Source organism: Protomyctophum bolini, assembly GCF_963924005.1.
Source record: "Protomyctophum bolini genome assembly, chromosome: 4".
NCBI lineage: Eukaryota > Metazoa > Chordata > Actinopteri > Myctophiformes > Myctophidae > Protomyctophum > Protomyctophum bolini.
In genome coordinates, this window is record NC_137865.1 from 38920863 (window position 1) to 39042758 (window position 121896).

Here is a 121896-nt window from a genome sequence, read left to right on the forward strand (position 1 = left end):
AAAAAAAAGTTAGCCTCGTTTCTCATCATTTTGGACCATGGGCTATAGCCTATATCGTACGGCATACTATAGCGCGCCGTTTTTCATCATTTTTGATGATTTGACAAAAATGAAAAAAATGAAAAAAACGATGGGTTATAGCCCATGTTTTTTGAAATTTTGAAAAAAAAAGTTAGCCTCGTTTCTTATCATTTTGGACCATGGGCTATAGCCTATATCGTACGGCATACTATAGCGCGCCGTTTTTCATCATTTTTGATGATTTGACAAAAATGAAAAAATGAAAAAAACGATGGGTTATAGCCCATGTTTTTTGAAATTTTGGAAAAAAAAGTTAGCCTCGTTTCTCATAATTTTGGACCATGGGCTATAGCCTATATCGTACGGCATACTATAGCGCGCCGTTTTTCATCATTTTTGATGATTTGACAAAAATGAAAAAAACGATGGGTTATAGCCCATGTTTTTTGAAATTTTGGAAAAAAAAGTTAGCCTCGTTTCTCATAATTTTGGACCATGGGCTATAGCCTATATCGTACGACATACTATAGCGTGCCGTTTTTCATCATTTTTGATGATTTGACAAAAATGAAAAAATGAAAAAAACGATGGGTTATAGCCAATGTTTTTTGAAATTTTGGAAAAAAAAGTTAGCCTCGTTTCTCATAATTTTGGACCATGGGCTATAGCCTATATCGTACGGCATACTATAGCGCGCCGTTTTTCATCATTTTTGATGATTTGACAAAAATGAAAAAAACGATGGGTTATAGCCCATGTTTTTTGAAATTTTGAAAAAAAAAGTTAGCCTCGTTTCTCATCATTTTGGACTGTGGGCTATAGCCCATATCGTACGGCATACTATAGCGCGCTATTTTTCCTCATTTTTGAGGATTTGAAAAATATGACGAAATGACAACGATGGGTTATAGCCCATGTTTTTTGAAAAAAAAAGTTAGCCTCGTTTCTCATCATTTTGGGCTATAGCCTATATCGTACGGCATACTATAGCGCGCCATTTTTCATCATTTTTGATGATTTGACAAAAATGAAAAAAAAACGATGGGTTATAGCCCATGTTTTTTGAAAAAAAAAGTTATCCTCGTTTCTCATCATTTTGGACCATGGGCTATAGCCTATATCGTACGGCATACTATAGCGCGCCGTTTTTCATCATTTTTGAAAAAAAATGTAATAATGAAAACAAAATTTGAAGTTATGTAGCATGACCAAGTAAGGAAATTAATTTACAAAAGGTTGAACTATGGAGATACAAGGTTTCTGCCCGACATCAAAAGATAATAAACTACGCCCACTTACCTTCAATATCAGCACTAAACAAAACAAACTAACCAACGAAGAAAATCTGCCATAATTTTCTTCCTGTTAGTTTGGACAGATCTACAGCAAAAAAATGTAATAATGAAAACAAAATTTGAAGTTATGCACATTTTATGATAGGCCACTCTCATTGCATCTCCCCCACCCCTTTTAGCCAATTGGTCTGAAAGCACATGACCTTCATGCAACATTTCAGTCTTCTACAGCAAATATTGTAGCTGCTAGAGATTTGACAAAACCGCTGGCGGCCATTTTGAAAAATGGCTGCCACACCCACCAGAATAAGAATTTGGGATGGCCCAATATCCAGTTTCGTTACCAATATATCTGTCAATTTCTGCCAAATTTGGCGCTTACGTCATAAAATGAACGATAGGTTAGCTATGCCGCCTCACTATGGAACGAAAATCATTCCGAGACCATGGGCTATAGTCCATGATCTTGGAATGATTAGTCTATTTTTTCAAATCCTCCAAAATGAAAAACAGCATACTGAAACACGAGGATTTGAAAAAAAGTTCCATGGACTTCTAATATGGACCCCCAACCCCCAACTGACTGCCGAGTGTGACCGTGGACTGCCATTTTTGGTGGAAGGAGAAGAGAAAACCAAGAGTACCTTCGGGCTTGTCCCTAAATAGACTTGTAACCCAAATGTAGAGAGTACAAACGCAGTAAAGAACCTGGGGGTTATCATCTCTGAAAAGGCAACAATGAGCAGAAAATGAACCATGTAAATACAACAAATTGAGGGCACCGCAGGGAGTTGAACCCCATTCTGGTAAACCAGTAGTACCACACCAGTGCCTTAGTTTGTTTTGTTGTAATTCACAGGTCCAAAAGCAATCACATTCATAATAATTTGAATCATAATGGACTATAAATGATAGCCATGATTATGTCTTACAATTGAAATCGAGAAGAAGACTAAGGAAAACTCCTCAGACATAAACTAAGAAAATATTTTATTTTTCCGTGCTCATAAAGAGCTGCAAAGTGCTAAAAGTGAAAAGTGCAGCAGAAAACCTTTGGGTCATAGGCCCATCGTCAATGCCTCGCCTACTGACCGGCATGAATTAAATGATGAATGCAAATGGCAGCATAAATAAATCACATCAATACACACCACATAATGTGATGTGAACTGACACGATGAAGCTTCACTCGCACATTATAAAAGACATACATCACATCAATCCACATCACATACCTAACCCTAGCCCTAACCCTAAATTCATCATGTGATGTGGGGATGACGTGATGAAGCCTTACTCACCAATGTGAAATGATACGAGACATAAACACACATCACATACCGGGCCTGTGTTCATATGTGATGTGGGCTTAGATGAAGCTTTATACTCACAAATTGGATCTGATAATATAGCACAAACAATGCTCTTATGACCTAGAGGTTTGCTGCTGGACTTCTCACTTAAAGCACTTGGAGCGCTTTATGAACATGAACAAAACAAAAAGATTCTTGGTCTCCGCCCAAGCAGTTGGCCTTAGGTTTGTGGCCAGTCTTTCTAGCCAGTTGTCCCACATTTCTATTTTAAAATCTACATGTTTTCAAAAGAATTGCCCACATTTAATTATACATTACAATTTATGCCATTTGTGGACGATTGACAAATTATACGAGGTGCAAATTATGCAATGGCAGAAGCATTCTTTGGACCCCAGTATTTGTCAGCAATACAGCAACACTATGAACATGATAACACAACATACATACAACACTGAGGATGACATTAGAACACAAGAGCAATGAACAGAGTGCATGGCGTGCAACGAGCTATCCGCAATTTGTGAAATAATCACATAAAAATATCACATAAATGCACATCACATACCGGCCTGTGTTCATATCTGATGTGAACTGACGTGATGGAGCTTTACCAGCAAATGACACAACGCAAATGACGTGAAACGATACAGCTCCAATCAAATGATTAGAAACTGTATGAGAGACACGACCCGACACACGCACCACATACACTAGTGAAGAACTAGTGATAGATAGGAAAGAGAGAAATGACTTATGAAAAATAAAGCAAAATGCGATTAAAAACTCTGACCAGAAAAAACAATAACTTTATTAAAGCAAAGAATAGAAGAGAAGATGAAAGGTCGGGGTAGAAACCGTGCATGTTCGATACTAATAGGTTATATTCAATAATGGATGATCTTTGCATCGTGAGCTTGTAGATCAGCTATTTGCTACTTTAGTGTGTGACACTGTAGCATGACCAAGTAAGGAAATTAATTTACAAAAGGTTGAACTATGGAGATACAAGGTTTCTGCCCGACATCAAAAGATAATAAACTACGCCCACTTACCTTCAATATCAGCACTAAACAAAACAAACTAACCAACGAAGAAAATCTGCCATAATTTTCTTCCTGTTAGTTTGGACAGATCTACAGCATAGAAGGCTGTAAACAGTGTTAAGCAGGCTACATGCTACCATAATGATACCGGAAATAAGTCGCATGACGCCAAATCACATTTTGTACACACAGTCCACTAGTGAAGAACTAGGGCAATGGGCAAGGAGAAATAAAAAAAATACTTTTTTTTATTAAAAGAGAAAGGAAATAGAAATTCTAATAACTCGACACAGAAAACAGCACAGAAAGACTACAACAGAACATACATAATGTGATGTGACGTGACGCGACAGCTTTACCCGTAAATTATGTTAAACAATACATAAATCACATTGCGGCATGTGATGTAGAGTGGCATTATACACAGATTACGTGAAACGATACACGGTGCGAATGACAACCTATGGTATGGTAGCATGTAGCATGTAGCCCACTTACACAAGCATCAGGAATCAAAAGGTTCATTACTAACCTTCACTGCCAACAGCACCCAGGAGTGGCAACAGCACTGTACCTTCAATACCGACGTCGCCTTGTCAGCTTCACGTTCTGAAATGACAAGAAAAAAATATATCTATTTAGTTGTCGGCCTACAGGATGACATTTTGTAAGTCATAACAGTCACTGAAAGCTGTGTCACCAATATCTTACTTTATTATTGTCACAAATTGTGATTAAAGCTCCTATAAGCAATAATGTCAATTTTAATGATTTTTATTTCATTCAGCAATGAGTAAAACACATGATTTAGTCTCTGCGATACATCTAGGGGCCACAATCTGCAGTCAAAGATATTCCTAGAAGCTTTGTCATTGGTCAGAGAAAAAAAAAGAACCCGGTCAAAATGACTGACCAATCAGGAAGTAGACAGGCAAATCGACCAATGACAAAGCTAGGAACATCTTTGAATGCAGATTGTGGCCCCAAGATGTGTCAGAGACAATATTGTTTTACCCATTGCTGGCAGTCTGAATACCAATTTTTTTTAAAGTAATTACATTTGACATATTGCTTATAGCAGCTTTAATGATTCAACCCATTAAACGGCGACTTCACCCTTTTTGCAACCAGAGCTTATTTTAATGATGTTTGGGAGACAAGAAACACTTTCCTGGGTTTTTTATGAGGGTAATCGTCGTTTTTAGATATGTAGTATTTCAAAAGTGTCCATGGGCTCCATGATGTCATGGACAATGGGCTCACTTCCTCCCTAGACTACATGTTGTCTCAGTAAGACACAGTGTTGCCAACTCTCCAGTAACGGAAGTAGCTAGTGGCTCCTCGAAAAGTAGCTAAAAGTCGCCAGGGGTGGGATATGCGCGCGCGTAGCGCGCGCCGCCCCTAGCGACTTTTTTGCGTCCCTAGCGACTTTTAGGCGCCCCTTAGTGCACTTAGTTTGTATCATCTCTTCATTTGATAACACATCGTTTAAACTCATTGTAATATTTAAAAAAAACATACCTCAATTCAACTAATGTTTAGAACGCCATTTTGTTCCGATCCATACAGGAATTAGAAGGTTAATACTTTATGCATCCGAGTGTGTATTTTATTTTTACTAGCAGACTAAAAGCTGCCAGTGCTTCCTCCTTTCTTGCTCTGTCGAGCTCGAGGGGCGCGTTCGGAAATACCGCACCGGAGCGCACTCGCCTAGGCAGAGCAAGAAAGGAGGAAGCACTGGTAGACAGTCTGTGCAGTGTGCACATAACCGAGCCGAGGAAGCCACTGAGCCTGCTGTGAGCCAGACCAGACGCGCCGACCACTTTTAGTTTTGCCAATTTCGCGGATTTGAGGCTGAGAAAAAAAAAAAAAGATTTTATCTCTGGCGCATATCTGGCGCCTGTCAACACGATTTGTCCCCAATTCACCAGGGGAAAAAAGCTAGATTTCTCGCCAGAAGCTTTTCACTAATTCAGTCGCTAGGGGGGTCTGGAAAGAAGCTAAATATGACGACAAATCCGCTAAGTTGGCAACACTGGTAAGACAGCCCTCCCCTATGCACAAGGAGCAGTGCACCAAAGCATTATGGGAATTGTAGTCTGGGTAGGAAGTGTCCATGAAATCATGGACACATTGAAATACTAAAAACACATAAAAACCTCAGTAAGGTTTTTCACCCAAACATATGTAAAATCATATGTATGACAATGAATGGTCAACTTGACATGTAATGGTGACACTGCCCTTGTTTCTACTACAGCCACATGTAATCCAGGTACATACCATGGGGGGGCTTCCGTCGCTCAGTTGAAGATAGCCGGTATTAATAGAGCCGCGTAGGTTGTATGGCACAATACGTCCCGAGCACCGTACGCCTCGTAATCTCAGGGAGCGTTCGTTGACACCGTTATACGTTTCAGCTCAGCCGAGTAGACACTCTATTATCAATACCAGCCATCTCCTGATGACCCCATCCAAGGTCACACATGACACATGATTAACCTGCAAGACATAAATAAAAACAACATTACTCTTTATCCAGATTTCATACATTGTAAAATTCATATAATATTAAAAGGATATTTCACTTTATCGTCTACTCAGGCTTATGTGAACACTGCAGACAGCTTTTAAGTTGCTTGATTCAGTATTTAAATATTCATTTTAGCATTTTAACTTAAAAACTGTCTGTAGTGTTCACATAAACCCGAGTAGATAATACAATGACAAAAAGTGAATTGTCCCTTTAAGATATTGGTAAAAAAAAATCTAAACTTCAAAATCTACATCAAAGTTAAAAGGTTTTGGCATCAAAATGTACTTAAACATTTCAAATGGGACAATCTGCATACTTGGTCATTTTGAACAGAAAAAAACCTTTTGAAAATAGCAGATCTAAAAGCTCACAATGTGTCACATCACATTCACAATGCATTGTGAGCTTGTAGATCAGCCATTTTCTCAGACAAGACAATGCTTTTGTTGCGATCAAGGCCCAAGGCCTCAGTCACACATAAGCATATGTTCTGGGCTCTGCCTGTGTTTGATTGCCCCCCAAAATCAAACACAAATGTTTGGTCAAAGCATGTGCCTCCCATTGGAAATGCATTGGGGCATTTGTGATCGAGGCCCAAGGCCAAAGAACGAGTCCTATAAAAGGACAAACATTGCTGACATTGTTGTCCATTTAGTGTCACAATAAACAAGTCTTATAAATACTCTGTTTAAACAATAAACAGTCCTATAAATCATCTTAATGTCTAAACAACAACAGTGCTCAAGGATAAAACCATGTTTCTCAAACAAACGCTTCTTACCTTGGAACAGACAGCATGAAGTGGATCCCAAACCAAACAGCATGCTGGGAAAAAACATGGCCGCTCCTATTTAAATCCAAAGCCCCGCCCACTGGATCCGGTCACCTGTTCAACTAGTCCGTCCGTCATTGGTCCGTTAGTCAGAGTGATTTGTGTCTGCCTGCCTGCCCAATTGTCTATGAGTAGCTGTCTGTCTGTCTATGAGTAGCTGTCTGCCTTCCTGCCTGTCCAATTGTCCATGAGTAGCTGTCTGTCTGTCTATGAGTAGCTGTCTGCCTTCCTGCCTGTCCAATTGTCCATGAGTATTCAAATAAAATAGAATTCTGTCCCCCCCCCCCCCCCCCCAAGCTTTTATTTTCGTTCGAGTAATAGTACAACTCTAATAGTATTACTTATAATAATGTAATTAAAGATAACTTCATTCAGATTTATTTATTTTTATTTCATTTTCCAGATTTCTTTTTCTTCATTTTTTTAGATTTTCATTGGTGGGTAGGTCATAATGGTCCCGCGGGCCTGATGTGGCCCGCGGGCCTGAGGTTGAGTATCACTGCCATAGAGCTGCCATAGAGCTGCCATTGAGCCCCATTATAAATGTATCAAATTTGAAAGCACTATATTTCTAAAACTATGAAAGAATTCAAAGATTCCTTTTCAGGCAAAAATGTCCACCGTAAGATGAATCTAAATAGGTTGGAATGGGGTTTCTGTAAGTATCTAGGACTAGTAGGCTAGCATGCCAATTTTCAGGCAAACATGTAATGTCCACCGTAAGATGAACCTAAATAGGTTTGAATGGGGTTTCTAGGTGTAGGTCAGCTGCCTGCCACATCAGCGTATGACATGACGGGTCTTGCAAACACTGTATACACCCCTCGAGGATATGTATGCGCCCTTTGAGCATAGCATAAAGCCGCTCGCTCGAGTATATCTGACTGAACTAACTCAGCAAGCTACGTCTCATAAATCATATACAACATACAAATCATGTATACTTTTTTCACGTTCGTGGTTCGTTTCCGGTCAATCGATTCATATTATTCTTGCACAGAACTTTTGTCAACACCTGTCTAGATGTGATTTATAAATACAAATACAAATGAATAATAATAATTATCTATCAATTTTGTTCTGTTGTGACACTTAAAAAACTTGCCTTCTTCTCACATATGCAGTGTTGCCAACTTAGCGGATTTGTCGTCATATTTAGCTTCTTTCCAGACCCCCCTAGCGACTGAATTAGTGAAAAGCTTCTGGCGAGAAATCTAGCTTTTTTCCCCTGGTGAATTGGGGACAAATCGTGTTGACAGGCGCCAGATATGCGCCAGAGATAAAATCTTTTTTTTTTTTTTTCTCAGCCTCAAATCCGCGAAATTGGCAAAACTAAAAGTGGTCGGCGCGTCTAGTCTGGCTCACAGGTCACAGCAGGCTCAGTGGCTTCCTCGGCTCGGTTATGTGCACACTGCACAGACTGTCTACCAGTGCTTCCTCCTTTCTTGCTCTGCCTACTTGCCTAGGCGAGTGCGCTCCCGCTCCGGTGCGGTATTTCCGAACGCGCCCCTCGAGCTCGACAGAGCAAGAAAGGAGGAAGCACTGGCAGCTCAGTTTAGTCTGCTAGTAAAAATAAAATACACACTCGGATGCATAAAGTATTAACCTTCTAATTCCTGTATGGATCGGAACAAAATAGCGTTCTAAACATTAGTTGAATTGAGGTATGTTTTTTTTAAATATTACAATGAGTTTAAACGATGTGTTATCAAATGAAGAGATGATACAAACTAAGTGCACATAAATGACAAATGTTTTTCTGGGCTGGCTACATATTTTCGTTGCTAGGGGCGCCTAAAAGTCGCTAGGGACGCAAAAAAGTCGCTAGGGGCGGCGCGCGCTACGCGCGCGCATATCCCACCCCTGGCGACTTTTAGCGACTTTTCGAGGAGCCACTAGCTACTTCCGTTACTGGAGAGTTGGCAACACTGCACATATGGCCTTGATAAACATGAGATCATGTGAGTTCACCCTAAAAAACAGTGTTATATAATCATGAGTCATCATACATATTATACATATTATATATGGGTTGTGGACTGCATGTGGTGCCACAAAAACAAAGTTGGAACAAGTTAGGAGGGGTGGGTAGCAGTGTTGTTTTCGTCGACTAAAACTAAGACGAAAAATGTTCGTCGACTACCTTTTTCCACTGACAAAAACGAAATGAAAACTAAGCTATGATGACTAAAACTAAGACTAAATATACTGACAATTTCGTCGACAAATAAAAACTAGACTAAAATGTTAGGAAGGGACTAGTGGACAATAAGGCACAATAAGTCATTTTACTCTTGGTTGCATGCTGAAAATAGCTGATCTACAAGCTAACAACGCGTCGCGTTGCGACACGTTGTGAGCTTGTAGATCGGCTATTTTCAGCAAGTGTAAAAACACTCATTACGACGGCATCAAGGCCCACCAAAACACATTTTAGTCGACTAAATCACCTGTAGATTTAGTCGACTAAAATCTTATGACATTTAGTCGACTAAAACTAGACTAACACTAAGACATTTCCAGGTGACTAAAATGTGACTAAAACTAAATGAAGTTTCAGTCCAAAGACTATGACTAAACTAAAATCGAAATTTGCTGCCAAAAACAACACTGGTGGGTAGGGGCCCTGGGGTGGGGAGCTATACCGGCCTGCCCTACAGTACACTCAAGACCCAAAAGAGAAAATTTGCCCTGGACCCAAACTAGTATATAAGATCTAGAGCTTGCAGATCGACTATTTTCACTACATCTTAAACATATGTTTTCTGATTTATGGAATTTCTTTGATATTATTTATTTTATTTCTCCATTACTGAAATCATGGGGAAAATAAATGCTTTTTTGGGAATGTTTCTTGAAAAACAAACAAACATAGGGAACAACAAAATAAAGGGACCCATACAAATTGGAAACAGTGTTCTACAAGGTACAAATCTGTTAACTTCTTCTGTTTACACTTGCATTAGCTTTGCAATAAATGGTTAATGGTCAATCTGAGCTGAACAGTCTTAATGAACTGACAGGACTTCATTTGGAAAGAAACATGCATTTCAACTCTATATGGGTATGATTTCCCAGACATTATGGACTGTGAGTTACATAAAATGTCAAGGTTAGAATTAGAAACATCAACTCCATAGAATTTGCTGATCATTATTTCCCAAAGTCCACACCCATGAACCGTGTTCATCTGGACCATTTCGACATGCAGCTAGTCACACAGTTACATAAGTTTATGGTGTGGGATTTCAAGATCTTGACCCTGGCCCTAACCACATGGGTCACATGATCATGCAAGCTGAGGAAAGTGCCGTTTGCATTTCATAAAATTATTTTTCATTTGTGTAATTATACAATTGACAACTAAACTCATTATGATGATGACAATGATGCTAATAATAATAATAATAGTAATAATAATAAATAAATGGCAGGATCATTTACTTACATAGGAGCCACACAGTGGACTTGAAACCAGTGTCAAACTAACAACCAATTTGAGGTCTTTTAAACAGCAGACAAAGGCATGGCTATTCGAAAAGGTTCCCCTATAGAGGAATATTAGATATGGGTGCACTTGTTTTACGTTGGTACTGTATACGTTAATGTCATGTTTGTATTGTAAATAATGTATTTTTAAATTATTCATCTGTTGAATGTGAGAGGACCTCAATGGACACTAGAAAAAGTGCCCCTCGGGGCACAGGTCTCCACCAGGCCAGGTCAGGTTGTGGCCTCCTGGTGGCGCTAATAGGCCAATGTGAAAAGGGTGCCATTTGTTCTTACACCATTGATGGCAATTGGATGATGTGAGGCATTTTGTTCCAAAAATGTGTTTTGCAAAAATCCACCTATTCGTGACGCTATATTCCTCAGCCTAGTAGGAAAGTCTGTGAAAGAATTCACGTAAATTGCACGCTGCATTCATAATTTGAGGTTTTTTCTTTCAAAAGGGCCAATCCTGCAAACTTTGAAAGCCAAAGTTGGCCAATTAGGATGGAATATGAAATATCAGACAGCTCCATCTTGAAGACATGACTATAGAGATAGTGTGTAACGATTTGCGGGATTTCTGGACAGAATCTGGAGGAGTAATATAAATGTCAGCCTCCTGGTGGCGCTATAAAAGTCGGCCTCCTGGTGGCGCTATAATAGGTCGGAAATTTTGGGGCAGAGGTTCATCGTTTGCGGGAGTGTGAAAATGTTGGCATCGACCGGGTTAACAGATACACGGACAGACGGACGGAGTGCAAAACATACTCTCTCCCCATGCCTTCGGCCTGGTGGAGACAATAAGTCCCTGGGTGCAGTACTTAGTTTAGACAGTTTTTGGTTTAGACTGGACATTGGTTAGACCAGTCATTAGTCCTACATCTACAACCTATCTCAAACCCTCACCCTAAACCTAACCTCCCACGGGGCAGCACACCTAAACCTAACCTTAACCCATGTCTAACCAATGACTAGTCTAAACTAAGTATGCATCCCCCTGGACTTTCTTTTGTAATCCTCAAAATTCTGTAGGGTGGGTTTTTAATGCTTTTCAAATAATTCAACTCAAAATCTAAATTCTCAGGTGTATACCTTTATTTTCTTACACAAATCTAGAGCTCATGACCTTACACGTTGATTGGCTTAAATAGCTTTTTTACATAAATGTTAAAATAAAAATAAGACATGTTCAACATGACAAGATATCATATATGCATTTAAATGTGTATTGCATTACAAAGTGTATTACATAAGAAAGAGTCTGTTTGTAAAATTGTACATGAAGATGGCTAACAGACCACTCAAAACCGATAACTACAGTAATACAAACATCTAAATACACTGATTTCATTGAGCAGATATAAAGATACAGCATGCGTTCACTGTAGAATGTATTCATTCATTGTCCGGAATACCAAAAAAGAAACTAACAATGACTTGTTATTGCATGCATGGTCTATGATGGTTCTGTTATTATTATTTGGACTGATATAAACTGTCACACATCCAAAAACATAAAAATTAAAATTAAAACATAGGTTATCATAAGTTGGCCGTACAAAATATAAATATAAGCTTTGTATAATATATAATATAAGCTATTCCCACCTAAATTTACAGTGACACGGATGGACCACCATATACATCATGATATGTCTTGTTTCTTCAGTGTTCAATACATTAACATATTTAGTTCTCTTCCTTACAACCCCTCACATATCCGTAAACTCAAGAGAGGTGGCACCAGGCACTGATCTGAAATCATCTAAAACTTTTTCTGATTCTATCCTATTTCATTTTTTGTATTATTTATAACTGATTCCAAATCAATGTCAATATGAGGACCTCTGCCTTCATTGTTCCCTCTCTCTCTCTCTCTCTCTCTCTCTCTCTCTCTCTCTCTCTCTATCCCTCCTAAGTACATCCATAGGTCTTCTTACTTTGGTCCAGTTCTGTCATTGTTCCTGCCGGCCATCATTGGTCCAGCTCATTGCTGTCTAAAGTGCAGGGTCGGTAGTGACGCTGGCAGAACTCTCTGATCCGTACACACGCCTCGACCATCATCTCCTCTGGCACCGTTACCACAATGCGGAAGTAGTTTGGATATTCGAAAGCCTGGCAGAGAGAAAGGGATTGTTAGTAATGACATGCTGCATGGATATTCAGAAAGACACAGTGGGTGGGTGGATGGGTGGATGGATGGATGGATGGATGAATGGATGGATAGGTGTTTGGATGTATTGGCATCCTACCGAAGCAGGCAGACAAAAGACAGACTGCTCCGTCACCAGGCGCTCTGTGAAATCCACATCGTTTTTAAATTCTGGAAAGTGACTCATATCAATCCCAACCTGGAAGAAGTGAACACACACACACACACACACACACACACACACACACACACACACACACACACACTACGTTATGTGCTGTGTGAAGTACTTTGTAAAAGCAATTTATTTTTGAAAAGTGCCATTACGTGAGCATGTTTCTTGGTGTACTGACCATGAGGTACATAGCTCCGGAAGGCATCACAGGAGTAAGGCCGGGTACAGTGGACAGTTCGTTGAAACAGATCTCTGAGTTGGACTGAGGAAGAAGAAGATTATCAAAATGAACAAAGCTTTGCTACACTGTAGGTTCTGTACACAGACTTACTTGCCTTTACTTGTCCTACTGACCTTGAGAAAGCTGATGGTCTTGTTGTAGAAGCTGCTGGGTGTGTTGTTTAAGATGCCCTCTAGCGCCCCCTGGACAATGGTGCAGGCTCCTAGAATCCGCTGGCTCAGTTTCACTAGACCTTGTCGGATCTGGAAAGGAGAAACAGCGACATACAAGCCGAATTACAAGCGATTATTTGGGTGGCAGTGTTTCAAGAAGCAGGGGGGTCCCCTGGGTGGCAGTGTTGTCATGTTTTATTTAGAGATGCCTATGAAGAGTGACAGGAAGATAGAAGAGTCAGTCACAATTGAACAAGGAATGTTTCTGTGTCTATGCATGCGTGCATGGACTGATGCCATGTCGCTGTTTGTCAGAATAAAGCGAAAAGCGGTTCCACGTACAGGTGCAAGTGCAACTCAGGTTGGTTTCACTAAGAATAAGTGGTAAAAAGCCTGAGAAAGACATACCTTAGAGCCAAACACGCCATTCCTGTCATGAATGAGAATCCATCCCATCCTCCAGCCTGGGACGACCCAGCGTTTAGCCAGTCCGCCACAGGAAAGGATGGGCACGTCAGTGCTGAGTGATGCCAAGGAATGAGAACTGCAGCCTGGGAAAACCTGGCAAGAAGGAGACAAGGATCAGGAACAGTGTCAGTCTACTTTATTGTGGATTGTGCGGTTGTTTGCCTCTAGCCGACCTCTCAGACATGGGATGCATTGCTAGCTGAACGTCATGAAGTCAAACCATCCGAAACTACTTTTACGAAACTAAAGTCAAAGACAGCGTCACTCCCGACATACGCGGCCGAAAACAACTAACCCGTGGCAGGTTAAAACTAACCTGTGAGCTTAGGTTTGGGTTTTGGGTAGGGTGTCGGACTCATGACTGTAGGACTATAGGACCAAACACATGCACCCATGAGGACGGAGTGACCTAAAGCTGTGTCTAAACACCTTCATCAAGGTGTTATTCTTCTTTCTTTTTTAACCCGATCCTTACTTTGTATACAATACTAGTATTAATACAATACAATGCCAGCTGCATTTATTTATTTAACTCAATATGTTATTTAAAAAAAAAAGAAATTAAAATGTGCACTTGTGACATGGATCGGTGTGATACATCGATGAAAACAAAAGAAGAGAGCGCACAGTGGAAAAGTGGAGAGCTGCTGCCTAAACTATAGTAAGCTGGCTTCAATTAAGTCCAGAACCGCCCCACCTCCTATTGGCTGATTTGAATGACACTGCAAAAAAAAAAGAAAAATCTACAAACAGAGCAATTTTTGCTTCTGGTCGGTGGTCAACGCTCACATGGTCTGATGTGATCTCCTCCCCTAAACCAGAGGGCCTTCTAGGGGGGGGATAGAATAGGGGTTTGTTCAACTTTTTCTCTTTTTCCCTTGCTGTGTCTCAACTGGGTTCTTAATGCAACCCAGAGCCATTGTGGCCTCTCAATGTGCCGCCTCCCCCCACACGCCCACTTCCCTCCTCTCTGTAGCGGCGGTCACATCTGCGTAAATTGCAAACACATGCAAGTAAAAAAGTGCATAGTCATGCTCGTGACTATGTGTGTTTCATGGGCAAATATATGTTATGCCTTGCTGTAAACCAAATCGCCCCACGGGGACAAACAAATAAATGAACCTGAACCTGAAATATTGTCAAGAATGCAGAGTTGTAGACAAACCAAACCCCTGTGCACTGACACTGACACCAAATCTGGACTTTTCCACTTACTCCCACAATCATAAATGAAAAGTTAAAACTATTCAACAATAATTTGACTATAACTATTAACTATTGCTGACATTCTTTATAATTATTTTCTTTTCTTTTACCCGTCTAGCTATTTTACCTACCTCCTTACTAGTAGGCTACCTACCATTATTTCAAGCAGTGATGTTATAGTCTACCGTTATACGCTATACGTAGCAAGCGTATACCGTCTGCTAATCATTTCATCCATTGACCACGTGCAAGTGTATAGCCTATAAGTGTGCATGTTGCGCAGGGAATCATTATGGTATACAGTCTGAAAAGACCTATGGGCTACACTATAGAGGGTATGCGTGTGACATCATCATCAAACCCGGAAGTTACGCAGGAATGCCTACTGAGTGTCAAAAAACTACTTTCTAGCCTTGACAACCCATGCATCCAAACATAAATCTGATTGCATTAAAGTTAAACAACGTTAAACAATTTTAAACTCACTTTGCATGTTGCTTTGCCACTCGATGTGCCAGTCACTTTAAGCATGCGCATACCCTCTATAGCACTGATTCAACACTAACAACAAATTGGAGCAATTAGGGGTTCAGAGTCTTGCTGAAGGACACTTTGACACTAACTTTGGCGGAGCCCGGGAGGAGAACTGGGAACCTCATAGTTACCATTCAGCAGCTCTACCAGCCACTCTACCCCTGAGCCACATGTCCTGGTTGACCCATATCCCACTCTCATGCACTCACTAGTCACCACACACTGCCCCTAATCCTCCCTGTGCTGACCCTCCTCTCTGGGTCGTATGCCCAAGCTGACACCACCGAACCAAGCCCCAACCTCCCCTGCCAGTTTGGGAAAGAATGTGCCTCGCTGGTATTACGGGAGGTTCAATTGTAGACAGACAGCCAAGCCGACCTGCCAACCTGTAACATAGTGTGATTCCTTCCAACCCCCTACCTTCCATGAACTGAGTACATGAGGAGGACCCCAATAGAAACAAGCCGAAAGGTTTTCTTCGATTCATCCTTTTAGCAAAACATGTATTGTACTGTACTTCCCTGTGCTTATCCATGCAAATTGTTAATAAAGTAAGTATTCCATCAATTAAAAATGCATGTGTGTGTGTGTGTGTGTGTGTGTGTGTGTGTGTGTGTGTGTGTGCGTGCGTGCGTGCGTGCGTGCGTGCGTGCGTGCGTGCGTGCGTGCATACTTACCATATCACCATAGATCTCATCTGCCAGAATTGGAACGCAGTGCCGGGAGGCCACTGGGAAAAAGCAAGCATCACAATAACCACACAGTATTGGAAAGGCTAAATGAGATATGAGACAATGCAGATTAAATACTGACCTCTGAGTATGTTCTGCAGGTGTTCTTTGCTGAAGACAGATCCACAGGGGTTGGAGGGGTTGGTGATGATCACACAGGACGTCCTCTCGTCAATCAAGCTCTCCATTTGCTGAAGGTCAACCTCCCAAATCTTCTCTGGCTGCAAAAAGAGAGTTTAAAGCCTTTAGGATTCGAGAACAAAGTGTCGCCAAACATGTCAACATGTCGGGAAGAAAATAAAATGTTCAACTTCATAAAGTATGAAAGTGTTTGTTGAGCCATCTGTGCACAAGTCAGGCATAAGATCCCACTGTGTCATCCCATACTTCCTCAGAGAAGGTCAAACCATGTTGCCTATACCCAGGGCTGCGTTATTCATCTGCAGAAGTGAAAGCGGTTTTGGAGGTGTGCTCTACAGAAGCCCCTCAACATGCTATTTCAATTTGGGTATGATGCGTAATACTGCCTTTTTGTTTTCTTTTTTAAATAGACCCTGTCCACACAGGGCAAAAACAATATGACATGACTCACACATGTATTTGTGCTTAATTTGGTGGGGGGAAGAAATCATGTTTCCACAGCAAACAGTGACATTTGTAGTATTTGTGGTGGTGCCCTCTGTGGTGGAAGTTAAATAACTTTCATCTTTGCATTGTGTTAGACGCCCCTCAACGTGATTGCAATATGGGTTAGATAAGATGCTGTTCATGAATGTGACACAGTTTGCAAAATGAGCCCCCCTTTGGAAGACAATTATATCATCATATATCTGAATTTAACGTGAAAACATTTTGAAGACTCAAAATAGAGTTGTGTTCTTTACCTATAAAGGAAGTTGCGCCATGACTCAAGGCATCCATGGGAAAAACAACATAAGGTTCAAGGCCTGTTATGGCACCACCATGAGGGCAATTTGAAAGATTTGGTAAGTGGAAGGAAGGTGGATTTGAAGCGGTGTCCAAGATTAGCTGCTCACAGACAGACAAAAACATAATCTCCTGACTCCGGCCAAGTTTCGGACTTGCAGAGATTTAATAGAATACTAATATATGCGGCAGACTGGGGCAGACCAAGGCGCAGTTGGAGGAAACACATCGACTCACTGGCCTTGGAACGTCTCGGGATCCCCAGGAGGAAGTCACTAATGTTGGAACACTCTGGTGGAGCTGTTGCCCCCGCGACCCGACTACGGATAAGCAGTTGGAGATGGATGGATGGATGGACTATATATGATAACTCACCAGCAGGTCGTAGAGTTTGACATTGATGCCCAGGGACACTGCTAGGGTCTTGTATAGGGAGAAGCCTGGGCAGGGAACCAGGATGTTGTCCCCAGGGTTACATAGGACACTGATGGCCAGATCAATGGCCTGACTGCACCCGCTGGTGAGAATCACATCCTATACAGGGACAGTAGACAGGGTGAGAATCACATCCTATACAGGGACAGGGACAGACAGGGAGAGAAGGGATTAAGAGACAGAACTGTGACAAAGAAAAGGCTGGGACACACTTTTAACCAGTGGTGGAAAAAGTACTTACATGTTTTACTTAAGTAAAAGTATCAATACTGCAATGAAATCGTACATTCAGTCAGTCAGTCAGTCATCACTCAAAATCCCCATACATGGGAAAGCCCCCATATATGGTGCCCAGGATGGAGATCCCTGATGTCGTAGTAAATGCGACCTGCTGTCGCAATTAAGCCCATATATGGAGATCCCTAATGTCAACAATATTGGCCAGCAACGCTTCATCTGACCTCAAACCTCAAACCCTATGGATATATGTCAGAAGAACCTGTTCTGACATTCCAAATGTCCAACCTTGGCTGGTAATCCAGTCTGGCAGTGTGCCGCGGGCTCAACTCCCGATCGCGACGGCCTTTACTGCTAATGTCACTCCCCCATCTCTCTCCCCAGTCAGCCTACTGTCTGTCCCTCTATAAAAGAAATAAAGGCGGAAGCCGCAAAAAAAACATTAAAAAAAAAATAAAGTCTGCAGTGTTTTATGTTGTAACGTAATTGTGGGCGATTTTAGCAGGTTTGATGCAAAAATAAGACAGAACTAATGAATTCATCCATTATGGGGGGAATTTACCGTTGCCTCCAGAGGGGCCTCGGGGCAGCTGTAGAAGTTTGCCACCGCCTCTCTGCTTTTCTGATAACCTGACAAATGAAATGAGGCGGTATTAATTCCAAAAGGTTAATAAATCTAATACGGTAATCTTTTACAATTTAGGCAATTCACATATTGGCGCATTTAAAATGTGAGTGTATCAAAGATGAACTGAGAGGTAGAGGGGAAAGGAGGCACGTGAGTGAGAGAGAGAGAGAGAGAGAGAGAGAGAGAGAGAGAGAGAGAGAGAGAGAGAGAGAGAGAAAGAGACAGAGACAGAGGAGGTGGGAGAGTAAACAAGAGAGCAAGAGATAGCCTACTTTAAATGGGTTATACCAGTAAGACGCGCAAACGCGGGAAGCGAACGCAGCTCGTACATATTTAAGTTAAGTTTTTTTTAAGTTAAGTTTTTAACTTAGCCATAACCATATAAGGAGTCCCCAAAGCAGCTATACGTCCAAATATGGAGTGTGTTGCATCAATCACAAACAAATCACTCAGCTCCATATATGGGCACAAAAGCGTGACACACAGACACACGGACACACAGACATGAGCTGCTAGGTCTCATAGTAAGTGCTCACTGCATTCGCAACCACTGCGTTCGCAATAACACTTTAGACTGTGTCTGCCTTTATTTCATTTTTTTGGTTTCCTACATTTAGTTTTTATTTATTATAATTTCAAGACATTTAAAAAAAAACATTCTAAAAAAAATGAATTAAAAGCAAATGTGCACTGTATTGCAAAACAAATGTAGCAGATCTAAATGATGCACAGCTGCGACGTGTTGTAGATCTATTTAGGTGCGTAACGCTGCCACACAACTAAATAAATCACTCTTATACATGTAGATTCATACTTGTGATGCCATGTATTGCTTTACCAGGAGACTATTCTGCATCTGACATTTCAGTTGCATTTGAAATCAATGAGTTATCTACATTATAGCTACTCGCAAATGATGGTGATTTAAGATCAATATGCATTGAACTATATAGGGCAACCAGTAGACTATAAACAACTAACACCCACTGAGAATTAAACATGTTGTGTGTGTTTCTGCATGTGTCTCTATTCTCTCAGTGCAGGTTAAACCTCCAATAAGTAGCACTTGCCTTAGCCTCAACGACCTTTCAGGCTAACACAAAGGCTAAAATATGTAATTTAGATGTTATGTATAGACAGATGCCTGGCATTCTATAGCATTCAATAATGTTTATAGTTTCAATGTACGGATATTCTATACTGTTAGACAGACGATGATTATTTCAATGCATTTGCTGTATAAACCTTGTGTTGTTCTTGCTTATTGTAAATCGCTCTGGATTAAGAGCGTCTGCTAAATGCCTAAATTGTAAATTGTACAACAGCAGTTTTGCTACTATAGGACTCACCGACAGAAGGAGCATATCCATTGAATTTGTGGGTGTCGATGGCATCTTTCATGGCTTGGAGCACCGCGTCATCAGTGGGCAGGTTTCCAAACACAGTGGGGTCCCCTGCATGCACAAGGAAAATAATATACAGTATAGGCCAGGGTCAGTAATAATATATACAGTCTGCTGTCAGAAGTGAAACAAGCTAACAAACGAACTGAGATAAGCTGCCATAAGACTATAATTTTTTTTCAATTAGCCATTGAAGTACATTTCTGAGGCATCTTCACAAAATATGATAATTTATAGGACTAGGAGGCCACAGAAGATATTCTAAAAGTAGTGTAGGCCTACTGCTTAATAATATATTCCAAAAATCAGTGGTGGAAAGTAACTAATTACATGTAGCCTACTTACTTGTACTGTATCAGTTGAATTTTGAGGTACTTTTATCGATACTTTTAAGTAAAACCTTTGAGTATATTATTTCCACCACTGCCAAATTGCCAATAACACCTGTTATATGCACATATATTATTGTTATTCTCACCTATGGAGAGTGCAATCATGGGTTTATCCGGGTGCGGGGTGAGCTTCATCCCATCCACGATTGCTCGGATGGGGTTCAGAGTGTTGTTGGCCATCTCTGACGGTTTGACGTCCCATGTCGCCCTGCGGCTCTTCGGCGCTTTGGCCGGGAACGCGCTGCCGTTCACGTGGACGTGCAGGTGAACGCCGTTCCCATTCAGGCTTTTCCCATTGACCCCAGTCCCATTCAGGCTTCTGGTGTTAACCGCAGCATTATTTCCATGGACTCCTTTACCCTTTATCTGTACCAGGTAAGGCTTGCTGTCCATCTTGGAATTGATGCTGCTGGCTGGTGATGGGGGAATGAAAAGCATGTGTTAATACAATGAATGATGACACTATTTTGCAGGATTTTACACTGATAAGCTTTGACCATAATTTCTCCCCAAAAGTATATATATACTGCACGAGGACGCATTATTGTGGCATCTCCTTAGGTCAATAAAGCATCCAATAACCAATTCGATATTTTAATACATAAACTCCACATAGCCTACTATACACAACACTATCTGCAGTATCTGGTCACATTGTTAAACGCATGCAAGCTAGACCAGTAGACCACCACCTGCATGTGATTTAGGCTGCACACACAAACTAGAGCTATACTATTAGAAATGCACGCGTCCCGCAAAACCGATAAAAGGTCGAATTACTCAGTCAAAACGATTTCTAGAACACAGGCTGCAGGGAAATGTAGAAAACACAAGTAATCAAACAACAGCAGACTATCTATCACTGCAGGAGAATACAGAATCAGAAAGCAATAAAATAACTATACAGTTTCCCCTTTAGGCATCAACTAGCCTACTGCAACCCTATGAGCACAAAGTTAAATCTACGGCATCCAAAAACATTTTTTTGGAATTGTCCTAATTAGCAGTGGCAATATAAAAGTAGCATATATACTGCAACAATCCTTATAATAAAATATAGGGAAAATAATATTGTAAATACCTTTAAAACAAAATCCAAATTACAAATATAGTAGATATGCAAGTAAAACACGATACTGGACAGTAAATGAACAGGAATGACTTAATGAGCGGGATTTATAACAAGCTCCCCAAAAATGGGTGTTGAACCAGGCCAATATTTCTATTGGTGGAAATCGAGGGCTGTGCCATACTCCCATACACCCCTGTTACATCACTCCCCAAAACGCATTAAGCATGGCTTTGGTTTCAACCAGACAGAAATGTCATGCAGTTAAATGTAAACACTAAACAGTGTGTCCCTCGGGGATTTGGGATCCCGGCGTCTTCGTGCGTAATGCGCCAAGATGAAGGACGCGCGTTGCGCATCCGTTCTAAGAAGTTACTTATTCATATGACCGCTGTGACGTACCTATGTGGAAACATATTACCGGTATTCTCTTATTTTCAGTGTCCTAGAATGTTATGGACTATGGTCAAATCGATGTTTTTGACAGACCTAAAATGCTTGGCAAAAAAATCACGACGAGAGGGTAACACCGTATGCTGCCCCTGAAAGCCCGCATAGATCTACCTGTATATTTGCTCTGATCTTCAAGAGGAGAGGAGCATATGCTGTGTTCAAAGACAAATGGCAAATCCAAAGTTACTTCTCCACAAACATTGAGTAGGCTATAGATTCTTGGCCTTTCTCGCCAATGCTTGCAGTAAAGTTGCAGACACAAACAACCACAGGCTGTTTTCCATGTGGCAAGCTGACCAAGACGAAATTAACGGCCTGCAGACATGTATAATAACCATGAAGAACAGAATGAGAGCTTGCATCTCATATCATATTGTACGTACAGACTAGTACAACTCTGATACAGTAGACAATTATCATGTCATGCAGGTTATCAATATGATTATGCATGTGTCAGTCAGGCAGCAGCCTGAGGCCATGTCTTAACAATTTGCATGATGGCAATTTCACTGTAGGCTAAAGCCTATATGGTTCCTTCTGGCCCAAATGATTAGGCTAATATAGCAGGTGTTTGTTGGTTTTTATTTGCGCACAAGTATAGGCCTATATATAATTTTAATTTCATTGGTTCAAGATGTAACTGTCTACCTTTGTCTATGCATTTCTCATTGAAGTATGGTTAGGCCTATTTGTTTATCTGTAGAAGTGATTTTGCATTGACCCCAGCATCCTCATCCAATTTGACCTTTTCATATAGCCTACTCGTACTCGCCCTATACTGCCTACTCATGTCATGTCAATCCTAATTGTTCACATCAGTATTGAAGTAAAATATAACAAATTAGCAGGCATTATAATTCAGTTTTTATATTTTTTCCACTACTGCTGAGAGCTTCAGTGAGAGCACATGATAAATGTTATAATTGGCCACAATGTGTTGACACAGTTCCAAGAGTAGGCCTATATATGAATAATACAACATGGTAAGAACAAGGGCACAGGTTGTGTTGCTCCAATTTGCTGCCCTTGGTATACTGGTATACAGCACAATGAACTGTATGTATGCCTACTGAATCTACCAAACAGTTACAGCGTTCCAGTGATCCTCTAAATAAACAAATATTAATAACAAACAACAGGTTTTGCAATGATCAGCACACGCACACACCCCCCACCATGGAACTTTGTACCAACCATCAAACCAGGACTTTAACCATAGTGTTCCCAAAATGTTTGCAGATAAATTACAATAGTGCTGCTATACGCACACTACATAAAGTATCTATATTAATGAAATAAAACACATATTTTACTTTATTAGTCCATTGGTCTTTACACCACACAGACTGGAGTTTACATGAATGTCCTCATTTTACCTTCAACATGAAAAGGGGACTGTCTTACATTCTTATTCAAAAGTAGCGCGTGTGTGTGTGTGTGTGTGTGTGTGTGTGTGTGTGTGTGTGTGTGTGTGTGTGTAAACAGAGTAGAGAGGGACAGTGGCACCGCTGACCTAAGTGATGATGACCTTGTCTTCCGTTATACATAACTGACAACAGTGGTGGAAAAAGTACTCACAATCTTTACTTATGTAAAAGTATCAAATATCAATACTTCTGTTGTCTTGCGCCCAAGAAAGGACACTCCCATAGTGAATCACCGAGTGTTAGACTTTAATACAACTAGTAACTAAAGTTTTCAAATAAATGTATAGTGTAGTAAAAGTCCAATATTTGGATCTGAGATGTCATGGGGGGGGGGGGGGGGGGAGTACAGTACTTAAGTAAATGTACTTAGTTACTTTCCACCACTGGTGCAGCATCATGCCACATGACGTCCCACACCATACCATACATCTCTCACTGATGTAATCTCTTGACCTTCAGGTCATTCTCCGTCCGTCACTGGCTGACTTCAAGAGAGAGGCATGTGATTGGCTTGGGGGAAAACCGTCTGGATGCAAATGACCAAATACAGAGCAGGCCCATAGGCTCCCATAAAGGTGTGCTCTATGTAGACTAGAGGGAGGTCCCACTTTGTTTTTACTGGACTGTATAGTTAGTTGGCACACTTGTACGTGCAGTGGTTCTCAACCTGTGGGTCGGGACCCCCAGTTGGGGTCCCCACATTATTTTTAAGGACTTTAAAGACATTCTTAAATAGAAAGAAAGAAAGAAAGAAAGAAAATACTTCATCAAAAGTAATCAAGAAACTTCTATAAAAAACTGGTCAAACATTGGCTAAAATGGCAACTGGCCTGTTCAAATAGGGGCCACGGCATGAAAAGGTTGAGAATGCACTGGAGAGAGAGAGAGAGAGAGAGAGAGAGAGAGAGAGAGAGATCATCTTGCTTGCATCAGGGCGAAACTTAACAAAAACAAAAAACAAAATCAAAGGTCAGATACAGTAAGCTTATGTCATGTTCTACCACACTGGAGTTGAACATTTGATGGAATGCGTTAAGCCGGGCGGGTGGACAAAAGTATGATACTATAAGATTAAACACTATCAAATTGTTAAATAATCGGTTCAGGAAAATAATGTTGTTATTGAGGTCCCTAAAAGAGCACAGGTTGGTCTGTTTCTTACGGGGCAGAATGTGATTTCAGCACAAGACTGTCAGTGACAGGCACTGTCAGGCAGGCAATCATCACGTGTGTACAGTAGCAGCAGATGTTGACTAATATCTAAGAACAAAATAGCCTGCAAAGTATAATGTGAATGCATTACCTGTAATTAGGGATTATCACTACTTTGATTCTAGCACCACCTCTTGACAACAGACAGTCATCTGTGCTCTAGTATTTCAGTTAGATACCTAAAGAACAGTCTTCTTATATTTTCCTGAATAGATTATATCTGACATAAGGGCATAACAGTTCAAAGAAAGTGTTTGTCTTTTATTGATCGACCAAATCAATTATTAGCCTTATTTTATACGTGTTGCACAAACATAACAATTTAAATATCAATCATTTAACTGACGTTTTACAGTGTCTTATATTTGTTGATGAAAAATGTCCATTATTTTTGATTAATTGAATACATAGTATCCACAGTGGAAACAAGTCCCCAAGGACTTAATCCTTCTAGCCCAAATGTCATTTTTATCTATCCTAATAAAGCATTCAATCAATGAAAATTATGAATGTAACAGACTAACGGTATAAAAACGTGGATACGCAGAATTAAACATCAACTAGAAAGGTGCATTGAATGCATATTGCATAATCTGCCAGGCTGGGTGGAACTCCATATTTGAGCCAGTTTATGACCTCAGTCATCTACGATGTAGGCCTATAGTGGTGGGAAGTAACTAAATACATTTACTTAAGTATGTACTGTACTTAGGTACAATTTTGAGGTATTTGTAGTTACTCGAATATTTTCAATTTCAAAATATTTTGCATTTCCAATGGGAGTCACATGGTTTGACACAACATTTGTGTTGTATGAGGGGGGCAGTCGAAACACAGCCGAAAGCCATACAACAGCTTGTAGTCCAAAATGTTGTATCAAACCATGTGACTTCCATTGGAAATGCATTGGGGCGGCCATGACACTTACATCTTGCTTACATCTAGCATGCATCAATGTTGTATGCTAGATCGAAAGGTGTGAGTGAGGCCTTAGTTGTAACAAGAGTATTTCAGTATTGATACTTTCACTTACTAAGTAAAACATTTAAGTACTTTTTCCACCACTGACCATGTCAAAAAGTAGGCTATAAAGCCTCTTGTGCAACAATAAATGTACAGTAGCGCTGATCTGTCCAGTAGTTTTTGAGCTTGCCTCCAGACAGACAAATCCAGCTAAACTCCTGCACAGACACATAGTAAACATAGAGGCTACACAGTATGTGGGGTGAGATAAGCTCCCCTTGTGCTTCAGCCTGCTGGAGATAATAAATAATGGAAAATAAATAAAATAATAAGAACAATGAAGACTTTAATGGTCTCAAAGGGACCTGAATGTAAAAATGTAATATATATATATATATATATATTTCTAGTTTAGTTGTCTAGTACGTTATAAATTGTATGAATGTATTTATTATTGATTTAATTATTCTGTGTCTCTGCCCCTCCCCCAAGACATGTGAGCTTTTGAGTCGTTTGTTTTATCCTTTTGACTGTATATATACACTCATTAAAAACATCAATCAGTCAATGTAATATTTTTCTTTCTCTTTGATTCAAGAATAACTCAGTATAAATGACTATTTAAAATTTGTTTCATGCTTGGGATGTAATCAGGGTCTGAATCATGCAAGTCCTCATTGTCATGGTCAAAAGATTCATCACTGGAGTACAGACAATTTATATTAAAAGAGGTGTCGGTCAGATCCTGATTTCCATCTCCCACCTCATTGTTGCTGTCCTCTATCCGAGTCAGGGATCTCCCTACCGTCACTCCTCTGCTGCATTCCTGCTGGCTCAGCCTAGTGAGTCTCACGAGTGGCTGTAGCAGCTTTGACCGTAGCAACATAGACTGGCACTGCGGTGACATCCGCACCAGGGTTCTGTCAGCCTGGCTGGCAATTTGGGAGATACTATGTTGTGAGATGGTAGAAGGGCAGGGTAGAGTCTGTGCTGGATAAATGTTAAGCCCGGCATTGAGGTCCAGCTGCACACAGGGCGAGGAGAGGACAGAATTACAAGTTTGAGGACCAGCAACTGGTTGCAAATGGATAGCTTGCTCAGATGAGGGCTCAGATGATAAAGGCGCCTGATCGGAGAGAGTCCTCGATTGAAGGTTGGGAGCAGAAGCCAGTGTGGAATGCACAGAGATGTTTGACTCCGTGAAAAATAAAGGAGAAGTCATCTGTCTGTGTGTTCCAGAACGCTCAGGGATGGGGTTGAACGGGGGGGTCGAAGCCTGTGAGTGAGAGACAACACTGCAATTCCGTCTGAACCTTCTTGAGAGCCTGGTGAGAGGTCGTCGCGACATGTAGCCAGTTGAGGTAGAATCGTCCCGAGACATTACTGAATCTCTGTTGCTTAAGCTTAAGGTATAGCTGTATGGAAACGCTACTAGCTCCGGGGGATTTGAGAGAGAATGCTGTTGTCTGGATGTATTGAGGTGATTTCGTTGGAACCTTCTTGAAAGTCTGGAGAGAGGTCGTCGTGTTGGCGCCGGCCAGCCGGCAGAAGTAGAAGGAGCATTCTGAGACATCATTGCATCCTTGTTGCTTAGGCTGTGGCTGTACGTAGATGCTACTGGCTCAGGGAGACATGAGAGTGCATGGGGTTGCCTGGATGGTATAGTTGAAGGTTGACTCGAGGTTGAAAGCAGTGGATTGCTGGCAGTGGAGTATTTCAGTGGGTAGTTCAGTGGATGAAACACCGGTGAAAACAAATTGACCACATCATCGTCACTGGAGGACAGCTGGAGTGCAGGTTCCGTCTGGAGGGCCGTGGGTGCCAGTCCAACTATCCATGAGCCGGATTTGTCCGTGGGGTCCGTTTTATTGGAATCCCAGGCTGTCTCGGGCGGAGTGGAAGTCCAGGACGCCGGATGACTCCGGATGAGAGGGCAGGAGAATGTGAGAGAGGGTGTGAGGTCCCCCGACGAGGATGTGGAAGAATCTGGATGACTGTGGAGGACCAGAGGGCAGGAGAAGAGGGGGGAGGGTGTGAGGTCCAGTGACGGAGAGGTGGAAGATGTAAACGTGAAGAGTGTAGTAGGAGATGTAGTGACGTCATGCTGAACCTGTAGCTGTTCCGGCTGCTCATCGGAGCACTCGTGTAGAATGCTTTTCACCCATCGATGGCGTTTACACCAGAATCGAGGGGAAGAGGGGACATTCTCCGGGGAAGAATCATTACTTCTCTCACTGTTCTCGTTTTCTTTATCATCGTCCCCCTCCACATGCATCTCCCTCTCTCTGGACTGCTCGTCTCGTCGTGTCCCAGCTGCACTTCTCTCTTTCCCATCGCCAGCTCTCTCGTCCACGCCCGAAGCGCCAGAAAAAGATTCACTCTTGGCCATCTCCATTGCCTGTCCTTCAGCCACATTGTCCCCCTCCTTGTAGGGCTGTCACGATTACACATTTAGGTTGACGATTAATTGTCAAACTAATAATTGCGATTAACGATTTAATTGTTTTTTTGGAAAATTGGAAATTGGCAACATTATGAACATTATGGCAACATTTCTGTTTGGGTTTTGGTTTTGTAATAATAAAGTGCACGGGGCAGATATGACAAATGACTGAAATATACGAAGAAAATCCTGCCATTTTTATAGATTTTATATTTAAAGTATAGTGGGAATAGCTGCTCTACAAGCTTACAAAACTTGTAGATGTGATATTTCAGCTTGTTTTTATGTATGAACATTTTTCAACATGGACACGATTATGACAAAACAAATTTGCGATGATCTCAAATAATTGCGATTAGACGATTATGTAATAATGACAACCTTACCTCTTTGTCTGTTCTACCCTCCTCAACCGAATCTTCATCTTCCTCATCCTCCAACAGGAGTGGGCTGTCTTCTGGCAAATGCCCAGCAACATCGTCCATTGCCCTCATCTCCTGTGGCTCAACTTCTACGGGCACCGATATCACCTCAGATGGCCTGGCATGCTGAGCAGCTTTTGAGGAGGAAACACACGTTTCGGCTACCTGATGTGCTTTCTGAGACAGCCTTCCTGAAGAGCTGGATGCAAGAACTGAAAAAATAGAGAGGCAGTAAAGAATATAAAGTTATCAGACAAAAAACACATAATTAATTGAAAATAATACACAGAATCACAGATATGTATTTGATTTGCAAATGTACAAATATGAGACCATGACACCACAATAGCCTAAACCAGAATCCAAACATCTCAGAGTACTATTTGATCACAACTTAAAATTGGTACAAATACTAGTTTAGTCCCATCTTATTTTTTTACTAAGGGGCATTGCAAAGGCCCAACTGGCACACTGAGCCTGGGTCATACTTTACATGATTGTATTTTGTGTCTCCGTTACAACTGCAAAGACCTTAGTAAAACGATAGACTTTAGGGAGATTCTCAATAGCCATGATTTTAACCAGAACTGAGAGGATCACACATGCTGATAACCTATAACCTTCATGGCCAAGCTGCTAGCTAGTAGCTACACTCTAGTCTAGAGCTTATAAAACCACATGAGGCTTCGAGTAGCCTGAAATCCTCAGGCAGGATCATCTTGGCTGTCCCGGGATTCCCAGGCAAAGGCCTTTACCGTCAGTGCCTAGATGCTCTGAACTGACCAGCCTTGTAAAGTCAGTGTGTCATCTTTTAAATCACTTCTTAAAACATGTCTTTATTGTAAAGCTTACCCTGGCTTTAGTTCCTTGTCATGTCTTACTCTTACTCTAATTGTTTTCCATTTATTGTAGCTTTTAATGTGAATCACTTTGCATAATAACCTTGCAAATAAATAAGCAAATAAATAAACTTACCACAGTGCAACAGCCTCTTTAATGATGCTGCATCAAAGGTGATCACCTCCAACAACAGACGCTCCTCTTCTGTCCTGGGACGCTCTTCCTTCAACAGCTAGAACACATTATGTATTCTCTCAGTTAAGGCTGCACCATACGTCTTGCCGAAATGAAGTTTAGCAGCTGCGCATACATCTTGCCGAAGTGCTTTTTGGCACTTGTTGCACCTCCACGATTTTCTAACTAGTGTGATTGATTGGTAAGAACTTGGTAAGAAATTCAAGGTGCTTGTAATTTACTTTCATTTATTTGTACAGCAATGTACCGCAGCCTGTTTTAAGAAAGATTGACAGAGGAGGCCTACAAACACGACCAGACTCACTGCATTTCATTCATCAAGAGAGATAGCAAGTAAGAGTGTCGATCCAGGTAGACAAATCACAGTCCCAGCATTGTAGCAGCACTGTATACACAGTGGTCAAATGTTCATGGACAATAAAACTATTTTGAAAAAGATTTGACTTATTTTGAAGCATGTTGCCAGCTTTAGTATTTTGGGTTAGTCAGGTCTCGCATGGAGGTGATCACTGTTCCAACAAAACCATACATGTCCATGTTCGTATAATGAGTCGATATGATATTTTGTGTGACGATTATTGTGGCCAGAATCATTGTGATTAACGACAGTATTGCGATAATCTGCTTAAAACTCACTTTTGTTAACCATTTACACCCCGGCATCCATATTCTGGTGGGGAACATAAAATAAACAGCCAAAAATAGCAAATCTCACAATCTCACAACAAAACACGTTGTGAGCTTGTAAATCTGCTCTTTTGGTGAAGAGATTTGGTGTATGTAGGCAGAACAATTTGTACAGTACAAGTACAGAGCGCACGCGCACACACACACACACACACACACACACACCCCTACCTCATCGATGTAGGTCTGCCTTGGTAGTACAGCTTCCAGTTCCTGAAGGTAGCGTAGCAGCCGATCCTGAAGTTTGTGTGCATAACGTTCCCCATACTGCTCCTCCATCTGCCCCTAAATACAATGGACATCTATCATGTTATCTTCTTGAAGCTAATTCACTGTCCATTTGACATTTTAACTGTTATAAGTATTAAGTATATATATAAGGATATGGCTGCTGTTATAATAGCACCCCCCCCCCCCCCCCCCCCCCATTATACTTTAAAGTTGATTTGCCTTATACTTTGACTTATACTAGAGTTAAATTAAAACTTGTAAATTGCCAATATTGTACATTGTGATTGCACAAGGGCACCTTCATCCAAATCGCAGCTCAGTGCTCAGTTAAACGTCTGCAGCAGATTGTATTTGCCCCCATGAGGTTTATTAGAGTAAAGACAACAACACAAAGCAAGTATTACTCTTCATTACATCACCTCTTTGAAGCAAAGACTGTTTTCATGAACAGATCTTTACTGTGTAGAATACATGATGGTTGGGTTAAAGTCTGGGTCTACAGTGCACTCTGCTGGACAGAAACGTAGCTGCTGCCTAACCTTGAAAGAAAGCCTCCTTGGAGCTCACTACACTACATAAAAGTATAAATAAATATGTCTGACAATTGAATCATTAATAGAGTGTTTGTTCAGTGACAGTAACAGGTATCTCCCCATCTCTCCAGTTCTTTCTAGTAATCAGAAAATACATGTTCAGGTTGGTTTTAGCCACTCAGGAAAGAGAACCCCATAAAGATACTTTATCAGCTTGAATTTATAGTGTTGCGGTTATGCTGTATCCCTAATTGAAAATATAGTTTCAGTTTAATAAAGAGCTGGAGAGATGGGGAGACCCCTGTTACAGAAAAAACACTCTTGTATAGAGGCCAACAAAATAAATGTACAAGTAGCTATACCGAGATATAATTTTGCAGCTTGTTCTTGTCCATTACGAGGGTTTGGGCCATGGTCTTGAAGTCCTGATGGTTCTTTCTCATCAAGTACATGTCATGGCAGCTCTGCAAAATTAATAAATGAGGAAAAACAAAGGTTCTGTTATGAAGGCTTTCATGTTATCGAGCTTATCTGACACCTGTCACCTGTCCATGGTGGTATAACGACTGTACATCGATTCTACATTACTTAGACCACCATCTGACATCACCAGGTTGATCACACATGACTGACGTAAATTCTCCATTCATTGCCAATGGCATTTAATGTTTGTGTTCAGACAACACAAACATTAAACTCTATAGCTGTTTATAGGAGGGGATAGCACCCCTCAATAATGTTATAATAATAATAATAATAATAATAATACGTTTGTAAAAAATTACAAAACCATTTAAGCATATTAATGTGCATTATGAATAGATTGAAATAGTTTAGAATACTCACACACTGATCTTGGTATTTGGGCAGTTTACTGGGAAAGTACTGGAGGATTTTAACCACAGTATCAACAATGCCTTTGTTGTTCTTGAGCATCCACATAACTATCTGAAGTGAGTGGAGAGAGAGAGAGAGAGAGAGAGAGAGAGAGAGAGAGAGGGGAAAATAATTAAAGAAATGCAGTATTTAACCAAATGAAAAAGTAAATGCACACCAGATCTAATGGTGACGTGCTGATGTGGTGAGTACAAGTAGTACAAGTAGGTTCAAGGTGTCGCATATTCCAGCTCCATATAAAGTACTTTTCCTAATTTAATAACATTTCAGCCTTCCAGCCGTCTTCATGGTCAGAAGCAGAACACTTTCCTTACCATGGTCTTAAGGCCAAACATGATCTTCATGTGTTTGATGGGGGACACTAGTCTGGGCACAAGTCTGTGTGTGACGTCCAGAAGTGCCAGCGCCTTCTCAAATTGGCCAATGTCCCTTTTCCTCACGATGGAATAGGCCTGAGCAGATGCAACCCGCAGTCTCCACGACTCTTCAAGTGTCAGGGTCTCTAAGTCCACCTCTGGCCAAAGGGAAAGTTCCTCATCTGAAAGACAAAACATAATTTTAATGATATTCAAAAAGTGTGATATATTTTAACCACTATAGTCAATAGTTTAAAGGTTGCTTTTGTGAAAATAAGTGAAAATAAATGTGCCATGTATTATATAAAAGCACACCTTCCAGATTGGAATAGCCTCCATACATAACTAGCTTTCATACATCTGTATTATGGATACTCGATATCATGTTTTCTTTCTTTAGAGCCTCCTGAGAGGAATAGTTTTCTTTCAAGAATCTGTATTCAATCTGATTAATTACTTTCTAATTGTATATTGTACATGCCTATATATTTTGGTCTCAGACGCCATTTAGATTAGAAGAAACAGAAACCTGTTTTGTATATTAGGTGATAGCCCCTTTCGAGACACTTGTTTACGTATTCCAAATTAAATACAGAAAAGGTAAACATTAAACATTTAGGTTAGGTGACAACTGGATTCCTAACATTTGATATGAAACTAAATGTATTCTAACATGAACATGGTGAATACATTTCTCATGCATGCACTTAAAGATATCATACATTTCTGAAAATGTCTTGAATGTAAAATAAATAACTATTTCCCATCCTCCCCAAAGTCACTATGAACTCACCAGCTGCCACTGCTTCCAGTAGATCTATCATCTTGTGAGCCCATGCATATTCTACCATAATCCATAAGGGTAGCTTCTGGATGCAGTGCAACAGCTTGAAGTGTTCAATGTTATTGTCCATCTGTAACATGCGCCCTGCAGCTCTGGCTCCAGTGTTGTTGCTATGGTGCCCATGATGCAGAGCGTCTGTTTTATAGGGAGGAAGCCTGAGGTCGGTGGCATGTCCAGGCATAGTTCGGTTGTGAACAAGTTGTGATGTTGAACATGTTCGTTGCCGTTGTCGAAAACGTTGCAATTACTTTCGGTTCAGACTGACTGGTATTTGTCAAAATAAAGGTTCTCGTTGAATACTTGATTTGCAAATAACGCGAAGATACTTTTATTGTGACGTCTACGGTTCAACCCGGAACCTATAGGCCTACAACTTGACAGGACGATCATACCTTCATAGACAGATTTGTGCAAATAGATTTTCACCTCTATTTCATTCAGCAAGTATTCTTGATTAAAAAAACTCTATGGGCATCACGGTGTTTATTCTATTTGAAGGTAACGGAGATATGTGTAACTTTCAGTGACAGCAATCACGTCAGTTTTACCCTTAACGGCACAGCTTAAACTAAAACACATTATATATCTAGCCCAAGAATGGCTGTGATTACTACATTGCATGATGTATTGGAATCTTATCAATTGAATATGAAGGACTCCAATGGAAACAATTGCCATAGGCTTTCTTGGGATTTTACCAATAGCAGACCTTGTATTGAACTGTATTTTTCTGTGCAAACTATTAAAGTATTCAATCAATAGGCCTACATGAAATGTATGTAATATCAGCCAGTCTAGGGCTGATCTATTATTATATTAGTGCTGTTTTGCTGTTGGCCTACAAAGAATATTATGCTGTTCTAAAATGATGCACTTCTTTTTTTATTGTACCCCCTACAGCTCATTGAGTCACCTTGGGTAGAGATACTTCTCCCCGCTCAACTGCTTCAACTATGAATAGGACATTAAGTGCCTCTGTAATGTTACTGTCCAGGGGGGCCCTGAGACTGTGCAAACCAAAAGCCCCTAACTGCATTGCCTCCACTCCAACGGCTTTAGCAGCAGTGACCAATAAACCTCTACCTTATTCATCTTCAGACTCCATCATCACCTCTAGATGCCACTACTCCTCCAGTATCAAGGTGCGCTCGTATTTTGAATACATGAAACGCAAGATCAAACCCCCTCCTAGTCCACCCTACTGTCATGTTTGTCAGGTAGGAGACCCTGTGCTGCGTGGCAAAGCAGAGGCTGTTGACCCCGTGACAATAACCGGCCCGGAGGTACAGCTGGTCATAAAGAACATGGTGCATGTGATGCGGAAACAAAGGTGTGTGGGACTGAGTGCGCCTCAGGTCGGGGTCCCACTTCGCATCTTGACACTGGAGTATCCCGAGAAGATGTTGGAGGAGAGTTCGCCGGCATTGAGGGAGGCCAGCGGCCTTTCCGTCCAACCCCTGCGAATCTTTGTCAACCCACAGCTGAGAGTGCTGGATGGACGGAAAGTGATCTTCCAGGAGGCTTGCGAGAGCCTCTCGGGATTCTCTGCTGCGGTTCCACGCTACCTATCTGTGGAAGTCTCAGGTACTTAAAATCCATCTTTAGAACACCACCAGTTGCCAACACAGGAAAAACACTTTGTTAGGGAAACGCACAACAAAAGATGAAATTCCTAGTAGCGGACTTTGACATAATGACGTCGACAAATTACTGAGAGGTTGCTTGCTGGTTTGATCCCCAGTACTGACATGAGGGTGAATTCTGTAAAATGGTGACTGGAGGGTGGCTGGTTAGTTGCACATCATGACCGCCAAATGCCAAAGTGCCCTTGGGCAAATACTGCAGGGGTGCTACACTGTGTGCTCCCAATATTTAGGGGAATGTGTGTATCTAGGAGGAATAACTCTGTTTTTAGTTGACAAAGTGACTCTTATTAAACTTTTTGAACCCTAGTGTTCCTGTTCAGGGGATGTCATAACTAATATAACCTGACCCCACAAGATGGAAGGGGTCAATCACATTTGTTCTGTATTGTGAACTTGTGAATTAATACCACCCACATCTGGCAGTCAGGTTATGTCATCATAACGGGGGAAGATTCAACAAAAATAGCAGATCTACAAGCTCAAGATTGTAGATTGGAACTAACGCTAAGACTAATTACATTACTGTCCAAAAATTGTCATTGCAGGTTTGAATGAAAAGGGTGAACCTGTCAAATGGCAGGCGAATGGCTGGCCTGCTCGTATTCTCCAGCATGAGATGGACCATCTGGACGGGGTCCTCTATATTGACCACATGGACAGCAAAACCTTCATCAACGTCAACTGGGACCTACACAATGACAATCAGTAGCTGATACACAATCGTTAACACACAATGCTGGAGTGACTACAGATAATTACGTTATATATTATATTACAGTGGCATCACTGGAGTATAATGTTCTATTCAAGTCATTAATCGGTAGGTTTAATCATAAATGGTAATGTGTGTATAATGACTGTTGTCCGGAATAATAAATAATGGAATATTTGCGCCCCGTTCACCGCTTTGAAAAGTGATATTGTATGAATTGGAGACAATGTTCTTACAAAAACACATTAGGCTTTAGTTGTATTAATGTGGTTGTATAAAACTGGTGTACCCCTTTTCCAAAGAAGACATTCTTTGTACAAGATCAGGAAGGATTCTGCAGACCTCAGTGGTAGATGGGCCTATTTTACATGTCAAGAGATACTTTCTTTTCTTCAATGTTGATTGATTTAATTGGCATCACCCAGACAAGGTTGTGAAGGACATGCCTGGGACATGCTTTGCTTGAACATGAAACAACATGACCACAAAAAATTAGATGGGAATATTGGGATTTATTTTTTTAAATAGCCACTCCCATTGATAACTAAAAGTCTTAAAGTTCACACACATGACTTTGTAAACAATTTCTCACTCCTCGTTATTGGTCATTATATCTAGTAGGTTCAATGTCATTTTAAACATTATTTTTAATGTTCCAGGCCCTGTATTTACCACCTTTTTTTCAACCTCAACATTTACATTTCTTTGAATATTGTAACAAGATAGGCTGATAGAAATTTCCAAGACATAAACACTTGGGTGTGGGTGCAAGATTGAAAGGTAAGGTTGAGATCTGAATAATGTAAAACAGACTCATTCAGATTCTTCTTCTGGGATTTTTCTGGGTTAAACATTTGCATCGCTGTCTTTGAAATGACAAGAAATGACAAGTGGAAAACTGTCCCCTTAAGCTTCCATTTATTACAGCCTATTTCCAGGTGACAAACAGTTCAAAACAAGTTTCTTTGTGCTTGACATCCAGTTACATTTAAATTATCTTAAAACAATATTTCACAGTGTGACCACAATGCCAGATCTGAAAATGAAATAATGGTTAGAAAATGATCACGGTAATTATGGCAACTTAAGAATATCTGAAGGCCTCAAAACCGGGGGCTGAAATAGAAAAATAAGACTGCACTTGATATTTAAATGTATTTTCAAATGCAAGGCAACATTTACACTTGTGGTTTCTGTTACATTTTGCCCACACAGTAGGATGGGATTTTGATTTCTCTGTGTGGATTTAAGTAAGGCACCAAATATTATAAATGTGCCTATTATTAAGTGCAATTTGTTCAAGTGTAATTCACACGGATGTTGATGACTGGTCAAATGTTTGGCCACAGGTGCATTCAACAGGATTCCTATACCAACAAAGATTACAATACTCCGTTCCACAATATCTACACAAGATGAGGGGCTTTCTGGAGCACGGCTTTCCACATGGGCAGACCCTCAGTGGGCGGATGTCATGGTACTGCTTCTGGCAGTATTCTACCCCTCTACAGGTCCCAGAGTGGAAGACCCAGCAGCTGACACAGGTAAACTGGGGGTCTGGGTAGGAAAGGTCACAACAGTCATGGAAGGGGATTGGAGCAGGTGTTTGGCTGATTGAAACGGGTGCATTATGCAAAACTAAAGAGGAGGACACCGCTGTGCTGTTCTTCGCATGGATTGGTGACGTGCTCATTATTCCTCCTTCTTTAAGACTCTGTGGCGACACTGCCCTGGTCTCTCTCACATCTTCTGCGGATTCGTCAGGCAATACTAACCTGTGTCCCTGATTCCGGCATTTTCGCAGGAAAGCACAGGTCACGTTGTGCAGGGTGTTGCAACTTGTGCATAGTTGATGCAAACTCTGTGAATGGACACAATCACAAAGTTGGGTGGCTGCTATTGGTGAAGCAGTCTCCCTCTCGCAAAACCCATATGTGGTGAGACTATGCAACTGTGAGTCGGCATCATCAAATCTTTGCTTGGTGGACTCCTTGCTGGCGTATCCACTTCGCGTGGCGGTCGCCGAGGCATTCCTGGTGGCACTCGATCCCAGCAGGGATGTCTTGGGAAGCTGGCAGTTGAATGTAGAGATGCAGACAGGGTCTCTTTGTGATATATTTGAGGAGGAAGGAGGATTAATTCCATTGCTGTGTCCAGCAACAGCAGGCAACAATGAACATGATTGTGGACTCTCGTCATCATCAACCACCATCTCCCTCAGGCCGCAGTTCACCTCCTCAGCTGTGTACAGGTCTAGTTCCCCATCCATCCCAGAGAGCTCCAGGAGGCCTTCCTTTGGCAGCTCCAGCATCTTCTTAGTATTGTTGAGAGCCTCCTGTAGGGAAGCTCAGCCATTTAATATAAAAGTAAACTCACACACACCTGATTTTCCCCTTGACAGTTAAACAATGAATTGCAATGAGTTGATTATATGATTCATAGCATAGAAACTAGGGATGTGAACGACTTAGTATAGAGGGTATGCGTGTGACATCATCATCAAAGTTATGCAGGAACTCCTACTGAGTGGCAAAAAACTACTTTCTGGCCTTGACAGCCCATACATCAAAACAGAAACATCCTATCTGATTGCATGAAACAACATGAAACAATGTTAAACTCACTTTACCTGTCTCTTTGCCACTCGATGTGCCATTCACTTTAAGCATGCGCATACCCTCTATTATGCGAGTCGATGTGTCGAGGCCATTTATCGACGTCGATAGATTTGTATTTTTTGCAGCAGCAGTAGTAGATAGCAACTGTATTTAAGCACCACAACTTTTGCAGCTGCACCCATGTTTAGAATTTACATCAAAGCCATAATGATAATACAAATGACTTTATTATGTTATTTTAACATACATTACTAAACATAGAACTGTTGTTTAGGCTGTTCCGGTAGGCTACAATAGCCTAAATAACAAAGCCAACGTTTGACAAATTAGAATAATGTCAGACTCCCGATACCAATTAACAGTAAACAACTAAACACAACACCTTCAACAATATGTAGCTTTATGGCCTGTATATATATAAAATAATTTAAATAAAACCAAAATTAACACATGCAGCTGTGTGCGGAGTGAGGCGGCTATCTCATGGTAGGCTCCAATCGCTTTGTTATCGTTTGGCGAAAAGGCACAGAATACTCTGGTTCGAGAAATGCCATCAGCTCACGTAAGCCTTTCCCCTCGACAACGCAAATTGGCATACCGGTACTACTGTGGGGCCTAGAGTCATTTGGGGCCCACGGCAGCCGACCCGTGTCGTTGGTCAAATAAAACCATAAATACATGATACAGAGATGCAATGACAGTTGAAACTGGGCTAATAACGTGGAGAAAGTCTGAAGAGAGTGCAGTGGGGCTCCCCGACCTTGCAGAGCTGCGGCTGCTACAGTTCTGTTCACAATCGTGGCAGGTACATTCACAACTACTGTACAGTACGTCGCAGTTTATATATAAAATAATCGATTCATTTATTTTTTGTCAAAATGAGCATGAATCAAAAATCTTTTGCTTTAACCGATTAAATAATTTGTTAACTCACCTGAACGCTATGTCCTCTCTGCCTCTCCTGCACCAGACTTAGCTCCCAGTCCAATGCGCCAGCATACTTCCCCAAAGCTGAAAGCAGGAGGCAACACTCGCAGCGAGCCAGGAAGAAGGCACACGACAGGCAAAGGAGATTTTCCAGAGAGGTAAAACTGGACGACTGGCGATGAAGCTGCTCGAGACGTGCAGAGGGCTTGTACCCTAGTAACCCAAACAATTCCAGAATATGTGGCACTGGCAGAACTGGCTTGATGTAGTGTGTGAACATACCAGAGTACATCTGAGAGAGAGAGCGGCATGAAAAAGAGGAAATTGATAGTACGCTATTAATTTGATTGAATACTTTAACAGTGTGCAGAAAAAAGTACAGGAAAGTGCAGTTCAATACAGGGTCTGCTAAGAGGATTTAAAACCTAAGCAAGACTATGGCTTGTTTCCATTGGGGTCCTTCATAAAAAGACAAAGCTCAAATAGTTGTCAACGAATAAAACTGACCTTAACCACTTTGTACTCCTCCCTCCAAGGACCAAGGTACAGGTTCAGGGCTGCTTGTTCCAAGACCTCGAAGGCTTTTTCTAAGCCCTGCAGCCCCCCACCGGGCCTGGCTCGTCCCACCATGGCGAGTGGTGGTGCTGCTGCTTTTGTGGCCTTGAGTGACTCTTCCATCACCTTCAGTGGCACCAGGCCAAGGCAGTGTGTGTCTTGAGCATCAGCGCCGCTCAGCACTGCTTCTGTCTGCCTCCACAGGTCCTCATCTTTACACACCAGACTGGACCCTCTTCGTGCAATTCGCTGCTCCAAGTTGAGATCGTAGCTGTTCACCAGCTCTCTGGCTCTCTGACCAAGGACACTCATTTCAACTGAGGGAGAGAGAGTGAGAGCGAGAGAGGTTACTGTGGTTGTCTGATGTAACTTGTGGCAGATTTTGGTCGATTGAATACTTTAATTACAGTTTGCAAAAAAAAAGCACAAGAAAGTACAGTTCAATACAAGGTCTGCTAAGAGGATTTACAACCCAAGAAAGCACTGTGGCTTGTTTCCATTTGGGTCCTTCATATTCAATTAATCTGATAGAATAGATTACTTGATTGATTGATTGATTGATTGATTGATTGATTGATTGAAATATTTATTAACAGTTTGCAGAATTACAGTACATTAATGTATTGAGCACAAACTCAATACAAAGACTGTTAACTGTGAGTGGACGACCCAATTAAGCATTACACTTGTTTACAACAGGGTCCACCATGTTCAATTTGTTGAGCGACTATGGGAGATGGATGTATAAATAAGTCGCTGAGAGGCGATGGGATGGGCCAGGTTGTCAGACGCGCTCCGCAAACAAAAGGATCTCGCTGGCTCCAAACAATGCGTTAAAGGTGCTTTATTAAAGGCAGGTGCATAACTGAAACGGTGCTCAAACATAAAGTAAAGTAGTCCAACGTAAATAAAGTAAATTAATAAAGCAAAATAAGCGGTATATAAAGCGGTCAACAAAAGTGCGGCTTCCCACACACCCCCTCTCTCTCACTGTGTGTGAAAACAGGTGAACTATGGGTAAAGTATTCAATGAAACAGGTCTGCCCCTCTGCCTGTCAATCATCCACATCAATCACCAGTGACAGCCCACTCATTTCATAGACCAAACATAATTTCCAATTCATGGCTCTTACACAATTCATCAAAACATTTAGAGAAGTACAAATAGACACTTCTATATAGTTAAAGAACAGAACAGGAATTCATCATAAAGGAAGCAAAAAGGGAAAAGAAACATTTACAGTGAGGGGAAAGGGGGGGGTGATTCAGATTTTACGGGCCAGTTTCGAATTGCAGCCGTCCGTAGGTGCCGTTTGAGTGCAGTTTTGAAGGAGTCAAGGGATTCACATGTTTTAATGACTGTTGGTAGGGCGTTCCACATTTTGGTGGCATAGGAGCGAAAATAATTTAGTCCCTTGTTTGTGCCGAATCTGGGTTGTACATGGTTTGTTGCACTCCCTCTGGTGTTGTCGGTGTGGACATCGTTTACAATTTACATTAAGGAAGTATTTAGACAGGTACATGCTACATGGGTATCTTGGTGGTGTATCGAATCTTGTGGACCAGACCCATTGCAAGATGCTGTACTCTGTCGCCGACCCTAAACCATCCCAGCCTATTATTATTACTGTATATTACTTTTTGGGGAATTTAACTACATTTTAATGCGACACAGTGAATCCACTTTTGTCTTGTAGACATTGGTAAACGACACTGACAGTGAAACTAAATTCGGTCTGGCCTAACCTAAAGGAAGAAATTAAAATGAAAGGCACTATAGCAGTAAGCTAGCTAAGGTTTATGTTTACCACAATTATCAGTACCGATAAACGTCATTGGAATAACATGTAACAGTGTCTCGTTCGTGTAATGAACATCAACAATGTAACAGTAGATAGAAACGCAACGTGTATAACATTTAGCGTTAGCTTGTGTTAACACTGCAGACACTCGCTGCCTGCTGGCTAGCGTTAGCTAGTAGACCGTAGGCGAGTAGAAATGTCTCATTTTGATCCAACTTCAAGGCTTGCTGGTGAATAAACAAATCATAATAACCTCACCTGGCACTTATACAAGCATTTGGCGATTAATTCCTTAAATCATTACGGGTGATATCAGTTTCAGGGATCAATCCATTTGCGGCCGATGCGCGAAAGGCGAAACTAGACAAAAAAGTTATGAAAAAAGTAAACATTGATCACGTGATGAAAAATTCGGGAATGTCCGCAGGTGCGTTTGATTTGTTTATCAGGCGGGCCGGTGTTGCGGGGGAGTAGCCTGACAACTTTTCAGCAGCTGCTGTGAAACAAATTAATTAGCTATATGTTATACCACGAGATGATATTGTAATGACTAGTAGGGTTCGCTTCCATGACAAGCTTCGTAGTAATGTGTTTGCCTAAACAGTGTAGCAACAATAGGTACAGTGTCAGACTGTCAGTGAGTGAGTGAATTAACTGATCCAACTCCCAAGATATCGGTGTTTAAATGTTTCTTGATTCATCCAGTAGATGGCGGCGCTGTATCTACGAACATCTTTTAAGTTTATACGCAGTCAAAGAAAGCTCTCTATAGCCAGGGCGACCAGGGCTATCTAACAAAGTAATAATAACCACTTATCAACGTGCGATCCACACGTACAGTACGTAGTAGTGAATAGGGCATCCGCCACATGGGTCCTGGTCCTCCTGGACTCCTTTGAGAAAGGTTTCCATGGCTATAAACTTATTGATTCGGTTCCATTTCGTACATGTATTCTCTGACTGGAGAGGATTTTTCATAATAGAGGGTATGCGCATGCATAAAGTGAATGGCAGATCGAGTGGCAAATCCAGTGGCAAAGTGAGTGACAAAGTGAATTTAATGTTGATTAAAGTGAAATAAACGTGACTTTTCTGTTTGGATGTATGGGCTGCTTACAGTGCTTATAGTGCTGTCTATAGGTGGGCACTTATAGATGACGTCCCACCTGACCTGACCTATCTGTAAGGTAACAATCGTATCAAATGGGGGTCCGTACGTACGTGGTCTAATACATTTGTAGGTCAATTGTGGGTTCTTAAATTTAAAAGATCAATCTCTGGATTTCATGACATGCATTGATTGATTGATTGATTGATTGATTGATTGATTGATCGATCGTTTGATCAGACATGTAAACAGCATTCGGTACAGTCAGACTCTCAGACTAAGGCTAAAATGTATTCAATTCATCAACATATAGGTCAACACGATAGAATAATAATAGGTCACATAGCCTCTCATCAGATAGCCTATAAAACAAATGGAGAAAAATGGAAAAATGTCAGTGAATGTCTCCAGCTGTGAGCTGTTACTGTAAGCCTCTTCATTTTCATATCCCCAAAAGAGGGTGTTTTGTGGGAAGTGCATGGACACACTCCCAAAGATGATGGGTCATTGGGTCCAGAATGATAAATGGGACCGATGGGGTGGTGAACTGAATCGTGATACTTGCGGGTTGGGTTGTTCTATCCCTGCATAAAACATGACTGTCAGTGTCAGCGTTCGCAGCTCTATTACGGGCGGGGTTTGTTGTATGACAGTTTGTAAAAGGGCGGCCGCGTCACCGTGTGTGGCCCCAGCAATGAGTTTAAAGCTCCCGGCGGGGCCGAACAAGATGCTCTCTAGTCTAAACATTTTGCAGCAGCAGCAGCAGCAACATCAATTAAGGACACTCCTCTCAAAACAGCTCTGTGGATTACTTAGCCATTATGTCCAACTCGGATAGAGTTGTATTGGCTCTGGGCGGAGCAGGCACAGTGGGCTCTGGGGTAGTTAAAGGATTGCTTGATAAAGGTAAGATAATAAGATATATACGGGCTATTAACACTTCTACTACTCATCGTGGCAGCTGCTTAGCACAGAGCATATACCGGTAGGCCAATATGTTTACGGGCCAAAAGAGAGTAGAGACCATTTAGGCTGGTCATTATTTTTGGCAAGTTTTATTTATTTATTTTTAGGAGACTGCATGACTGCATTGCCAGACAAATACTCAGATTTTGTTTTAAATAATATGCTAAATGTTATTGATTATATAGGCTATTAACATTTTAAAAGCTCACTTAAAACATTACATGCATTCGCTCCAAAATTAGCTGCAGATGAATATCTGGACTGACTCACTGTACTGTACTCACTGTAAAATGTAATTGCAAGAATAGGCTATAGAATCTTAGACCTATTTTTATTTTCTGATTTAAAAAAAAATAATTAGCTACTAGGCTATATTACATTTTAGAATACAACTTCACATTTTTAATAGGCCTTTGTGCTAATCTTTCTCAAATTATTTCTGTAAATTATTGCATTAACCTGGGCTCAGACTTCCCTCATAAAATCTTATAGGTGTTGTGATTTGGGGTATTGTTTTTTGTCATTCAGTGTGCCCAAATGTGAACTGCATGTGGCAAAATAACTGCTTAACTGCTTTTCAATCAGTTTATGCTTGTGTGAAGTTGGATTAATTTACCATTTTACCTTTGGCTTGAATGAATAAGACAAGTTGAACTGGACATATGCTGCTGCTATGCAACAGTTCATATTAGCCTAATTAAGATTTAGACTATTGTAGATGAGTGTCTAAATATTAGGCTAAATTCATACATAACTTGCATAATATTTAAACTTAAAGGACCACTTCACCACTTTTCAACCTATCTTCATATAATAGGTCCTCACTAATACTCATGATAAAATGGCACGATTCTTTTCCTACTCAGTCTGTGTCTCATAGAAGGGCTGTGGGCAGTTTAGAAACCGTCCTCCAGTGACATCATCATTAGGCAGATTTCTTTTAAACAAGATTTGTTTTACAAAAATGTTTAGATTTTAATTATCGTGAGAACGATTGCTTCCATTTTCGCATTGCAACTTTTCAGGACTAGAAAGCCTGCAGTTTCTATTAGCCCTTGTATTCCCCATCGATGATGTCACTGGAGGACGGTTTCTGAACTGCCCAGTGCCCACAGCCCTCCTATGAGACACAGACCGAGTAGATATTTTTTCTTCATGATTATTAGTGAGGACCTATTATATGAAGATCGGTTGAAAAGTGGTGAAGTGGTCCTTTAATAGTACAAAGTCACGACCATCTGCTGTTCGGCATGTTTATCCAACCAACAATGACCTATTGACCTTGATTAAAACAATGTAGGCCTAAGCCTATTACCGGTAATGCATGTGCATGTCATTGGGATTATACTCCTTTCTGTGTTAATGGATGTGATTTTATCTGTCTACACGACATGGATTAATACATAATCTGCATTGGTATGCATCCACACAGGATGGTGCCCCTCTATAGCCTATTCTGTAGCTATACAGTATAATGTGTGTGTGTGTGTGTGTGTGTGTGTGTGTGTGTGTGTGTGTGTGTGTGTGTGTGTGTGTGTGTGAAGGTTTCAAAGTGGCGGTGATCTCCAGAGATAATAGCCGATTGGAGAGACTCCGGTCATTCGTCTCTCCCAGTACAACAGCAAACCTGACCACTATCGTTGGGAATGTTGGTAAGGGAGAACCACCGTATACCTCTGAACATCGGCTTGACTGTCCATCTATAGACAAATTAGTGGAGCAGTGCCCTATAGGCCAGGTAATGCCCAGGGCACCAACCCTCCGTGGATTCATCTTATATAGACTTCATCATCTTATTCCAAGGCATAGAGGGGCGGATTCAAACTAGCGCTAGAAACCGGCCAGATCATGGGTTCGATTCCCGCTTGGGACACTGTGGGCGCTGGGGGCGTGTTCCTTTCTCCAGTCATGTTTCAGTGCCCATACCCAAGGCGGGGTTGGCGAAAGGGCCCTTCTGTGTGGAGTTTGCATGTTCTCCCCTAGGGTACACTCACAAAAAACATGCAGTAATCCTGCATGGTCTCTAAACTACCTCCCCCTGGCCAGCCGGGGTGCCTGATGGAGGGGAAAGGAATTAACTGTTCGGAATAACGTGTTCCTTCCACGTGCTACGTCCGGCCGGGGAAACTCTCCCCTGTCAGGTGAAAAGACTCCTCATGCATAGAAGGAAGCATGAGGTCAGTCCGCTGCCCCCCCAGGTTGGCAGAGGAAGTGTAGCGCCCAGGATTACATTAGATAATTGACACTGGGTGAAAAAATGGGTTGCACAATCGTGGGATAAAAAAAAAAAGAAACGACGATGGCTCCCTATTGGTTTACCAACCTATGTGCCCACGAGTGGCATTTGGCATCTTTTTTTTTTTCATATATATTTTTTATCCCACGATTTTGTAACCCATTTCTCACCCCTGTGTCAATCATCTAATGTGATCCTGGGCTCTACACACCCTCCACCAACCTAGTCCCCATATATGGGGGACAAGGGGAGAGCAACGGACTTGAACTCATGCTTCCTTCATGCCTGAGTGTCCAAGTTGCTCCTTTACACCTGACAGGGGGGAGTTTCCCTGGTTGGACGTAGCGCGTGGAAGGAAGCATTTGGCATCTTTGTGACGCAACTGTGTAGAAGCGCCCATCCTCTGTCAACCTGGGGAGAGCCCTGAACTGAGCTCATGCTTCCTTCAATGCATGAGGAGCGAGCAGGCCAAGTTTCCCAATAGGACATAGCGTGTGGAAGGAACACATTATTCCAACCAGTTCCTTTCCCCTCCATCAGGCTGGCCAGGGGGAGGCAGTGTAGAGACCAGGATTACTGCATGTGTTTTGCTTTTGTTTTTCTCCTTCTTTTGAAACCAAAACACCTCATGGGTCTGCGAGATGCGAGGCTAGTCCATCTATCATTCCATCTATAGCCCAACACACACAGCGTCTGTTAAGTGGGTGCGCAGCTACGTGGCACAGTATTGCCGGGCGTCATAGCCGCACAGCAACACCCACAGGACACAGCGCGCTACCGAGCGGTAGCCACGCCCACGGATTCCGCCGGTGTGGGATAGGTTAATTGAAAATAACGGAGGCGGCTGTTTTGACGCGCAGCATTCACAGACGATGTGTGTTGGGCTACAGCGGCGTATTGGAGCGTCAGGCGAGGCGTGAATGTGCGCCAGTGTGCGTCTGACGCCGCCGGTGTGGGATAGGTTCATTGAAAATAACGGAGGCGGCTGTTTTGACGTGCGGCGTTCACAGAAGGTGTGTGTTGGGCTTGACATGGATAAATATCTATCCAACCACATACAGTACTGTACAGTAAAATAAATAAATAAAACCAAATGGACTTGTGTAGCTGCCCTCGAATTGTGAAATAATCAGATGTGGATGGTCTCAACGGGTGTAATTTATTCGTCTTCAGGTACAGAAGAAGATCACTGGTACACCGTGAAAACTATAAAATTGAATAAATAAATACTTTTAGAATCATACATTTCATAGTTTCACTCACCACAATAATCATAGTTTCGCTCACAATAAAGCAGTGCATTAGATTCATCACTTCAGTATACGATAAACAATAAAAATGTTCATTTAAAGGTAAATTATAAATAATGCAGTGATACAATAACTAAGCACCATAACCAAGATACCAGAGACCAAACGAAATACCACTACAAAATACAATAGATCATAAATTAAATCATGAACTCAAATGAAACAAACAAACACTGCTGTACCTCGCTCCGCTTATCGAGGGTGCCAAGAGCTGGAAGGCCACCTTGAGCTTCAGGAAGCACAGCAAACAGGCACTGTGTCACCAAACAATCAGTACTGTGAGGCACTGTGTCACCAAACAATCAGTACTGTGATCTGTGGGTACACGGTCCACATATTGTATACTGAAGCTACAAACATTTCAATAATGTCGAGTCAACTGGGCAAACATGAAGTTGCAAACATATCCTACCATGTGGCTCTGCTGCTAGAAACACTGCATCTTTCCCTGTCACTCTGGCTGAGTGTGGTGAGTGGTTCTGATGTGAGTGAAGCTAACAGGCTTCAGCTAGATATGTGTTGGTAACAGGAAGTGTCAAAATAAAGGTAAACCAGAATGAGCAAGATAAATAACAAATTAACTTCAAACTAAAGAAAACATTGGAGTTAAACCCAAGTGTCACGGGCACTTACAACTTGTATTTCAGACTTTTTTTTTTTTTTTTTTTAAGATATTCTTTGCGGCTTATGCCTTTTATTGTATTTTTGAAGGGACAGACAGTAGGCTGACAGGAAACGGGAGAGAGATAGGGGAAGACATGCAGTAAAGGCCGTGTCGGGCTCGGGAGTCGAACCTGCGGCACACTGCGACTGGATTACCAGTCGGGTGCCCAGACGGTTACGCCACCGCCTGGGCCAATAAAGACTATTATTATCATTATTATTGAAGGTGGTAACAGTCCATTTGCTCAGTACAATATTTCGGGGACATATTTAGAATGTGTGCAGGGTTGAGTATGTTGAATCTAGTTTGCATTAATACGATCTCTAATGGAGGATTTAGTTGACACAATGAAATAAAATAGTGATTATTCAGTGTGGGGCAGACGGCCTGTCACAGCCAGATTTGGGAGTCCAGTAGCTTTGTTGTTGCAAGGAAAGCGGTAAAATGAGACTTTCGTTTTAGTCTCAGATTTAGTCCGACGGAGGGACACAGTCACACAGTATAACTCTATGGGGAGTCGGGGACACAGAAGCGACACACAAGTAGGACCCAGAAGTATCTCTGGAGGGGGCGCTTGCCGCTAACGTCACGGCTAAAATACTGAATAGCACATAGTCATAGAACAGGGAATATCTTTGTCTCAGGACATGTCACTTGGCTGATGACCGCTCCACTCCACCTGCACATAGGTGCACATATGAGAATATTAACAGGGCTAGAGAGAGTGATTGGAGTACTGTTGGAGGTTGCACAAGTCAAGGTGAACGAGCCAAAGTGATATAACTAGGGGCTATGTGTTTGCTTTGACGTAGACTCGTAGAGCTTACATGTGCTTAAGGAACTGGAGGAGACGTTTTGATGAACGGGTTAAGAGGCGTCGTGAGGACAAGCCATGAAAGGTGCATGTTTTAAATTAGCTTTGAGAGGCAGATCAGGTTTTCATTCTAAATCATTAAAGACCGGAGATTAAACATTGTGTCATAATCCAGGAAAACAACCCTTTCTCTCTCTCTCTCGTGCTTTCCATGTGTTTAGGTTCAGAGGAGGAAGCAGAGAAGGCCAAGCAGGCTCTGCTGAAGTCTGTTGGGAAGGTGACGGATATCGTGTCATCTCTGGGCTTCAGCTGGTGGCAAGGAGGACCGCCACACACCCAGACCCTCAAAGACTTACACTGGGTGAGAGCACATCCATGCATGCACACACTACTTAGGCCTCTCTTGAGTCTCTTCCTGCCTCTTTGCTTCGATGACAAATGGAAATGAGTTCTCAACCTTTTTATTAATTTGTTCTGTATGTCTCTACTGCTGTTGCAGTGGTATTCAGCTGTGTATGTGCATGCTTTTACACTGACTGTTACAGGTCAATTTATATACTTAAGTTAATACTCACGGTTGTATAGCATGCTATTACACAATGGCCTTCTGTGTAGTGTGTACACTTCTTATTTTCTATGAGTCTTTTTCAACCTGCTTCCATTTCTCCAGGTCATTGAGACTCTGCTCTTCAGTACATTTGTGTCATGGAAAGCCTTCTTCCCCTTGGTGAGGGATGACTCCAACTGTACCTACACTTTCATTACAGGTGAGTGAGTGAGTGTGTGTGTGTGTGTGTGTGTGTGTGTGTGTGTGTGTGTGTGTGTGTGTGTGTGTGTGTGTGTGTGTGTGTGTGTGTGTGTGTGTGTGTGTGTGTGCGCGCGTGTGTGTGTGTGTGCGTGCGTGCAGTACAGTACATGTGTGTCACATTACAATCAGAGGTATTGGTACTGTTTACGATGTGGCTCCTATGGGACAAGCGGTCTAGAAGAGGGACTGTCTGTCTGTCTGTCTGTCTGTCTGTCTATCTGTCTACCTGTGTGGGTGTCCAGGGCTAATCTTGCAAACCACCAGGACGGATCACTGATCAGTCCTGGTGGTTTGCAAGATTATCCCTGTATAACCCCAGTGGCAAATCTCTTACACACGCTGCCAGTATAGGCCATTAAGCAAGTAAACCGCTGAATATCTGACAAATATTTTTTATATATTTTTTACTTACATTATCTACTTGAAGCTATGGTCTCCAGCAAAGTAATTTAGTCCATTGGTACACTCTCAGAGTTAAGTGAACACTAAGGACTTTACAGTGTGGAGTGGGGGACAAAATAATCAAATGAGGGTCTGTGTGCCCTAATTTATATCAAACTACTTCAGGGTCCTTGAAATCAAAAAGGTTGAGAATGACTGTGCTGTGTGATCATACAAACAGTAAGACTGCGTGATGATGATGATGTATGGTTCCAATCTCTGTGAAAAAGGTGGTGCAGGTGAGAAGTTGCTGATGCCAGGCACAGGCTTCCTGACTGTTGGAGCAGCCAGCACTCTGGCTTTCTGCCAGGTACTACGAGAGGAATACCCAGATCTGCCCTGCAAACTCAACCAGGTGAGGCTGCGAGTGCGTCTCAACTTCACACTTCTACATGTTGCCTTGTTTTAATGAGATTTAAAACCCATTTAGACCTGACGCCTTCTAAATTAGCCCTTCACTAAATCCCACCCCAAAAAGCGATTGTCCAATGCCAATCCAAATAGTTTAGCAATGCTTGCTATGCAGGTCAAGCTTTCTTCTGCTGCTAACGTGCCTATTGGACAAGGATGGGTTGGGGAGGGACTTAGTGAAGGGCTAATTCTGACCAAAAATGTCTGGAAAATCCCAGATTATCATTTACCAATAATAGTAATAATAAAATAAAATCTATAGCAACAGCTAATGTTACAAAATGGGGTTTAGTGACATCTAAAGCAGTTATACACAAATATCACACTGTCTGTAACTAATCCCTTACATGTCCCCTCCTCCCTGCGTTCCACCTCCCACCCTCCCTTCTCAACATCTATAAATCCTGTATATGTCCCAAAGGAATGGGAAGAACAATCGCAAACGCAGCTGAGACCCTGCAGATCATGTCTGTCTGTCTGTCTGTCTGTCTGTCCCGCTGTTACTGTATATGTGGACCTGGCCCCTTTTGTGCCCATATATGGAGCTGAGTGATTGCTGATGCAACACACTCCATATTTGGACGTATAGCGGGACAGACAGACACACACACACACACACACACACACACACACACACACACACACACACACACACACACACACACACACACACACACACACACACACACACAGACACACAGACAGACATGATCTGCTAGGTCTCATAGTAAGTGCTCACTGCGTTCGCAAACAGAAATGGCTAAATTCTCCTTCTATAGCACTGCCACCCCAGTGTGGAATGCCCCTTTAAAAAAAAGGCAGATCACTGTCTTCCTTTAAAACAGGCCTGAAAATCCACCTTTCAGTGGGCCAAAGAAAGGGAGAGGAAATGATCACTTCTCCCTTAGACAGGTGTTCACCCTCCCCCACTTTACACCGCTCTTTTTTCTTCCACTCATATACATTTGTTTTATATTTTGTGATTTTTCATGTCATGTTTATGAATTGAATTACATAGGACCCGAATGCAAACAAGACCTTTTTGGTGCTATCCCTTTATATCAAGTGTTTGACTGTACTCTGTTGCTGTTTACATTTATGTCTAATAAAGCATTCAAACAATCAATCAATCAATCCTCCGTTTGTTGGTTCTGGCAGGTGAAAATTGACGCAGGTGTGGCCCCGCCAGAGCGCATGTCCCCTGGCTTCCTTAATCACCTGGACCTGGGCGAGGCTGTGGCTGCGCTGGTGGAGAGACGAAACACCTCACACGCGGTCTTCAACATCAAATGCCCCGCAGACTTAAAAACTATCCTTCTAGAGGGGAACCCTTAAACCGGGAACCTTGTACAACCCTACTTTAGTTGCCATGGGGGGTAACTGGGGAGGACACTTGTGTTGCTCCCTTTCTCCTGAGACAAAACCGCAGTGTGTTTAGTTCATTTGCTTGTGAACACAGTAGTAAAATCATGAACCCTGTCCATTGCTTGCATTTCTACTATTAGCCACTTACAATTCTGCTGTTGTTCGATCTGCTGTCTGTTTTACAATTATTACTGTTTGCATGTGTGGTTCCGTTTTACTTACTGCATAAAAAGATTAATCACAGATAATTAACTATTCATCTTCTCATCTTTGCTAACTCCTCTTACAATTACAATGTTGGGTTTAATGATCACAGATATCATATTTGATCGTTGACTGCTGACAGCGTGTAAGTATTCTGTTACATTAGGGTTAAGTTGACTGAGGTACAGTCCTACAGCATACACAGTATACTAGGATCGACTGCAGAACAGAGAGAACCTCATCAATAAGGGTGTGAATGTGTGCATATAAAGTGTGCATGCATGCATATAACCCACAGCGCGTGTGTACGTATGCTGTGTGTGTACTACAGTATACGGTAAGCATGGTGTCTTTATGTATGCATGTATACGTATAATAAACGAAACATTACAAAACATATTCACAAAAAAGAAACACATTTTCTCCTCACTTTTAATCAGGCTTTTAGCAACACCTATTTGCTATCAGCCAGAACTATGACACAATAACAGGTTGAATGCATAGCACTGATTCACCCACTTTGAAGAACTGCTGAGTGTTATACTGTAAAAATGATGTGTTAATTTAAACTAAGCGTTAAATTAATACTGGGAATGGGAGGGGTGTGTGTGTGTGTGTGTGTGTGTGTGTGTGTGTGTGTGTTAAAACTACGACAAAAAAGGAAAGTTTATGCATGCACTATGTGTACTATGGAAACTCTTAATTTCCATTTTCCAGCCATTAATTTGCAAAAACATAAATTATATATATATATATATTGTTTTTTTAATTCTTTTTTTGGGGACCCCCCAAAATAATTTGGCGACTAAAACTAGACTAACATTTTCAAGTGACTAAAATATGACAAAAACGAAATTAAATTTTATTCAAAAGAAAGTCTATGCATGCGTGCGTGTGTGTGTGTGTGTTTTGTTGGGGAGGGGAGGGGGATCCTAGCGTGACTCTCTGTCCTGTTCACAGGGACCAACATAGACCCCCTGTAGGGCCCATTCTTTAATCTGCCACCCAGTTATGTGGGACAACGTATCCTGTACAATACATGCATGTATGGAATTACAGAGGAAATTAAGGGGGGGGGGGGGGGGGGGGCATCAGAGGGGGGACATTGTTGTTTGTTTATGCCTACATGTTTCTGTAACACATTTTTGCCATGCCAATAAAATGCTTGTACTGAGGTTTCAGGCTTTGCTTGGATAACTATAGTACAGTACGTCTGTGTGCTGAGCGGAGTGGGGGTGTTGGAGGCGGCCGATTAGTGTTTTTGTGTTGACGTTGTCGGCTGACAGCTCATTTAGGCCACAATATAACGAACAGCGGGGGAGATACAAGACAACACAGAACCCCACGTCCTTTCTTTTCCTCTCTGTCCCCTCACTCTCTTTTCCTGTTTTCCCCCTCTCTATTTCTTCCTTTGATTTTGACTGCGTATCTCATTCTAATAGGAAAAGAAAACTGCCTTTTGTTTGAACGCAAAAGAGACCGAGGGGTCTGAAAGGCCTCTGGCCAGACTCATCAACGTAGAATAAACAGGCTTGTAAATATTGAATGAATGCAGTCAGGGGAGAGGAATGGGTAGAAAAAGTGTGCTCACATGAGTGGAGAGGCAGAAAAAGGAGTTGTAATGTATGAAATTGTATATATTTGATCCTCTGAAGTAACTAACTGAGAGACTCATCTCTCTCAACCCCCTAAATAAAATGCCAATCTGGTTTTGTGGGGTGCACAAAACACGAATCCATGGGATTGGATTTGTTCAGAATGTAATGTCCACATATACTGTCTTCCATATACACTCATATACCATGGCGGTCCCTGCTGTGACCAGATCTCAAATTAATCAAGAACGTTTAGGAGTGGGCCTTGACATATAGCAATCTCCTGCAATCTTCAATAATCAAAAGATAGAATATCTTGTAGAAGACTTGTGTCACATCTTTCCTATTGTATTCCAGTCACTTGTGCCCTTGTACCCAGTTAAGTTCTTTATGCTGGTGTTTCCTTTATTCCTGTAATTGTAAGATTTGGTAAATACACATTTTAACTAATGAATCTCAGTTATTTGACTTTCAGGATACATATTCACAGAAATAAACATAAAGCATATGAAACATGATATAATCAGCTAATGGTTCAACGCCTCTGTGACATGGAAGCACATTTATCAAAAGACTAAATCCATGGCAGCAAGGACTGGAGAGAAGCACAGTTAAGCGGTGGTGGGTGTCAACTGCGATCTCTGTTTTCGATTAAGAGAGCAGGGTGGCTTATGCCTCAAAAATGGAAATGAGTGAAATGGATTAAAAATATTGAAACAGATGGGAAGAACAAACACAGGCTCTTGGCAACATTGCACTCCACATTTCGTGAGACTGCAGACTGAGAGAGACCTCACTAAAGCTGAATTTTCTTTTTTTTTTAAAGATTTGTTTTAGGCTTTTCTGCATTTATTGATAATTTCAAGTGAAGACTAACAGGAAAGAGGGAGAGAGAGAGAGAGAGAAGGGGAGAGAAATGCAGCAATGCAATGGTTGTCACGAACGGGACTCGAACACGCAACACGCTGTCAGGCCAAAGCCTACAGTATATGTGGCATGCGCCTGGAACACTTGGCAAGCAGGCGCCCCTGGAATTTTCATTTTCTAAAAGCAAGTCTCACGTTGACGGGCCAAGTGACCACCACAAAAGGTAGAATGGATTTAAACTGCTAGTTAGTGGATCCACTTTTTGTATGGGAACTGGGAAGTTGTGTAGTGTAGTGTAGGTGTTGTGTATTAAATCTAATATACACTATACAGAATACAAACATTTATCTTAAAAGATCTTTTAAGATTTTAAGATTGATTATTTATGCCTTTATTGATAGGTGAGTAGACTGACAGGAAATGGGGAGAGAAATGTGGAGTGACACGCAGCAAAGGTCGTCAGGATCGGGACACGAACCCGCGACTCGCTGTCAAGCTGGCATTGCAGCATAGGGTGCCTGGACCACCACATCAGCATCCTGGGCCGAAAATTGCAGAATTTCAACTATAAAACATGACCAATCAGTTACTTTTGGCAAGCATGCAACGAAAAAAGAACAATCAACCTGGTGTCCCTACATACCCCCGGGTATCTACAGTAATGAATTGCATTTTTTTAAGGCGCTTTTCTATGCACTACGTGCCTACTCAAAGCGCTTACAATGGTTCATTCATTCATACATTGGGAGGTGAAGCGGCGAACAGTCGATGCCAGCGTCCTCACTTCCCACCCCCAATCCAACCCTTGATGCTGAGTGTCAAGCAGGGAGGCACTGGGTCCCATTTTTAGAGTCTTTGGTATGACCCGGCCGGGGCTCGAACCCCGACCTTACAGTCTCAGGGCGGACACTCTAACAATGCCACTGAGCTGGCAGTATGCCATGATTCTAGGCAAACATTAACATTATATGGGGTTTAAACATAACTGCAAGTGTTCAACAGTGCGTGGGGCTACATGCATGCTTGTGGCAGTGAGTAGGAATGCCACACTGTCCTCTCTCCTGGGACTAGTAAGTCACTATAACGGTGACAGGGGAGAGAGAGGGATGGAATCAGACCAATATCTATTTAATAACAGCTGGCTGAACGTGTGGTGGTTTGGCTTGGAAACCACCACTATAGACTTGCACACCCCAGAGGCTTGTGTCATGTTATTGATGGCTATGCTTTGAAGTCAGAGGAACGTGCAGTCATGCAATCTCAGGGTCGTCAGGGTGTGCCCCCACAGTTCAGAGCAGGACACACACTCACTCACCCTCACAAAAACACATGCATGCCTGCAGCCCTGAGTGCTCACACACACAGACACAGACACACACAGACACAGACACAGACACACACACACACACACACACACACTAACTCAATCATAATGGGTTCAGAATTTGAGGCCAAATGTTGAGTGACAAATTAATTTCTGCAGTTACTGATCAAAAGGGGAGAGAGGCAGAGAGATGGAAGGGGAAGAAAGCAAAAGGGGGGTGAAAGAGGAGGGGTGGATGATAGTGAGGGCATATCAACTCCTGAGTCAGTGAGGCATGTGCTTTTTCCCTTCTGTAGTCTAGACAGAGCAATGTTTCACAGAGCACAGAGTCATGACCCATTTTGTGTCGCAGACATATGTTTATTGGATTGTGAATATATTTTTGAGGGGCACTAGCCTCTCCTATGCCCAGCTTGGTCCTTTTGTGTGTATCCAAATAGCGATTATTTGATTGGCTGATCACCCCATCGCGATGATTTGATTGGCTGAGCAAAGTACATATTGAGGATAAAAAGTGAAGACAGAAAGGTGAAGAGGCAAATTGCGATTGGCCGGAATGTGATGTATGGATGACAAGAAGAGCCCTCACTTCACATGGGTGTGATTCGTTGCCTAATGGGTCGACGTCACAAATGTTAAGTTCTGGACTTGCGAGGCGCACCATTACTTCAGGGGGCCACATCAGGTCCCCCCAGGGGCCACAGGTGCACCATTGCTCCGATCAGCACTTATAACCACCACCAGGGGCCACGTTGCCCCCCCCCCCCCCCCCCCGGGGGCCACAGACCCACCGCTGCTCCAATCTGCACCGAACTTAAATTAGTTACTACTCTTCAAATGGCCATAACTTGGTGGCAATTGTTCCGATCAGCACAATATAGGACTTGAAGGCTGCATAGCAGCCTACAAATAATAAAACGTCAAATTTTGACATTTCGCCCCCAAAAAAAAAAAAACTTTTGTTTAATTGTGAACATTGTCAGTACAAGGCAAGCGCACAACACATTGTGATTGTTTAGAGCTGGGAGCTTGTACGTTAAGCAATTAGTCGGCATACTCGGGTGCCACTTAAGTCAGGAACGATGCAAGTCATTGCATTGATGCATTTAAATAAGGTGCACATCAAGCAAATTGAAGTTTCTCCCTTTCTCTTTATTGTCTCTCGCACATGCACTCAACAGTTAGTAGATACATTTCCATACATTCACATCCAAATAGTTTAATAAAAAAACATTCATAGGTTTTCAAAAGCAAAGTAAAACGATTCCAATTGTTAGTAGCATCCACAGTAAAATACACCCTAGATTCATGACCTTTTTTATTATAATTAAACACATTTTTAACATATGAAAACCTTAAATATATTTTTGGTGTTAATGTCAAACAATGCAAGTAGTAGCTTATATAAATCAACAACACAATCTCAATCTGAGCATTTTCACATTCGTTTCTGGACCCATTTGAAATAAAAATGCTTAACTGAAAGAATAAAATTACAAAATAAAAAGAAAAAAGCTATACGAGCACGATATGCTTTTAAGTTAAGACGATGAGTGGAAAAAAGAGGAAATTCTGTTGCTGGTATTTTCTCGATTTACCATACAGACAGAGGGAAATATTAATTTAGCCAGTTACAATTTAAATTAGTTAAATTAACACAAATATTTGAGTGTACATAACTTCTTCAAGTGAGCCCTCATAACATTATACGGCATTGTATTTAGAAGTACAATACTCTAATGTATGCACAAATTACATTTACATTATTATTTTTCCCTCAAGTGCTGCATTGTCAACCACTACTTAAATCTCAAATTCATGCTTTAAAGGTCTCAACACACCGGGCGCGAATCGGATGCAAATTCTGATTTTTAGCTGCATTTCTCCATCGGTTTTCCGAAAAACACGGCCGGTGTGCAACCACCTTTAGTCTCACCCTGCCGTTTCAATATTTCACAGAAATGTGGGGATTGAGGAGGGCACTGGATAAATGAAGTCTGTATGCCAACAATTGGCCCATGCAATTCAAGAACATATAATATAAAAATAATGAATTATAAAGTGAAACTAGTGATATCACCCAACCAATGCCCTCTTATTACGAGTTAAGACCTTTGTACGTTTTCCAAAACAATTCAAATGATGACCGATATAAAACACTTGGACATATTTAAGATTTCTGCAAAAAGAAAAATTGCATGTTGAACACACTTAAAATAAAACAATATGACATAATTGCAGTCCCTGTGGCTTAAAGAAAAATCTTACATGCAACACACACACACACACACACACACACACACACACACACACACTCTAGAAAGAGCATAATTCATCTGAAAGGAATTCAAAAGGTAGACAAACCAAAAAGATGCCAGACATAAGATGCATTACTATATTCATTTGTTGACTTCTGCCTTCGTAAGAATATAATAATATAGACTGATGCCTCATCAATAAAATGACGAGAAGAAAGTCTGCACACAGGTTTGCTCCAATGGTGTTTTCTTTTATTTAAAACACCATAAGTATTAAGACACGACGTTTCGGCCGCGAACAGCCTTCACCTGATGAAGGCCGTTCGCGGCCGAAACGCAGTGTCTTAATACTTTTAAATAAAATAAAACACCATTGGAGCAAACCTGTGTGCGGACTTTCTTCTCTTCACTGTATCTACCTTAGTCCAGCACCAGCCAGGAACTGGATGTGCACTAAGCCACCTGCTTTCTAAACTCATCAATAAAATGGACATCAGCTACACTATGAAAGCAAGACCCTTTATGCACACTATGTTACAAGTTCTACACACGTTCTCTACAGTCCCTCATTCAACAGAACCTCTCACACCACCTATGACTCTTGGAATTATGGCAACATCTCCTATGGTCTTTCTATAAATGTAGTGATTGTATAAACTCGGTTAGGGTCTTCCATCATCATGTAATCTAACTGCTAAACTCTTACATTTCGTCACGCACGCGCACACACAAAAATAATGTGATTTTAAAACCGCTCCAACATACAATGCAAGGATAAAATAAGAGAGAGAACTCTTATCCAAACAGGTAAAATGTTCCAAACAAGTAAAATGTTCCCGTCAAAGCATTTCTTTAAATAAAGGAAAATCTAGATTAATATTCTCTATGGTACTCGCATTGTTTTAAATGAATTTAGGCACACTTGGCAATAATATACTTACACTATGAGAACTTATACCAAAAATACTGCACTACATAGCCCGCTACTTTTAGCGTGGCGTATTTTCTTTTCTCATCCAAGAGCCGGAAAGATCGTAAAATACATTGCATCTTACGCTGCCGATTTCAAATGGAGGTAAAGCAACAACAAAAACGCAAATCTATCCAGGTGAGGACTCATAAAGAGTTATATGGATTCTAATCCATTCTGTAAGAAACCCATGAACTAAAATATGTCGGCACTGTGATGAGTATGTTCAGCATGTTCAGCTTCGACTATCCTGTAGTGCAGCAGTCGACCGTGACTCGTCAACTGTAGCATGATGAAATAAATCAAACACACACATTAAATGATCAGTTAAATCATTTAACTATTTTACAGCTGTGTCTGAAAAATATCTACAGTGGTGCCCAAACTTTTTAGCCTGTGACCCAATAGACTAATAGAGACATTTGATGTCTCCCCAGGGCCCGAAATTAGCAATCTACACACTCACAACACGTCACTTCGTGCAGCATTGTGAGCTTGTAATCAGCTATTTTCACTAATACTTAAAACATTTATTTTCTTATTTATGAAATCAGAAGAGTCAATATTGTATGTAAGCGTATTGAGTAGATTCTTTCAATGAGCCTTTCAAATATGTCTTTGGCAGGAAATTATTAAGAACAAAATGTAGGAAACCAAAAAATAATATAGGGGCCCATAAAAATGTGTCTGTGACCCACAAACAGGTTCTGAACTTCCGACCCCGTGTTTGGGAACCACTGATTTATGATGTATGACGACAATATTTTGGGCATGGTCTCAGCCTGATTTGACCAGCTTTAAAGTCCACTAGAACATTAAAAATCCTAACAAATACAATAAAAGTATGGTCGCTTCTTCCTTCCTCGGCCTACTGGCAGTGTACACGACAAATTGTGCGACGACTGGTTCAGCAGTTTGCTAGTTTATCCCCAGATAAACAAATAAACGGACAAACCGACCAGGGCAAAAAAAAACATAATTGCCCCCTTGCCTTTGGTCTGGCGGGACAATGATCTGCAGCCATAAAACGGCCTTTGTTCTGCCATGTGGACGAAACAACATTTTCATGACGGATATTGCATTGAAATATTGCACCCTCAGATGATTATTATGTTTACTATGTCATGAGGTTCTTCCAAGTCTGTGGCTCTGAGAATGTCCGTCCCCTTCTCTACTCAACCCAGCGACCCGGCAGCAAACTGACAGCTCCGTTGTTGCTGTGGAATCATTGTGTCACTGGGAGTTTTGGGGACGGGCGACTGAGGATGTCGGGTTGTAAAACGTACTCGCCGTGCCTGTTCTGTCTCTTTGAGTAGGACTGTGGATGCAGCACTTTTTCGGCTGATTGGCACAGAGGGCACAAAAACAATCTGGGAAACGGTGGACTAGACCAGCTAAAGCTGATGTGGGTCATCACGGACCAACTTTTATGGGTCCCTTTATTTTTTGTTTCTTGTATTTTGTTTTGAATTATTATTGTGCAAGGCTCGCCCCGACTGACCGGAGGAGGAGAGAAAAAAGAGCGGGGGTGATTGACAGCTGCGACAGCCAATCGTCGGGTCCACTCGGGTATTAGTGGAACAGTCATTTCACTGTCGGATCCCCGAGACCTGAGACATGAGGTAGCGGTTCCGACCCAGCCCCGGAGTCAGTTCTTGTGGATGGAAGCGTGACCGAGCCGGGTCTGGGTCGGATCCCGGGTATTTTTGGGTCTCGGCCCGGGTTCACCCGAGGACCTCTATGAAGAGTATAAACAGGAAACTGGTAAATGTCATTTACCAGTTTCCTGGTAAATGACACTGAACAACTTGTATTACTGTCCTGCCACAGATGTTACATACCGTATATGACCTATCAGAATACAATTTATTATTAGGTTCTACATTTTGCCATTTAACAAAAGGAACATCTTGACATTACTTTACCTGTATCAAGCGAGCTTGGCTGCACTAGGCTGTGCTCCTCCTGCATGCAGTGACTCAACATAGGCCAAGGCACTCTGCATGGAGGTCAGACAGTAGCCCTCCTCTCCAATCAAATAGCTGGAAAAGAGATGGAGTCAGTTGATCCAATCGGATCACTGGAAACCGGCTATAGCAGAAAGCTGCTTCAATTGGATGCAGATGACTGGACCGTTATAGCAACGCGATACATGGACAGACAGGCATGCTTTTAAACAGCCGACCACAACATCCCAAGCGTTCCACACATAATCTCACCCATCCCCTTTCTACATTATAAATTGTGGATTTTGGGTTCATTGTTCTACAGTGTTTTCCAAAGAGGAGCTCAGCTGTATCCTTTCATTCACTGACATTGCTACAATCATAAAAATCGACATTTTCGATTGATTGATTGAAAATTGCATAACAGTTTGTAGAACAGTTCAATGCAAGTTCTGCCAAGAAGTTTGAAATACCCCTAAAATCACTATGACTTGTTTACATTGAGGTCCTCCATTTTCAATTAAGAACATGGCCTGCAAACAAAGGAAATAGTGGAGTATTAAAGCGAGCCCCGTCCTCTTAAAAGAGCCCTGCTGTGTGTGCATAGTGCATACTTGGCGAGGGAGGAGGGCAGGAGGGAGACAGGGTAAACTCGTGAGCCGCGAGCATGGGAGGTTTGTTCAGAGACAGAAGACAAGAGACAGAGAAGCGCTGGAGTAGAGTACATGTCAACTCTTGTTGACCCTACGCTAACGAGAGCAAGACACGAGAGCATGCCGAGCCAGGAGCCAGAGTTGGACCGCGGGATATGAAACGAGAAAGAAAGCAAGGAGGAGGGAGAGGGACATGTACTGTAGACAGAGTGGAGGGAGAGGGAGATGTAGAGACAGAGTGGGTGACAAAGCAGAAGAGATAATAGAATGATCATCATAAAACTACTGCTGGGCATTGCATGGCTCTGCATAAATGACCGTTAAAGTAAATGAGCTTTAACCTATATTATGCTGGAATTCAAATTAAACTAAATACAAACTCAGCCATTGAGCTGGTGCGGCAGAGGTCTGCTAAATAATAATAATTATTATTATTATGATTTTTTGTCACTGTACATTGCACATACAGTATGTGAAGTTGATGAATGCATTGATTTTATTGCACCAATCACAGAAAACAAAGAAAACAAAAAAAACAGCCCTCCAGGGGACCTCCTCCTCACGGCACTGAGCTCCTCCTGCCTCTACATCTTAAGGGGGTTGGTTAAGTGTCTAGCTCAGGGACACTTCTGGGGATCGAACCGGGTACAGTCTGGCTTGCAGGCGACCGCTCTAACTCGGCTGAGCCACTGCCACCCTTAAACATCAAGTGGGATTTTATTTGTATTTTTATAGGGAAGGAAAACCAAACCCTGAATATCCCGACATTCCTTGGCCACTACCAATCTAACCAGCCTGTTCTTTATAACCGGCTGTTTTCACGGTTGCGAGCAGACCTCTCGGGTGTGGTCTAAACTCTAAAGTTGACATGCAAGAAAAACAATCTCGAGATAGCCAGGGTAGATTTGTCAACCTGTGAACCCATGTCCCACTGCACAGTGTGTGTGCATGTTAATCTCACATGTATTAAGTTCCAGTGAAGGATGCTGAACACATCCATAGCTTCTTATGAGATGAACTTTCACCTGAGGACACCGTGCCATCTACATGAGACCTCATTAAGTTTCTAAAAATCTAATTTGCAAACTAAAAGCAAGGAGGAGGGGCTCCATTCAACATTCCCCCCTTCATGATGATACTCACCCTTCGTGAATGAACTCCTCTATGGCAGCGCACTCAGACACCAGCTGAGGACACTCGCAGCGCAGCGCCACAAAGGACAGGATGGGCAACAGGTCATCTGCACCGCTGTACAACCATTCAGAGGGGAGAGAGGTTGGAATTACATTCATGAAATACATGGGAACAGAGAGGGAAATAAACACAGCTAGGAAGAATAGACAGAATTGACTTTTACACGGAATGACGACATGTGTGTCCCAAGGGATTGGCTGGAAACTAAATCAAATGCTTCTCCAAATGGGATGAATGTTCAGAGATGGAAGTGATAAAAGTGTTTCCCCCCCTGAGATCTGCTGGGAGGATGAATTAGGGCCTAACAGATGATGAAAGCTTGATAGCATTCTCCCTAGCTGCAGACAGTGACCACTTGTTTATCAACGCTCACACGCAGGGCTAGCCAAGCTGCTGCTAGCTTGCGTGAGAAGGTAGGTAGCTGGCCCAAAACTAACCCGGCCACATGCAACTGGATCCTGGCGCATGCAGGTTTGAGGAGGTGTGGACAAAGGCCCGTGACCACAGGGAGTTGACAGCCCACACACACACACACACACACACACACACACACACAACTGCTGTAAACACACAAAACTCAAATAAAAAAAACTTGTGTTTCGACATTCCAAGCTTGCATTTCCACGACTGAATGTTGATTTACATGCTGGACATGATCAAGCGGATGGGTTAACAGTTACGAGTGAAATGCATCCATGTGGTCCGAGGACAATAGAAACAGGCAGCAAAAATCTACAGAAAGGAATTAATTAGAATTAATCGAGTGAAAGAATGAATTTAATTAGAATTAATCGAGTGAAAGAATGAAAGCGAGAGAAGAAAGGATATTGAACCAGACAAAGGCTCAGGAGGAGATCCAGTAACTAATTGGTCAAGAACAAAAGAAGAGATTAATGTGGAAATGCTATTGTATAGCTTCAATGTTTGAAAGAAAGAAACGGGTGACGATTAAAGGAAAACTGAACTTTACGTGACAGAATGTCAGAAACAAACTGAAATGTTTAAACAAACAGTACAAGGCCTATAAATGTTTTATGAATCCATACAATGTATACGTATTGCTTCTGTACTTCATTCACTCTCAAAAGGTAAAACTAAAAATCACCATTTCAGCACATATTTGTATTGGTCCCTGGGAAGAAATTACTTCCCTTTCTCCCCATTTGACCCAGTGGTGTGTTGCACCCAGTGAGAACATAGGGTCACAACAAATGAATAAATATCCCTTAATTATTTCAAAACATTTAAATAATAAATAATAATGATAAAAACAAATAAACTTTTTTATCAATTTGAAACTAATTCAATGATTTTTCAATATAAAATCTAAATCAAATACAATTAATTAGAAAACTAATTTTTAAGAAATAGTGACTGAAAACCATGACTGAAGTTCATTATAGACTATGACATTTTCTTTTCTTTTTTTCCCGAACATAAATAAATGATAAAAAGACAAATAAAGGAAAGTTATTTAACAAAGAATGAAATGGCGCCAAAAAAATAATAATCTTACATAATCCTTAATTTATATTTATGTTCGAAAAAGGAGTAGGAAGAAGTTTAGTGAAAAACGTATCGGGTCCTACCCCTTTTGTATAAATACCTCAAATAGTATACTCTTCAGATAGATTGTTTGGCTTTCCGCCCCAGTGTTTGTACACTCACAATAAAAATGAATAACCAAACTAATGAATAATAAGGTTATAATAATATATATCATAAACATACAATATCCTTCTACCCTAATAGAAAGGGGCTACACAAGCACATGGCCGTTTATCCGTGCTCCTTCTCCTACCAAGTTTAAAAAGCAGGTGGCTTGCGCACATCCAGTACCTGGCTGGTGCTGGACTAAAGGTAGATACATGAATGAAGAAAAAAGCTTTTAAAATAATCTTAAAAACAAAAAAATTCAAAATCTCAAATGTATAAAAATATTTAAAACATTTAAATTTATTTTAAAAATACTAAAACAGTCTGTAACAAGCTAAAAACCAGCAAGTTTTCTTGAAATTGTTTTTTTGAAACTGTGTTGCCTTATTGTAAACTTGCTTGCTGTGGTGGTTATTCATATTTATTGTCATGTCACTAACTATTATCACCTGATGAAGGCCGTTCACGGCCGAAACGTTGTGCCTTAATGGTGTTTTAAACAAAACAAAACACCACTGGAGCAGAGCCTGTGTGCGGACTTTTTCCTTCTCCTACCAAACCACTCCGTTAGCACATATCATACACATATATTAAATATAATGGACCATTATACATATATAGGCCACACACACACACACACACACACACACACTTAATGATGCTCCAGATCTACACCTGTGCCCAATAAGCTATTCTTCTAGTCTATATCTATTTATTATGTCGCTTTTAAACATCCTCTTGAACCCATTCCATGTCATACTCTGTTTCAGTTAGTCTCTGCATTAGTAACCCCTTTAACAGAAATACTGTAAAAGTATTGCGCATTGGTCCTCGTCACTAAAGGCTGGTCAAACACGCAGACTCCTCTCAAATCATATTGACTCGCTCTCTCTTTTGGAAAAACTTTTGGATGTTTTCCGGTAATGCATTGTTTTCTGCTTTGTACATACATTAGACTGTTTTTAGGTCGACCAGATCTTTGAATTGTAGTGCTTTTAATTTAATAGTTGGTTTGTTGGTTCTCTGTAGGCTGCTTTATTTACAATTCTTATAGCTCTTTTTTGAGGGATAAATACTGAATTAGTAAGATATGTATGGCAGTATAAAGGAATGTATAATTAACTTTTATTTAACTTTTATTTAAACCATATTTGACCGTAGTATCGCTATTGAGAGAACAACAAAAAACGCTATGTCAACTAAATAATATCATGGCTGTGCACGCGTTTCATAAATCCCACATTGGCATTTACTTAGGAGCAAGGCTACACTAAAATGCATGCAGTACCATTTTAAAAAGAGCTTTACGAATGAGGACCAAGCAATGAGAATGAGTGGAATCGCTACTGCTTCCGATAAACCGATACGATGACGGACAATGTTTGGATTTACAGCCATGCCCAGGTAGCTATAAAAAGCCATGGTTCGAAAATGTAAAAATAAAGTTTACAAAAAAAAAAAAAAAGCCATGGTTCTACCAAGTTTTGACATTTCTTTAACTGCTTCCAGAATGGTGTTAGAATTGAACACATTGAAACTGTTTTTACATACCGGTAGTCTAAGAAAAGCAGTTACATCTGGGCCTATAACTAACCATGATAAAGCAACAAACAAAAATTGCAGATTGCACATAGCCAGATGGAAGGCAAGAAAATATACGGTCCTAAATGACTAAATTACCCCCTTGACTAGTATAGGCCTCAATCAAATGAAGAGAAAAAAAGAAAGCACTTGTGTCATTGCATCAGAACTGCCAGCAGCCACTGGCTAGTGGCTATATTAAAGCATTCCTAAAAATAAGATGGAACGGCTGTGACTAAAAGGTTCCACTGCAGAATTAGAACTTTGAAATGACCGAGGCCAATATAAGATGCTTTCTGTCACGTCACAATGTTCGATGGTGACAATTAATAATTTCTCTTATACACATGAATCCCTGCTCTGGGGTCAACGCCTGACAAACATAGCAGCTCTCTGTGAGCTTGTAGAAGTTGTAGACTGGCTATTTTTTATCAATACATCGAAGGTTTAGTTGGTTAATAGGGCAACTACTGTACCGTAACATATCTAGATTTATTTTTTTTATCCCAGAGATTTTCAGTGCTTTCCGACTAGTTGTCACTCAGCTTTAAAAGCTATCTCATTAGCAGAGACATTTCATTCCTAGAAGCTAAAACGGAATAACTGCGATGCTTGAAACAAGTGAGACCGACGTCTTTAGAGTCAGGCTAAACTCTTCTATTCCGCCATCTCTGATCGTCACTCCGATGGAAGGAGACAGATATGGAGCAGCAGACACTGCCCCAGTCAAACAACAGGGTCCAAAAGGGCACACATGGGGACAGGAGAATGTGGGAGATGGGATGTGAAACAAGAGGCATCAAGATAAATGCAGGCTGAATGACTTATTTTATTGGCGCCCAGTCCAAATGTTCTGTACTGGAATGTTATTGGTTTTCTGTCAGCACCATTAAAAATTCAAGCTCAAGTTTGCAGACTTTCTATTTGAGCAAAGAAAGTTACTCTGAACTCTTTAACAAGTTAACAAGACAGTGGTTGATAAATGTGTTCAATGCGTTGTAACAGTGCAGTCATTGTGGTCTATCTCAAAATAGACCACCTAATCGAATAGGTGTTGGGACCTTAGAGTATATATTAATAGAGACGGCACCCGGAGGAAACACTGAGGCGAAATGGACATAGTGGACGAATTTGGTATGAACGAGCTGGTCCGTTGACTATCATTGAGCACGTTCATGACGACACCTGAACGCCGTTTCATACGTGAACGCACGTGAACACGTGCAATGATAATCAATGGCAACGCGTTCATGTGTTTGGGTCCAATCCATCCCAGAATGCACTCTGTTCCTCCCCGGAAGGAGGAGTGAAATCACCTCATGCGCTTTAGAGCAACGTAAATAGCCGATCTACAAGCTTGCAATGCGCTGCGTGCTTATAAGATCTGCTATTTGCGCTAGTTTGAGCGCCGGGCAAACTTCTAATCTCTCGTTTGGGTCTCGACCTGAAATGTTTGAGAACCACTTCTCCCCCGATTGCTCAGTTTGGACGGGTGGCCAGCTCTAGCAAGAGTCATGGTGGTTCTAAACTTCTTCCATTTTGGAGGCTACTGTGCTCTTCAGGACCTTCAATGCTCCAGAACTTGTTTGGTACCCTTCCCCAGCTCTGTGCCGCGATACAATTCTGTCTCGGAGGTCTACGGACAATTCCTTTGACTTCATGGCTTGGTTTTTGCTCTGCCATGCACAGTGAGCTGTGGGGCCTTATATAGACAGGTGTATGCCTTTCCCAATAAAGTCCAATCAACTGAATTTGCCACAGATGCACTCTAGTCAAGTTGTAGGAACATCTCAAGGACAATCGGTGAAAACAAGATGCATTTGAGCTCCGTTTTGAGTGTCATATCAAAGAGTGTGAATGCATGTGAGATTTCAGTTTTTTTTATAATACATTTGAGAAAAATGCTAGAAATAGAATTCCACTTTGTGATTATGGGCTATTGTGTGTAGATTGCTGAGAAGAAAATACGAATTTAATCCCTTTTGAAATGAGGCTGCAACAAAACAAAATAGTGTGTGAATACTTTCTGGATGCACTGTATATTTAACTTTACATCTATGGGGGTGTGTCAGCTAGGTCGGGAGGTAACAGGGTGCACTGCACAGCCCAAAACGTTGACCTAGGACAGCCACCTGCTGTGCTGGGCTTAGCCGAGTATTGATGAGATGTGACAACTTCAAAAGGAAGGAGGCCTTGAATACCTCTACTGGGTTTCAGGGAAGTCCCGTCCATATTCTTAGAAGAGTATTGGACTAGGTTAATTTAGATGGTTCATTTTAGTCGTTGTGTGCTGAGGTGTGACAAGTGAAGTGCATGCCGTGTGCGGTGCTTCATTGCAGTTCATCTTCATCAGTAATGGTGAGGAAATTATGTCACTCACATGGCAGCCGTTTTGGGTGCAGAATCCACTTCGTGGAGACCTCTGTAGTCCTCCGCACAGGCGCAGATCAAACGCAATGTTCTAACTGCAAAACACAATTTACTTGAGCGAGATCCGAGATATACAGTACATAACAACAGTAAGGTACAAGATGCAGAAAACTGGCATGTGCAATTTTTAGCAAAGGTTCAACGGGCTTGGGTATTGAACCAGTCAGGCATCAGAATGTACGTGGTACACACCTTAACCACTCTGCTTTTGGCACCCATTCGGGACTGTTCTTAATTAAATGTTTAATTTTATTATCGTATTAAGTGCCTTCATGTTGAGCCACCTAGGGGCCCATCTCACAAAGAACCATACATTCATGAGTTCCAGTGGCTTCTCAGCATAATGAAGTGTTAGTGATCCTAATATTCATGCTCCAGTTTTCAGTGAAGACGAGGTGACCACCGAAAACTACAACATGACTTCACGTTGCGGTGGTTAAGCGACTCACCGCTTATCTCAACACACATGACATATCTCTGGTTTTTACCAACCACCATTTCGGTGGTCACCTCTTCACCAAAAACTGGATTATGAATAGGAAAGGTGAGGCCATTTCTCCGAGTGTACCACAGAAGCCCAGCACTTCTATGAGGGACTGAGACTGAATGGCCCTTCTGACTGTTGATTACTCTGCAATCCTTAACCTGCCCCGGAGGAGGTCACCGTGGTGAATGATGTACCCTGCTAATAAGTGAGCCACCACTGTGAGACAGAGCATCCAGTGTTAAAGCAGGTTTCCATTTGGCGGTACAGTAAATCCTGCTTTAGAGATGCACGCCAACGGGTGGGACCAACGCCTGATTTATACACAACATTGTGAGATCGGCTATTTTTTGTGTGAGACAATGTGAACGATATGTCAAAAGGTTACACTCACTAAATGCACTACTAAGCCTCATGTTTCCCCATTACATTCTTTGTGCTTGCCTTAAATGGTGTTATTCATGTTTTTTTTGTAAATTTTACTGCCTCTACAGTCAACAGACTGCATGTGCATGTGCGTGTGCGTGTGTGTGTGTGTGTGTGTGTGAGAGAGAGATGTAGAAAGGCATAAAGAGACTGGTAGCAACATTAAAGGTACACCCCAGTAAATATACCAGGATAGGCTGTAAGTATTTACAATAAACTCTGGCCCAACAGGCCAGGAAACCTAGGCTGCTAAGCCTGACAGTATGTTGTGGGTTCTACACCCGATCCAGACGACCTCGGCTGCGTGTCACTCACCATTCTCTCTCTCTCTCACCCCATTTTCTGACAGACTATAGTTTACACTAGCAAAAAATATATTTAGGGTTAAACAGTGGAAATAATATTCAACAGCGTTGCTTATAATTTGTCACATGAAGCCGAATGGTGGTCTCCAAAATATACACACAAATATCCATTATGGTGTAGAGAATAAACAGTATCGATAGTAGATATGATTCAGAATTGAAAGGCATCCTGTGAGGGAAAAGAAAAGAAAAAAAAAAAAAACACAAAACTAAAAGTTTGATTGTAACTCACCAATACAATCCAGCTTCCTCTGTGGACTCCAGTCCAGACATAGAAGCTTCAGCTCCTGCACTGGAGACTCGTAGGGATAGGAACCTTTTAGTGTGCTAGGATCCTGCGGGAACAGTTTCAGAGGAACACCCACGTCTTCAGGCGATGCATCACAATATAGCTTCATACTGTGCTCAAACGCCAGCTCCCTTTTCCTGTTTACCTTCCTGTAGACGCACAAATATAGAAGACAAAACCGAAGGGAAATAGTTTTTTTTATTGTCAATAATATTTGTATTGACATTACACCCCCCCCCCCCCCTAATAGTGCCATGAAAGTCCAAATGCTCTTATGCATAAAGCCAAGGCCAGATTATACTAGTCAAAGAAGAACAATACAATGTACAACAAGGGAATAGCATGGACCTACAAGTTATTTTTAGATTAATAGTGCCACCTTCTGGTGGTACAAAGTTTGACACATCGCCTCACAAAACAATTGCAATTAGTCCAATGAAACATTTTCCACTTTCCAGTGCATAGAGTACCGAAGTCCTAATGTCAAACCCAGGCCTCCTGGAACATGGAGATGTTTTGCCATTCATAATCCCATAGACTTTTTAAGATTCATGTAATATAAGTAAAATATAAAGATGAGTCCAGCGATTCTGTCAGGTAGGTGTCTCTGTATTATGTATGATGTTTAATTTTATCCAAAATTGAAATGGAGAAAATGGAATTAATTCTGCAGTGGTACCCAGAAAGTGATTCCTTAGATTTGTTAATCAGTGTATGTGTGTGTCATGTTTTTGTGTGCCGGTGGCGCGAGGCAGTGACCGCAGCTGTAATGGGGCATTTAAGTAATTTCTAAGCCTGTCTATAAGCATCACTTTAAAATACTGTGACACATGAATGGACAGAGACTGAAACAATCATGGCATGTGTTAAGAGATTACCTGAAGAGAGCCAACAGGGGCTTCCACAGTGGTCTGAAAAAAGCTTCCTCTATGCTGGCTTGACAAAGGTCCTTTGAGCTGACTGTGTTTAGACACTCAAAGGACAGTAAACAGAGTGACAGCAGCTGATCTGAAATACAAAGAAAAAGGTACACCCAAAACATGTAGATCAGCTTCAAAGTCAACGCTCGGCATCAATCTGTAAAAAACACAACCCAAGACAAAATCTTGGTGTAGTCATGGGTTCAGACCTCAATTTTTACTGCCACTTTAACAAACTACAAAGTCAGCCTACCTTAAATGTAGCCTCACCTTAAGATTATATCAAAGAGTTATGTCTCAGCATGACTTAGAAAGACTTGACTCTAGTAATGGAGTGTCTGTCCCCAGAATCAGAAGTCAACATGAGAAGCAGCATTCAGTTTTAATGCACCGCATATCTGGACACTTCGGTTTGCCGCTGCCTTTTGCGATTTTTTGTTTATCATTCTTCTGCACTATAGTTTTACTATACATTTTCTGTCGTTATATTCAAAGGTGCCGTTTAGTGCAGTTTTGAATTGCCTTAAAATGAGCTGTACAAATAGACTTGGCTTACTAAATTAGAAGTTATAAAACCAACATGCTCACCAATAGCAATATGAATGTCTTTGACAATGGCCTTCAGGTGTTCTTTCAGCGCTCTCGATTCCAGCTCCTGGATGTGGCTCTCCTCCGGTTCCAGCTGCGATGATGGTTCATGGGCCAAGTCTACATTGGAGCCAGTGTCGTGAGATGGAGCCCAGTCCAGCTGGGTCAAAAATTGTTCCAGGTCCTCGAATGAGTTGTCCCGGTCCAGCGCCACAGGCATGTGTAACTCCTGTCCACCTGCCTCCTCTGGGATATCTGTTGTTTTAGAGTGATGGAGGATGCCAGTTACAGTTAGACGACATACTAATTGATCTGAGCTGAGCTGTACAGTATTATGGCTTATGGGAGATATTATGGGAGAAATATTGTGATGATTATCATATACTGCATTTGGTGTGGATAAGTATTTTATGATTTGTCTTCATTTTGTCTTATCTATTAAAGCAACATCCACATTTAGAGTTTGAAAACACAACAATGTTTGCAGGCTATCTAGCATCCAAATTGCTCTGGTGTTTTTGCACCCTTAAACAAAAGTGTAATTTCAAAACAGACATTGCATTGTGAAGTTCTGTGAACAGCGGAAACCGAGACCTTTGAAAATGATGACGCAGACACCCATGTTCACTTCCTGGTAGGGTCTTATCAGTCACAACATGGCTTTGATTTGATTGATGATTTGCCATGCCCCTGTCACAAGTCATCCAAGTGGTTAATTCAACTTGGATGACTAATAACATGCATTGTTGACATTGTCATCAATGAAAGGAGCTGTTGATAAGTTCAATTCTGCAGCCTAACCTCACAAAAAACTTGCCTATTTAGAATGTGAAAGAAATCTTCAAAAACCCTATGACATACTGTGAACTAAACCAAAGTCTTCAGTTTTATCTTAATGCTATTTTCTTTTAATATGTCTTCCCATTAATCTTGGATTACGTTATGCATTCAGAGCCGAGTGTATTGTATAATGATGTCTAGGATGTGCACAGCTGCACACAGGCCAGGTGCTAGGGATGAGGGGGAATGAATGTATGCAATGCATGTCGGTAAAGTTTTAGAGCAAGCTTAAAACCCTTAAAAGAACAAACAAACAAAAAGAACCAAAAACAATGGTTCAGTATGTTTATAGACCAGGATTGAACCACATGCACCGCATGCGCACACTGAGTGGCCATTTGACACTGCAGGTGGATTCCTCTCCATGACCCCGTCATTTCTTTGTTAGCCATACCTGGGGGGACCAGACCGTGGGGACTACCGGAGGATTTCAGCGATGGAGCAGGGTAGGAGGTTGGACCTCCACAAACGATTGGATAGAGCCTGTTGTACACTCTGTACTGCTGCCTCCTCAGTAGCTTCATCACAGGGTGATCAGAACAGCTGAGGAGACAACCCAAATGTTTAGAAAAACACACCTATTGCATATTAATGTCCACAATCTCACGCTGGCATATTTTCACTGCTAATTTCCATATTTTTCCTGAAAACAGTTATATTGATCTTGCACCAAGTAAAATATCTTGTATGTGAATATATGTATACACTTGACCAATAAATTGTTTATTCTAAGTATATTAACATGGTCTCAAAAGGATTTAAATAAAGAATACCTGAGCAGGTATGATACCAGTCCTGTAACCAAAGTGGCATCATCAGGATTCTTCATCATATTGGATTTCCACAGTTTAGGCCAATCCTGCAAGTCAAATAGACACCCACACAAAACACTAAATAGAAAACCACTGAAATCTCATATCAATACATAGCACAAATTCTGACAAACTCCAATGTTCTTTGAAGTGTACTCAAAAGGATGCAGATGAGAAACACTCACGTGGTCTTGCTCATACTCCAGAACATTGGCATAAAGAATTCTCTGCTCTTGCTCCTCTGGGGTCACTGTCCCTGATGCTGCAAATCTCCTGCAATTAGAACATTAGAACATGAATATACAACCACAATAAAAGGCCTGTCAACATCTGCTGCCTTTTAAATTGACTTAACAGCTCTGTCAACTGTTCTAGGATACAGAGATCCTGTACTATTTCTTTGCCCTGCTAACCGTTATGGGTGTTGGCAGTGAAAAGAGCACATCTATGCAATTATGCACTTGTAGATCGCCAGACATAAATAAATAATAATAATAGGGACCCAATGGCCTAACATTTGTACCATATATACTGTAGGCTCGAATGCAGCGAGGTAAAGAACTGTAGAATATTTCAATTCAAGGGATGTGTGTGTGTGTGTGTACCGGTTAGCCTCCTCCTGCAACCTCTGCCTTCTTTCCTCCATCTTTCTTTGAAGCTGATTGCATTACCAAATATTAAGGAATCCATCAGCCTTTACCACATGGACCATGAAGCCTAGATGAGGGGGATTTGGCGGGAACATTCGTGTTTTGGGGGATATATTTGCATTTTAGAAAATAGCAGGCTATAAGCTCACAACGGATCAGATCACAATGTGTTGTGAGCTTGTAGATCTGCAATTTCTGAAAATGTTTGCCTATAATGACAATGCCAAAAGGTATGCCAGGTTGCATACATTTCCCAAAGGTGGATGGTATTTCAAATCTCTTACAAAAGAGAGTGCTCTGTGAGAATCTGTGATAAGATGCCACACTTGGCCTGGTGGGAAACTGGAATGGTACAAGTAATATAGTCGCAATTTGCAACGCTAGATTTTTTTATAATGGGATGAATCTAGAGTTGCAATACCCTCCATTGACTCCACACTAATCCAATTTGGTTTGCGATCTGCTTGTCTTAAACGACGTTAAACTCACCAACATTGCAGCTGTAGTCCAAGCTTGAATTACTCTCTTTCAATCTGCCGAGCTTGTTTTTCATAAAAATCCACCGTAGATGTTATGAGCTACTTTCTGTCAAGAAATTATGTGCAGGTGATTCTTTTTCTAAATGCTGGAGTTTGGAAGCACTCGTCGTATGTCACTGAACGGCCCTGTGTACCACCTGTTTCGAATTTGCACATAATGCAGGAGGCAGCAGCGCGACCCGTTAACAAAAACGAGTGCTTCCAAACTGCAACACTGTAACATCTCTACGGTGGATTTTTTATGAAAAACAAGCTCGGAAGATTGAAAGAGGACAATTCAAGCTTGGACTAGCAGATCACAAAGACAAGCAGATCACAACCCAAATTGGATGAGTGGGGAGTCAATAGAGGGTATTGCAACTCTAGATTCATCCCATTATTAAAAAATCTAGAGTTGCAAATTGCGGCTACAAGTAATACACAGACTAGTTAGCCCAAACACATGGTACAAGTAATACACAGACTAGTTAGCCCAAACACATCATGAGGATACAGCATCCTGTCTTGCTTTGGCTATGATGAGGTTCTCCATCATCTGCCTCTGAAGAGACAAGGTCTGCAAAGGGAAAAAGACAGAATGTTCCTTTAAGTCTGTACAATATGTCATACACTATATACTCAACTAAAACTCAACATTCGAAAAGCATTTTAAGATATTCTACACTAAAGAAGAAGGGTAAACAATGGGAAACCTTTGTGCCTTGGATTAAACTAATTAAGCTCTGGTCCATAGCTCTAAATGCCAGGTAAATCAATTTGATATGAGAAAACGAGGATTAACTGAAGACCTAGAGTTATTTTTTCCTAGCATACTGCTGAAGGTTATCATGGAAAGTGTGTGTGTGTGTGTGTGTGTGTGTGTGTGTGTGTGTGTGTGTGTGTGTGTGTGTGTGTGTGTACATTCTGTTACTGAAAAGCCAACATGGGAAATGGTTGTTTGTCATATGATCAGATATAATAAAGATGTGTTCTACGTATCGTTTTGATTCCAACTATGTTATGCCATACAAACTAGAGGAAAGGGAACAATAACCTGTCTTTGAGTGCAGAGTAAAAACATCATGATAGGGTACAGTACAACCTCTTCTAGATCCACGTAGAGCCAGTTACAAAACGCGACATTGACTCAACCACCAAACTTAAAAAACTAAGTATGTACACAACAAGTGCATTGAAAAAAAACTAAATATATGACACGATCCGATCGCGTCTTGTCTTCTTTCTCAAACAGTACCTGCCTGGTGGTACGATGTATACGACTCTTCACTGAAGAGTCTTCAGGCAGCAGAGCCAATTAAACTATATTTTACTTTACCTTTACAAATGTCTTTAAAGTTCTCCAGAGAGTTCCAGGCTCCATGTGACGGTGAGCACGCCGGAACATTCTCCGTATCTGAACGATTACAACATGCACGCTCTCATAATGGAATCTCAGTAAAGAAACGTTTGATGAGATCTATCATGCTAATTGTTCGCATCGCTTACCATTTCTTATTTTTCTGTCACGACTGTTGCTTTTTGATAATTTTGTGGCGACTGGCGAGGAGGAGAGAATGTTGTTATATTTACACACTATCTTTGAACGATGCTGCTAATCTTCGACTCACTCTTCCATTCCCCGCACGCGTACAATGATGAATGAATGATTGGGCGTGTCCATTACCTACTCCAGGGGGGGGGGATTTAACAGTGACGTAGTAATTTACGGAATTTACTATTTTTAAATTACGGTATTTCAAGGAATGCCTAGTCCAGAGCCATCTGCTCTGGCCTAGCCTAGCGAAAAAGAAAACCTATAGACCTGTGCAAAAAAAGTAAAAAATAAGTAGGCTACTCTGTGTGTGTGTGTGTGTGTGTGTGTGTGTGTGTGTGTGTGTGTGTGTGTGTGTGTGTGTGTGCGTGTGTGTGTGTGTGTGCGTGTGTGTGTGTAAATGTTTAAGTAAAGTATACATGATTAGATTAGAACATGCTGAAACAATTTAGGTCTAATATTTCTATAATTGCTTCAAATTGCTACAAAACCACATTTTGGGGCATAAACAAGAAGTTGATTGAAGGATAAAATTAAGTTTGATAATGATGCAGCCTGCCGTGCATGTTCACATAATGTATTACTTTACATTACATTACTTTACATTTTCTTTTTGTAGGCCTATGTAAAAAATAATTGTTATGATAGGCGGCAGGCCTATGTTTTCTTTAAAGGTTTAGTTTTTCTTTTAGGTTTTATGACCTCAATTACACCCACACAACCTTTGAACATTCAGGGTATTTTCAGGGAAATCAGAGCACTTGTTTGAGCCAGAAAACCCCAGACCACAGAAAATCTACTGAATGTTAAAAGTTCAGGGTTCTTTTTGCGTGCAATTGAGATCATAGCTTTTTATGTCACAATCCCTTTAAAACCTTGTAATAAAATAATCATATATATATTATATATATATATATATATATATATATATATACTGAAATAAACAAACTGATCTGACCTCAAAATATTTAATGGGAAGATTAATACGGTTTGAAATCAAACACAAGCTGTGAACGCGTTATGCACATTTTAAAACATTAACGTTGTTGCTTTCATGACTGTTTGGGAATGTTATTGCTTTTGTAGAGTATCATTGTACTCGAAAGGTGCTGCTGAGTTGTCTGTCAGATTTGCCTCAACACATTATCACAAAAATGCAAAATGTAACTGTTCTCCTGGACAACTGAAGGCTGTTGATGACATCCATGATTATATTCTTGTTCATCAAATGGCCAATAAAATCCTTGCCACTACAAAGCAATGCCTTCTTCAATATATCACCATCCCATAATTATTTAGTGTTTGCCAAGAATATGACACACACTGCAGTGGTCAAATTAACTTTACCAACCGAAAACAGACTGCTGCTGAGATTTTAATCCTTCCACTTTCTCAGTTCTACTATTCACTGTCGCTGGAAAAGTGTTGTGATTTCAGATTTTACTAGAATCAGAAAGTGTCTTTAGAAGTTTCCTTTCTTCTCCATTACCGACATGTCTAGTCTTCCGTCTCTTGTCATGCCTTCCTGAACTCATTCTCAGTACTGTTGAGTCGTCTCGTTAATTGTGGTTTAAAAGTACACCTGGACCCAGGGGTGTCACAGGGTATCTGAAGGTGGGGGTGGATGAGCGTGGGGAGGCCCGAAGGGGACATTGCCCGTGCACCGAATTTGGCCGAATTTAGCCTATTCCCGGGCCAAAATTCCCAGGTAGGCATTCTTTGGCTATGGACATACCCTGGTCATTAAACACATTGTGTGGACACAGCTCCAAACCCTTTATAACTGTAGAGCTGTGCTGTCGCTACTGCTGCCGTTGTTGTCTGCATGTGCAGTTTGTGCACTGGGGTTGTGTGTGTGTGTGTGTGTGTGTGTGTGTGTGTGTGTGTGTGTGTGTGTGTGTGTGACTGTGTGTGTGTGACTGTGTGTGTGACTGTGTGTGTGTGTGTACTGTGTAGCTCTGTAGCTAAGTCCACCCATTGGCTGGGACCATAACCGTTGACAACAGAGCCTGTGGCCATGCGTGCTCAGTAACAAACTCAGCGGAATTCACTAAAATAATGCTCAACCCACTGAGGAGAAAGGAGAAAGACGTAGACGTCGTAGACAGACAGAGAGAGAGAGAGAGAGAGAGAGAGACCAAAAAGCCAGTCTAGATTGACTATTCAATCTAAAAGGCATGGTCCACCCCAATCCATATGATCGGAATCAAAGAAGGGACACTGCTGCAATGTGGCCTGCATTGTGATCTGACCAAGCCCGGAAGGAATGTCTTTGTAGAAACAACAAAAATGTGTGGAGGTCCAAAAACAAGTTGATAGTGAAAGAAATCGCAACACTCCAGTGGTGGAAAGTAACTCAGGTTAGGTAGGTACTATAGGTATGAGGATTTTCTAGTTTTTTAACTTTACATTAGTAATTCCAATTGTCTGTACTTTTACTTATACTCCACTACAGGCAAACATTGTAGTCTACTAAACCTCTGCCCTATAGAGCGTTGCAGTCACTCCCCCTTTCAGAACGACGAGTGGCCCAGGAAATGAATCGCAATGCATTTTTCCCATAGGCTTTTCTTAAAGTATTTATTTAAAGACTGTTACGCCGCGGACAAAGCCAACTCGGATCCTGACAAATCATGACACAATGTTTTGGGCCGATGAAATAATTTATAACTAGAAAAACAAAACAAATAGTGTTGTCTGCTGCCTTTATTTTCTTCTTTCGAATGATTTGATCGGCTCAAAATATTGTGTTCATTCTCATTGTCATGATTTGTCACGATCCGAGTTGGCTTTGTCCGCGGCGTAACCGTCTTTAAATAAATACTTTAAGAAAAGCCTATGGGAAAAATGCATTGCGATTCATTTCCTGGGCCACTCGTCGTTCTGAAAGGGGGAGGGACTGCGACGCTCTATACTGTATATATATATACATTTCGGGCATTTGAAAATAGCCGATCTACAAGCTCACAATGAATGGCGATTTCCGGGCTTTTACTTGTATTTCTTTATTGCAGCATTGATACTTTTACTAGGCGAGTACTTTTACACCACTGCAACACTCCCAGAGATACTGAGTGTGTTGTGTCAGAATGCAGGTTATGACCTCTTGATTTCGCAATGCCACAGTGATCATCAATTTGTGTGGATTAGGTTCAGAGGATGCAGGTACCTGCATGTGTACATGTACAATACATACGAGACGCACACACTAACCAAAGATGTCTTTTGGTAGGCTTGACCAGGAGTGAGCCTTGCCAGCCGAGCTTCATAATTGGCTTTCAACTTCTGGTTCAAGCGTGATGCTTCTTCAATGGGCGTCAGTTCCCTAACACACACACGCGCACACACACAAACACATGCACGCACGCACGCACACACACACACACACACACACACACACACACACACACACGCACACACACAATACGTCATTAACGTTACTGAGGTGTATAGCAGTGGTTCTCAAAGTGGAGTCTGGGGTCCTCCAGGGGTCCTTGGGGGCATTCTAGGGGGTCCCCAGCCAAATGAGCTAATATATCATCACAATAATTTTAACCATTTTATTAATATTTTATACTTGACTTGCTATTAGAAAATTGCAGGGGGGGGGGGGATTTTCAGATTGGGGTCCGCTGCGAGAAAAACTCAGCTAGGTCTAAGAAAGAAGGTAAGTGAATAAGCGTTAAGTAAGATCTATCTATATTAAAGCCGGAATTTCCCCCAAGTGATGTAGGCACAACTTCACAAGTGGTAAAATTCCACATTTATATTGATTTCTGATACATGCAATGGTGAGTGAGATTGCGTTTCATCGTAACACATCACTGCCCTTTGGAGCAACAGGTCACGGATACAAGTAAACAACAGAACACATGTCATAGATAGGTGAATGTCATGGGAAGCGAGCCCTCCTTGATACTTATTATCCCTTACTTTCTGCTTGTGTCCTGTGATTCCTCTGTCTGTAGTCTTTGGAAGACTTCAGGTGGGAGAAAGGGGGACAGTTCCCCACTGCTGCCTTCCGACAACGCCCTGCGATGACCGGGCGTTGAAGGGCTGGGTAATTTGACCTCTGCTCTGTCAACAGGAGGATCACATGGAGCAACTATCAGAGATGAAGGAAGAGAACAGGAAAAAAGGGCAAAGATTTATTTAAGACATTTGGTTTCATTTTACGCTCTCAAGAGTTACATTATTGTTAAACATCTGCACTACACAATTAGAGAATGTAGAAGAATTCTTATTTTGATCAACGTTTGCCCGTTATCTCTCCTAATGGTACCAACATCAAATGGAATTGTGGACAAACCTTATCCAACGACAACAAAGTATTCCTTAGCTTTGGGTCTGCGAGGCTAAATCTCATCAAATCTGGCTCAAATGCCAAAACAAAATAATGGGCCTTGATATGAAAAAGGTCTGGTTTCCAGGGCACTGAGGAGAGCAAGAAAAATCATGGCCGACCCCTCCCACCCTTAGCCTGGTTAATAAACCAGACCGAATCAGCCGTTGGCAAAAAAGAAAATTGCCTGCCGGCGGATTACGGTCTGGAGAGGCTCAATTGTACGCCCATTTTCTACACCAGAGAAATGGGGCGGCCAATCGGGACACGGTATGCAATATGGGCGGGCTTTGGTACAGTGACTTTCAATGCTTGAGACCTTTGACTGACAGTAGCTCTGACCAATTGCGTCAAAGAGAAAATGTTTCAACCCGCCGCCCTGAAAATGAAATCCAAGCTGAGCCTCCCCAGACTAATATCCGCGGCCCGTGCGATATTAGTCTGGTTTATTAACCAGGCTATCCCACCCTGGCCACGGCCTCGTCCTCACCCTGCTCCACTCTGGGAGAAGCTCAATGACTCTGGCTTCCCTCCCACCCCCGCCCCCTAGTGACACCGGCAAAATGATGCACTAATGAACTATGTAATAACTATAATACTTTATAATTATTTTATCTTCCTCGCACAGTGTTGTCTTGTGTCTGTTGGTTATTTGTGAAAAATAATTGAATGCACACAAAAATCCAATGGCAGCCCCTCAGTCAAATTTAGTCACAAATGCCGAAACAAATTCCTATGTATTGTGTACACACAATGGCTAATAAAGGTATCTGAATCTGAGGGTTTATAACACTGATTATATTAGATAGTTGAAAGGCTGTAGGAAATATGTATTCACCATTGTTGTGAATGGCGTTTTTTGGATGTACAGTGGAAGGACAAATGCGTGAGGAGGAAGGGGAGGTGCAGAGGTCAGGCGACGGTTCCTCTGTCCTCCCTATGAATGACTTGGCTCGCTCAAGACACTGCTCAGCCAGCCGTAGCATCTTCTCCACCTCCACCCCGACCACCTCGCTTTCCTCTACGGGCAGAAATTAGGATAGAATACAAATGAGACATAATCACGACGCGGTGGTTTTTACAATGTGACTTCTGCATTGTTATTCCAATAGATAGGTATATGACTGTATATCAATGCTTCTCATGTAATTTGGACATATCAGTGTATTACATTAACATAACACATTTGTATTGGGATCCGATACATTATTGCCTGTCAGAGTGGACAGTAATTCAGGTGACTGTTTCCCATATTACCTACATTTGCATCATGAAAAATATATAAAAGGTGCATTGGGAGAAGAGCCAATATTTAATAGGCCGAGAATATGGACAATCAAGTTCAGAACAAAATAATTTCTATTAGTCAATAACAATATCATAAGCGTTCTGTTATTCCAGAAATAAGGTTAATGAATTATACTGCTCCAATGCGACGTTGTCGTTTTGATGATGTCATGTCATGATGATGTTTCCACCCTGATACTTAACACAGATCTTACTTTTTGGGGCGGCATCCTCCAAAAGTACATGTGATATATAGTTGATGCTCCTTAAGTATTCACAATAGGCTTCCTATAGAGAAATAGCAAATACTGAATGTTACACACAAGTCTGTCATTATTCTAATCGCGCACACACACACACACACACACACACACACACACACACACACACACACACACACAATTAATAAAAAACAATAGGGTAGGCAATTATAAGCTTTTAGCTTCAGCCTACACCTTTTCGGGCCACTATGTATTGTTATACATGTGAAAGGTTAGAAATAAACTAAACTAAACTAAACTAAACACACACACACACACACACACACACACACACACACACACACATCATGCTGCCATTCATTAACATGAATTACTGTGTAACTACGCATACGTGAATCCACGGTTTCATACTTTCACTTTACATGACACACGGCAGACAGGTGTACACAGCCCTTGCTTTACCCTTATTGTTTAAATTATTCATTTCGTAAATATAGCAAGGAAACACTGCATAGTGAAAGGGTCATATGAATTTGACTGACAGCATAGCATCCCTCCCTGTTATGTTTACATCAGCGACTATGGTGACTGATCATTTACTTAGCGTTAATACAAACCGGTTTCGTGTACATCAGTGAAGCTGAATGCAAACCCTAGCAACGTCATACCTTATGTCTATTCCCTGCGTCCAGCTGGATTGCTATTTTTGCCATTTTCATGGCATTTTGAAGGGGCTTCACGCCGATCTCTGGGACAGACGCAGCCATAACTTGCCCGGATGTGACATGTGTGTCGTAAGACGCAGTGCACGCCCATAGTGCACGCCCCCAGCTCGAATGACCAATCAACGCGGAAAGCTTGGTTTCAGTGTTGACAGATTTTGCGACAGAAATAAGCGACCAGTTCTATCAAAACAAGCCCCAAAGAAGCCAAGCGGGATAATTTCAGTCACATTTTTTAAACATTTCCCCCATTTTTGTTTTTGACAGGTGGCGGTAGCCGGTAGATGGCGCTGCGTTCCTTTCCTGCGTTTGTTTTCCACTGCCAAACAACTTCCGGGTTACTTTCAATCAAGGAAGTGGTTTCAATGTTTACAACTGAGAGATCAGTTCAAAACAGTTTATGGATGATTCCCTCCTGTTCCTAAACAACACTTTGTGTCCAATTATACATACTACTATACATAGTATTCGCCGCAGTGCATATTCGTGTTAGGCACGCGGGTTCCATGCAATTGCATTATTATTATTAAGTTATAACGTTAATTGTCCACTACTTTAAGAGGCAAGTTACGTCTCTCTCTGCTTTTAGCTAAACTGCTAACGTTAGCTAATGAGACATTTTTTTGTATAGCAGTACTCCGTAGTTAGTCTGCAAAAGTTTGAAATTATGAAGAAAAGGGGCAGACGAGTGCGACTCCCAGATACTTCGCGACCGAAAACCAAGTCACAGACAATCACCGTTGACGAGGCGAAGAAACCATCTGGAAACCGAGGGAGACCCAGAAAGACCATCACCCCGCCGACAGGCAGCCTCCACCACGGTAATGGACCAGAAGACAAGAAGAAGACTGCTGCAGACGAACCACAAACGCGGCCAGAGAACAGAACAAAACCATCTGGTATGTTTTTAAGTTCTCTTGTGTGCATGACTATATAGAAGTGTCTATTTTGTACGTCTCTAAATGTTTTGATGAATTGAACAAGGTGGACCCAATTGTAAACAAGTGTAATGCTTAATTGGTGCGTTCACACTGGCTGATGCAAAATATTCTAAGCTAAAGCTACACAGCATATTTGTATCTTTGTAGCTGAAGTTGAAACCAGATCAACTTTAATGTAGCTGTTGTAGCGTTTGCAACGTGTGAATGCAGCATAAGCCTTGTTGAGAGAAGCCCACTAGAAAAGGGCCCACCCCACCACGATCCATTTCTGACTCAAAACCCAAATTCAGGAAGCACTACTCTGTTTTCTCTCTGTACAGGTAGACTACCCACTGCCCTGTGTAGGCTCTGCCACGGGAAGTTCTCACCACGGAGCTTGCGTCACGCCTTCAGGAAGTTGCCTCAGGATTCGGCCGAAGACGAGTCGGACACGATGGCTCAGCCGCCGCTGTTTTTCCACACAGATTTCCAGCGGCTGGTTGGGGTGCCGCTGGACCGTGACCCACGCTTATCAGAGTTTGTCTGCAAAAAGTGCCACACCAACTTCTACAAGTGCCACAGCATCTTGATCAGGTTCCTGCAGAGAGTCAACCTCCCACCAGCTGGTGATGACAACACCAGAGCAGGCTGGTGAGTTACAGTAGTCAATAATATTCATGCAGGTGCACGTTTGTACATGTTTGTGTGGGATGCTGTTGTGTGAAATCAAAGAAGTGACTAATACAAATTGAGAGGAGATCTAATTAAGGGAAGAGGGTCACATGATTTGACAATTTGATTTCTCATTACCAGTGCCTTTAACAAATATTTTCTTTTTCAGGAAGAATATAAAGTTTCCACAGTTAATGGTGAACTCAACTCAAGTTAGTGGTGACTCAAGTAAGCAAATGCATTTCTCTACTATCTATCTACTCACCTTTGGAGTGATCGCATCCAATGAACATGATTCAGCATGAATTCACTCGTGTATACACTAAATATCTAGGCTGTACACATCCTTTCATGAATGCAATGTCAGGGCTAAACTAAAATATTTCATGTTATTCTCAAATTCAACTACCAACCTGAGCAATTTTGTTTCATCTCCTAGCACCATCGTCCTTTACATCAGACCCCAAGTGCCTCCACAGTCTGGTATCCTGGGCCCACCACCACGGGGAGGCCTGCCGTTCCTGTCCCAATCTGAAAGAGGTGCTGGAGGGCCATTGCTGGGGCTCCATACGTGCTGTCTGGGGGTGCGTAGACGGTCACAGCTACGCGATGGACACTCAGAGCGCCACACAAGTTCAGCCAGGCAGTAACCATGGACACACTGGTAGTTTCAGTAGCGGCAGTCTGTTAGGGAGTGCTGACGAATTCAAGTCTTTGTATGTGGAGGAGGAGGAAGTTGAAGATGCGGAACGCCCACCACGACAAAACTTCAGAGAAAACCTGGCCCTGCAGCCCAGCCCAGCTGCAGTGACACCCCAGACTCTGACCTCTGCACTGACCGACGGAACTGCCACCTGCACAGATGGTGAGGTGCAAGTCCAAGAGCTTGTTGTCAAATTTCAGCCGGACAATTGTGTGCTACTTTCATCCATTGTCTTAGTCCCTTTTCATAGTGACGGTTTTGACAGGTAAATGCAGCTGTCCACGCTGGCACATAATAGTAATACCTAAATGAAACGAGCCCAAACAAGATCACCTTCATTGTCATTTACCCATCAAAATGGGTGATGTGTATCATAAACTTGTACTATTAAATGTACAGCAATTTGTCTCATTGACTTTACCGCAGTGCAAAGTGTGAAACGCGTGGTGTATATGGACTAGACTAGAGGATTTAAGTGTCATTGATTGTTGTCATGATGCACCACATCATGCATAGCTTTAAGTTTCTTTCTTCTCCCCATCATTAGAGTTCCTGTGGAGTGAGCAGGCGCCCTCCCCTGCTCCTGCACAGCTGGAGGACAGGGCTGTTGATAGTGACCTCTCTGACAGGTCAGTCACATACTATACACAAGCTATTTTTAACCACCACTGTCCTCAACTCATCTTCTCTCTTCACTCAGTTCTATTCTGTTCTTTTTCCAGGGTCTGAAAAGGTCTGTAAATGTTCTTTATACTGTATTTTAGGCTTAAATGTAGGCTTACATTAAATGTGGTAGCTTAGCGTGTTAGTCTATTCACTATGTAGTAGCAACTTAATGTACGTAAACAACGTGGATGAGTGATAACATTTTAACACCTCTACTAGTACCATGGTGTATAGTTGTGTATCCAGTCCGCCTTGTCTTTTTCTGTGACCACAGGGACATGTCGATAGTGGAAGCGTTTGAAGACGGTAGAAAGAGGGGATCCTCGGACGATGAACTCTTTCAGCCTTACCCCAAAAGGTGGTTATTGTGCCTCAGCTATATTCTAAAATAAAGATACTAGGGATTCACATTATCATCTTAAGAGTTATTTATACTTTGTTGCAACGCGTCTCTCACTCACAACAGTAAATAAGTAGGCTTAGGTAGGTTCCCAGTTAACCGATCCAGTGTATTTATTTAACCTCATTTTGTTTTTATGTACACAGACGGAACTGTTACATGTCATTACGAGACCTGCTGGCAAGCTAAAAATAGACTACAACGTGCCGACAACATTGTGTTTACTCTAATAAATGCATCTTGTATTGCAAATTTGCAATATAATGTGATTAACAATGGTTGTTTACAAATCGAGCGTCAATCTCTCAATTGAGAATACATAATTATTGTCAAGTGACACTTGGGTTGTGCAAAAAAGTATTGGCCTCTTGAACCTACAGACACTGATGTCACTGTCCTATACTTGCTTGGTACATTTGTTCTTGGGTGAATTATTATGCTTCAGCTATATACAGTTAAGTTGTTCTCTGTTAAATTATTACAATTATTATTTCTCATTGTCACTTCTCTCCAAGGCCTCGCAGGACGACAGCCCCCAACAAGAGAAGACAAAGTCCAAAGGGCCCTCAGGAGCCTAAAATCAAAAAGAAACCAGGACCCAAGCCTGGTTGGAAGAACAAGTTCAAACCTAAAGGGTACAAAGACAAATTTGTTTATCTCTAATCTAAGACTCGCAATGTATTTTTGCACTGAATAATCGATTATTTGTTTACTGATTGTTTATGTGGATCATGGCTAAAAAATATTGTTGGTGCTGTACATCTGTCTCTCTCTCAACCCAACTGGTCAAGGCAAATGGCCATCCACCTATAGCCAGCTTCTGCTCAAGCTTTGTTCCCATTAAAAAAAGGGGAGTTTATTCCCTCTTTCTGCTGTCGCCAAGTGTTTACTCATGGCAAATTGTTGGGGATTTAGGGATACAGAGTTAAGTGTCACAAGACAACTTGGGATTTGGCGTTAGCTGTATAACTATAACTCAATATAACAGCATTACACTGACACAGTAAACATATTTGTATTCTCAGAGAAGAGCTGCCCAATATCTATAAGTGTCCATATCAAGGTTGTACTGCTGTCTACCGAGCTCCTGATGGTTTAAAGGTCAGAATGAAATACACTTGACATCAATTTACTGTTCAAGATTTTACAGTATATGCACTCAATATTTAATAACAGGACTCTACATGTACTGTATCTTAGTCAATCTCTTATTACTACACATTGTATAACTAATATGCAACATTAAATGCCATTTCTTTCACGTTTTTCAGAAGCATATAAAAGAGCATCATGAAGAGGTGAGGGAGAGACCCTGTCCACATCCAGGCTGCAACAAAGTTTTTATGATCGACCGTTACTTGCAGCGACACGTGAAGCTTATCCACACAGGTATGGTCCAAGACATTGATTCCAAACAAATGATCAATAATGGTAGTTAGTAATAATTCTGGGACAGTACCATGGCATTCGTTTCGTTGCATGGGGTATTTTGGATTATATCTCTGTTTGAGTTGTGTGTCTTATGTGTTTCCAGACCAGAGGAACTACATTTGCGACCAGTGCGGGCAGACCTTCAAGCAGAGGAAGCACCTTTCAGTGCACCAGATGCGACACTCAGGGGCCAAGCCACTACAGTAAGCACCGATAACCCCCACAGCTACTGACCCACTGCAGGTGACCATGATAATTAGCAATAATCATTGATTATTTTAATCATTCTTACAGGTGTGAGGTGTGCGGGTTTCAGTGTCGTCAACGTGCATCCCTGAAATACCACATGACCAAGCACAAGGCGGAGGCTGAACTGGAGTTTGCCTGTCTGCTTTGTAAAAAGCGCTTTGAGAAGGCCCATAATCTCAACGTTCACATGTCCATGGTTCATCCACTCACACAGGGAGATAGCCAGAGGGGTGGCAGCCAGACACAGCGCCAGCAATATGGCGATATTCAAACCATTACAGTAACCGGAGAAGTGATACAACAAGACAGATGACAGTCTGTTGCAATGCTTAAAGTCGGGACCCCAAATTAATTGCTTGTCTGTATCTTGAACGTCATCATCATACTAGTAGTATGTTTTATTTCTCAAGTTTCCAAGGCCAGAATAAATGTATTGCTTTCCAGTGCTAGGAGTAGGACTACAAATCAGTGCCTCTGTTGCTGGGTCTGATGTATAATGGGAAACACAGTGCTGTGAGACAAAGTAAATGCATCCCATCATGCAAACCTCTCTTGCAAGAAGCTACTTGGAGGTAGCAGTAAACCAATATGGAGCAAACAATACTGTTACATATTTTGCAAATGGTAAAGTACTTGATTTGGTATATTGTGTACGTTAGCACTTCTGATTTCTGTGGTGCACGCAAGGTTCAATAGTTGGTGTTGCACTATTTGTCAGTCTGTGCTGTCAGGGAAATATTATTTTTTTGTTTAAGTCATGGCAAAGTATGATTTTCCTTTTAGGTCCTATATTTCACATCAATGTTTTTGCATTGTTTTAAATGAAACGCAAAGCCTCCATCGGCTTAACAGGAGCTGCAGTTAATATTTGGACTGTGAATTTCGATTTTTAACCTTATACAACAGACCCTGGTAAAGACATGTACCCATTCCATGGTTTTACATAGACCGTAATGCAGCTCAGTGGCCTTGTGGTTAGAGTGTACGCCCTGAAACTGAGGTCGGGGTTCGATCCCCGGCCGGGTCATACCAAAGACTGTAAAAATGGGACCCAATGCCTCCCTGCTTGACACTCGGCATCAAAGGGTTGGATTGGGGGGTCAAATCTACTAATTAAATGATTCCCGAGCGCGGCACGGCTGTGGCTCACTGCTCCAAGAGATGGGTCAAATGCGGAGAACAAATTTCACCGTGGTAACGTGTGTGACTAATCGTACGACTTTGACTTTGATGCATGCCTTGTTTTTTTTATCCCGATCTAGTCATGCCAATCCCTCCTCCCCAATGTGTCTGATTGGCTCCCAGGCAGGCATAGTTTTACTGAGGTTAAGGTTAGGTTTGGGCAAAGTTAGAAAAACGAGGACTGTCAATCACAGCGGTGCTTCACTGACAGGGAGTCAGACATGGGGAGGAACACGCTATACCCCAAACCAGAGTTGCTAAAGCAGCAATGGAGAATGGCCAGTTGTGTTAGTTGGAGCGCCTGGCCAAGCCTGAGGCACCAAGCAAGCCCCAGTCTCTACAGTGGAGCGCCTGGCCAGTGGCCAAGCCCCAGTCTCCACAGTGGAGCGCCTGGCCAGTGGCCAAGCCCCAGTCTCCACAGTGGAGCGCCTGGCCAGTGGCCAAGCCCCAGTCTCCACAGTGGAGCGCCTGGCCAGTGGCCAAGCCCCAGTCTCCACAGTGGAGCACCTGGCCAGAGGCCAAGCCCCAGTCTCTACATTGTTGGGCAGGAACCTGGAGTGGACACCCCAATATTTTAGGGTTAAAGGGTTGGCGCTAAAATTCGGATTCGACTATGGACCATAATTCCAGCAAGCATTATGTATTATGGTCTATAAAACCACCAAATGAGTAATTGTGTGTTCCCTATATTGTAAATTCTTGTGCACACGGTTGTGCAGGATTATTAAAAGTAACATTTTGTTGAATGTTAGATACATGTTTTTATTAAGTTATTGCAATGCAAAATAGTCTTTATTGTAAACATTGAGAAGGGCTTGAGATTGTATACTTATGTCTGTTGTGAATTATACTCACGTTAACTGTAAATAAACGCAGTGTGGAAATGTTTTTTTACAGAGTTGTAGCCTATATAACGGGCTTAAGACATTCAAATAAATAATGCAGGGTTGGGAAAGTAATGGACAGGCATGGCTTGTGGTCATACAACATGTTATAAGAACAAGGAAAAAGCAAGTGATTTGGACCAGGTCCCGAGAAGCCCACCCAAACATCTACGTAGGCTAGTTTGATACCCTGGTGTTCAGAGAAAGTCCATATCGTGGCTGAGACTGTCAGAGCTAAAGTGTGACTGTAGAGCTGCTGCCAGTTCTGGGTCCAGCGCCGCACACTGGGACTCCAGCTACAAGAAAGCATAGAAGGACAGGAAGATGAAACGAGCTGGGTTTCTATTGTGTGTCCGAACTAGTGCAGTAACCATTGTCAAGAGTACTTGGCAATGACATCAATACCTATTGTAATTTGTAAGTCTATAATGGCCTCCCAGTGTGGATGTGTGTGTGTATTAAATGTTTGTGTGCATGTTGGTCACCTGACGGAGTTGACTAGAGGAGAGAGCGGTAGAGGAGGTCTGTGAGATTGTCCTCAAAAGTAACTGCTGTGCTCTCCTCAAGATCTGGGTGAGATCCATCTGACAACAATATGACAGTTTTTAGAGAACTGTAATGACATATCGTGCTCCATTTTTGTAGCTGTGCATATGTTGCCGCTTTGATTTATCTGACATCAACCCGAGCGCATTCAGTCACCTGATTAGCAGTGGTCTCTGTGGTTGCACTAGATGGCTTTCCATCCAGGAAGAGAGTGAGCAGACTGCTGTAACAGAACACAGCAGTATGGAGAAAGCCTGGACACCTGGCAGCCCTCTCTAGCAGCTCAGCACTCTGCTCCAGCAACAGACTGGAGGGGAAACACTTATGTTAGCTTATACATACAGCATAGTAAATGTGATCACACAAAAATTAGGACTGGGCTACAACAGATTGACTAGAAACCCTTAGGCAGACTCACCTGTAAAAGGCCAAAGGCATCAGCCTTGTGTACTCATCTGGTGTCACCATGGTAACTGACTGGTGAAGTGCTTGTTCTAGTTAGAGAACAGTATTCAATAAAACAGTTTATCAACGTGACCAAAATACCACCCAGGCAAACCAGCCTACACTGATTCCTCCCAACTGCAGCTCCAAGTCTGTATTAAACTGATAAAGCGTAACCATGTTATTAACAAAGGCTTGGTCTACCAGTTCAACGGATTCATGTTATCACTGCATTAAATACATGTTATCAACCATAATCAAGACGTTGGAATATGGCCATATTGGTCATACAGACAGTTTTCAGCGATGGCACTTGGCTGTGTTCACTTGGACTGGACGCATGCAGGGCGGTGCAGACATAGCCTGGTAAACCACTCCCACTGCAGACATGTCGGGGGCATGGACAGTAGGGGGGACTAATATTTACTATTCTGTGCCTATCAGTATGCAACTTGAACGCCGCTGAGTCGGCTCTGGTGGCCGTCGCAACGCCTCCGTCATGGTCACAAAAACTAAGCACTCCCTAACGTGTCACTAGTATGTCTGATAGTCACATATAGAGTGTCGCAGTCCCGACCCCGATGAGGGCACCAGGAAATAATTCCCCATTCATCTTTCCCATAGACATTTCCAAAAGTATTTATTTAAAGGCAGTTGGCTTTGTCCGAGGCTTAAATACTTTTGGAAATGTCTATGGGAAAAATTAATGGGGAATTATTTCCTGTTTCCCTTGTCATTCTGAAAGGGGGCAGGACTGCAACGCTCTATTGGCTCTATAACAAGCTTCTGATCACGGACATATTCTTGATTATAGGCTGATAACATTCGAAGGAGGTTGTGGGTTTGAATCCACCATGGTGCATCCGGCTTTGTCGAGTGCTGCCCACAGATAACGAATACATTTGAGTGAGGCGATCAAACATTTTACATGACATTATAAACAATACGGTACCAGTTTTTGGGCACTTAAAGACGAGTAGCCAGTCAGGAGAGTCTACCAGTCTAGTCAGGATGTCTGTACACAGCTCCCTGGCCCCCAGACAATTCTTCTTCACCTCCTACACAAACCATTAGACACAAAAGAATAGAACGCAATTCTTATATAGCCGCTGAATGTGTGAGGTGTCACAAAAAAGGAGCCTCTACCATAGATGTTTGACCATCTTTTATTCTCTGCATTACCCATTCTTGGGTATTATTGGTAGCACAAAGGGAATTCATGACATGGATAGTTACTGTATAATCCTGCAATTTGCACCTATTTGTTACTCTAAAAAACTGTGCGTGCGTGTGCATGTGTGGTGGGGCAATACCTGAGGATAAAGTAAGGTTGACAGAAGGTCAGTCACACACAGGAAGAGCAGAAAAACTAGTACCTGGGAAGGACAAATGAGAAACAGATTAGCACGGTAGGAAAAGGTGGAAAACACACATTGTCAGCAACTCGAAGGCAGTCATGGTGTGCACCAATGCCCCCAGTTTTCCACTCACTATATTTAATATTCAATGGTTAATTATTAATAGTCATTCTGCATGTTAATAAATATTGTGCATTACATTCACACACACACATTCATACACTGATGGCAGAGGAAACCAGGTGCCAACCTGCTCATCGGGAGCAATTAGGATTTCAGCGTCTTGCTCAAGGACACTTTGACACCAACTCTGGGGGAGCCGGGATCTAACTAGGAACCTTCCGGACACTCTACCCCTGAGCCACTGTCGCCCCTGATCGCACCATCTGCTGATTTACTCACCAGGCTGGCCACAAACACGGAGTAGATCAGAGTAGATCTGTATAGTTTGTCATGAGACTCAGTGGGGCCACACGTACTGTAGCCATTGATGCTGCCCAAATACATCTGTAGCAGTCTGTGGCCATTTTGCATCATTGAATGAACCTTGAAAGCTAAAATGTAGGCGTTTCTGTGTGCCAACATAAACTGTACAATAGCTGTCCATGCTGGCACACAGTCAGTAACAAGTTACAACTACATACAACGCAATTAATGCGAGTGACCTTCAGCTGTGTCTCCCAGTGCATTTGTGCGTTTGACTGCTTTATGTGCTGCTTGCTTTATATGATCAACAGTACACTGACTGTATGTGTATTGGTGTTATGTATTGTTCCTGCTAAATATATGAATATGAAATTAAATGAATATGTCTGTTTGGAAATAAGCAATTGATGGTTTTTCCACCTGCTTGTAATGCCTCTCATTCACTTGTCCCAGCATCTCCAGGGTTGCCCTGAAGTCATGGTTCTTCTTCTGTCCCCCACCAACGCCTCTCCAGGCACAGTGCAGACTGCTAGCCAGTAGAAGGGCTGGACCTGAAGGCATCTGCGATGGCGTGACCTTCACTGAACTGCAAGGGTTGAAAAAATACATTCTTAGGCAGAAACAGAGTTCTGAAATTAAGTGGTTGTTGTTCTACACACACTTTAGGTCCTTTCAGACGGGCATCGATTAACGGACATGTTAATCGAGCAACGACAGGTCTGCTCCAGGTCTGCTCAAGAGGGGCGCGACAACGCACGCTAATAAATAAGCTAAACAGAATCCAGGTCTGGTCAGTCGCGGGCGTGTGCACGAAACGAGCACGACAATTTCACGGGACCGTGCCCACGTAAATACGCTTGTGCTATTTCCCCTTGACTTCTCTGCGTGTACAGAAAAAAAACCCGCAGGTCTCATTGAAAATGAATTACTAGACGCGTTAATCGCCTTTAGAAAGACATTCCCTCTTTAGTTTAGAACTAAACAAACATTCCTAATGATGATAACCCAATATATATAGCAATGTGATAGCTAATAAGGGGTAGCTGCTTGCTTAGAGCAGGTGGGGGTGGGGGGTGGTAGTGGTTGATGATAATGATTTATTATCATTGGTAAATTAGTTAAACTGCAGCCAAGGCATGTTAACAGAATATAGCACTCTCGTCATGTGGGGCCCACAACAAACAGGCACTCTACTCTATTTACTTTCAAGAGTCTTGTGCCTTGGTTTTAAGGAGCTGTACCGGTTCATACCTGCAGGCCCACTGGTGACAGTCAGCCAGGAGACGCAGCTGCTCTGGGAGAGGTTCTCCGTCCAACAAATGATGCCACAGTGATGTCAGAACAGGAGATAAACAGCTCCACCAGTGCTACACCACACACACACACACGCACGCACACACGCACGCACACAGTACATATTTTGTCAAGCTACGTTGCCTTAGTCACTTGTGCGGCAGCCAGACCTTTTTGCAATAGCATATTAAGTTAAAAAAAGGGTCTTGCTGAAATTGTTATAAAGTAATACAAATAATAATGGTCAATTTCTTCAAACAATTACAAAAGGTAGCATTTCAGTTCATGACATTAAAGAGGATTGTTTTACTGTGTGTGCAAAATATGAACAAGCTGTGGTTAAATGAAGTAATGATGAGAGTAAAGACTGGAGCAGCTGTGATGTGTGGGGCTATACTGTAAATAGCTATTGCTGTATGTTTAGTCACTAATCAGACAACAGTCTTTAAATAAAGAACAGACCATACCACTGTAGAAACTAGGAGCAGAGGGCAGTGGAGACTGATCTGAGACCAGGCCTTGTTGACTTCTCCAGATGAATGGTCACAGCTCACACTGGCACTGAGCACACCCTGGAGGTACAAGGGTATTCTTAACTATTGCAGCCAGCCGTGTGACATTTTCTCTGTACACGGAAATGGACTTGAGGGCAGATGTGATTAAATTGCTAACTCACTCTCAAGAAGTGTGCCGTTATGTGGTAGGGTAGCAATCCAGCTGGAGAACACACCTTCCTCTGATGCATGAAACAAACAGAGAGACAGAGATGGACAATTAATTAACACGGAAAATCATGGCTGCCCGTCATCTTACTTCCGACATACCGGTATACAGCATGTGAGGAAGAGTTCGTTTTGGGATATTCTGACTACCTGTTCAAGCCCAGCTATCACGTCATACTCCAGGTTAAGGTCACAATCATTAAGGGATAATATAAAATATGTGATAATAATATTATGTGTAGCAAAGGGCTTTCCATGCGAGAGACCCGGGTTCAAATGCCGGGTGCTACATATATATCTGTCAACATTACTTAAACAGCTGTATCTCAGGAAGGGCGAGACATAGAACAAGAAATGTTGGTGCAGGCAGTATTTTCAGCGCCCCTCCAATGCATGGCTTTTGAAAAAGTTTGTTTTTTGAAGCACTTATGACGTAAATCAAATGGCAGCCAAGTTTGTTTAGGGCTGCAGTTATTCAAACATTGACAACGTGAGACGTCATGGCCAATATAAATACATGTTACATACTTACATAATTTAGTTGTATACAATATAAAACAATGCATTCATGTCTCGTAATGTACTGTATATAGTGGCAGTGAATCTGCAATGAATGAAAGTGACTATCCTACATACAGCATGTGGCAGCCACAGTGGGCGCCCCCTCACTTCACACACACACAGTGTGATTTTTATTTTATGTGAAGAGCATTTTCTCAAACTCAATCGCATCGTGAGCACTTTATCCAAAACTAAAATGCTAAATGGATTGCAGCGTGAAGGCCAAAACACACAGTGACATTGACTCCCGCTGGTTTGACTTTAACCAGACGAACTCACCTGGTGCTGGTTGACATGTTCTACCAGGGTCTGACAGTCCAGTGTTCTTATCCCTCCCTGGTTCCTTACACACACAAACAACACTGCCGGGAGGGCCAGCAACACTCTGGGTCACACAATGGCAAAGCAAGCACAGACACAGACACAGACAGACGTAAGTGGTTGGGCAGGTAGAAGCACAAATGATGTGTGTGTGAGTGTGAGTGTGAGTGTGAGTGTGTGTGTGTGAGCGTGTGTGTGTGTGTGTGTGTGTGTGTGTGTGTGTGTGTGTGTGTGTGTGTGTGTGTGTGTGTGTGTGTGTGTGTGTGTGTACCTGTTCCATGTCTGTAGTGTGTGTTGTAGGTTGAGCTCTCTGCTGATGCTTTGTGAGTCAGGGGATAAAGAGCACCTCTGGGACAACAACTCAAACAAGAAGTGACATGGATCATCTCTGCCTCCTCCACTGCGGCTGCTATAGTGGCCCGTCAGTCCCATGTCATAGACCAGCTCCTGTTTTCACACAGTGACAAATACACCAGTGTATGCAATCGTGTGTCTGGATCAGACGTTGAGAAGCAGCTGTGACATAGAATATAAAATCCAAAGAATGTTCTGATGCATAGTACACAACAATGCCACAGAATGACAGACAAACACACCTGTAATCTGGATAGGATATCTGGAAGACAAGTGCCTGTTTCTGATGGTCTGTGGTGTGGATCCACCTGCCTCTGGCCACTGCAATGCAATAGAATTATGATGGACTACAGTTTTCAACACTTAGCATAGTATATCTACAAGCTCATAACGCGGCACTATGAACTTGTAGATCTGCTATTTTATTTTTAATCGTGAAATTGTAGCGCAAATCTTAGGGAACAACATATTTTCATATGGGGGTCCGCAGCCAAATACAGATAATTATGGGGGCCCTTGACATGAAAAAGGTTGAGCACCACTGACAATAGAAACAGGTTTTTCAGAAAACTGTTTAAACTGTTTATTTTAGAAGCGGCCTCAGGTCTAAATGGGTTAAACGCTTCTGAGAGCCTCACCAACGGACCAGAGGAAAGTTCTACACACCATAGTTGCTGGTCCATGATGGCATTGAGGATATGAGAGCAGAGGGTCTTCATGTCTCCTCCACAGCCACCCCGGTCCACAGGACAAGACAGATAGAGCTCCAAACAGGCCCACTGCTGGTACTCCTGCCTAGAACACCAACATGAGCACGTGCACACACGCACACACACACACACACACACACACGTGCACATTTAACAAGAAGTTCTTGAACACCAACAATAGTAGACGCACAAACTTGGGAAACTCAACAAGTGTTTCAGGATACAGATCACGACAAGTAAAGGAAGCATTGCCTCCTCAATATATATGGCGACTGGGTATGAATTTGTGTGCCTTACCTCTCTGGGTCAGACAGGACATCTTCATTTCTCTGTACTCTGAGCTCAGTGGACAGCCATTCTGCAAATACCAACTTGGACAAAGATGCCATCCGTATCATCAATATTTTATTTCTAGTGTCATACCAGTTGTTATTAAGTAATTCATATCTGAAAACATACTCGGGAGACAGTGAGACACCCATTTTTGTTGCTGCGGTCTCACCTGGTACTGTGGTAGCTGTACTAGTTGCTGGAAACCAGGGTGCATCCACATTTTCCAGGCTGCATTCCTCCAGGTTGTACCGGGGTCTGTAGCAGTCCCCCACAAACCAGGCTGGTCCACTTCCTGGTCTACTCCTTCAGGTGAAACAGAGGCCTCGGCACTCTCACTGGTGATTGGTTTCCTTCGAGCCTCAGGCATCAGTCTCGGGATGAGGTACAAAAGCTGAACATACATTTAATTTAATGTAGTAGTGAAAGTGTTTATCCAAGTTTATATTCTTTCTGAGTATTAAAGCCCAACCACTCAGCATTAACGGTGTTGTTCATGTTAGTGCCATGCATACCCCCATTACATACAGTAGCAAAACTGTAGATGTATGTACATATAGGGTAACTTTCTTGTAATTTGAATATGGATTATAATTTCAAAGTATATTTTAAATGAAAGATATTCCATCAATTTAGCCTAATTTAATGACATGATAGCAGTGAATAATATGCTACGAAAGGGGAGTAAGCAATACCTTCTTATAAAGGCTGTTAGGTATGTAGTCTTGTAGCTGAGATGGTGCATCAGCTTTGGAGAGCCCATAGCACACTGCTGCCACACAAAGCCTAATAAGACACATTAAAAGAATGAAATGTGGGATACATTTTAATAACTTCTTACTTCTTACATAAATCTGTTTGGAAGTTATACATCTTTTTGTAATAGACCGCGGCAAATGCCACATTCCCCTTTGGCCAATCATCATGAACATTTAAACAGTTCTTCCTTGCCTCATGTGAAACCTTTCCCAAGTTGAATGCAAATCAGTTTGAAAATAACCTGCTTGGATAGACAAATGCAGACAAAATCAGACAAATGGAAAAAAGGTCAAGGTCACAGGTGTCCCGACCTAAATCTACCGTCCCTTTCCCTTCTCTTTCTACAGTATATGCCTGAAGGTGGTCAGCAGACCGAAAGCTTGCTAAATAAATACATTGATTGTGCGCAGATCTGAGTGTGCAGAGCTTACCTTTATCTTTCTACAGTATATAAAAGGCCAATTCTTCTAAAGTTCTAAAAACCAAAGACAATGACTGAGCATCTAAGAAAATAAAATCGGAACAATTTACAGCAACAGTCCTGTAAAATAAACAGCGAGTAAAGAAAAACAGGTGGTCATGTCATGACCTAATGTACGGTATGGACCTGCACTAATTCATGTCTGTTCAATTAGATGAAAACACGCCGCTCTCTCACCTGACACAGAAGAGCATGTTGGTGTGTGTGCTGCAGGTTAAGGCGCAGCTCAGGGCCTCTGTGACAGGCACCGGCTTTGGTAGCAGGGATGGAACCATTTGCACCAGAGGACTCTGGGATTTGGAGGCATGGAGGTGGACTACAAACGCTGCCAGGCCGATCACGTGGGCAGCACTCAGCGACGACCCCTTTGGAAATAAATGGAAGGACAAACAGTGGGTGGATGGTGGTTGGTGCATGTTAATTTAGGAAGGAAATCAGTAAGGGAAATAAGGATTTCAAGTATGTGCTGCACCTGGTGATGGAACAGATCCCAGAGTCTGTGTATGAGGGCTGAAACCAGCTGTGTATGACCCAGCAGGACAGAGACAAACTGACTTGCCCACAAGCTTTGTCTAGGATTACAGAAAACAAGGTGAGTCGCAGATGAGACCTTCTCAATTCATGTACTACACAGTTTAAAGTATAATTAAACTTAGGTTACTATTAGTGAGATATCTCTAATAGTTGCTCTGTAGATTAAAAATATATGATCCAAATAGGGAGCATATTCTTGGCGAGACAGAGTAACTATTGAAGATATCTCGTCAGTTACATCATGACAAGGTAACACACACACCCCAAACCCCTACCAAGGTTTACATTTTGATTTGTCTTACTTATTAGGCGGGTTTGTTTGGGAAACATCCACTATACATTGACAAAAGTTTCTGAGGATCATATTGACAACCTACAAGGCGAGAGAGAAAGAGAGAGATGACTTCAGGAAGAAAACCACAGAGACAACAGTAATTAAACAAAACTAAACTACACAAACACAGAGTAATTGTCGGTTCAGTCAAATATGTCATACTTTCACATGTGGGTCAGGAGCCAGCGGTGCTTCCAGGTTAAGCTTGATGACTGTCTGGAGGACAATATGCTCCTCATGGTCTGGGAAAAGGACACCCAGTGTATGAGAGATCCTGGACACCTGAGCAGACACTTCTGATAGGTAGGGGTGGAAATAAAATCGATTCATTGATCAATCGCGATGCAGAAATGGACGATTCACAAATGTCCAAAAAATCTATCTTTATATTTTTTGTATGTTTGTACAGAATTCATATTTTTTGGAGGTGCAGGAGTGTCATGTCTCCCCTCCATCAATGTACCTCCATCATTGCCATCAATGGCCAACCGTCTGAACTCCTTCAGCTGAACTTTCAGAACTTCCAGAGGGTCATCATTGCTCTCCACATGCATTCCCAGTCCTGGGAATATGGCACATTCAGTCATACACCATAACCACATGGCAGCGACTCTACTCTCAGGGGTGGGAAAAGCCCATATTGTTGGGATGAAATCACAGCTCAATAACAAATAACAAATACTTTAAACAGGAGTGTGGTGGGGGTGGGGTACTGTCAATAGAATTAGGTTTAGAGTTATAGTTACTGTATTACTACTAGAGTTGTCAAACTTAAAAAACAAAAAAATCATTACCTATGTTGTATCTATGATAAGAGATTTGGGCATTAAGTGAGTTCTCTATGCAATTATCTTTCCAATATGTGCATAATTTATAATATGGTAAATGTAATATACATGCGAGATGTAAAGAACACCCACTGTTGTGTTGTCTCTGTTTTTGGCAGGACTCAACATAAGATGTATACTGCACAGCAGGAATCTTGTCCGCTCTACACAACAAGAAAATAGTTCATCAAAAATGGTGAAGACAGACATCCAATGATTCAGTGCAGGGCACTAACCATGGACTTAGGTTTCTATCCACACTGGGTTGACTCAAAAGAATGGATATAGTATGTTAAGGTGAAGAAAAACCTTTAGCTGTGACCATGATGAAGGCTTATGATTATGAAGCAGATCAGACTCTTTATGTAAATATGACAATGTAGAGGAATAGAGGTACAGGAAACCGAGGATAACTGTGGTGCAAAGATTTGCATCACATTTTCACATTTTTTCAAAAAATAGCAGATCTACAAGCTCATAATCTTGTATATCTGTTATTTTTGAATAGCCAACCAATGAATGCGCTATATTATGCTGATATAGCTACAATCTAAAACGACACGGAAGCTTTCCTGGTTTTAATGGGTTAAGTGCCTTTCTATGGAGGTACTGTAGAGTGCCATGGAGAGCTGACACATAAAAGCTGTGATTTCACTGATTTCACTCACTTTCTCAGAGCTTCTATGAAACTCATTTGTGCATCAGCCTTCACAGGAAGCTGTAATGGATTGGACAGACAGAGTGCATCATAGATAGCAGTCCTCATCAAAGACACAGTTACAGTAGTTAAGCAATTGCCCTCTGATAGACAAACGGATCAGTGGTAAATATTATTACATAATCACCTAATTGCAATTGTTTGAGATAGCCAAAAATATTTGCATAATAGTCAATCGTTTCCATGTTGAAAAATGTCCATACATTTTCAAACATTTAAAAAAAGAAATGGCAGAAATAGCAGATCTACAAGCTTACAACACGTCACAAGGTGACGTGTTGTAAGGTTGTAGATCAACTATTTTCGCTATTTTGTCAATTCTTTGTAAATAAATGTTTCAGTGAATTATGTGTCAGTGATTCATTTGTATATTTATTTGTCATCTCTGCCCTGTGCAATTTGTGATTACGAATCCTAAAAATGCAAACAGAAATATAAATTGTAACGCTCAAATTGTTATGCAAATACTTCATGTTATCCTTTTTTCATGAATGCATTATTTGATACAAAGTGAGATGTGTTAAACACAGCAACAACAAACAAATCAGAAAATAAACTAAAACAGAACAGTGAGTCAGCATTACACTGATTACAGTGTCCATTATGAGTACGTCTCTTACCAATCTTGGCGTCAGAAGAGCAGGAAGGAACCGAGTTAGAAAATATGGCCTCCGGAAGATACTGTGAGTTACAAGATTATCCAAAAGTTAATTACAGTTTAGTCATATAACTCACGAATAGACAGAACAAATATGTATTATATAATAAGAATACAAGTGTATGTAATATTTCATATTGGCGTTTGGCTCTGCTAAATGTTTCTCCCCGCTCGGCACAATTAAACAACCATCATCCCATTTTGACCTGAGATCAGATTCTAAAAATGTCTTCTACATCCTGACCGTTTTCTGAAAAAGCTATGTTTCTATGTCAGTCATTCTTCGATTTTTCAAAAATAGCAGACCTACAAGCTTTTAGCGCACCACTCGGTGCCACGCTATGAGCTTGTAGATCTGCTATTTTTCAATAGCTAAAGCATAACATAATGCTAACACCTTAAGGGGTTCCCGCCCAGAATGGGTTAAACATTAAGAACAGGGAGATAGAGGTACAATAAACCCCCCCATGGGGAACTGAACTAATGGCAGAGCCCACTGGTGGTGCTGGGGTGGCGGTGGGAGCAAACAGCGCATGGCAACAACCAGGAACCATATGCAGAAGGAACGCAGACTTGTATGATCTTAAACCCTGCCCAATTGGTCAGCTGATTGCCACGTCAGCGTATGACATATGGGTCTTGCATAACATACATACACCCACATAGTACCTCTTGAGTATACCTGACTAAACTAACTCTGCATTTCTAGTACGAGTAAATGCTATCCCTGAATAAAGACAGCATTACGCAGTACTGCTGATGAGCTATTTAATGAAGTGTGAATACCTGGCCTCCATGACTGTGGCAGAGATTCTTCCTGTGTTCTCAAACAGAGATACTGCCTTCTCTACATCCTGGAGAGCCTGACACTCAGGCTAGAGATGCATGCACACACACACACACACACACACACACACACACACACACACACACACACACACACACACACACACACCTTATATTATACTGTAATTCCCTGTGTCCATGCAAACTGTTAATAAAGTATTCAATAAATCAAAACACACACACAACCCAGACCATTTTCTAATAGTGAGTTTTTTCTCACTTTTCTACCCATATGAGGACTTTTAGTAAAACAGCCACTAACTAACTATGTAAAATATATAATACAGTGCAAAATATGATTGCACTGTATTGCTATTCACTCAAACAGAAATTGAATGTTATTATACACAGGCCAACCACATGGTGTCACTGTTACCTGCACTGGTGGTCCTGCAGCTCCAGAAACGTCCTCATACAAACCCATGTTCTCCACTGACACCTGCACGCACACACACACACACACGCACGCACGCACGCACGCACGCACGCACGCACGCACGCACGCACGCACGCACGCACGCACGCACGCACGCACGCACGCACGCACGCACGCACGCACGCACGCACGCACGCACGCACGCACGCACGCACGCACGCACGCACGCACGCACGCACGCACGCACGCACGCACGCACGCACGCACGCACGCACGCACGCACGCACGCACGCACGCACGCACGCACGCACGCACGCACGCACGCACGCACGCACGCACGCACGCACGCACGCACGCACGCACGCACGCACGCACGCACGCACGCACGCACGCACGCACGCACGCACGCACGCACGCACGCACGCACGCACGCACGCACGCACGCACGCACGCACGCACGCACGCACGCACGCACGCACGCACGCACGCACGCACGCACGCACGCACGCACGCACGCACGCACGCACGCACGCACGCACGCACGCACGCACGCACGCACGCACGCACGCACGCACGCACGCACGCACGCACGCACGCACGCACGCACGCACGCACGCACGCACGCACGCACGCACGCACGCACGCACGCACGCACGCACGCACGCACGCACGCACGCACGCACGCACGCACGCACGCACGCACGCACGCACGCACGCACGCACGCACACACACACACACACACACACACACACACACACACACACACACACACACACACACACACACACACACACACACACACACACACACACACACACACACACACACACACACACACACACACACACACACACACACACACACACACACACACACACACACACACACACACACACACACACACACACACACACACACACACACACACACACACACACACACACACACACACACACACACACACACACACACACACACACACACACACACACACACACACACACACACACACACACACACACACACACACACACACACACACACAATGATAAAGGGACAACACATTCAGAGAGGGTCACTTTGAATGTTTGGTTTATATTATTATACTGTAGGCCTATATTATTTCTAGCAAATTCTTGTTCAAGTGTCCATGACACTCAACGTAATAGGGAATGGTGCAATATGAGTTCTTATGTGTTATGGAGATACAGTATGTGAGTTTCTTTAAAGAGTGGATGTCGAGTTTATTCCGTGAGTGGCCTCATTATATTATTAAGTGCCAACCCAGCTTATATTTGTAACTTTTCACTGCCTATACAGTAAATAGTAAATACTCTGTTATATATGAACAGAAATCCTCTTATCAACCAATTACAGCAGTATTTCAGGGATGTAGATATTAATACAGTTAATTGGGGGTTAAAATGTGTTTATACTATCGGGGATGCTTGGTGCATATTATAAGAAATGGTGAATGGGACAGGAGAGCAGAAAGTATCAGATGACAGAGGGCAGGAAGAGGCGTGCTTACACAGGGCATGATGCAGAATGTGTTGTTTCCTGGACAGAGATGACGCGTTATGTTATGAGATAATAGTTAATAAAATGGCCAAAATCAAGTGATTGTTTGCGAGCATTATTGCAACTTTGAGGAAGTGTGTGTTTGAGTAATACAACGGTGTGTGTTTAAATCACAATTACCAGACCTGTTTGTTACACTCCTTTACGGAGGGTTGAATCAGTAATTAAGCGAAGCTATGAAACAGCAAAGTTTAGTTATATCCGTACAGTGTAATTTGCCAATCAATCTCTGGCCAATACCTTGAGATCTGCGAGCCTGGTCTTAGCCAGAGAGATGTATTCCAGTAAGAGGCTCCGGTGTTTGACTGCTACATAGGGAGGGTGGAGGATGTGAACCTGAGTATTTAGAATGATAAGAAATTAAATGTAGCATCACCAACAATGGGCAGAGGACCAGCAACATTCAAGACAGCTTCTGGCTGTTTTTGCTCTGAGCAAATATAGGCAAGCGAAGGATTTATCACTGGTTAGCTGTCGATGTTTCTACTGTAATTGTCAGGTCAAGTCACACACAAAGTAAATAAGCAAAAAATATATATATTTAATTATTTATGTATTAACTGGATCAGCACAAGACGTTTTTGAAAAAACTTCCGGTTCAAACAATAGTAAACTTCCACTAGCTTTTTCACAGGTCAGGAGGAGAGGTGATCCGATCGGGATTTTTTTTTTTTTTTCACATCTAAGTCAAATTAAGCTCTAATCAAGCACCGAATATCGCATTTGGAGCATATTATGATCCATAATGCACATAAAGACCGCACGTGTGCATGCACGCAAGTATTTTGGCCGTTTTTATGTAAACGTCACGGGCCGTTAGCATAAAATGCTAACAAACCGTACTTATTTTAAAAAATTTCCCCCTGCATTATGGGGACTAAAACAAATCTCGCGATGCCGGGCATGGCATCGATTGCTAAGGTAAATCAATCTCGGTTTCTCGGGCCCGGTGCGGAACCAGTTAATGACGAAATTAATAGAAAAAAACCCACAAATAAAAAGTATGTCATGACATCAAAGGTCCTCAAAGGCTATATGGATAAACCTATACGCGATCACCTTGAGGTACTGAGGGGGGTCAAAGGGCACCAGGTCAGAAAGGAACTTCAGCAGGAACACCAGAGATTTCTTGCTGTGTCCATGGTAACCGCTGGCCCCTCCAAAAGACACCTGGACATCCGGGGACAAAGGTTCATGCTGATCACGACGTAGCGGTGTAGAATTAAAATGTAAATAATGAAATGACGTGAAAAACCATAAAACATCATGTACAAAATAAAAGTGTGTGTCAGGCTCAGGAGAGAAAGAGAGAGAGAGAGAGAGAGAGAGAGAGAGGTTTACAAGAAGAAAAACAATAACCCCTGCCGTGATCACCAGCTAACATCAATGTCATGACACACAGAGCCAGGGAACATTCAGACAAACCAGATGTGCCATTGCTGGGTTGTCTAAATTCCTGAACCCAGTGACTTCTCAGGAGAGTTTGGATTATACAACCAATACGGACGGTACATAAAAGCTGTCACTTGTTTTGTGATGATTACAATATTATTTTGTCTAATCTCTATATAGAGTATAATTTATACAATTGCTGCCGTTGTATTTAGTCGCCCAGCTCTACTATTGAGACATTTAGATCATGAAAGTGGTAGATCAAAATTGTTTTGATCTACCAAAAGATCCCCCCGAGCTTGCAGGGAGGCTCCATTTAGCTCAGTGGTTGAAATTTCAGCACCTTACAGTTACAGTAGACCCAGGCTCCATTCTGAGGTAGACCAACCAGGAAGGTTACAAAGAAAGTAAAGTAGCTTTAAGTTTTAGTTTCATAGTTCTGTTTCATAAATAGGATATTTGCCTTATCTATTTGTCCATCTGCATGGGATGAAAGCATTAGCTATGCTTCTTTCATATGAATTGCCACCACTTAAAAGCTGACAAAAACAATAATGATTGCAGACCTTCATCAAGGCTGAAATCCCCAGTTTGCTCATTCATATTTACTTTGGACTGATAGTGGTGCTAGAGGAGAGAGAGCTCACCAAAATAATATGTTTCCTAATCTTGAGAGAATTAATCAATGAACAGTTGCAAAAGGCGAATTTGGTCAATGTATGACTAACGGGTCAAGAGATACGTTAATCTGAAATGTTAAGGTTTGATGGCTTGATGGTGGCACTAACGTCATTGGGTCACCAAAATCAATACAGTAGGTTTCTTCCTCCTGGGAGCAGCAAATATCAAGGCAATCTGACCATTACTTTTTCAGATATCATATCATAGACTCTATTACATCTCAAAAAGGGACATAGACAGACAAACAAAAAGATGTGGGAGAAAACAAAACAACCTAAATAATCAAGTTGAAATTCCTATCGAATTCCTATCCGATCGAGCAACATATAAAAAACACATTTAAACTATTTTACACTGCCCCAGTTCCACCTATTTCAGGAGGAAGAATCCACAATACACTAGAAAATAATTAAATGCGTAAGTAAACTAAATGAACAAACCTTGAACCAGTCGCTGTAGGAGGGGAAGAATGCAGGGCCCTCTAGTGCCCCCTGGCGGGCCAGAAGGAATGCAGTGATCATGTACTCCAAGTCATAACTTTCAAATGCTGAGCTCAGCAATCTGGACAACAGATCTGAGGGGCAAAAATGGTAAATGTTGCATTTATAATATAGCGCATTTTATACAAATCGCTTTGCATACACCGGTGGCGGAGGAAACCATACAAGTCACCAACCTGCACATTGGGAACAATTAGGGGTTCAGTTCAGAGTCTTGCTTAAAGGTAGAGTCAGTGATTTCACTTAATTCAAATATCACTTATTTTTTTGTTTTGTTGTGATAATCCTCTCTACTATAGAGTGTGCTGACCATATAAGGAGTTCCTCCCTGTCCCCAGTTAACCCCTGGGGGTCAAAAAACCTTAGGTTTCGTTTTTGTTCTCTATCCTGATTGGATGAAAGCTTGTGTCCCAAGGCAAAAACGAAACCTAAGGGTTTTTGACTGAAATCACTGACACCCCCTTTAAGGACACTTCGACACGAACTCTGGGTGGGAGCCCGGGATCGAATGGGAATGGGATGGGAACCATCCGGCCACTCTACCCCTGAGCCACTGCCACCCCAAAAACAGACAATTGGCTAGGTCTACAAGTTTAAAAAGTATTTTATTAACGAATATACAAGTGATGCTCCCAGGTCATACAGTAAATGTACATGTAAGATACAATTCAATGTGTTTTGGTTTTGGGAGGTACACAATGACCAGCAGGCTTTGAGATACGTATGCAAAGTTTAATGTGTGTGTGTGTGTGTGTGTGTGTGTGTGTGTGTGTGTGTGTGTGTGTGTGTGTGTGTGTGTGTGTGTGTGTGTGTACCAGCGTCTTAAGGATGCTATTATACAGCTTGGCTACAGATGTAAACTACTTGTGTTCATATTTGGAAGCCTCTGTAATGTCCACAAATCAGTCGTGAGGGGCCTGCAGATTGCAGGCATGCCCAAGCCGAGAGCTAAGGCATCGGCAAAATTCTGTTCAGTGTTTGCAATAATTGGCAGTCGCCATATATGGAGAAGGCGATGCTTTCTGTACCCGTGATCTGTATCTGAAGCACTTGTTGTAGAGTTTTCTCAAGTTTGCGCATCCACTATCGTTTGTGTTCAATACATTTCTTGTAAAATGTAAATACAAATAAAGATGTTAAATGTGTGTGTGTGTGTGTGTGTGTGTGTGTGTGTGTGTGTGTGTGTGTGTGTGTGTGTGTGTGTGTGTACCTCTGAGGCTTGACTGGGCATAGGGATTATACACCAGCAGAGTAGAGAGAAAGGAGAGGACGTGTTGCCAGTTGATCTCATGGGTCTCCATCACCTGCTGCAGGTGACAGAGCAGCTTCTCCACACTGAAGATTACAGCCAGCTACAACACCACACACACACACACACACACACACACACACACACACACACACACACACACACACACACACAGTGCAAAGGTGCTTCATCATCATGAGATAATCTTAAAATATAGTACCATTTTTGTCTACTCGGTTTAAAATGGGTGAAGTCGTCCTTCAAAGAACATTGATTTCATACGGCCATTTTACTGTTTCCCATCCCATCCGTCTATAACAAAGTGTAAGAATGACAATAGCCTGCCCTAAATGGACAGAATAACATAAGGTTGGCACTATAGGCCTGCAATGGAGTACAGTGCATCTTAAAGTGATATTAAAAAGTACTAGTTAAAACATCACAGATTATGTATGTAGTGATTTTTTCATCATTAACATCAGTCAAGAAACACATGAGGTCCATTTACCTTCCGAAAGATAGAGATCAGCAACCTACTGCTTTTGGCAAAGCTCCACCCATTCTGCATGGCTATGGCTTCTGACACTGAAGAAATATGTTTGCATTTTATATCTGTTACACTTTATGTCTTTCCGCAAACAGAGTCACCAATCACCATGATAATGAAAGGCCAGTAGCATTGTGAAAGAAAATTGTTATCACCATCCCATGGGATTGGTTTTACCTGTGAGGCGAGGCTTATAGGTGAGAGTGTGTGTGAGGGAGTGTGTGAAGAAACGATGCAGAGCTTCTGGTGCTACGGACACACCACACAACGAAGCATCAAACAGCTGAATCCTGTGCAAACAAACAGGGAGTCCGTGGGAGGGAGAACAGAGGAATGTGAAGCCAGGGGTAGATAGAAGGAGAACAATAAAGCGGTTAAGAGATGTTTTTATCTATGATTCACACACTGCTATTAAACAGAAACCTCCAAATAACCCACGCCATGTGATCAAAATGTATGAGTTTGATTTTTCAGATCCCATTCCAAGTGGGCTGACCAAAGTTTGCGGGCCTTGGGTGGGCAGGCAACCTGGCCCGGCGGAGACCTTTGCTGTGAGGAGCACACTTTTATAGTTAATATATTTGGTCAAACATATTGTGATATTTGTCTATATCGCAGACCCAGTGCCAGATTTATAGGAGTTGAGGCCTGTATAACCTACACTAACTAAAGTCAAATCTCACTTGAATTGGATTGCAATACTTTAGTCTGGGGCCCCTGGGCTTCAGCCAAGGGGCCAGTGAGGCTTTCCAACGTTGAAGCACGGGGCCCTAGTGGTAAGAGGAAGGACTGCATGCGGACCCGTGGATTCATGACGAGGAAACCCTGTGCAGCTGGGCTTTAACATTGAGCGCTCGGTTGCACTTCCGCATTTGGGCACCAAAATTTGGTACCCAAATGCTGAATCGGCAAAAAAAAGGCGGAAGTAGACGGTCCTTCCGGGTGCTTCAAAACGCCACTGAGCAACTTCCACTGACATGAATAGCGGGGGGGGAAGTTTCGCTTCAGATCAGTCTCTATCCTTTTAATACTCTATGGCTTCAGCCCAGTGAGCCCACCCTAGCCCAGTGGTAAATCCAGCCCTGGACCTACCAAACAGAGGTTCATATCCAACATTGATAAACTAAAACCCTCTGCTATATGCATCTCTCACCATAGCTCAGGTGCAGTTCCATCTGAATGAGTGGACTGTGTGTCATCCAAGGTGTCTAAGGCCCCTGGAGAAGGAGATGGGTAATAACAATAATCATAACGACGTGGTTTAAAAGCAGGATTTACAAGTGCAGACCAAATGACTCCAGTGCTTCACTTAGCGGTCAACATGGAGGATGTGGAGGTTGAGAATGAGAAAAGTGCACTGACTCACAGGAGAGCATGTCGTCCAGTAAAGAACAGCAAAACAGGGAGAGCCTCCTGTTGGTTGCACCCATGTCCTCCTGGCTCTCCTCGAAGGCTGTTCCCACCAAGATGCCCAGCACAGCTGAAACACAGACACAGATTCTATTCTATTCTAGTCTATCCGAAGGCGAAAGCCACAAGAAAACGCTAAAAAATAAAAGTGCTCTCCTCTGAGCTCCTCTATTAACTAATTTAGGATGCCTTTGTGGTTTTTTACCTTTCAAGACAGGAACCCCGTATTTTGGGGTAGTTTTTGCAATGTACATAGTATACATAGTAGTGCTGCGCAATCGGAAACAAAACGAGATCTAGATTCAGACACCTATGCAATCTAATTTTGTGAAGAATCGTGTAGCACTAGTTGGCTGTCAAATTAATTTGAGTTACTCTTATGTTTTTTAAATAAATTGTGATCTCAATTATTGTGGAGGAAAATCGAGCAAGAACCGTGCAGCACTAATACATACATGGAAACATAATGTTTTTTGTAGTTTTTTTATAAATATTTTAGGTTTTTCAGAAAACTTAGGTCAGGATTTAGAAGGCATTTTTAGAATTGGCCTCAGGTCGATTATTATTAGCAGTAGTTTGACAACCAATTCAAATGCACTATGACGACATCTGAGAAAACACTGTCGTGTCTTACTTGACAGAATATTCTGTTGAGCCCGTCTGCCTTCCGGCTGGTCTTCTGGAGCTGTCCAACCACAAAGGGCTTTCAACTCGGACAACAACCACGCCCCCACCCCTTCATCACTGAAGAGAGTGAACAACATTAAGTACAAAGCAAGTGATTGTTGGAATAATCTCTTTGGTTTTTGCATCTCTCTCTTAGTTGAATTCATCCATTTACTAAAAGAAGCCCACACGCAAGCGCTGTTATATTCACTCATTTAGGTTTAAATGCATATTATGCTAATACTGTATATACAAAAATAAAAATAATATAAAATCAAATACTTTTTTCCCCCTCCTTTACCTCTCTAGTATGTACTTGAAAGTAAGGATGTTGTGAGAGTGAAGATGGTGTACCACCTCCAGCTTGGGCTGCTTCTGTATGAAAAGAACAATTAGATCATTCATTCATCCATCCCATCATATGAGATATAGTTTTGCGTCCATGCATCTGGATGCATAGTATGAATATACACATGGGATGGCATGCATTTGTTAACATATAACACGTAAGTACTCGTGCACACCTGATCTTTCCAGTACTCCTGCCAGAACAACTTGGGGCAGAAAGCTCCTAGAGACAGAAGCTCTCTTGTGGTCTGTAGCAGAACATCCAAATGATTCTGGACGAGAAACAGGCAGGAAGTGAAAGGGGAATGCTCAATGAATGAAAGCATGACAATAATGACAATTATTTGAATTTAACAACAACACTACTAACCCGCTGGGAGGAGGTCAGCAGAGCTCTGCAGTCCTCCCCAACATCTCCACCAGTCATCTCTGTCAGTCTCTCCAACACCAGTCTAACTGACAGAGCCACCACTGGGACACCTTGCTGGCCGGCCTGACGCCTCAGCTCAGACACTGGGAGGTACAGAGATACGGTATGGTTATTTCACTCACAGAGACAGAGACAGAGACAGAGACGCACGCGCACACGCACACACACACACACACACACACACACACACACACACACACACACACACACACACACTTTAAGAATTTATTTATGTCCACACAAAGGAAAATGCACAAGGACACAAACATTATGGGTGCAGTTATGTTACAATCACAAGCCTATGAAATGGAATCATGATACAGCAAGAATGTCACTCAGCAGCGTCTCATATTCGTTCACATGACGGTGGCATAGACACACAGATTTGTCAAATACAGTATTGTTGACATAGCAGACATGAATCATGAGTACTCCCTCAGGCACTTTGAAAACAGGACAAACTAGAAACACAGGTCTCCGCCAGCCAGGGCAGGTAGCTTATTGTGGGCCAGCATTGTTTCACAGCAATCGGACATTGCAATGACCATTTGAGGCATTTTGTTCAAACTCCTGCAAACTTTGGGAACCAATTTTTTTTTTTTTTTTTTTGTCTTTATTTTTTTATTTTTTTATTTCCAAAATGTTCTCTTAGTTATAACAGAACAATGTAATAAGGATAGGCATTAAAAAGCTACCAGCTTCCGCCTATACCTTTTCGATCATGTCAAATGGCATGAGATCGAAATAAACCATTCAATCTTAGCCAATCGGGATGGAATATGAAAAATCTGACAGATCCGTCTTGATCACATGACTATAGTGATAATATGTGTACTGTTCGGACAAAATTAAATCTGTACGAGACGAGTAATAAACTCCTGGTGGTGCGATAACAGGCTGATGAAAAAAATGACAGAGGTTCTGCTCTGGCCTCCAGGAGCACAGTTTCACACCCAACGGGCCAACGGTGCCAGAGATTCGCTCGCTCGCTCGCACGCACGCACGACACACACACACACACACACGGGTGAAAACAACTGGGTTGCATCATTGTTGTTGCATTACAAGGACTCACCCTCACCCTCACCCTCACCCTCACCCACACACACACACACACACACACACACAAGAAAACAACTGGGTTGCATCATTGTTGTTGCATTACAAGGACTCACCCAGGAGTGATCCTGCAGTTGCTGGTGTGAGGCCCCCAGGGGCTGTTTCTTCCACTGTTGCTTTCTCCTTACATACAACATTGGATGGAGTGGAACTCTATATAGAGATATGAACAGTTGGGATTTGGGAATGGATTGAAGGAAAATGTGCATGATAGGACATTCAAGAACAAATTAAAGTGACATTTTCCATTTCTCCATGTGTTAGATCATCTCATTAGTTATTATCTCCCATGTGTGGAAACTGGAAACCAGGGGTTGCAGTAAAAAGGTACCATGGGTATTACATATCCGATGGGACATGTTTTTCTGTCGTACACAAGCGGAGTAGCATTGTCTGAACTGCTTGACAGGCTGTCACAGGCATCTAAACATGTGTTTTCACTCATAAAATGTATAAAACTAATGTGAAAAAAGGTAAAGGCAAATTGAAAACGCGCAATTAAACACAATGTTGCAAGTTAGATGCTTAAGCCATTTAAACAGTGTTTTGCATGAGCGCATACCGTAGGCATATACGAGGATTTGCACTGCCTGTGCTGGAATCCCCCCGGTCCCCCCACCTGGAATAGTTAACTTTCATGACTTGGATCAAGAGGCATTTGAGGGAGACTATGGCAAGCCGTTTTAACATTTAATCGCTAGACTGGATATGTATTCCAGATATATGTAATTCAGTTCTTCCTAGTCAAAACTAACGTTTCAGATATCCACAATGACATTCCTCCTATCCAAAACTGTAATTTAAGATATCCACAAGGACATTTTTCCATTCATGTGTATTGGGCTTTTAGTTTTGGATATCCGTAGCCTAACTGCATTCTGGATATCTAAAATCAACATTCTGAATATCTATAATTAAATTCTTACTAGGACAAACTACCATTTCAGATATTTACAATGCAATTCTTACTAGGATAAACTACCATTTCAGATATCTACAATGCAATTATTACTAGGAGAAACTACCATTACAGATATCAAAAACATTCCAGACATCCTTTTACAATTATATTGTGTATATCCCAAAAATACATTGTGACTAGTACAAATTTAATTATGAATATATGCAATTCATATTATGAATAGTATAGTACAAATGTAGTTTTGGATATCTGTAATTAGTATTATGACTAGGAACAATGCAATTACTCCTAGGAAGAACTTAATTTCTCCTAGGAATAACTTAATTTCTCCTAGGAAGAACTTAATTTCTCCTAGGAAGAACTTAATTTCTCCTAGGAAGAACTTAGTTTCTCCTAGGAAGAATGACAGTTGTTGATAGGAGTAATGTTAATTTTGACTAGGAAGAACTGAATTCAAGATATCCTGAATTACAATTTCTACTAGCAAGAATGCAGTTCTGACTAGGAGAAACATGGTTTTGGATATCTAAAACATATATTACAGATAGGAGGGTGGTTTGATTAAATGTTAAAACGGCTTGCCAGGAGACTGCAGCTATAGTCATGTCTCCCAACGGGTAGGCTAAAGTTGCCTAATCCACAGCAGGCCGATGTCTTTTTGAAGTTACGGTATGTGCAATCTCTTCCTCAGTTAATAGAGAGAGAGATTGTCCCCTGCTTATCTCAAGAACCGTCTGACTGCCTAGGCCAGTCAGATAAGCACACACACAGTAATAAATAAGTAATTTGTGGGTCAACATAGCATCTGTGGACATTTCTTTAAATGGCCCTATAGGACTATATAGGTGGGTCAGTCAGGGGCCCTGTTCTGGACATATAGAATGGAAGGTAGTGTGTAGGCTGAGGGTCCACAGTCCGCGCATTTGAGTGTTAACCTATATTTTAGTAAATTATTGGTAAGCCTAGGGACGCTGTAGTCAAGGGCCCCTGGGCACTGGTCCATGATTCCCAATGGGCATTTCCCTAGTTTCTGATAATTGTTTCCAGCTGTGAATTTTTATGCAACATAAGATGCTCAAGTTACAGTGCATAGAAGCCACGCTGATGTTAAGCTCTTTCTTGTAATCACAGCAAGGCTCTGCAGGAGACTAGCATCTATAAAAGGGTCAGCCTGTGTGTGTTTCTCCTGCACATATCTTTCATACTGTTGGACCAATTAACACCACAATTCTTGTGTATGCTGCCAGGAGGCAAAATAAGTACCTGTGCATTTTTTACTTACATTTTATAAAGGAAGTAAATGGACTTGGATTGGGCTGTAACCTTGCTCAAATTAGAGTCAAAAGTCATAGATACGTCAAACATTTCATTCCTTTCGGAGAAAGAAATTCAATATTATTTCAAGGGAGAGTGGTTATTGGTTAACCAGTACTCTCATCAAACGTGGGCCTTGAATTGGTAACACAATTCAAGTACCTTGGTGACCTGGACTCAACCCTATAACTATCAAACTATGACCAACGACAAAAAACTCCCATACCTATTGGGAGAAATACAACAATGTGCAAACACAGGAGCAAGATTTGTGAACTGTTGTGACAAAAGGTTAGCGAATGGAATACAACCACCCTAAAGACTACTATCTGTACCAAGTAGACCGCTGGACCTTGCACATGTAAACAGAGAACCTTTAAACAGATCTTAAATCTGAGTTTTGTGTACACTATTTAAATAGTCCTGAGAAAAATGCTGCCATTTTCCCCCAAAGTGACTGCAAAAAAGTGCTGCTATTTGTTTCAAAAAAGCTTTATACCCTGTTATAACATGTACATAACAATACAATGTGACATAACTCTGTTTACAAAATGCTGTACCCCCTCCAACTGTACTACTGAATTGAATTGAATTGAATTGAATTGAATTGAATTGAATTGAATTGAATTGAATTGAATTGAATTGAATTGAATTGAATTGAATTGAATTGAATTGAATTGAATTGAATTGAATTGAATTGAATTGAATTGAATTGAATTGAATTGAATTGAATTGAATTGAATTGAATTGAATTGAATTGAATTGAATTGAATTGAATTGAATTGAATTGAATTGAATTGAATTGAATTGAATTGAATTGAATTGAATTGAATTGAATTGAATTGAATTGAATTGAATTGAATTGAATTGAATTGAATTGAATTGAATTGAATTGAATTGAATTGAATTGAATTGAATTGAATTGAATTGAATTGAATTGAATTGAATTGAATTGAATTGAATTGAATTGAATTGAATTGAATTGAATTGAATTGAATTGAATTGAATTGAATTGAATTGAATTGAATTGAATTGAATTGAATTGAATTGAATTGAATTGAATTGAATTGAATTGAATTGAATTGAATGATCTTTGAGACCAAGTGTTTGCCACGCTGGAACTAGTCCCCCAGGAGGACAAACATCAAGCATAAACATGACAGTTTTCAGAAAATATCATTGTTTAAACATCTTTCTTTGAGATTTACATTAGACACAAGCCTATTTAGACACACTATTTTATTGAAATAAAAAAAGAAAATATCCCGATCATTTGAAAATGACATGATCGGCTCCGATTTCCGATCACCCGATCCGATCGGGACATCCCTAATTATAATGTATTACAACTATGATAATTATTATTATAATACACTAGAATAGATTGAGAGTGATTATAATACAACATAATCTATTATTATGCATTACCACTATGACCCTGGTCTAAAAAAAATTAAAGTCAGTGAGTAATCAGTCAATGAACTATTTGGCCCCGCTTATACTAGCTCAGATCCACCCTGGAGATGGTAAGTCTACTTTTAGTACCACTTTGACACCACTCAGCCCAATTCCTTGTAGTGGAAACTCTGGTACAAGTAGGCCGGTGTGGGGTGGTGTGAGGCCATGGTAGTGGAAATCGGGCTTTAAAGCCCGATTTCCACTACAGTACATTATATTCCACTGCATTATAGGGCCCCTATAATGCATGTCTTAAGTACCAGTGTTGTGATCTCGTGTTGTGTTTATAGCTATCTACAGTAGCTATATATCTCGTGTTGTGTTTATAGCAGACTCCTCACTCAAATATGCACTTGCAGTTTGGGCAACTTGAAAGCAAACTCCACATGCCCCAACATTATATTTACCTGCCATAGTGTCAAACCCTTACACCTGTGTCAGATCGTGGTTAGACTGGCATATTTGCCGATAACGATAAAACCCGATATGACAAATATGGGCCGATACCGAAACCTTTCCGATACCAATACAGTATGGGGACATCTCTAGTAATACGACTACGTACATAAGACACGCAAAATAGGGCCCTAAGGGTTGCCCACCTTCCCCTGGCAGGTAAATAAAACTTACGGGCAGGTGGAGTTTGCGTTCAAACACCTGAACGTGGCCAGAACACTCTGTCTTCTGGTCGGTGGAATGTCAAATAAGAGCACTGTTGACCTATAAGGTGCTGTTTTCACTGTTGCTACACTTAAAATATAACCCATAGTCATATTCATAGCTATGTAGGTATTTAGCATAAAATTGAGGTATGACATTAAAATTAAAATATAATTAAATTAAATTTGACCTATCATTTTATAACGGAGTGGGCATGACCTGTGGACAAGTATTATATGACACTACTTGCCTGAAGGTCAAGTGCCTCTGAGACCCTAGTGTCAATCCCTGCGGGTATTTGATAATATAAAAAAGGTTCCATCACTGCAGGATCCTAAAAATATATATATAGTTGTTTTACTAACTGGAAGCTCTTTAAATATATAAAAAATGTATAAAACTTCCCTCCCAAGGAATAATCAATAAAACGGAAGCCTGACACGGGCATCAGTACACCAGAGGGGATTGTGGTGAGGTGCAGTCTAGACACACAGGCTTTGCGCAAAATTCCTTTTCAGTTCAAGGAAGCACAATTTGGAACAATCTACCCACTAACATAAGAGAGAATCCATCTTTATGGGCAATCAAACATGTCACCATTTTTAAGTCGGAATCCTGTAACATACAGGACACGCTCCAGTCACTGGCTTACACTAAAGGTTCTAAATGTAAACACAGAACTGGGGAAAACAGCCTTTTGTTTTAGTGCCAACCGCGTGAAATGGCTTACAGCTTAAATTAAAGATCTGCTCTCCCATTGCTGGTCAATTTAAATCTTTGATTGCAGACTTACCCCCCCCCCCCCCCCCCCCCCCCCAAGTACCTGCAACTGTTTTTAAACATGTACTGTATTAGATCACACAATGAGGAAATGTTGCTGTTCTGTTTTTGTTGTTTTTGTTTATTGCTTTGAAAATGTTGTATTATGTTGTACTGTATCTCGAAGACACTGCAAATTAGGGAAACCTCAATGTCTCTCGAGAAAAAATAAAGGTTTGAATGAATATATATATATATATATATATATATATATATATATATATATATATATATATATATATATATATATAGTAATTCATCAGGGGTTTGAAATTGAATAATAATCATAATGTTTCCCCCTCAAATTTATGATGAAACTCAATCAACCAAAAGTCTCACTGGTCCACTCACCCCGACTTCCCGGAGCAGGCTGGCAAGGTTCTGGTTCTGGTTCAATAACTGGATTGCTGCTTCTTGTAGCTGATGCAAATCTTCTTGTTTAGGTCTCTTGATGACACGATCAGCTGGGTGTATACATGGAGGAGGAACACAATTATTACGACGACGCATGCATTGGTTTCCTAGTTCTTGCTGTATCAGTTACAGTGTACAACACAACGTTATATGATAGGCTACTTACTGTAACTTTATCTGAGCAGAGTAAAATGATTTTGTAAATATTTGATGGACTATACTATTTATAGGGATAGGATTTGATAAGATACCGTAATAGCCTGGACTGGCGTGACGACTTAGTCACAGACATTGGTACTTGAATCCCTAGACTCCTTCAAAACCGCACTCAAAGAGGACTTACGGGCAGCTGCAATTCGAAACTGGCCCCCGTAAAATCTGAATCCCGCCCCCCCGCCCCACTTTTTTCCACTCACTGTATAATATATGTTTATTTTCCCTTTTTACCTCCTTTATGATGAATTCCTGTTCTGTTCTTTGACTATATAGAAGTGTCTATTTGTACGTCTCTAAATGTTTTGATGAATTGAACATGGTGGACTCTCTTGTAAACAAGTGTAATGCTTAATTGGGTCGTCCACTCACAGTTAACAGTCTTTGTATTGAGTTTGTGATTGAAATGTACTGTAATTCTGCAAACTGTTAATAAATATTTAAATCAATCAAATCAATCAATGGTGCCACTTCTCATATTTCACTGTAATTGTTGTCTCCTATAGACTACTATGTTTACTTGTCTTGTATTGTATTGTATATTTTTGTAGTTTTATCACCAAGTTTTAGTGCTCAATGCTCAGGGACTACACGCCTGTGTGAAAATTACATGAAAATTAGCTTCTGGCTAAATTCCTCTCGTTCACATGGATGTGAAAACTGACGTGTTGATAATGTGCATTGTTGTCCCTGATAAATAAATAAATAAATGTGACCGATGACCGTCTTGATCCAAGGCTATCACAGGCAGTGTGTCCATCATCCATGTTTACAAATAACTTAATTCACTTTTATAGTTTCGAGTACTGCGTTAATCCAGTGTTTCGAGTGCATTCAGACACAACTGTCAACTTACCAAGGAGGCTGGACAGCGTTCTTTTCTGACAGACAGACTCACACGACACACTCAGCGACATTCTTGCTTTGCCGATATAGTCTGTCTATATTCTAGTTATTATGAAATAACAGCCAACACAAAGCAATTATTGGGAAATGATCAGACTAACTCTAAAAACAAACTGTTGTTTCTTTCTTCCATACTCCCATGATTCCTCGCGCTCTTCTCTCCCATTGGTCCATGTCAGAGACTCAACATCACGTCCGGGCAAGCAAAAATTAACCCGGAGTTCTGTCTCTCTCACTCTATGCTCTCACTCATGGTCATGGATGATGGATGGATGGATGTAGATAGTTGTATGAAACTTTGTAACTAACCTCCCCCTTTCCCCTCTCTTTTTAATACTGAGTAGTGAGTTCAAACATTCACATCAAGATACAATATAATAACAGTGTGGAAACGGTGTTGTGATTTATTTATTTTTACTCAAGATGGCCACTACCAGGCTGTGGTGATTAGTGACATGCATGAGATTAAGAAATCAGATACCGGTATATAAATAATATAATTTATATAAACATATATAAATATAAATAACAAAATAATTCATGTTGGTGATGTCACTAAAGGGCCAGTTCATTATTGTTATGGAGGGGATAATGACTGAGTGCGACTGGGGACACTCGCACACTCGCACAGTAATTAAGTCATAACTCAAGTGATATAATGCTATTTTAATGATGAATCGTCTATTTATTTACAAACTAAACATGACAAACTCCCCTCATTGGGGGGGAGGGTTAGAAACTTTACACGTTTTAGGGTGAGTTGGAAAAGGGGTGAGTTGCAGTTACCCTCCTCTCTGCACTGCTCTCACTGTCTGTACCAAATCTGGAAATGCATTTGGTTAAAAAGAAACAAGACAAAAAAATACAGATTAAGCAGATGCCTGCTGTAACTACTTTATCTTTTAACTTGGACAGATAATTGTAAATTCCTGCCCTGATTTGTGTTCCCAGTACAGAGATAACGGTCGAATGGGGTGGTCTGGCCCTGTACGACATAATTGACTAAATGAAGGCACATAATACACATGCACAGCACCAAAACAATGTCATCAGACTCATCACACTTATCAGTACTTAGTTTAGACAGTTTTTGGTTTAGACAAGTCATTGGTTAGACCAGTAGTCCTACAACTACAACCTATCTCAAACCCTCACCCTAAACCTAACCTCCCACGGGGCAGCACACCTAAACCTAACCTTAACCCATGTCTAACCAATGACTAGTCTAAACTAAGTATACACCCCCACTTGCACCGCACTGACACAAAGATGGACGATTTGCATTCCACCAACCGCCCCCTTATCAGCCCTTCTTTCCTAGCGCCTATCTCACATTCTTCTGCCCTGCCTCCACTTTTACTGTCAAGTTCAACTGGTAGGCCCGGTGCCTCAGGTGTTTCCGTGTTGAATACGAGAAGGCTCGCCCCTTTGCCAATCCGTGTTTACATACTGATCGCTTGAAGGTAAATAGCACCAGCCAGTCCATTAGAAGCAAGCACGCTGCCACTATGGTGTCTGCTACAGCAATTATAGCACTGCCATGCACTTCTGTATCCCCTTGAGGGGATCACACTCCTTGCCTTGGTACAGAGAATCAATGTGCACACAGTCACTATGTTGTGTGCATGTGCTTTCTGTGTTCATGGATTGGATATATTTTATTAACAGCAGTTAATGGACCTGCACTTCACCACTTTTCAACCTATCTTCATATAATAGGTCCTCACTAATAATCATGATAAAATGGCACGATTTCTTTCCTATTCAGTCTGTGTCTCATAGGAGGGCTTTGGGCAGTTTAGAAACCGTCTTCCAGTGACATCATCATTAGGCAGATTTTAAACAAGATTCTTTTTACAAAAATGTTTGTTTCAAAAATGATTTTCATTATCGTGAGAACGATGGCTTCCATTTTCGCATTGCAACTTTTCAGGACTAGAAAGCCTGCAGTTTTTATTAGCTTGTATTCCCCATCGATGATGTCACTGGACTGGACGGTTTCTGAACTGCCCACAGCCCTCGTATGAGACACAGACCGAGTAGAAAGTAATTGCGCCATTTTTTCAAGATTATTAGTGGGGACCTATTATATGAAGATAGGTTGAAAAGTGGTGAAGTGGTCCTTTAAGATTTCTTAGCTGGAAATAGATTACAAATTTACATCAATACATGCTTGGTAAAACCTGGAGACCTTTTTCAGGATGAAATGGCATTAAACATCATTGCAAATATCTGAAACCCCATACAAACCGTTTGTTTACTTCCTCTTCACTGCACAATGCGAATAAATGCTCCTACATGTTCATATTTAACTTGACCTTTAGTGGGAATTTATAGTAGTTTGAAACCTCCCGGGCGTATCTCTCTCCCACAACCCATGCACATTTCTTGCACATTCCAGCTTTAAACACTGCAGCAGAAAGCAGGAAATCCATCTCATGGGAGGGGGTGAAAGGAACTCATGAAAACTTAATGCTATCCGTCTCATGAATTTTTAAGGGACATCTCCCTATTGTTCCACTAATGTGAGGAATATAAATGTAAACAGGATTGCTGATAAACAGGCTGAGGGGGCTCAAGGCAGCATACACATAATGCAGGACATCATCTGTCAAATCACAATGGAAACTAACACTAGTGCAAGACAGCTGGGCAGCCTGCCTGTCACCACACATGGAACCGCCCTTGCCCCCTTCAGACAAACACATACTGTAACATATGATACCAGTTTCAGTGACAACTCCTCGGTGGCTCTTGAGGAACCAAATGGACCCATAAGGGACCATTTGGTTGTTTTTACTTTACTTTAGATCTCATCGATCCTTATATCTATAAGCTCACAATACGAACACTATACAAAGAAAAGAGTATAGGCAAATCATAGCTTTACACGTTCTTATTTGAGACACAGCACACATACTATGTATTATTCCACACAACCAATATTCTTACTAAATTCAGCTAACATTGCAATGCCCAGAGTTCAGAGACTCCTGTCTCACTCCTTTCACCAGTATAGAGTGACTGACATGGTACTTTGTCTTGAAAGGCTGACTGAATGAGTGCTTGAAAGCATTTTGATAGGCAGTTTGGTTAAAGAGCACAACCCTTCGTACATGACACGAGGCAGTGACATAACGGCCATTCTTTTCTTTTTTTCTTTCAAAACCAGTAATTTTTTTCTGTCGTAACTGGATCTTTTTCTGTATGCAAAACACCAGGTCTGAACAAGCTTTATCTTAGGGCGTGTTCAAACCTTGTAGACAAGCTCAGAGCAGAGTAAAGTTGTTTTACAGAATACAGACTCTAACCTACTGTAGTGTAAACACAAATTTGAGCAACAGCATATAAATGTTTTTAAACGTAGGCCTATCGTGAGTTAGTAAGAATACCGGTACTTAGAAATGGGTTGGTTTTGGTTGTGTATAAAAGGCTGAATGAACAAACGAATCAATGATTGACTATGTTCTTGATAGTAAAGTGAACAATGAACTGCCACAGTGTAACTCAGCATGACAAAACAGATTGCAGAACTTCCTCAGTTTCAACTGCCTGCTCTATACACATCCGATTTGGCTCCTATAGTATCGGCATTGTTTATCATTATAGTGAATATAATGATAAACAAGAAATTTGGCACCGATAGGCCTATCGGTTTATGAAATTCACTCCAGACAAACACAAACCCTCTTATAG

At 41.6% G+C, this 121896-nt stretch overlaps 7 protein-coding genes across 10 annotated transcripts in view; 3 read left to right on the forward strand and 4 right to left on the reverse strand.

The window, feature by feature from the left end:
- Positions 1 to 52010, forward strand: part of LOC308314055 (uncharacterized protein) — a 236247-nt gene extending 184237 nt beyond the window's left edge. Inside the window, exons 2-7 of the mRNA XM_080761449.1 lie at positions 42913 to 43062; positions 44667 to 44774; positions 48368 to 48507; positions 48817 to 48913; positions 49626 to 49750; positions 50965 to 52010. Of these exons, the coding sequence (XP_080617575.1) occupies positions 42978 to 43062; positions 44667 to 44774; positions 48368 to 48507; positions 48817 to 48913; positions 49626 to 49750; positions 50965 to 51141 (732 nt within the window). The 5' untranslated portion in view covers positions 42913 to 42977 and the 3' untranslated portion in view covers positions 51142 to 52010. The remainder of the gene's footprint in view (positions 1 to 42912; positions 43063 to 44666; positions 44775 to 48367; positions 48508 to 48816; positions 48914 to 49625; positions 49751 to 50964) is intronic.
- Positions 12001 to 21384, reverse strand: tat (tyrosine aminotransferase). Its single transcript, XM_080761263.1, has 12 exons — positions 21298 to 21384; positions 20303 to 20629; positions 19771 to 19875; positions 18356 to 18423; positions 17497 to 17655; positions 16277 to 16415; positions 16141 to 16193; positions 13664 to 13816; positions 13217 to 13345; positions 13041 to 13124; positions 12788 to 12886; positions 12001 to 12650 (listed from the first exon to the last, which is right to left on the reverse strand). The coding sequence occupies exons 2-12, from the start codon at positions 20607 to 20609 to the stop codon at positions 12510 to 12512; spliced, it is 1437 nt and encodes a 478-aa protein (XP_080617389.1). The 5' UTR covers positions 20610 to 20629; positions 21298 to 21384; the 3' UTR covers positions 12001 to 12509.
- pdf (peptide deformylase, mitochondrial) lies at positions 33151 to 35312 on the forward strand. Of its 2 annotated transcripts, none has more exons than XM_080761008.1 (3): positions 33151 to 33286; positions 33689 to 34372; positions 34980 to 35312. In XM_080761008.1, the coding sequence occupies exons 2-3, from the start codon at positions 33742 to 33744 to the stop codon at positions 35141 to 35143; spliced, it is 795 nt and encodes a 264-aa protein (XP_080617134.1). In that variant the 5' UTR covers positions 33151 to 33286; positions 33689 to 33741; the 3' UTR covers positions 35144 to 35312. The 2 variants fall into 2 exon arrangements, with proteins under 2 accessions (XP_080617134.1, XP_080617135.1); XM_080761009.1 differs by having other exon boundaries at positions 33190 to 33286; positions 33887 to 34372.
- Positions 36043 to 41421, reverse strand: spata2l (spermatogenesis associated 2-like). The gene is made up of 4 exons (XM_080761334.1): positions 41307 to 41421; positions 39199 to 39563; positions 38699 to 38983; positions 36043 to 37481 (listed from the first exon to the last, which is right to left on the reverse strand). Exons 2-4 carry the CDS (start codon positions 39556 to 39558, stop codon positions 36456 to 36458), a joined length of 1671 nt encoding a protein of 556 aa, XP_080617460.1. The 5' UTR covers positions 39559 to 39563; positions 41307 to 41421; the 3' UTR covers positions 36043 to 36455.
- Positions 52011 to 57731: 5721 nt separating the features above from the next.
- vps9d1 (VPS9 domain containing 1) lies at positions 57732 to 81922 on the reverse strand. Its single transcript, XM_080761004.1, has 17 exons — positions 81812 to 81922; positions 81138 to 81210; positions 80474 to 80656; positions 79227 to 79398; positions 78507 to 78618; positions 74256 to 74318; positions 73179 to 73231; positions 72759 to 72846; positions 72535 to 72620; positions 72156 to 72304; positions 70922 to 71176; positions 70292 to 70421; positions 69357 to 69562; positions 67800 to 67884; positions 62132 to 62236; positions 60315 to 60431; positions 57732 to 58671 (listed from the first exon to the last, which is right to left on the reverse strand). The coding sequence occupies exons 1-16, from the start codon at positions 81908 to 81910 to the stop codon at positions 60320 to 60322; spliced, it is 1971 nt and encodes a 656-aa protein (XP_080617130.1). The 5' UTR covers positions 81911 to 81922; the 3' UTR covers positions 57732 to 58671; positions 60315 to 60319.
- A 341-nt stretch (positions 81923 to 82263) lies between these two features.
- Positions 82264 to 89086, forward strand: znf276 (zinc finger protein 276). The gene is made up of 11 exons (XM_080761760.1): positions 82264 to 82764; positions 83127 to 83436; positions 83627 to 83685; positions 83897 to 84322; positions 84708 to 84789; positions 85101 to 85184; positions 85742 to 85861; positions 86252 to 86327; positions 86498 to 86615; positions 86761 to 86860; positions 86952 to 89086. The coding sequence occupies exons 1-11, from the start codon at positions 82533 to 82535 to the stop codon at positions 87217 to 87219; spliced, it is 1875 nt and encodes a 624-aa protein (XP_080617886.1). The 5' UTR covers positions 82264 to 82532; the 3' UTR covers positions 87220 to 89086.
- Positions 89087 to 89137: 51 nt separating this feature from the next.
- Positions 89138 to 118323, reverse strand: fanca (FA complementation group A). Of its 3 annotated transcripts, none has more exons than XM_080761758.1 (42): positions 118151 to 118323; positions 117019 to 117131; positions 111551 to 111647; positions 110316 to 110458; positions 110122 to 110217; positions 109899 to 109972; positions 109566 to 109675; positions 108888 to 109001; positions 108675 to 108738; positions 107699 to 107811; positions 107483 to 107559; positions 106936 to 107077; positions 105666 to 105799; positions 104212 to 104322; positions 103393 to 103488; positions 101571 to 101633; positions 101135 to 101202; positions 100311 to 100371; positions 99641 to 99690; positions 99066 to 99136; positions 98609 to 98707; positions 98308 to 98441; positions 98114 to 98184; positions 97750 to 97849; positions 97455 to 97642; positions 96733 to 96823; positions 96210 to 96431; positions 96005 to 96078; positions 95664 to 95792; positions 95240 to 95318; positions 94915 to 95090; positions 94602 to 94707; positions 93716 to 93775; positions 93507 to 93611; positions 92998 to 93113; positions 92167 to 92332; positions 91276 to 91338; positions 90915 to 91020; positions 89937 to 90012; positions 89675 to 89825; positions 89458 to 89556; positions 89138 to 89268 (listed from the first exon to the last, which is right to left on the reverse strand). In XM_080761758.1, exons 1-42 carry the CDS (start codon positions 118209 to 118211, stop codon positions 89170 to 89172), a joined length of 4368 nt encoding a protein of 1455 aa, XP_080617884.1. In that variant the 5' UTR covers positions 118212 to 118323; the 3' UTR covers positions 89138 to 89169. The 3 variants fall into 3 exon arrangements, with proteins under 3 accessions (XP_080617884.1, XP_080617883.1, XP_080617885.1); XM_080761757.1 differs by having other exon boundaries at positions 101135 to 101223; XM_080761759.1 differs by lacking the exon at positions 103393 to 103488 and having other exon boundaries at positions 101135 to 101223.
- Positions 118324 to 121896: the final 3573 nt, after the last annotated feature.

What these genes read in the sequence shown, in the direction of transcription:
- spata2l (XM_080761334.1), bottom strand. Translation starts at nt 39,558, where the DNA reads ATGAGTGTCCTTGGTCAGAGAGCCAGAGAGCTGGTGAACAGCTACGAT. An exon ending in AGGAGTACAAAGTGGTTAAG is followed by an intron (nt 38,984 to 39,198) that starts GTCAGTTTTATT and finishes TCTCTCTCTCAG; the next exon opens with ATGTACTCTGGTATGTTCAC. An exon ending in AGAGAGGACATAGCGTTCAG is followed by an intron (nt 37,482 to 38,698) that starts GTGAGTTAACAA and finishes GCTTCCCTACAG; the next exon opens with GAGGCTCTCAACAATACTAA.
- znf276 (XM_080761760.1), top strand. Translation starts at nt 82,533, where the DNA reads ATGAAGAAAAGGGGCAGACGAGTGCGACTCCCAGATACTTCGCGACCG. An exon ending in GACAACACCAGAGCAGGCTG is followed by an intron (nt 83,437 to 83,626) that starts GTGAGTTACAGT and finishes TTTCTTTTTCAG; the next exon opens with GAAGAATATAAAGTTTCCAC. An exon ending in GATAGTGACCTCTCTGACAG is followed by an intron (nt 84,790 to 85,100) that starts GTCAGTCACATA and finishes CTGTGACCACAG; the next exon opens with GGACATGTCGATAGTGGAAG.
- fanca (XM_080761757.1), bottom strand. Translation starts at nt 118,211, where the DNA reads ATGTCGCTGAGTGTGTCGTGTGAGTCTGTCTGTCAGAAAAGAACGCTG. An exon ending in TTCAAGTACATACTAGAGAG is followed by an intron (nt 109,676 to 109,898) that starts GTAAAGGAGGGG and finishes CACTCTCTTCAG; the next exon opens with TGATGAAGGGGTGGGGGCGT. An exon ending in GTCCTGTCTGACCCAGAGAG is followed by an intron (nt 95,793 to 96,004) that starts GTAAGGCACACA and finishes TTGGTGTTCTAG; the next exon opens with GCAGGAGTACCAGCAGTGGG.
- pdf (XM_080761008.1), top strand. Translation starts at nt 33,742, where the DNA reads ATGAATAGGACATTAAGTGCCTCTGTAATGTTACTGTCCAGGGGGGCC. An exon ending in CCTATCTGTGGAAGTCTCAG is followed by an intron (nt 34,373 to 34,979) that starts GTACTTAAAATC and finishes TTGTCATTGCAG; the next exon opens with GTTTGAATGAAAAGGGTGAA.
- vps9d1 (XM_080761004.1), bottom strand. Translation starts at nt 81,910, where the DNA reads ATGGCTGCGTCTGTCCCAGAGATCGGCGTGAAGCCCCTTCAAAATGCC. An exon ending in AGACATTCATATTGCTATTG is followed by an intron (nt 70,422 to 70,921) that starts GTGAGCATGTTG and finishes TTTGTATTTCAG; the next exon opens with ATCAGCTGCTGTCACTCTGT. An exon ending in CCCCTGTTGGCTCTCTTCAG is followed by an intron (nt 69,563 to 70,291) that starts GTAATCTCTTAA and finishes GTGCGTCTACAG; the next exon opens with GAAGGTAAACAGGAAAAGGG.
- tat (XM_080761263.1), bottom strand. Translation starts at nt 20,609, where the DNA reads ATGGACAGCAAGCCTTACCTGGTACAGATAAAGGGTAAAGGAGTCCAT. An exon ending in AGGCCCCTCTGGAGGCAACG is followed by an intron (nt 17,656 to 18,355) that starts GTAAATTCCCCC and finishes GTCCCTGTATAG; the next exon opens with GATGTGATTCTCACCAGCGG. An exon ending in ATGGCGTGTTTGGCTCTAAG is followed by an intron (nt 13,346 to 13,663) that starts GTATGTCTTTCT and finishes TCTCCTTTCCAG; the next exon opens with ATCCGACAAGGTCTAGTGAA.